The sequence below is a fragment of the Notamacropus eugenii genome, chromosome X (assembly GCF_028372415.1).
Source record: "Notamacropus eugenii isolate mMacEug1 chromosome X, mMacEug1.pri_v2, whole genome shotgun sequence".
NCBI classification, from domain to species: Eukaryota; Metazoa; Chordata; class Mammalia; order Diprotodontia; family Macropodidae; genus Notamacropus; species Notamacropus eugenii.
In genome coordinates, this window is record NC_092879.1 from 34,719,262 (window position 1) to 34,863,440 (window position 144,179).

Genomic DNA, 144,179 nt, shown 5'->3' on the forward strand with positions numbered 1-144,179 from the left:
GTCAACTTGAACATTCTAGAATTCTGTAATGAGAGAAATTGGTTGAAAAAAGTCATACCCGATGATTACATATGCCCTATGAACTGAAAAGATATTTCAGAATCCCTCCCCATTACTGGGCATAAAAAATAAAGATTCATGTTAATAGGTAAGGAAGACTTTGAATTTCCTTTCTATGTGACTACGTTCAGTGGCAGATGATTTGGAAAGGTCATTTGGAGCAATCCGCTGAATCAAAAAGCTCTGACTTAATGAGGTACCTCCTGCACTGTGGCACTTGATTAATATTAAATAATAAGTAATAGTGATAAAAATTTAACATCACAGATAAGTATCTATGATGTTAAATTTTCATTATCATTATTAATAATACGGCCAACACTAAAGTGGAAGAAGGCAAGTAAAATATGCTCCCTCTTGGACATTAAGTGATGCCTTATTTGCGTTAAATTACCTCCTTCCAGAGAACACACTACATGGTCAATTACATGAGTCATATATTATGGGTTTAAGTTACTTTTAACACGAAGACGCTGTAATCGACTGACATGAAGAGCTCTCTCGCCCCCCATCCTCCCCAGTAGGTAGCTGCTCTCATTCATATTCAAAGACAAATTTCATGTTTTCACCCAAACAAAACCAAATGATAATTCTAAAGGCAAAAGTAGAAAACAATGACAGGAAGCAACCGGAGTCTACTGCCAATGTCATCCTATTTGGTCCCCAATGGCGAGGTATGTTTACTTGCTGGGTCTAATAGAATCACTAACTATTCTCACATGCACAAGCTGAGAAGAAAAATCAGTCACACAGAACATCATGGTCTATTGGGATCATGGGTCAGGTCTAACAGTGACAACCAAAAAAAAATTATACTAATCAGGTTGCTATGAAATAAAATAGTTTATTTCCTATTGAAAATAATGTGTCTACTCCATATTGACAGAAGCCAAACAACTAGGAATGCATCTAAAGGATTACAAACATCTCATCACTATTAATTTTTCCATGAATAAGCATGACCAGATATAAGCAGTGTTTCTCTTTGTCTTTTATGGAAAAGATCAGCCTTTTGCAAAATTGTGAAATCAAGGGGATTTGCCTTTAGCGGCATCCCCTACCTATTTCTGACATTCTTCTCATGTCTCTTTGTCAAATCCCACCATTTGGGATTCAAATTCTAGCAGTAGCACCAAAGATCAAACCTGAGGATTATGATACGGTGGGACTCGAGGAAGCACTAATGCCAACAGGCAAGTGCACTAGGTCCAAGGAAAATGTACAATGGTCACTCTGGCTTCTTAAAAAAACTAGCTTCCTAGAAGAAAGAAATGAACATCCTTTCCCTTTATCCCCTGGGCACATGTATCTTCTCTCATACTACTATCTGACTTTACAAAGATGCCACTATGGTGCTTCACCTAGATCTGCTTCTACTCCCTCTTTACCCTTAATAAAATTATTCCTGTGGTTTTAATGCAATGCAAACTCAACTTGAGTAAAAGAGACATGTCAGTCAAAAACAGCCACTAATTTCAGGCTACATTAAGAGATGCATAGTGTCTGGAATAAAAGAAGCTATAGGCCTGGGATGCTCTGGTGTGGTCAATCTACACCAGGAATACTGTCTTGAGTTCTGGATGGCATATTTTGAGAAAGATATTGACAAGTTAGAATGCTTCTAGAGAAAGTTTATTGGGATTGGTGCTGTCAGAAAAGTCCTGAATGTGGAGTCAGATGAGCTAAGTGTTTAAATCCAACATCTGTCATTTAGCCTCACAAGTAACTTGAGAAAAGGCAACTTGTTAAGACTTCTAAGTGGCGGATTCATTGTTGATCTGCACTGGTACAAGGAGATCACATATTGGGAGTTCTTTATGCCAATGATATTCTCAAAAAGAAAAATATAGCTGTGACTTTATAGAAGATAATATGTGAATAGACACAAAATGAGATGTTATAAAATATATTAATAGTAACATTTATATAGTACTCTAAAGTTTGCATTGAGGCAACAGTAGACAGTAGAATTCAATACAGTAGACACAATATAGTAGACAGTGAGAATTCACTCAACGTCAGGAAGACCTAGGTTCAATCTCTTCCTGATTCCTACAATTGCCTATGTGACCCTGGTTTCATTTAACTTCTTTTTTTTCTAGGTAATTCTAAGAATAAAATTTCAGAGAAGGGGCTGACCTACAATGGTAGAGGGAATTTTCTCACAAAGAACTTCCCTGTATCAAAGAAGCCACAAGCTCAGACTGCTGTCTGTATTCCTACCCCCTTTATTTTAGCACTTGGCAAGCATCTTCTTATCTGAGTTATAGTCATGCCTCATGCTCTTCTTTCTCTGTGACTTTACTAAACAGTTTTGTGAAGGAGGATTAATATCCCTATTTTACAGAAAAAGTTCAGAGCTGTTAAGGAATTTGCCAAGGATCACAAAGCTATTAAGTGTCTGAGAAAGAATCTGAATTCTGTATTGCTAACTCGGAGCCTAACACTCTAACCACTACACCACAGAGTTGCCCATTTCTCAAATAATTCCAAATTCTAAATGTTAATAGAGGCATGATAATTTTCTACTCACATTTCCCTCTAAGTGAAGATAAGACAATGGGATATAGAGGAAAGACTCTTGGAACGGTAGTTAGGTAAGGCAGGTTCCAGTTACATATTATTGGTAATTATTCCTGTTGATAGAATCCTAATAAAGCTACCCCCCAGCCCTGATATTCTAACTTCCTTATAGGCCCCGTTGAACAGCAGGCCCACTGCCCCCATCTAGTCACCCATCCCCTCCCTTCACACACACACTCACACACACACACTCAACATTCCAACTTCATATACGCCTTACTTTTCACTAAAACAACAGGTGTGTCCATGAACTCATATTTCTCACAGAAACAGCAGGTATGGTAACCCAGTTACTGACTCTAGCTAGCCACTGCCCCCAGACCTGTTCCCCATATTTCCTAAAGAAACATCAGGCATGTCCATGCACTCAACCACAACCACATCCATCCAGTCTCATACAGGACCACAACAGCCAGCCAATCAGAAAGCACCACCAGGATGCCCAAGCAGGTTATGGACTCCAAAACAATGTAAGGGACTTTCCCTAAGTAGGCACCTGCGCAGTAATAGTAAAGAACTGACCTAGAGTGAACTTAGGACATAGAGACGATTGTTATAATATCATTATTATGTGTACACACCACCCCCTCAAACCTCCCCCGTGGGTTTTTCTATGTGTTGTGGGTAACTATTGAGCAGTTTATCAAGGGATTAGGTAATAGGGGAGGGTGGCTAGGACCCAAAACCCTCCTGCCTTTTTAATATTCATAACTTCTACTATGTAATTGCATCTTTACCTTAAAAAAAATCCTTCTTGCTTTCTCTGAAGTTGCTGGTTTCTCTTGGAACTTAGCTTACTTTTGAGAAGGGTCAATCTCAATAAATGCCTATACTTGGATTAGAGGTGGTCTGACTGAATTCTTTGAGACAGTTCCACCATGAAACCGCAACAGTTTTGGTATCACTGGGTGGGCAGAGTCTAAATCTCAACACTGCGTCAAGTAATTCGGGCTTTGTAAGCCTCAGGTTTTTTTCATCTGTAACATTAGGGGGGTAATACATCTGAAATTATATTAGCAATATGTGATGAATACTTTTTTTTACATCAAGTGATTGCGGCTGGACACAAGTATATTTGGGGATCTCAAGTCATTGTCAGATATGTCAGATACAAAGCAATCATTCCATTATTGTTTCTCCATCCTACGAAGCCTGATTTCCAAAGCCCAACTCTGTGCCTTCACAGACATCACAACTACACCCATAGCAAATTCTGGTATCACAATATAGTGGCTGAGATGAAAATTAAAGCAGAATGGCTAAGCTCCAAGGAAATTCCAATAAACATCTCCCAAGGATTGCCACACGCTTCGGATATCACACATGTTGTTTTGTCTTTCATTTTTGAAGAGACCCAATGACCTTAGGGGGTAATGTCTTGACTTGTGAGTGAATTGGATTTAAGTGAGGCAGAGTTGCACAAAGTCATAAGCCTCACTCTCTCTTCCAGAGTCATCAGTTTGGTAATGGTCTGGAATACGGTGGAGGACCTTGGTGTCTTCGATGGCGCACCAAGTTCCACAGTGCCTGCTTCAGCTGTCCTCATGGTCGTTGAAAAAAAAAAAAAAATATTTTCATTTGTCCATTCCAGCAGAGGACACCTTTTCATGTTTGGAGTAGACAACCTCAAATTCCCTGACTATGCTTGAGGCTCATCAGTTACTATCCTGATTTAGGCTGTCTGCCAAGGCGTCTTAATAGGATGTGGCTGTTCTGTTTGCTATAACTGAAGCATCTTACACGTAATAATAAATGGGATGGTGAGGAAAAGGGGGGGAAAAGCACACATTCCTGTAACTAGAGTCACCTAAGACAGATTATATACACTGGTTAAACATGACAGGATGAATTTTGGAGGCACTTGTGATTACTATATCGCTTAGTTGTTTCTCTGCTGTCTTAAGTGTTGCAAATAAAGAATAAGCTAGGTCAAAATAGGACTTTTTTGCCTTACCTGTTTCTGTTTCACAAGCAAGAAAAATCAGAGATAAAACCAATGTTCCAGAATCATCATCAATTCCCCTCTCATATATTACTTGAAAAATTATGGTAAGCTTGAAGAATATGTCATAGTCCTTAAACTAACTGCCTATATATTTTTATCTGTAAGATCTGAAAGGGTTACTTGCCAATTTCTTAATATTAAGTAATATTTAAATGTCTCAGGGCCAGAAAAAAGCAGTCTGCCATCTTTTTTAGTAATATAATCTTTGTGACATGGTACCCTCTAGCAAACAAAGAGCAGGTATGATTTTAGTTGCTTAAAAAAGACAAGACTAAATCAGAATTCAAATGTGCCTCAGCATGCCATAAGATCAGGGGACACATTGCTTTGAAACTGTTACAGAAAAATATGGTGATGGAAACAAATGACTGATTAAATTTGCTAAGTGTTCAAAGGGCTTTAGTAAGCCTTTTAATTATACGTCTTCTGGAGACAGCCTAGTAGCACTTTCCAGGCTTTATTATATCACAAATAAAAATCAGAGATTGTGATTACAAGGGAGAGTTAATAGAATCTAAAAGACTGAACATGAGTATTTCACACATGTGCAAAGAGGTTGATCATTTTTACTTAGGTAAGCAGGCTCCAACGTTGAGGAGTTGCTAATTAGCATGTTTGCAAAACCGTGACCCTTCCAAGCTTTTGGAATTATAAGGCAATTATGAGCATGTGGATAGAAAACATAACCAAAGAGAGGCATCCAGCAGTCAGCATGTTTCAATAAGGGGAGATCTGTGTCTACAGAGAGTTGTTTGTCTTTAGGCATTTTGCACAGTGCTCTCATAAAGGATCTATGAACTGTGGGATAACCTTCAAATCATTTCACACATCTAACACATCTTAATTTGATTAACAGCCTCCCTTTTTTAGAGGTATCAAATACGCATTCACTTCTCTTTTTTTCTTTTTTATCCATTAGAAGCAAAGAGTACCATGTAACCTATTAATTTCTTATGGTTTGAGGAAAATGGGAGTGATAACTGAAAGACCTGGATGAGATCATAGATCCACCCCTGGACCTCAGAGTTCAACTCCGTCATTTTTGTAGTTGAGGACGATGGAACCCAGAGACTTTAAGAGACTTTCCCAAGGTCATATAGTTAGAACATATCAGAGATAGCATCTGGACCCAAGTCCTCTGAGTTTACGGCCCATGTTCAGCAGCATGTCACCTCATTGCATTCACAAGACCCACCCAAATGTTAACACAAAACCTGAGTATAAAGAGTGAACTTAGAGTCAGAAAGATGGGAATTCAAAGTCCAGTTCTACCAGTTAATAGCTATATGATAAAACCCTAACTTGTTAAGTCTCAATTCCCTCATCTGTAAAATGGAGACAAACATGCTAGCTACCTTATGGAATTATAAAGGATTAATGAAATATTGCATGTGAATTCACACTGTCAGTGGTAAAATACTATTCAAGTAACAAAAAAAAAATAAGAAGACTGAATTTAGTAATTGACACATGAAAATCAGATTCATTCTTTCATCATTACATTCTTGGCTCCCAAGCCTACATTTGCTTCTCTGGCTTCTTTCCTCAGCTTCAGGCCAGTCCTTTCAAATGCCCTATAGCCATTTCCACCTCAAGATCCTGATAGCAACTCCTACCTCATTATGCTTAAGATTGAACTTATCAACTTTCCCCTTCAATCTATCCCTCTTACTGACTTCCAAGTCTCTGTCAAAGACAAATCCTATTCCTCTTTCTTTACACACTTGCAACCTCATCTATCTTGAATGCCACTATCACCATGGGCTATAGTATTGACAAGACCAGTGAACTGCTGCAACACCACTTGCATAGTTTTTCTCATCCTTTCTATTACATTATTTCTTCAAAATTCCAGTTGACATGCTCATTATCTCTATCTTGGACTATGATGCCTCCTAAGAGGAACCCAGTCTTTCTCCACTCCAGTATGCCTTATACACTCATACCAAATTAACCTTACTGATAAATAGCTTCGTACAATCACTCCACTGTTCAGAACATCCAATGGTTATCAGGTATAGTTCTAAAATTCTTTGGTTTCATTTCTCTATGATCTGACTAAGGATCTAATCTTCTTTTCCACACTTTTCTTTATTTTTTTCACATGTACTATACTCCAGATAAAATAGTTTACTTTCTATCTTCCATCCCCACACCTGTCATATCCTATGTTCTCCTTTCTCTACCACCTTGCTCAAGTTATCACCTGAATTGGCATCATCAAACTCCATTCTGCATCACTTCAGACCCTGTTTAAAAGCCATCTCTCCTGTGAAACTTAAAATATCTACCTCAAGGTAGATATTGAAACTTTCCTTATCTCAGTGGTTTGCATGTTATACTTTTCTTATGCACTAATCTACTAAAGTAGATTTAGAGCTGTGAGGAATCTTTAGACCCACTCCTTCACTTCTGTCTGGGCTCCATTGCTGCTTCTCTGAACTTTCACCTTCTTGCCATGGAAGTCTCACTACCCTGGAAGTTCACTCACTCTTGGCCTTCTCCTACTTGGAGTATATTCTACCACCAATGCTACCCTTCCTCTGCTTGACTGGTTCCTCCAGGAACTTACATTTTAAGACCAGCAAAGTCTTCACTTCTCTCTGGATTCTAACTCCTGGTTCTTAGGATTTTCTCTACCAAACCCTATAACAGGTAGCTTCTCCCAGATCCCAATGTTTTTAAAACTTGATTTACCTCGCTTATTAAAATATAAGCCCTTTGATGGCAGTAGCTTTTATTTTTTTTACTAGGTGTAATTATTTTTTTCTACTTGTAATTATATCCACAGAGATTAGTGAAGTGCCTAATACACAGAAAGTATGTAATATATGCTTGTTGAATGGCTTTTTGTCTTAAGTTCAATTTCCTCATTTTGAATATGAGGGAACTGGGGCCCAGAAAGTTTAAGTGATTTGCTCAGGATTTCTTTTACAACTCTTAATATTGAAACAGGATTTAAACCCCAGACTTCTTGATTCCAAGACAACCTATTTATTCCTTTCTATTCTTCATATTCTAATTTGTATTATGTTTATCTGTAAAATAGATATATTCCTCCTAGACTGAAATCTCCTTGAGGGAAGAGACTTTGTGTTGTTTATAAGAAAGACTATACCATGGCAAAAAGTGCATAATCAAAGCATGCAATTTTATGACTGGAAATCATAAAACCTATATTTTAGACTTATTTCTGTCATTTGCCAATATGGAGACTCAAAAGAAATTGAGGAAATTGAGCCTCAGCTTTATCATCTATAAAAAGGGTAAATTAATGCTTCCATTATCTATAATTCAGGATTATTCAGACAAAAATACCAACTGCAAAGCCACAGACAATATGATCTGTTTTTGTCAAGTCCTGTCATTTCTACATTGGCAACATCTCTCACAGATAACTCTTTTTCTTCCCTAACGCTTCCACCATCTAGGTGCAGGCCCTAAACACCTCATACCTATATTATTGCTAGACTGTCTTCCATCCATGTCTCTTCTCGCTTCAATCTCTCTGCCTCTACACAGCCATCAAATTGATCTTAAAGCAGAGGTCTGTTTATATCATTCACTATTTAATTAATTCCAATTATTTACTATTGCCTAAGAAATAGAAAAGTTTCTGTTTGACTTCAAAATCCTTCATAACTTTCATTTTTTCCTACATTTCTGATTTTCTTACACTGTATTCCTCTCCATATACTCTATCTACTATTGAGTGAAACTGACTTCCTTGTTGGTTCTCATACTGTTACTACTCCCAAATCCAACCTGTCTCACTGGCTATACCCACTCCTGGAATATTCTCCCTGATCATATCTCCCTCCTAGGTGTCCTCACTTCTGTTAAGGCTCAGTTAAAGTCCCTTTCCTAGTTACATCTTTCCCAGTCTTCCTTAATCTTTGTGCTTTCCCATTGAGATCATCCCCAACTTCTTCTGTGCATGTCTTTACATACATACTTGTTTTCACGTGAATTTCTTGAAAAAAGGAGGTGTGTATGTTTTTTTCTTTATATCTCCATAATGTCTGTTGACTGATGGAAATTGGTCTAAGAAATGGTAAGTGACTGATTATCTCCCCTAGCATCTATCATAGCACAATGTTCATAGTAGATATTCATTAAATGAATGATTTAACGTAATTGTCTACATATACTCTTTTCTCATGTGGCAATCATACAAATATATAAATAGGTAATTTATTATTTAATTTCTTCAAAGAGAATAAAATATATAATGATTCAAATGTCTGGAAGTTTGATTACAGTCTCAGTTCTGAAAGCCATTGGTAACATCCTGCCACATTCACTTAAAATTGGTAGAAGAAAAACAATCATACTTACAGAATATATGGGGAGTGCTTGCATATAGATCTATATTTATTTAAGAAAAGGAGGGGAAAAGTACAACTGGAAGTAAGGGAAGATAATTCTGCCATCTTGTAGCCCTGGGCAGAGGTGCCATGGGGATAGCCTCTACTCATGGCAATGGGCAGAAGGTTTTCCCTGGTTTCATCAGTCTAAGTTAAAAGAAAAACGCTTGCAATGTGAGTGCTAGTACTGTCATTAACATGACATGTAAACCCAGATCAAAGGGGAGAAAGTGCTAGGAAAACGTCTATCTTCTATGCCTAAGGAGGGTACAGCTATCTCCCTCTTATGTACACACACACACACACACACACACACACACACAGAAATATGAAAATAGTTAAGAAAAGTCTCATGATAATGGTAAAAATCATTTGTGTAATTTGGGGGATTGGTATTATTGCTCAAAGAGTTAGAAAAATAAGAGAAATAATTACTAATTTTCAATAACAATAAAATTTCTTAAATATTTCATGACAAAACTGTAGAAGTGGTACACAAAACCAAATAAAACGTTCTTCAGTGAAGAATACGGTCTACTTTTAGGGGTCAGCAAACCACGGCTCAGGAGCCCATTCTAGCCTGCCACCTATTTTTGTATGGCCTCTCAACTAAAATCATTCTTAGATTGAGGGCCATACAAGAAATAGGCAGTAGGCCATATTTGTCCCACAGGCAATAGCTGGCCAACCTATTCTCCAGAATAAAATCTAAATAAACTCCTAACCCTGGTGTCCATGATTCTTGGTGATCTGGTTTCAATCTACTTCTTTAATCCTATATCATATTATTTCCCTTTATGCACTCTGGTCCCATCAGATTGGATTCCATTCTGCTGCCTGAACATGCCATGCTCCTTTATTCTTACTCTTTCCTTTACCATCTTTAACCATCTCTGCCTATAGAAATCCTACCCAGACATCTCAATAGTTACATCTTTCAGGAAATCTCTGATCATACCAGCTGCAAGTCATGTGTCTCTCATCCTATTTTCTCTTTTATATCTATTATTATTGTTATTATATCAACATTAACCTCTTTTATATCTATTAGCATTCATCACCATTTATGTAGTATTATACCAGTGCATCTTATCTCCCCTACTAGACTATAAGCTTCTTGAGTGGGGGAGCCATATAAGTCCATTACATAGCTCATGGTACGATGCCTTTCACATGAACAGTATCTGTTCAGTAATATCTATTAAATTAAATGTAATTGATGATAGAAAAAAAGAAGAAATTGGAAATATGTACTGGAGGCATAGATATCATGCAAAGCATTCATGTTTCTACCCAACAAAATCACTTTCTATAATGGATATTGCTTGATCCAAAAATGAAGATAACTGGTCCTTTGAGTGAGGCATATGACTTATAATCAAAGGTTTAATACTTTCCTATTCCTGGACCACCAATTCTGGCCTTCCTTTTTCCATCATTTTATCAGAATTATTAAGGTATATGTCCAACTGGTAGGAGATTCTCCTAGCACTATATTCCCTGTCATTTTGCCCTTTCTGTTATGAAGGGCAATGTAAAGAATATTGCCTCACTTAAAATAAATACATAACTTTAACCAAAATATTCTCATTTCTGAAATACCAGCTCAGATTTTAAGATCTTATGGTAAAAAAGGCAAATATAGAAATGAACCAATAATAAGGAATAAGCATTTGGGAGAATTGTACTCAACTCATTAAGAATTATATCCAAGGGTTTGAGACAATTCTGAAAATTAACTTCAAAGTTGATGGAATCCTGCCCTTTGCACCGAAATGGCCTCTAAGAGAAGGAAGGGAGCAAAACCTTCCATCTTCTTTCTCCTCAATGAATTCCTTTCTCAAACTTGGGGTAGTTTCTCTGACTGCCAGCTGTCAGGAATGCAGATTTTTTTTTTTTGAATGGCACTTGAAAGGTAGTGTATGAAAGATGAACTGGGGAGCTATTGTATGACTGTAGAAATACTAATGGTCCAAAACCCCCAGTCATTTCTGGAATGATTGTCAGATCATGCTTCCTTCTGGGGCCACACAACAGGACAGAGCATGAGTAAAGCCATACTAATGGACAGCTGGCTGTTCTGCTTATGATTGGGATGAAATGACAATTGATGATTTTCTCCTCCCACCCTGACACATAAGGAAATCTGCCAAGACAGCATATATTTAAAGGAGTCTGATTCATCCCACCATAGAGGGTTGGGAGAGGGGAGAACAGGGATCAATATTTGTAAATGAAATAGTGTAACATTCTCAGGGTTTCAGAGTAAGAGAATCTTCCCCTTCCGCCCTAGGCATGCAAGTGTGGCTTTTTAAATATCTCTAAACGCTTTACTTGACGTTTGCTAATGTGGGTTAAAATTCTTCAGCATCATCTTTTTTTATATGGATTATATTTCACATCTGGGATCTAAGGAATGGTGCAACATGAGACTTACAGGGGCATGGAGGGTACTTTGCTTTTATGTATGAAAATAGAGATGTGGCCATTTTGAATTTCTTAAAAGCTTTAAAAATGCATAAACAGGATACAATGAAGTACACACACAAAAGGTAAATTATGTGATGTGAGTTCAAAGGAGTTGTATTCCTGTGGAATGAAGCTCATTCATATGACTTTCATTCTCGGGATTCAGACATTTACAAGTAAACAACTAAATATAAAAGATTACAAGTTTGCTGAATCAGAAGAATCCCAGCTCTTGGTATGATTAAGTTTTCATTGTATTTCTCCTTCGGGATCTCTAGTAGCTAATAAGCTCGTGAAAATAGGTCTTTAAATAGCAGGAGTAGTAAAAGTCTCTCCATGCACTAGATTTTGATATGCTTGATTGCCTGAGGCATTCTGCTGCCTGCAGTTTCAAGTATTCAGTTTTCATCAATGAAATATCTAAATAATACTCAAAAAAATTTCCTATTTTTGAAATGATATTATCCTGGACAGATCCTTGGCAGAATCTCAACTGTTCTTGTAAGTGTCTTTATTAAAACTCAGGAACAATGCTAAGTCTTTCCTAACACTGCTAAAACTTATTTTTGAGAAATGCCTGTTTACTAGATATCTATCCTAGGGCATTTTTTTCTTTTTCCTTTAAGGAAAAGTATCTGAGTCGTAAGATTATATCTTTCCCTTTGAATCTGCTAAAGTACAATACATAGTCATATAGGCTACATTTTTTATTGATAATCCTAAATCTCCATATTTATTTACTCCCTTGTAATAAATTAGGCATTTAGGAGTGTTCATTAACTCTGTCAAGACTCAAGAAAGTGGTGCAATATACATTTCTATTTTCTTAATAAAAAATAAATACAATTTCAACATTACAAGGGCTTTTGAATTCTAACAGTAATGTCCTCAACTATTCATAACTACAAAATAAGCACAATTATCAGTAGAAAGAATATCATTATGGTTTCAAATTTACAATAAGGACAACATAGAACAGTTCTAAAAACTATCTCATTTGTACTAAAAAGGTTAATACAGAAATAGTCCTTTAATACAGAAACTGTATATTCACAATGGCAATAGACATACTAAAATACAGCGAGGTCCAGATTTGTGTGAATAATGAACCCCAGAAATGGTCTTGGGTATTTAAATTTGTCCTTTTCAATGTTATTATTATGTAAAATATGGTAATTGTTTACTTGGTTCCAACCCCCTAGAAATACTAAGCACAAATTCAAATAATGTGACCAGTTCAGCGTACTTTTGCACTAGTTGGGGCTTCCTCGTAATGTGTAACAAGTGAACAGCCATTGTGCAAATTTGTATTCCAAAGATATAAGGAGGGCATTGAGGGTGACTGGCACATTCTGAGGGGAAGGGTGAAATGTCTCCCATGGTGGTCATCCACTGTCTGTACTCTTGGATTTCTTCATCCAATTCTACGGCTACCATTACTCACTTGACTCAAATTGTTCTTGGATCCAGAATTCTTAGTGACAGATTTCCCAAACCCAAATGTCGTATAGGGTGATGGCACTGAATAGATTGACTAAACAATGTGATTTATAATGGTTATTTATGTTGCTCTATTAACTTATAGGTAATCCAAAACTGGGCTGACTTCCCTATGGCATTTGAGAATAATGTATACATAAAATAGGGCAACTAAGTGACTCAGTGGATAGAGTGTTAAGCCTAGAGTCAGAAAGACCTGATTTTATTTGTTCAGAGTCATTTTCACAGGTTTTTTGAGGAGCTTGAGGGGAGAGCTGTAGCAGATTTCTGCTTCTACTCTGCCATCTTGGCTCTGCCCCCCTCCCAAGACCTGATTTTAAACCCCGCCTCAGACACTTGCTAGCTATGTGACCCTGGGAAAGTCACTTAACCTTGTTTGCCTCAGTTTTCTCATCTTAAAAATGAGTTGGAGAAGGAAATGGCAATCCACTCCAGTATCTTTGCCTAGAAGACCCCAAATGGGGTCATGAAGAGTTGACATGACTAAAATGACTGAACAACATCGAAATTGGAGGCAGTGTGTTGTCAGAGCCTGAATACAAAGTTAACAATTAAAAAAACTGAGATTCAGAATGTATGATTGACACTAACTAGCTATGTCATTGGGCAAGTCTCTTAAACTCTCTATGCCTCAGGTAGCTGCCTAGGACTTATCCATCAGGCTGCAGCTAGATTGTAATCTAAGGAATCTTCAGGTAAGGAATTATCTTCACAAAATCACAAATCTTTCAATAGTTTGCATATGCCTGGGTAAGAATGATGACATGTGCATATGTATGTGTACATATATGTGTGTGTACATATCATGCATTGTGTATATATGCGTGGATAGATATAAATGCACGTGTGTGTGTGTGTGTGTGTGTGTGTGTGTGTACCCAGAGCATGCATATCTATACTCAAGTAAAGACACATAACATGTGTGATTAAATGCTATAAATTACTGGCTTCATAAGTAAAAAAAATGAATTTTCTAATAGCCAAATTCATCACAAATAGACACAATGGCATCTGGCCCTCTGCACAAATTCGAATCTTAACAAAACAGTTTGATTTCTCAAGTTTGAGCAGACTTAATATCCCTTTCTTCTGCTCTCTGCTGAATAAGACTTGGCTATTTTTATTTTCGTGCCTGGGCACTTTAAAAGGTTAGAGCGCTACAGCTAAAATCTTGAGAAAAAGAGGCTCTTACAGAATTTCTGACCTGACAAGAAGCATGTATCACCAAAGATGGCACGAAGAGTCAGTTATCCCAGGATTGCCTCCCAATTTTGAAAAGGCAGGAGGTCTAGGTAAGTATCTCAAAGCTGAGCTTTTGAGGTTAGTTCATCATTAGTAAAGTTCCTGTCCTAATCATTTTTAGGCTAGAACTGTCACCTCATTGATCAAGTTCCCCTTTCCCTTAAAATCAATAGTGCAGGGTATCAGGAGAAAACACTTCTTAAAGAAAGAAAAGACAAAAAGTCCTGACTGTAACTCCATTAAAGTACATCAAGGCATACGGAATATGGCAGGAATCCTCTGATTCTCTTGGTTAATCGGGATAATTTAAAGGAGCGAGATGGCCCAGGAGTGATTTAATCTGGAGTTTTATTGATTTACCAACTTCTCTTTACTCAGGAACCCTAATTTCCCACTTGCTCACTAGTATCGCTGGTGACTCTCTATGATTTAATAACACATGTTGCCTGGAGGGCTATGTAAGTGCAAAGGATGCATCCAATCTGACATTCAGTTGTGGGAACTGGAGGAGGGGAACACTTCATTTCACAGTCGTGAACAGAATTCCAGCTAAAACTCTGCCACCCTTCCAGAAACAAACTCATCTTAAATATTCCTCAAGGGTGAATATTTAACAAATTCTATCTGAAATTACTGAGGGAGGAGGTTTTTGGGGTTTTTTGTTACTTTTAGCAGAAAACTGATACAGTACCTCTTTCACCCAATTTCTTGTTTATTTGCTGCCCCCCCCCCCAAAAAAAAAAACTGCTTTCACAGCTTACAGAATTATCATAAAGGCAAAGAACTGGCTCCAGTCACATGAGATTAGTCACTTGATAAACTCAGAGTAGGAACTTTATAACAAAAACATGGGGTTCTATTCCTAGGTATGTCTCAATGCCCCATTTATATAATGTGTTTCAGTCAACTGTAATTTTAAGTTACATGGATATATAATGGAAGAAAAATCAAATGAACTATTAGCTTTGTTTACAATAAATCCTACTAATTGTCTGTCTCTCATTAAGCTATAAACTTTACTTTCCAACATACAAACTCCATCTTTCCTAGACAGGAATCAAGATGATCCTTTAAAAAATATTTTATAGTTTTAGTTTCAAAATAATTGACATCAAAATTGCCAGGGACAAGGAGAGAGAAAAAAGGATGCTTTGAAAGGTGGGGTAAAAGCTTAATAGATTACAAACAAATACTGGAAAAGGATGCCCTTGGCTACAGACTTTTAGAATGTGCACATTCCCATATGAAGGCAAAAGTGAAGATTCATGGAATTTTTTTCTAACCAGACTCAGCAATTTAACAAATAAAGCTATATATACATAAACAAACAAAAAGTGCTTCGTGCATATATGTATGCACACACATGCAAAACATGCTTAAATTGCAAAGACCAATGCTTGAAATAAATAACAACAAAAATTCACAAATAAACGAAATTAAATCTATAAAATCTAAGACTGATACCCCTCCCTTAAGTTACAGGAGAGAGGTTGGATAGCAGTGATTCCTTTACTTAGTAGCTAAGTATGATACCCAAAACTGTAATGTTAGCTACCCCAGAATGCACTGCATGCAATGTCAGTAATACTCATCTGGGGAGAACACATCTCTCTAACTATGAGAGCCAATTCAGACCTCTTGCTTAGCTCAGATCTGGGTCTCTCCTCAGCAGGGAGTGCCAATTGTGCCAAATTGCGCTGAATTAATTGTGGTTGTTTGACTCGTCTCTAGTTAGCTACCAAGGTATAAATGAAAGGAACAGGACATCACCTTGAGATTTCCGTTTTCATTTATCTTACACATGTGCCTTATTTTCCTCTTACAGGATTACTAAGGTGACCACTCCTGACATCTGGGGCATTTATAAAACAAGAAAAGCAGAAATTGTATTTGTTCTGAGTATTTACCGGTTGACCCCTAAAGCATCACTTTGGGATATAATACCATTAGGATGGTCCATTCGGTATCATTTCAGTAACAAGAAAATATTCATGTAACAAGTCATAACAGCAACCTCCAGAGCTCATCAGATTCAACCAGATAACGATGTCTCTGTCTATTTAGGGGTTAAGCTGATAAGCTCAAAACAAATCCTTATTTTAAAAAGACATAATAAACTAAAAATGTCTAGGCCTCCAAAATAGCCTTGGACAGTGACTGTGTGTAGGATGGAATGGGCTAGGGAAAGAGAAGGGGGTGAGGGAGATAGAGAATGTTTAAATACTAGTTCAAGGTATCTGCTTTGGAAAATTGTCCACTAAGATATAGAGTTAGAAGAGTCTTAATATTATAGATGAGAAAATCAAGGTCCAGGGAAGTTATGTGATTTATAAAAGGTTACAAAGTTACTGAGAGGCAGAGCCAAGATTTGAACCCATGTTCTCTGAGTCAAAAATATGTCCCCCAGTATCACATTGCTTTACCTCTTACTCGTCCAATGGCGGTGGGACAATGGTCTGGAACATTGATGTCCATTTCCTAGTTTTAGGTATTAATTTATCTATTATGTTGGCTTTACTTTTTTTCAAACATAATGATCTCCTTTTAAACTATAGCTTTTCTTACATAGAATTTATTTTTATGTAACCAAATCCATGTGCCCAATAATTTCTTCTTTTTGCAATAGTTGAGAATTTCATGTTTCCAAAATTGAAATAAATATAACTTCCTTTTTCAAACAACTTTTTAATCTACTTACTTATGTACAACTTTTTTTTTAGCCCATGTTGTTAAATGGACTCCTTGGTCTCTAGCTACCTTCTTTCTTCCTCAGAGCCATTTGTGACTATTTCATCAAGACTCGCTCTTGTAAGCTGTCCACTAAACTTGGTTTGATTTTTTCACATAAACTCATAGGTAATGGGATCATATCTTTTCTCTGAACTCTCAAATTCATTCTTCCATAGCTTAGGGCATAGGCAAGATTACTGAAAGTTTTCCCTCTTCTTCTATTACGAAATCTAAGAAGGCATGATCTCTTTCTTGAGAGGTTCATGCCATTACTATTTTGTCTATGAGTTCCTTATGATTAGAATGAGGTCCAGAATAAGTAAACAACTGTTTCCCTCCTCAGTTCCCCTACCTTCTAAAAGATCAAATACTCAGCAGCTCATGTCAAGCATTTTCTAGGTGTTCATACTTTTAGGAAAGAAAGAGAGAGGAACAGTCAGAGAGAGAGAGAGAGAGAGAGAAATACACACACAAACACACACACAGATCAAGATGCAATAGTTATATTTTGAGCTCCATTGAGGCCAGCCTTTTAGGCTATATCAGTTAATTCAATTCAACAAACATTTTTAAAGCACCTATGTTATGTGAATCTGTGAGGTAAACGATAGAGATACACAATTAAAACAGCCTATTTTCTTAGCAAGTTGACAACCTACTAAGAAATGCTTCATCTATACTTGCATAAGTTGACAAAGAAAGTCACTTAACTTCTCAGTCTTTTGTTTTGTTTTGTTTTTAATGAGTTAAGGAGGATATTTTCAATAAGAACCCACAGGATTGATGTGAAGAAATCATTTTTAAAATCTTACACACTGTACAAATGCAAACTGTTTTGCTGATCCTTATGATGACATAACCATAAGCATGTCTCCCCACCATCTTGCTTGCCTTCCTCCGGTTGTGCATCATTTCATTAATTCCCTTCCATTAGCGTCATGACTAGGAAAAATGCCATACTTCACATGGGATCCAAACAGGGCCAATGTGAGTAGGCCAATTATCTCCCTTTCCAAGTGTAATGATAATTTAAAGGGGAAGGTCTTTCCCATTCACTAATAGACCCATGTGACCTGCTTAAATCACATGGAAGCCCAAGTCACATACGGTAGGAGGAGCTTGTTGAATGGGTGGAATGGGAAGGAAAAAGCAGAGCTGGAGCAGAGCTGGAGCAGAGTTGAGAGGAAGTTGATCAGCCTAGTCAAAGCTGGGAAGGATATAAGCAAGCTGTTTGTGGGAAGCCCTGATAATGTGTATAGACTTCTTGGTTACTAAGGTGGATTTCTTTTAACTATGATGGATTTGGCTTTCTGGTGTTGGGATTCAACTTTCTGGTATCTGAATAAATATTTTTCTTCTGCCTTCTCTAGAGAGAGTCAGTTTGTGTTTCAGAACTACGCCCGCATATTCACAGTCACTCTTGGTGCTGTGAATATTGCCTTGGCAATAGTCTTGGCTATATACTTCAGGACCTGAAGCCTTCCTTCTGAAGGATGAAGTCAGCACCAGGTAAAAGGAGTTGAGAATATAGACTGTAGCTATAATTTAATTGGTATGAGAATCTCCCAAGTAAGGAAATTTCCTCTACCAAAGTGGGTCAACACTTTTAGTACAATTTGTCATCTTAGAGAGTTGCCTAAACCAACATTTTTCAAACTTTTTGGCCTTAGGTTCCTTTTATACTCTTAAAAACTGCTGAAGACCCCAAAGAGTTTTGGTAATGTGGGTCATATCTAGCGATATTTTACCATATTAGATCTTAATGTTATTATAAAAATAGTTTTGTCATCACACACCCCTTTTAAAGATCCTGGGGAATCTCAAGGGTTCCTGGACTACACTTAGAGAATTGTTGGTATAAATCACTGAGCAGTTAAATTGACCTGTACAGGATCACACAGTCAGTACATGTCAGAGGCAAGCCTTGAAACTGGATTTCCCTGGCTTCAAGGATGGCTCTCTATCTGCTATACCAAACTGTTTCTCATGAGTAATGCAATTCTTTCATTTCTCAGCTGCATTTATTAAAGCAACAGGCATTTATTAAATGATTACTATGTGCCAAGTATGAGGCTAAGCTTTGTATCTTAAGCATTAGTCCAGAAATCCAAATCACATTTTCACCATACTCTTAACAGATAGTTCACTTCCCTCCTTTCTCTTTTGAAGTCCTTTCCTTCAAATTTTGAAAGATTGCCCTCATTGAAAAAAAGGATTATTTCCATTTTTCGAAAAAAAAAATTTTTTTAAATAAGGCTTCCAGACAATTTTCCAGAATTGCTAAGCCTGTGGAAATTCTATTTCCTCTGAAACATCTGTCTCACAAACATTTATCATTGCCACCTACTCAGAAGTCAGCCCTACAAATAGTCTGCTGACTTTTCGTTATGATTCTAGGGGACTTGCAAAGCCCCAACTGCTACCAAATATGTCACACACTGCTTTTGCATTATCTGCTACTTGGCCTTTATTAGCTATATTTCTCTCTCTAAAGACTATTGATAATGAAGCGATAAAAGAGTAGCCTTTTTGTCTAGTCCCTTCCCATTAGCATGGTTTCTCCTCCCCTATCCCCTACCTAATTATCAGCCGTGAAAACTCCGGGAAATACAAGTAACTTGAGGAATGATAAATGAAATCATGGGAGCAATAATAAGTGCTAAATGACCAGAAAGCAGGAGATCCAAGTATCAAAGATTTAGAGCTGAAATGCATTTTAAAGGTTAATTAGTCCATCCTCTTTCTTTTACAGATGATTAAACTGGTGCCAGACAGGTGAGACCATACATACAACACCACATAGACAGTAGGTGGAAAAAACAGAATTTGAACGCAAGGTCTCTGATCTACTGACTCCAGGTCCGGTGCTCCTATTGCACCACAATGAGTTCAATGTGAGTTTAAATTCTGCTTTGTATATTTAGTGATCCTCAGAATACCATTTAACCTTGTCTGTAAAATGGCAACGATAATATCACCTACCTCACAGGATTGTTGTAAGGATCAAATGAGATAATATGTGTAAAGTGTTTTACTCACCTTAAAACATTACATAAATGCTGTGATGATGGTATATGTAGGTTGCATGCTTTAGTAATAATTCATTCACATAAGAATGTCCAAAATGTCCAAACAAAAAAGATTCCCTTCCCTGGTTATTACTCTCTATTCCTTCAGAAATTTCAATTTAATTCTTTTTCCTTTCTGTGTTTAACTTCCACTCAGGTGTCCCCTTCAACTGTGACTTCAAAGACTCCAATTCTATTGCTAAAATAGCCTTCAAATTAGACCTTTTCTTACCTCCTTAATTTTCTTCAAATCATGGAAAATTGACTCTTCTCCAGGTTACCCTCTCCAATAATGAATGCACCTTCCATTATGCTCCACCACCCTCCTCCCAGCATGTTGGGTCTGTGGGAGGAGTGGCCATGTCATGAGTGCTCTTTCATGTTTCTTTCACACCTTTCCCACGTGGCCATTACTTAGAGATCCCTTGTCCTTAGAAAGTTCATTCTATCCTAATATGGTGCTCTACCCACATACTGGAGGTTGTTATCTACTGATTTCCATGGGAGGTCACTGTTATCTTCTTCCCCTAGAAGAGAAGAATCTAGATTATTGTCTTCCTTTGTACCCCAATCCCTAGATTTATACTTGGGATTTTAATCTCAAATACCTTTGTGTCCCAGTTCATCAACATCCTCCTTTTCCCTTCAGTGATGGCACAAAGATGATCACACCCCAGATCTCAATATGAGCCATGTGGGATCCACCCCCATAATCCATTTTTCACAAATAACACAGGGGAGGCACTGGAGTTTTTGAACTCCTGCCTCTAACAGGTTCACTCTTGATCTGATCTGACAGGAAAGACAGGAAGGCAGCTCTGGAGGGGTTAATAATATTGGTTTATATTAGTCTAGTTTTCTCAAAAGGATTGCTGATAAAGGAAGCACTAACTCCTACAGCATTCCCTAATCACCCTTCTCTCAATGACTGGTGTGAGGAGGGGTAACTATCCCCATATCTGGAAGGGGTTAATTGAAACAAGCATAGCTTGTGCACTCCCCTAAATTCCTTTAAATCTCAATGGGTGCTGTTTGGGGAAGGTATAGGCATTCCTGTATGCATTACCCAAATCCCAAATGGGTTTTCCCATGGGTTCCCCACTCACTGACTAGTGCCTACTTGTTTTATAGGGCAACAGACAAAGAAGACATCTTGCCAACGTTAAACTCACAGGTGAATTTTAGCAATATTGTCATTCTGCACAAGTGTAGTAAATATCACATTATATCTCCCCTATGTCTCATGCCATGGTCTCAGTAGGATTATCACTATGATTCTAGGAATTACTATCTAGGATCCTTGGGGCTATTCTGGGAGTTATTATCTAACTCCTGGAAACTAGATCTTGCCATGGCCATGCATCCTAAGAAACTAAACTCTAAAAAGGATAACAAAATCCTCCTTACTTACATCTATAACTCTGAAATGGGTGTACTTGATCCACATAGAGCTACCCTCTGTATTTTACCCCTCTTAAACCTATTTCCCATATGCAAGACAATATCTATTCACTTCATCTCTTCATGCTTTCCTATGTTATCACTCCTACTTTGGGATCCTTTAATGAACCAGTTCAACTTGACTTCCTTCCCTGACCACACTTGAATCCCTTGTCCCTTGTCTTTGCTATTAGGACTTGTTCTTTTTTAAACCCCAGACCTGGACTCCTCCTACAATCTACCTTCTCTCCTCCTGATCAGGAGCTATAGAATATCATTGTATGCTAACTAGGTCCAAGTCAAATTGATCTTACCTAATCTCAGTTGGACCCTCAATGATGCATGATAATCTTTTGATTTTTTTCATGATGAACTCTCTCTCAAAATCAACACAAACCAAGGCGATTTCAAACTAACAGCTCTTCTAACCTTAATACCCTTGGGTTCTGTGACTAGATAATATTATCACAGAAACAAAATTTCTATCTAAGCTGTCACTGACTAAGAAATGCAAACCAATAGAGATAGGAGTATGTACTTCTGTTGTACTGCATTGTGCTCACTGTGGAAGAGGAAAAATACAGCAGCCAGTGATTCATACGTGATTCAAGGAAGAAGAGGTTGCTGACTTTTCTTGCTGGGCTTGAACACATGATCCTATTCCTTTGATATGTTAAATCTTGTCATTCTGGGAAACATTTCCTTTTCTCAAAATGGGGGACAGTATGACTTCCTTCTTTGGGGAGGAATAGTATATGTGGCAGGTAATTTATGAGTGATTGCAGAGTACCACATGGTAAAATCAGAGTTGTTAATGAATGAACCGAAGACTTTTCCTATAATATGGGGAGGTGAAGGGATGACTATACCATCTCATCACAAACTCCAAGAATCTTAGACTAGCAATCAAGTCATTTTTTCTTGAAGTTGATTAGTACTGGTAAATGTCTTGCTAATGTAACAACTTCGTACCAAAATTATGATGATGTTAATGCACCTTGGAAATGTATACTCAAAATCAGATGAGTTTTGAAAAAGGAATCTTTAAAGGAAAGAAAGGGAAAGGATAAGGACTTAAATAACACTTCTTTTGTGCTAGGCACTGTGTTAAGCACTTTTTACAAATATAGTCCAATTTGATCCTCACAACAATACTGTGAGGTAGGTGCTATTATTATCCCCATTTTCAAGTTGAGGAAACTGAGGCAAATAGAGGCAAAGTGACTAGCCCAGGGTAACAAAGTTATTAATTATATTAACCTGATTTGAACTCAGATCTTCCTGACTCAGGTCCAATGCTCAATTCACTGAACCACTAGATTTCTTTAAAATATGCACATGTTCATTTTGTCCTGTTTCCCAATTAGCAGAGCAGTATATTAAATAGGAGGGGAGATGTAAGATCGGGAAGACTTAGACCTTGCATTATTTAATATGGATGGTCATGATATGACTCCTGTTTAATATTTTCTGGTCTTCTGTTTACCTGCAGAAGTATATGCCCAGAGTCAAATGTGAACATAATCCCTGAAAATGGGGGAAATTGTGGTGGGAAATATTCATCTTTCATTTCCTATTACTAATTACCTATGTATCTATCCATCAATCTGTCTGTCTGTTTGTTTGTTTGTTTATTTATTTTTGGTAAGGGCAATAAGATTAAGTGACTTGCCCAGGGTCACACAGCTAGTAAGTGTCTGAGGCCAGCTTTGAACTCAGGTCTTCATTACCCCAGGGTTGCTGCTCTATTCATTGTGCGATTTAGCAATCTTTAAAAAGAAAAAAAAAAAAACCTTTTACATCCTGAAAGAATATGTAAAATTTTAATATGTGAAAGACTTATTTTTCTGCCACTGGCATAATTTCATCAATAAAAAAGTCTCTTTGGAATCCTAATTTTTTCTCAGGATTATTTTTCCACCTACTGAACCTGTCCTTAAGCCTAATAAAACCTAAGGTTTTGCCTCTCTAATTTCAACATTGTGGTAGATTTATTTCAGCAGTACTAATCTACCATGCAATCTAAAAGCGATCTTTTCCCCATAACAACATAAACAAGATCTGGATATATAAATTAAGAGTAAGCAGGTGAGCTTTAACCCAGGCCTCCTGATCCTAAGTCCAGAACCCATTCTATGACATCACACTGCCTGTCCTAGGCACCCCACTCAGCAGGGCTTCCCTTCTCCAATATAACAGCACACAGAAAGGTATTTACTATTGGAGCAGGAAGTGACTGCCAGCTTCCTTTACCTTTTTTGTTGGGTAACCTACTCCAACCCCTCCACCAAAGGGTTCCTAGTGCCCTTGGCAGCTGGGTTCTACAGAGCATGGAGTACCAGACCTGGATTCAGCAAGGGCTGAGTTCAAATCTGATCTCAGACACATGATTAGCTGGTGGCCCTGGGAAAGTCACTTAACCTCTGCCTGCCTCAGTTTCCTCACCAATAAAATGAGGATCATAATAGCACCTCCCTCCCAGGGTTGTTGTGAGGATCAAATGATATACTGATGATAAAGTGCTTATCAGTACTGTCAGTGCTTTATAAATGTTAGCTGTCACTACTATTACTGCTTTGTACTTGTTCAGTGCTTTATAAATGCTAGCTACTATTGCTACTTGTACTACTACTACCACTTTGTGGTTGTTCAGTCATTTAGTGTTTTCTTGGCAAAGACACTGGAACGGCTTGCCATTTCTGCCTGCAGCTCATTTTCCAGCCAGGGAAGTTGAGACAGAGATTAAGTGACTTGCCCAGGGTCCCACAGCTAGTAAATGTCTGAGGCTGGAATTTGAACCCAGGGAGATGAATCTTCCATATTACAGTCCTGACCCTCTATCCACAGGACCACCCGGTTGCCCTCCTCCTCCTCCTCCTCCTACTGTCTTGAGGACTGAGGGGAATTTTCATGACCTGGTGCCAGTGTAGTCTGTAGGTATATGAGTAATATGTGTGCATGTGTGTGTGTGTGTGTGTGTGTGTGTGTGTGCGTGTGTGTGTGTGTGTGTGTGTGTGTGTGTGTGTGTGTAGCAGCTGCAGGAGTGAGGGGCAAGAGTTGAAAAGGCAAATGTAAAAGACTGAGCTTTCCCCCAACCTTCCAAAATGCCACAGTGGGAAAGTGTTAACCTTGGGGGTAGAACCCCAAGCCCTGAGTCAGGGAAGAGGTGAATAGAGACCAGAGCTAGTTAGGAGTCAGAACTAAGGACCTCTGCCTGAGAGGGACAAGTCAGACAGCCTTGAGAGCTACCAGAATGACCTGTTGCTGGGCCAACCACACAGAACTGTAGGCCTGAGAGAGCTGGTCAGGGCACACAGGCTTAGGGGAGAACTGCTGAAACACAACACTGGCCTACATCATTAGGGGCCATTGCTCCTAGAGAAAGTAGGGGGATGTGAGTGAGAGTCTCACACTGGAGATCAGTGCATGCATGCTTCCAGGATTTCTGCGTAGGAAGACCAGGTAGGGGAGGCCTCCAACCCATGGTTATGGCCAAGAGCAATATGGCTTTCTCTGCCTCAGGGTCTTTACCTGGTGCACCAAGGCTATATGGCCTCTAGGGTCCTTGATTCTATATATTGTCCTTGCAAATATCCAGTCGCACCCCCACACAAAAATTGGAGGGAGTGCACATGGGACAGGATGTTAGACCCCCTCCTGGGGCCTAAAGTAGAAGCTTTAGAACAAGGCTGAGTGGCCCTTACGGAGACTCGGGGAGACCTCCCCACATTCCCAAGAGGAAATCCCCAGATGAACTAGGCCCAATTCTTATGGGATCAGAATGTATCAACACCAGGGCAAAGGCAAAGCTTACTCTTACTTGATTTCATAGCTGGGTGGATCTCTGGGGTCTATTGGAACTCACAGAACAATACACACATTTTTTTTATTTTGAAAAAACTCAATATATTTTCAACATTTTCAACATCTGAAGAAGGAACTCTCCTTAGATATCTGTCAATATAGAAAATATTTTCTTTTTTTTCTTTTTCTTTAAAATTTATTTATTTAACTTTTAACATTCATTTTCACAAAATTTTGGGTTCCAAATTTTCTCCCCATTTGTCCCCTCCCCCACCCCAAAACACCGAGCATTCTTATTGCCCCTATCACCAATCTGCCCTCTCTTCTATCATCCCTCCCTTCCCTTATCCCTGTCTTCTCTTTTGTCCTGTAGGGCCAGATAACTTGCTATACCCCATTACCTGTATTTCTTGTTCCCTAGTAGCAAGAACAGTACTCAACAGTTGTTTCTAAAACTTTGAGTTCCAACTTCTCTTCCTCCCTCCCTCCCCACCCATTCCCTTTGGGAAGGCAAGCAATTCAATATGCGCCATATCTGTGTAGTTTTGCAAATGACTTCCATAATACTCTTGTTGTGTAAGACTAACTATATTTCCCTCCATCCTATCCTGCCCCCCCATTGCTTCTATTCTCTCTTTTGATCCTGTCCCTCCCCAGAAAATATTTTCTTGTCATCTAAATGTGTATTGGAATCAAAGGGGGCACAGAGATAAGAGGCAGAAGACATCCCATGTACCAGATAATCCAACACTCTCACCCCCTACGCCCTCCCATTAATGTGATGACATTTTTGGCACCAACAGTCATCAGTCAAGGTTTTTGAACACTAAACATTCACACAGGTCCTAAGTGTGGCGATTGAACAGCACAGAACCATCAAAATATGTATACCTTTTTTGGGCAGGAAAATCAGTACATTTGGGGACACTTTTAAAAGTCCTCTGAAGGAGGAACTTTGCCTCAATGCAGATGGTGTTTTTCTCTTATCACTCAATTATGCATTGGAGTCTACACAGCAAACAGCAGAACAGTTCAATAATGGACACAGAGGGACAAAGCACGTGGGTGGTCATGTTGCAAGAATGAACAGGTAATAATTTATCTGGTTATCCCGGGTTACCCTGTTAAAGTGGCAGTGTCGTTGACACTAACAGTCCCCTCAAGGTCTTCTGTCCCTGAGCAGTCCCACAGGTCCTAAGTGCTGGAGCCATCAGAATGCAAAGTCCCCGGCATGCCATGTGGTCTTCCAGGCAGGTGGGAAGAGTCCCACTCGGAATTCCAGTCTCTATGTCCATTCCTGCAAACACTAGTGACTGTTCTGCAAGAAGAGAAGAGGCTTCCTCCATGGAAGAAGTTAAGGAAAACATTAAAGACACAAACATCAACCCCCCAAAGCATATTACAGGAACAGATCGTTTTGGCAAGGTGTGGGCTGATATAACCAATGGACTGGCTCCAGGAAATGCTCATGCAGCAGGAGCCCAAACCACCATGCCTTTACGCAGCTAATTTCAGGTGCTCCGCAGAGGCTTGCTCGTAGTCGCTGGTATCAAAAAACAGCAGAGAAGAGTTGTGGGCCAGATAATCTAGGAAATCTTGCAAATGGCTCAGCAGCAAATTCATGCTGCTGTCATCCAGAGCAGTGCAGGTGAGCATTGGGCCCAGATGCTCAAAGAGGCGCAACAGGTGGATACCTCCATAGAGCTCGCATATCTGGCTTGAAGGGTAGCTGACCACCAATTCATCATACTGTGGCCTCTCGAAATCATAAAGCAGCTGGGGGCTTAGGAGTACATTAAAGTATTCCTTGAGCACAGCCACCAGGCCCCAGACAGCGCAGCTTTGATCTCTGGTGTGGTGCTTCAGAGGGAAGCTGGCATATTCATAGAGGATGGCATCGGCGCTGACCTTGGCTGGCAGGTTGCAGAGCATATTCCTGAGGGTCACCATGTCCCAGTCTAGAATGAGCATGGGTCTCAGGGACATGGGCGGGTCGACCTGGACTTCACATCTGCCTGGGGTGGCATCCTGTTGGGGATCCTCAGCAGCAGCTCGGCAGCTCGCTCCCCGTGATCCAGACCCTCGTCGCACCCTTTCAGAGCGGCTTCGCTTGGGCGGTGGCGGTGGCATCCTTCCAGAGGTGCTCCCTTCACCTGGGTCGTGGTGGCGGCGACCACGACTGGTGCGGGAGCGTCTGCCCCTGAGGGCAGCCTGTTCCTGCTCTTTCCTGGCAGCTGACAAGCGGACAGCTTTGTTCCTATCCTGGTTCAACTGGTCCTGAGAGTAGCGGAGCACCTGATTCTGGGGGATCCACTCGTACTCCCAGCCGCCCAGCGGCTCTTGGGGGGCTTCTTCGGGAGGGGAGGATAGTGGGCCACTGGTGCTGGCTCCCCCCACTCCCTGGGGAATGGGCGCACTGCTCTGACTTCTCCCACAGGGGGCCTCGTGAGCCATGGCGCCCCCTAGGGAGCTGCTGCTGCTGCTGGTGCTAGGGCCTGCTTGGCTGGTGCTGGTGCTGGTGCGGGTGCTGGGGCCTGCTTGGCTGGTGCTGGTACTGGTGCTGCTGCTGCTGCTGCTGCTGTGGCCTGCTTGGCTAGTGCTGGTGCTGGGGTCTGCTTGGCTGGTGCCCGTGCTGGTGCTTGTGCTGGTACTGGTGCTGGTATCTGCTTGGCTGGTGCTGGTCCTGGTGCTTGTGCTGGTACTGATGCTGGTGCTGGTCCTGGTGCTGGACCTGGTGCTGGTGCCTGCTTGGCTGGTGCTGGTGCTGGTGCTGGTGCTAGTGCTGGTCCTGGTGCTGGTGCTGGTCCTGGTGCTGGGGTCTGTTCTGCTGGTGCTGTGCTTGGCCTTGGCACTAGGCGCTACTGACTCAGGCTCCTGGGCTGAGCCTGGGCCAAGGGAACGGTGGGCCTTCCAAGGCTTGGCACAGCGGGGGTGGGTCCCAGTCGCTGGGCTGTCCCAGGTCCCACGTGGGTACCGTACCAGGTATTTCACTTCCTTGTCTTCCACCCTCACTTTGATACAGTGGCCCAGGCGCATGGTGGGGCCATGGAAGATCAGCGCCGGCTCCTCTTCTGGGAGCTCCTGGGCTGTCTCCCTCTTGGATGCGGAAAGCGCCATCCTGACTTGCAGGTGCGGTCCTCGAGCACTGGGGCTGGTGGCGCTGCTTCAGTGGGAGGGCCTCACAGCAGGAGGGCCTCACGACAGGAGGGCCGGACGGGAGGCGGGCCGCCTCTCACCTCCTCAGGTCTCGGGACTGGCCCCGACTGGCTGGAAGGCGGCTGCCCCTTCCAGGCTCTGACTGGAAAGCTCGGGCTCTGAGGGAGGTGAGACTGGAGGCCGAGGCCCACTGCAGACAAGCTCCCAGAGCGTGGCTTTTCCCAGGAATGTGGCTGGGAAGAGGAAGGAGAGCCGCTGGAGGCTCCTCTTATGGGCAGGGGAGCAAGGTGTAAAGGGCACCAGCCAATCATCTGGCGCTGCTGGGGTTGGGGGAGGGGCGGGGACTGAGGCCAGTGGGGGAAGGGCATGTAACGGTCTGGCCATCTGGTGGGGCGAAAGCGCCTCTCTGAATTCGAAAGTCAGCTTCCTGGCGGGGCCATCCCCTCCCCCACCTCAGGTTCTCCATCTTCAAATGGGGAGCATGGGGGTCATGACGCTGAAACCTGCTCCATGGCTCATACTGTTTTTTGTGGGGGGACGTTAGCAAATTTTGAAATCACATTGCATTTCTGTGTTAGTTTTTTACTGAGTTATTTTTGCAATCTAATTCTCTGTTCTTCATCTGGGTATTTTATATTTTTCTAAGTTTGCATCCATTTCCTCTAATTAGTTATGTTAGTAAGCAACTGTACAAAATATATTTTTAATTTTCTTTGGAATTATTAGGAATGTTTCTTTTGCATTTTTGATACGAGAAATTTGATATTCTTCTCTTTGAAAAAATCAGATGACCTAACTACTTCTTCATTTTATAATGTTTCAATTTTTATTACTTTTATTTTTCAAAAAACCAGTACTTTAAATCCAGTTGTCTCTCCCAACCCGCACTTCCCACTCCCCAGTTGAGTAAATTTTAAAAATGGAAAGCATATCCCTCAACACATAACTACGTTTTCTGGCAAAAAAGAAAAAATAAAAGTTCCCCCATTAACCATGTCTAAAACCGTAGGCCCCTTTTTACCCTTTAAGTTCATCACCTTTCTGTCTTGACCTTAGCTGCAGGTTTCCTCTTTCTTCATAAGTGGTTTCTCATTTTGTCATCATAAACTCTTTCTGTGGATCTCAATGGTACCTTGTTCCTTTCTCCTCTAATTTGTTTATACTTTGACCTTGTACATCTGAGTCCTGCATCCATGTGAAGCTCACCTTGGTGGAGGCTGTGAATGGTGGTCTACAGCTCAGTTCTGTCAGGTTACTTTCTAATTTTTCCACAAGTGTTTGTCAACTAATGAGTCCTTCCTCCCACAACCTGAGACCTTTGGGTTTATCAGACAATTTGTTTCTGTAAGCTCTGTACCTAAACTTTTCTGCTGATAGACCTTTTTTAAACCAATATCAAATTGCTTTAATGATTACTGATTTATAATAAAGTTTGAGATCCAGGACAGATAGGCCTCCTCACTTCCCATTTTTCCATTATTATGCTTCAGATTCTTGACTGCTTTGTACCTCCAGAGTGATGGTTAAGTTACTTTTCTAGCTCTACAATCTATTCTTGTGGGAGTTGTATTAGTATAACCTGGAATAATTATGTTAGTGTTGTCATTTTTATTATATTAGTTCTACCTACCCTTGAGTAAATAATTAAGTATTGATACTGATTGTTCCTGACAATTGGAATCCATAAATTAAACTTCTGCTGTGACCCTCTTGCCAGTTTTTCTCCTTCTCTCACCCAGGATCCCAGGTTCTTACTCTTCTTTTTAATCCACCCTTCATGTTTCTCTCTCCAGAATTTCAGTATATGTTGCTTTTGATTATTCTCTTCCCTATCCTGCCCTCTCTCTTAAAGTTACTCTCTGGTCTTCTCTTTTCACTTACTATTTTCCTTTTCAGTTTATTGTATTTCTATACTGAGATCTGTGTGTGTGTGTGTGTATGTGTGTGTGTGTGTGTGTGTGTGTGTGTTGTGTTTCGGGGTGGGGTGTAATTGTGTTTAACTCCCTTTATCGATTTCAGATGAAAGTGAAGTAAAGTTTCTGGTATACACATTTCTCCCACCCTTTCTTCCACAGTTAATTACATTTCATCTTATCCCTCCATTGTATACATGATGGTGATTTCCTTCTCCTTTCCTTCCAAGTATAGTGCCCCCATTTTCTCCTATTTTTTCCCCTGACACAATCAAAACAGAAGACAACCTTCCAAAGGTCCTCTGTCTTATTTTTCCTTCTTGTGACCATTAAAGATATTAGTATTCTCATTCCTTCTTCAGCACATAAACAATTCCTCTTCAGATAATGCCTTTTCAATTAAACCAGTATGTGTACATTTCTATATTTCTCTTGACTCTAATATTTCCATTTCAAAATGTCTACTTGGGTCTCAAGACTTTTTGAATCATAGTCTTCAGATGATCTGATATTTCTTAGATTTTCTTTTCTTGGCCAGTTTCTGGATCACTTGTTTTGCATATTGTTTCTTACATTTTCTTATTATTTCTTTGTGTTTCTTTTTACTATTCATTTATTTTTATGTGTGATTTATTTCTAATTAGTTCCTCCAATTAATATTTTTATTATCTTATTTAGTCATTGTTTTCTATTTGATGCATTGTGATTTCCAGGGAATCCAGGTCTTGCCTAAGTTATCAGTTCTCCTTGGCTTCTATCCTCCCTGTAGACTTCATTATGCCTCTCTTCTTTCATTTCTTCCAAGTACTGCTATAATCCTTTGGGCCAAAACTCTTTTCCCCTTGATGCTTCCCTTGCAGAGACATCATCAGGCTTCTTGTTCCTTGGGTTTACCCGTTGGGCCTCTCTCCCTTCAAGGTATTTCCTTACAGTATTCAGGTGAGTAGGAGGGATTGGTTGCTTCTCTCACCATCCCTTCACTAGGGTTAAGGTTGCCCATCATTATATAGCCCTTTCTTTTCTTCTTTCCTCTTCCATCACTGTGGTCTTTGTGTATTTTTTTTCCTGGTTCTGATTATTTCCCTCCACATTTATTCCCATAAGTCTTCCCGTGAAAGGCTCGAGATTTATGATCAGCTTTAGATCTGTCCATCTTTGTCCCCCCCAACAAACAACCACACACTTCTCACTGTGAAGCACCTGAGTTCTATCTGCCAAAAATGGGGCATGTAAGAGTGGGGATAGTCAAATTATTTTTTATAACTAGGAAGTGTAATGGTGTATACACAGTTAGGACAGTTACTTTGAATGGTCCCTAAAGTGCAAAGGGGAACATTTCTACAGTACCTTCTATGTGCCACATACTGTGCTAAGAGCTTTGATCCTCACAACAATGCTTCCAGCTGGGTGTTATTATAATCACCATTTTACACTTAAGGAAACTCCGGCAGACAGGGGCAAAGTGACTTATCCAAGGTCACTCAGCTAGTAAGCTTACTCTAATCATTTGCTACTGTGTGTTGCATGTCCACTCTGTTCTACTTATCTGTCTATTTCTTAGCCAGTACCAGACAGTTCTTACAATTGCTGCTTCTCAGTTTAGTTTAAGATCCAGCACTGCTAAACCTACTTCCTTTACATTTTTCCTTAATTCCTTTGATATTCTTGATATTTTGCATTCCAAATGAATTTTATTATTATTTTTTCTAGCTCAGTAATATAATTTTCTTGCTATTTTATTCAGATGGCATGGACTAAGTAGATTAGTTTAGGCAAAATTGCCATTTTTATTCAAACGCTTTCTTGCAATTGCTTTTACTTCATCTTCGTCAGTGGTGTATACACCCTTTTCATTTTTAATATTGGTGGTTTAGTTTTCTTAATCTCTTTTTTACTTATATTAACCAATGGTTTATCTATTCTTTTTTTCATAAAATGAAGTCCTAGTTTTATTTATGAATTCAATGGTTTTCTTATACTGCGTTGAATTAATCTCACCTTTAATTTTTAAGATTTATCATGTTTAATTGGAATTTTTAAATTTATTTTTTCATGGTTTTTTATTGTATACCCAATTCATTGGTCTACCCTTTCACTATTTTTTAATATAAGCATTTTGAGATATAAATTTTCCATTTGACCAACTCTGCTTCCTACTCATCATTGACTTTTTGGACCTCTTTTACCATTTGGGTTAGTCTAATTTTAAAGCTGTTATTCTCTTCAGCATTTTTTTTTGTTTCCTTTAGGAAGTCGACTTGTTTTTCATGATTTTCTTGCATCACTCTCATTTCTCTCCCCAATTTTTTCTCTACTTCTCTTTCTTGCTTTTCAAAATCCTTTTTTAGCTCTTCCACCACTTCAGACAAATTAATTTTTTTCTTGGAGACTTGGACACAGGAACTTTGGATTTGTTGTATTCTTCTGATTAAATGTTTTGATCTTCCATGTCACCAATGACATAAGAAAATACCTCTTCACCAAGAAAGTAAGAATCTATAGTCTGTTTCATTAACATCTTCAGACACAGAATTAGAATTAATCTTATAACACAGATTTATAATTAAAATCTTAGAACATGGAATTAGAATGAAGGTCTAAGAAGAGAGAATCAGAGGTAGTCTGATATAATTAGAATTAATATAATTATATAATTAGAATCGTAGAACACAGAAATGGAATTAAAACTTACAACACAGAATTAGAATTAGTAGTAGAATGCAGAATTGGAATGAAAAACCTTAGAACACAGAATTAGAATTAACGTCTTGGAACACAGAATTAGAATTATAGTCTGAGACCACAGAATTAGAATTTGTCTGAGAACACAAAGCTCACTTGGAAAGGGAAACTGGTTGTTTGGAGTTAGCAGTCATGGTCCCCCCACTCCTCTCCCATTTTCTAGCTGCCAACCTTTAGTTTTCCCTAAAGAATGGAGGTTTATCTTATAATGAAACTAAAATAAGTCAAGGTGATCTATCCTAACTCGTTCCCATTTCATTCTCCTTGATATTCCCTTGTCTCTATATTTGAGAGGCAGCATTCTATTCCAGTTCTCTTCCTACTTATATGACGGCTCCTTTTCAATCTCCTTTGCTGCATCCTTGTAGGATTCGAATTTGGAAAAATGCCCTAAAATAGAGCAATTAAATTGAATGAAAGGTGGATTTTAGTGTGCGCAACGCCGATTTTTGTTATTCTCTTTCAGATAACTTTTCCAAGGTTTCTGACCTGAAAACAGTTTGACTACACTTGTGCATTGTTATATAACCCTGAAAAATAGAAACATTTGTACTTAATGTTATAAACATGTACTGTTTGTGTGTGCTATTCTGAATTGACCTAATATTGCTAAAACTGAAGGTAACCTTGTGAATTTACTCCTCGGCAAAACGCCTTCTTTGTTTGTTACTTTATAAATCGAGTGGGCACTGGCTCAGGGTCATGGGTGTCTTTTCCTCACTTCTTCTCAGTTGCCATTCCTCCATTGCCTTTCTGTGGTGTGCCTGAATTCAGTACGATCCTGCTTCAAGCTGAGTTCCTCTGTAACATAAGTGAAAAGTCATAAAACTTAAACTCTGTAAAAGGCAAAAACCTAAACTTGGTAACCTGATTAAATCATATATTTGTCACTTAGTGAAAACTGTAGATACTATGATCTTCAAAAGCCATATAAGAATATCGTGACCCATATGTGATAGGTCAATACTAATCAATGCACATACTTATGTTTGGGTATAACATTGGCTCAATGACCAAGCTCATTACTAAACAGAAAACCAAAAATGACCACCAAACAATAGTGTTGTGCTCTCTAGCTCCTCCTGTCTTTGTCTGTGTTATATAATTACCACAGGGATTTGGGGTTTCTTCAGTGGGGATTCAGAGAATTTGTCTGTCTGCCCTGCCCAGACTGAGGATGATTAATGCCTTAGCAGGGATCTATCATACTGCCCCAAATGTAGGTAACCTCAATTGCTTAAACTACTACCAGTTATCAGTATGGAGCTCCTTGACCTCTTCCTCTGGTATCAAAACAACACCCCACAATTATGGGGGAGGTATACAGTTCACAAGGTGGGGGAATTCCACAACTTACCTTCCTCCTCCAGATCATGCCCTCTAACTACACATGTCACTCAGGGCCCTTTCCTGAGTCCTCTCCTCTTCTCCCTCTCTGCACTGTACTCGGTGTTCTCATCAGTTTCCATTAATTTCAATACTATGTTTATGCTGATGATCCTTAGTTAGAGCTATCCTGCATTAACTTCTCTGCTGACCTCTCACATTTGCTGAGTCCTCATATTTTCAAATTCATTTGACACATCTCAAACTACATGTCCAGTACACATTTTAAACTAAATATGTCCAAAATGGAATTCATTACCTTTCCTCAAAATTCTCCCCTTGCCACCACATTCCCTAGAGGGCAATATGATCTTCCTATCCCTCGCACTCCCAACCGAGGATTCATCCTGGATTGCTCCCTATCTTTCACATCTCACCACACCCCTGCCCATATCCAAAATCGCCAAGACCTGTTGATTTTAACTTTGTAACATCTTTGGCCCTCTTCTCCATCTATACTTTTTCATTTGATATTTTCATCAGTTCTCACAGATTTATCTGTCATCTTTTCCTTACACAATCACCATTGAAGGAAAGTGGCCAGGATAGACATCTTTTCAATTCCCTTCTAGATATGCTCCTTTGGACTTCTCCATTAAGGCTCCACACCACTCCCTCCATCCCTCCATGCCTTTTCACATTTCTTTTTGGTTTTGTCTCCCTCCTCATTCAATTGTAAGCTCTTTGAGAACAAAGGCTCTCTCCTTTTCATATTTGTATCCTCAGGGATTACCCTGGCACACAGTAGGCACTTAATATATTTTTCTGGCTCTACTATCTATTCTAATGGTTCTCAGATCTACTAATCCAACCCTAACCTGTCTCCTGATCTCCAGTGTCACATTACCAACTGAGTACTGGACACTGCAACCTGGAAGTCCCAAAAGACATTACACTCATCATCTTCAAAATGCAATTCACCATCATCCACCCAGACAAATCCCCCTCACCCCCTTCACCTCTCTGTTACTGTAGAGAGTATCATCATCTTCCCAGTCATTCAGGCTTAGGACCCAAATGTTATTCTGGACACCTCACACTCTCTCTCCTTCCCTTCCCCCAGATCTAATCTGATGTCATGGCCTGCTGACCTCACCATTGCAAAAGTATCTCTCCAATTCATCCATATGCTGACATCACCACACCCTTGCTTCAGGTCCTCATCATCTCACACTTGTCCTACTCTAATGGCCTGCTGGGGGATTTGCCTGCTTCAGATCTCTCCCCATTGTAGACCATCCTCCGTTCAGCCACCAAAGGGGTTTTCCTAAAGCACACGTCTGACCAAGTCACACTCCCATAACTACTCATTAAACTCCAGTAGCTCCCTATCACAGTCAGTATAAAATATCAAACCCTCTGTGGGGCCTTTTGTGAGCTGACCCGTTCTTACCTTTCTGGCCTTTGTATTCTTTACATCCAGACCTCTCCCTCCACAGCCCCCCAACCACATTATGAGTGGCCTAGGGACACTGGCCACCTGGGCATTTAACAAGCAAGACTATCTCTCATCTCTGTATTTTCTCTACCTCTCCCCTGTGCCTGGAATATTCTCCCTCCAGTATTCTACTGACTTCTCTGTTTTCCTTTAAGCACCATCTAAAATCCTACCTTCCACAGGAAACCTTTCACAATCTAGTGTCTTCTCTACTTATTTCCTAGTTATGCTGTATAGAACTTGTTACTACACCATTATTTGCCTTTTGCCTCCCCCTTCTCTGCTCTCTCTGGCCTTTCTTTGTGTCCCTAGTAGTTACCACTGTGCCTGGAAAATAGTAGGTATGTCATTAGCGTGTATGGACTTTGAGACCAACTGCCAGTCACTATGTTAAAACATTAAGGGCAAAAGAAAGACAAAAGACTGTCTAGCTTGCCCTCAAGGAGGCCACATTCCAATGCAGGGATAGGGGAAAGGAGAACATACAAACCACTATTGCACATACAAGATATCCACAGTATAAGCAGGACAGAATCTCAGAGGGAAGGCACCAGGATTGGGTGGGGGAAAGGGGTGGTGGCAGAAAACTTTCTCTTGTAGAAAGTGGCATTTGAACTGAATCTTAAAGAAAGCCAAAGAATTCAGGGGGTAGAGGTGAGGAGGGAGGTCATTCCAGGCAGGGAGAACAGTCACACAAAAAGTACAAGTTCAGAGGAGCCAAGATGGCAGAGTACAAAGATACATGTATGCTAGCTCTGAACTCACAGCCAATAAAATATCTATAAAGAAAAACTCCCAACAAATTCTGTAGCAGCAGAAGTCACAGAACAACAGAGTGGAGGAGATTTTTGTTCCAGAGAGCCCTGAAAAACAGACACCAAAGGTCCATCGCCCACCGGACCTGGAGCAGTGCCCAGCTCTGCCTTGGCCACGCAGCACTGAGAGAAACAGAATCGAGCAGGCTTCAGGGACAGAATCTACAGCAGCCATGCCGGTCCCTCCACCCACAGATGCCAAAGTTTGGTGAGATGATCTTTTTGGCTCCCCGAGAGGGGAGTGGGATGTCTCCATGGCTCGGGCCTCCTCGCGAGGCAGCAGCAGAGGAAGCCTCGGACAGGGATTCCCAAAGCAGGCAGGAGCATGGATCCATTGCTGAAGGTCTCTGCATAAACCCGCGGAGGGAACTGAGACCCATGAGGCAGCACTGCCCCCACCTGAGCACCTGAACTTAATCTCACACTGAATAGCAGCCCTGCCCCCACCAAAAGCCTTGAGGCTGGGAAGCAGCATCTGAATCTCAGAACCCAAGTGCTGGCTGGGCAGATCTGGAGTCCTGGTGGGTGTGAAGAGGAAGCTCGGAAGTCAAGTCACTGGCTGGGAAAATGCCCAGAAATGGGAAAAAAATAAGACCATAGAAGGTTACTTTCTTGGTGAACACATATCTCCTCCCTTCCTTTCTGATGAGGAAGAACAATGCTTACCATCAGGAAAAGACATAGAAATCAAGGCTTCTGTATTCCAAACATGCAAAAGAAGTGTTCCATGTGCTCAGGCCATGGAAGAGCTGAAAAAGTGTTTTGAAAATCAAGTTAGAGAGGTGGAGGAAAAACTGGGAAGAGAAACGAAAGAGATGCAAGAAAAGCATGAAAAGCAGGTAAACACCTTGCTACAGGAGACCCAAAAAATGCTGAAGAAAATAACACCTTGAAAAATAGGCTAATTCAATTGACAAAAGAGGGTCAAAAAGCCAATGAGCAGAAGAATGCTTTCAAAAGCAGAATTAGCCAAATGGAAAAGGAGGTTCAAAAGCTTACTGAAGAAAATAGTTCTTTAAAAATTAGAATGGAACAGATGGAGGCTAATAACTTTATGAGAAACCAAGAAATCACAAAACAAAACCAAAAGAATGAAAAAATGGAAGAGAATGTGAAATATCTCATTGGAAAAACAACTGACCAGGAAAATAGATCCAGGAGAGACAATTTTAAAATTATGGGACTACCTGAAAGCCATGATCAAAGAAAGAGCCTAGACATCATCTTTCATGAAATTATCAAGGAATACTGCACTGATATTCTAGAACCAGAGGGCAAAAAAATTATTCAAGGAATCCACAGATCACCTCCTGAAAGAGATCCAAAAAGAGAAACTCCTAAGAACATTGTGGCCAAATTCCAGAGTTCCCTGGTCAAGGAGAAAATATTGCAAGCAGCTAGAAAGAAACAATTCAAGTATTGTGGAAATACAATCAGGATAACAGAAGATCTAGCAGCTCCTACATTAAGGGATCGAAGGGCATGGAATATCATATACCAGAAGTGAAAGAAACTAGGTAAGAATCACCTACCCAGCAAAACTGAGTATAATACTTCAGGAGAAAAAATGGTCTTTCGATGAAACAGAGGACTTTCAAGCATTTTTGATGAAAAGACCAGAGCTGAAAAGAAAATTTGACTTTCGAACATAAGAATGAAGAGAAGCATGAAAAGGTAAACAGCAAAGAGAAGTCATAAGGGACTTAGTAAAGGTGAACTGTTTACATTCCTACATGGAAAGTCAGTATTTGCAACCCTTGAAACTTTTTTCAGTATGTGGGGAGTTGGTGGGATTACACACACACACACGCACACACACACACACACACAGAGAGAGAGAGAGAGAGAGAGAGAGAGAGAGAGAGAGAGAGAGAGAGCACAGAGTGAATTGAATAGGATGGGATCATATCTTTAAAAAATGAAATTAAGGGGTGAGAGAGAAACATATTTGGGGGAGAAAGGGAGAAATGGAATGGGGCAAATTATCTCTCATAAAAGAGGCAAGCAAAAGATTTTTAGTGGAGGGAAAAAGAGGGGAGGTGAGAGAAAAACGTGAAGTTTACTCTCATCACATTCGACTAAAGGAAGGAATAAAATCCACACTCATTCTGGTATGAAAACTATCTTACAATACAGGAAAGTGGGGGAGAAGGGGATAAGCCGGGTGGGGGGGGATGATGGAAAGGAGGGCAATGGGAGAAGGGAGTAATTTGAAGTCAATACTTGGGGAGAGACAGGATCAAAATAGAGAAAAGAAGCAATGGGGTGCAGGATAGGATGGAGGGAAATATAGTTAATCTTACACAACACGACTGTTATGGAAGTCATTTGCAAAACTACACAGATATGGCCTATATTGAATTGCTTGCCTTCCCAAAGGGAATGGGTGGGGAGGGAGGGAGGAAGAGAAGTTGGAACTCAAAGTTTTAGAAACAACTGTTGAGTACTGTTCTTGCTACTAGGAAATAAGAAATACAAGCAATGGGGTATAGAAAGTTACCTGGCCCTACAGGACAAAAGAGAAGATAGGGACAAAGGAAGGGAGAGATGACAGAAAAGAGGGCAGATTGGTGATAGGGGCAATTAGAATGTTCGGTGTTTTGGAGTGGGGGGAGGGGACAAATGGGGAGAAAATTTGGAACCCAAAATTTTGTGAAAATGAATGTTAAAAGTTAAATAAATAAAGTTAAAAAAAAAAAGTACAAGTTCAGGAGATGATGTGCTGTGTGTGTGAGCAACAGCAAGAAAGCCAAGATGTATGCAAAGAGGATAAGAAGCCTGGAAAGAAAGAAAGGGTCCAGATCTCAAAAGACTTCAAATACCACAAGGTGTTCTATGGGATCCTGGAGATAGTAGAGAGCCTCTGGGGTTTATTGACCTGATATGGTCGCACTTGCTCTTTACTTTTAAAATACCTCACATTTTATTTTTATACATTTGTTTTTAAAGCACTGAGACTTTCCCACAGTCTTTTTTCCCTGTTCAAAATTTTATCCATCCTCCTACCCCATCTCCTACCCAATGAAAAGGCAACAAAATTCAAACTCATTATAGATATGTATTAAAATGATCAATGGTAACTCCAGAAGTCTGATAATAAAACATGCTTTCTGCCTCTTTCCACAGAAGTAATGTCCTGTGCATCCAGAAGGAAGAAATATTTTCAGGCATGAACAACACAAAATAAATCTGATTTTCTTCACTATATTCATATAAAGGGTTCCACCCATCCCCCTCCAGTCAGATATAGAAGGCCCATGTTTCTCCACTGAGCCAGACAGTCAGAGGCGTGAACAAGCTGCAGAACTCTGCTGAACCAAGTAATCAAACATTTAAGCTGGATGCAGACCTGCTGGGGAGGAAACTGGGCCTGATTGAAGAGTTGATCCCACCCAATGGAGGTTGGATAAAAGCAGCAAGATCGTATGCTACCCAGCATCCCAGTGGCAAGACAGCCTAATGGTGGAGAAGCTTCCGCTAAAGTGATGAGGGAATTCTTCGTGGGGGAGAGAGACTCTCTCTGTCTCATTCCCACCCTCATGCTTGATAGATCAAGGATGACCTTTTAACCTATTTCAAGATCAGGAAAGATTTGTGCCCAAAACCACATCTGCACTGAAAGCTTATGAAGAGCACATGAAATCGTACTGAAGACAGCGTAGACACTCTACAGAAAACACCTTCAAGAACCTAAAAAAATCCCAGCAGAAAGCTGAAGCATTCTGATAGGAAACTGTGTGAAGCTGCTGTAACAGGGAATAAAAAACTTCCAGAAACCAGGGGCTGGGGGTAATGACCCCTTTTGTCACACAAACTATCTAATCTGAGACCTCTTTCCACCGCCTCTGCGTGTACTCATGATAGAACATGTTTCTGGTTCGGGATCATGTACGTGTATATATACATATGCATATATGAAAATAAATATTCATACACATATCTCTACTTCTGCCTTCTCTTTCTCTCTCTCCATACATACACATTCACACACAAACATAAATATACACATGCATATATGTATGCTGGAGAATGAAATGGAAAACTACTGCATTATCTCACTGAAGAAAACCCCAAATGGGATCATGGAGAGTTGGATATGACTGAAAAATGACTTAATAACCACAATAGGAGGAGATATGGATATGGATTTTTAAAAACCAATTGTTCTTAACCTACCATCTTAGTGTACTAGGGTGGTAACCAGTGGCAACTCCTTCCAAAAGCTTAAGGCAGCATGTTCTGCCTGCTGTCAGTACATGTGGGAAAGGCTGGAGAGACTGCTTATAGAAAGGCATAATGACATGCAATGGAAAGGTCCTCCTTATAGCTATTCTGACTCCTTCTTGTCCCTTAACATGTGAGGAAAAGGAGACAATGATTCCTCGCTGAGCCAGAACAGTGAACTGATGATATTACAGTTTCTTTGGAAAATCCTAGAGAATCAGCAAAGATACAAATAGAGACCATTAATAGAATCAGCAAAGATGCAAATATAAGCCATTAATAGCTTCAGCAAAGATGTAGTCTACACAATAAACACTCAAATATTAGCAGCATTTCCAAATAGTAATAAAAAGGAGGCCATTACAGGGAAATCCCCTCCCAGAAATATTCAAGATGCATAAAATGTCTGAAAATCAATCTGCCAAAGCACAGAAAAGACGTGTAGTGACTCAGTTACAAAATAATCCTTGAAGTAACAAAGAAAAAGTTTAAATAATTGGAGAAACTTTCTGTGCTCATGGCTGAGCTGTACCAGTCTAAAAGAAATGACAATGTAACTTACGTCCAGATTAATGTAAAGAAAGAATTTCCTGAAGTGGTCACACTCTGTGAATTTGCAGTGCATATGGGATTGGCTGGGACCAATTAACCATATTTTACATCACTGTACCTACAAATAGTGCACATTCCAAAACATCCAACTGGGTGAGTTTCATTTTTCACAGTAGTCAGATCCTAGCTGTACTACCAAAGTCAATTGATACCTTCAATGCCATGCCCATGAAATTATCAAATCATACTTTAAAACGTTGACAAATTCCCAAATTGATAAATGGTCAAATAATATGAACAGGCACTTTTCAGAGGAAGAAATTAAAGATATCTATAGTCATATAGAAAAATGCTCTAAATAACTATGGATTAGAGAGATACAAATCCACATAACTCTGAGATACCACATCACACCTATCAGATTGTCTAAAGTGACAAAACGGGGAGACAATAAATGTTGGAGAAAATGTGGGAGAGTTGGAACACTAATTCATTGTTGGTGGAGCTGTGAGATGATCCAACCATTCTGGATAGCAATTTGGAACTATGCCCAAAGGGCTACAAAAATGTGCATACTCTTGGAGGCAGCAAGACCACTTCTAAGAGTATATCCCTAAGAGATCATAAAAATGGGAAAGGGTCCCACATGTACAAAAATATTTATAGCAGCACTCATTATGGTGTTCAAAAACTGGAAATCAAGGGGATACCCATCAATTGGGGAGTGACTAATAAATTATGATACAAAGATATAACGGAATACTACTGTGCTATAAGAAATGATGAACAGGAAAACTTCATAGAGGCCTAGAAAAACTTATATGATCTGACATTGAATGAAAGGAGTAGAATCAGAACATTGTACATAGCAGCAACCACAGTGTGTGAGGATTTTTTCTGATAGGCTTAGAAATTCATTGCAGTGCAAATACTTAAAAACTTCTCAGTGGTCTTTTAAGGCAAAATGCCTTCCACATCCAGAGAAAGAACTACGGAATTCAATCCCAGAATGTAGCAGAACATTTTCTTTTGTATTACGTTTTGGCTTGTTATATGATTTTTCCCATTCATTTTAATTCCTCTATGCAACATGACTATGATGAAAATGTGCTAAATAGGAATGCATGAGTAGAACCTACATAAAATTGTATGCAGTCTCAGGAAGGAGGGGGGTGGTAAGGGGGAAGAAGGGAGAGGGAGGGGACAAAATCTAAGTTATGTGGTAGTGATTGTAAAACACTGAATATAAATTTTAAAAATAAAGTAAAAATAATAATATGGAAATAATAAAAAAAATTTCTGAGACACTAGTTCAAAGGGTCCTGTCCTCTAGCTCTGAAAAGTGTATAAATACTCTAAGGTAAGGTTGTGTTTTGTGGCTTATACATGAGAAGTGTTTGTTTGGCCATATGAGATTGGGAAGCAGCTAAGGATCCTCCTGACTTTGACCACCAAGATGTTGGTGCTTCTCTCTCTGGTCACTGTGTATGTATTGCTTATGGTCAGACAGGTGGAGGTCCTGTCTGTTGATCTTCACTTCTCTGTATTTTCTCTGTAGTTCATGGTGCCCACTTTTTCCCCTGAACTAAATGAATGATTTATGTGTTTGATTCAAGTGATTGTTGGCCCCTCAGAAAATACCTTGTTAAAATACTAACACAAATACTTTTTTTTAAAAAATGGGATTGAGAATGGTAAGGGAACAGATGGTAAGGATTAATGGAAAAGGGGTAATAATTCTTCCAAACCTTAAATTACACTATAAAGCTTGTTGTTCTTTAATCATTTTCAGTTGTGTCCAACTCTTTGTGACCCCTTTTGGGGTTTTCTTGACAAAGACACTGGAGTGCTTTCCAATTTCCATGTCCACCTAGAGGGAAGGTACAAGGTGGGCCTTGTCTCTTCGTGTGAGATAGGAGTAAAGGAAGAGATAATAGCAGAAACCATCTGTGTGATAGGCCATGGAAAACAGAGGAAAAGGTGGAGATCATGGCAAATGGCTTCTATTTTTAAGTAAAATATGAAACAAGGTTGTGAGCTGATAGAGTAGAGGAGGGGTAGCCATGGGAGGGTTGAGGAGGGATTCTTTGGAAGAGCCACTATGAAGAGAGGAAGAGTGAGGTGATAAGAGAGGGTCAAAGATTCACCTAAGTTAGTTGAGGTTGGGTAACTCATTTGCAGTAGACCCAGTCAAAATGATTTCCAGATATTCTCCATCTTCATTCAGCAGCGGTGTTTGATGGGATCATTTCAAGGCTGATTGGGTCTAGGGACTCAAGAGAAAAGAAGAGTGTAGAGTTGAATTGGTTTTCCAAGGTGTCAAGATGCAGTGATCAGTGCAAGGAAATGTTTTGGGAGATAACTGAGGAAATAAAAGTCATGGTGTGGAAGAAGAGTAGGGTTTTGTAAAGGAAGGTGGTGGGAGAGGTGAAAGATAAGGATATTTCAGAATTCTTGAATACGGAGGTCATGCGTTTGTGGCTGATGCCAATATCATGAGTTTGCCCTTCTTTGTGTATGGCTGAAGTGGGGTAGAGCCATGGAAAGTGTAGTCCTTGTGTAGTAGGGTTTTTGAGAGAAAAAAAAAATCAAATAATTATTATACACATAGACACATAGACACAGACAGACAGACACACGTAGAGGGAAGTCCCATAGAATGAGGGCAGAAGTTGGGGAGGAGGGGAAGATTGTGAAGCAGATAATGAGCTGAACTGTGGAAGGAAGTGGAGTGACCTAGTTGGGGTGTGAGACCCAGAGGCAGGGCTGTAGACAATAGGTACCAGGATTTTGATTAGCTGGTAAAGATACATTTCATTAATCTCAAAGTAGGAGAGGTTGCTATGTGATGGAGGTAAGAGGAGAACCTGACTAACTAGATAAAAGATTCACCAGTTCTACCCAAGTACACAGACCAGAGCATACCCTTTCTGCTTTAAGGACAACCTTGAACTCCTGCTGTGTATTCAGCATTCAGATCCAAACAGCAGCTAACCTCCAATAAAGGCATTTCACTCCAGGTATCATTCCCTCCAATTAGTCCTATTTCTTATATAATGCTTTCCAAAATCATGATGGAAGAAATCAAGCAAAATACTATCATAATAGTATGAATTTTAAACATAGACCCCAAATATAAACTTATTCCCATGCAAATGGCATTCATCCGTTAGAACGTATTGTGAAACATCTCAGAGAAAAATAAAACAAGGAGAAACCAAAATGTTTCTCTCTTCTACACTAGATGTACTCAGAGACTAGTATAGGATAAATAAAATCCAGTTACATCTATAGTTACCAAAACGGCTCTTGCTCTTGATGTCTATGAACATTTTGTCTGATCTATGGGTGACAGATGGCTTCCTACAAAGCATAATAGTTAGGAGAAGGCAGAAGATCGATATTAGAACAAAGGAAGGAATGCGTGTCCCTGTTAGCCCAGTCATTTACACTAAGTTCCTACACTAACCCTTCTTTGTCACTCTTAATTCAGGCCGCATAACTCAAAGGGAAGGACTTTTCAAAGTTCTCTCAACTCCTACCACCTGGCTCATCTCACCTAATGTTATCCAGGCCAGATATGGATGAGGTGTAGTACCTAACTGTGCTTTTGGAAGCAATCCAATACTTTATTTTCCAGTCTCCCCTGACAACTTTTTTGTTTTTTTTTCCCCCTTTTGGTCCTCCTATTACTGCTCATAGTCTGAATTCTATGGTTTCTATAGGATAGCACTGAGGGGAACCACTGGTACCAAGTGATTCCTGCAGGAATGCCCAGGGTACCAGTGCAGGCTGCGCACTGACCAGGATTGGGTGAAGGGTTAATGGAACATAAAAATCTTCCCTATACACATATGGGCCTGTGTGACTACACATCTTCCCTTCTGAGTTCCCAGGTCTAAAGGTACACAGGCATTTTGCCCCATCAATCACAGAAATATTGATCTTTTGAACTCTTCTCTAGTTCCCAGCTGTTACACGTTGGTGCTGAGTCAATTTGAGTCGGTTAGGCACTGAGTCAGGTAGGTATTGCATCTTTTGTCATTAAGCCAAATAGGTGCTAGGCCAAGGAGGTTTTGAAGCTTTTCTTCACTGAGCCCATCAGGTGACAAGTCTTTGTTTGAAAACTGTATATATTCTTGAATACTGATTTTGCCTAGGGGCTCAGAGAGGGGAAGGGTGTTTCACCTGGAATCTTTTTGATTTATCATATTAGGGGCACTGAGTATCCAGTATCAAGATTCCTCACCCACTTACTCCCCTCCTATGAACAACTCAGAAGTAAGTGCCCAGGTCTCGTGCTGTATGTAAATATTTGCGTTATTCTGTTAAGCTTTGTTTTTCTATATTTTTGTAATGAGGTTTTATATTGTCCTTGTGTGCAGAAATAAATGTTGTACTGGTTTGGTTTCGAGTGAAGATTGCTTATTACACCAAGCTATTAGATCCTTAATATCTGCACCCATACGTTACAATATATATATATATGCATATGTATCTATATATAGAGACATATATAGATACACACACATATATATATAGATACATATATATATATGCATACATACACAAACGTTTGAAGAAATTTGCAGCAGTAGCTCATGTGGCATTGACGATACACTGCCCTCTGTTCCTATCCTGTTGAATGGCATCAGTGGGTGGTGGGAGCACCTCGACAGCACCCACGGTTTTAGAGAGCACGACTGGGATGAACTCCCGACCTGCTTTTGCATTCACGGAAGGCCTCAACAAATTGAGTATGTATCTCGGTCTGACTCTGGAGCAGGAGAGAGCGGCCTCGGGAAAACCTCCACAAGGGTCAGCTGAGAATCCCTCACTCGGGACTGGTGAGTTCCCCAAGCCTCTCGGCGCCTGGGCACAGGCGACTGGCCCGGTGAGGCCGTGCCCCTATAAGCTACAAGCGCTTCCTGTAGAGCTACTCTCTGCAGACTCAGGGGCTCCAAGTTGAGGAGGCTTGCCAGCCAGCCTTCCAGAGGGCTGAATGGGAGCCGAAACTACGCCCCCACCGTCCAACCTGGACTCCACCTTCCTCTCGCCCCTGCCCTGCGTCCTGCGGTTGCCATAGCGACCCCCAGAGGTGGTGGGATTGGTGGATTTAAGGTTCCAGACTCAGTGCAGACAAAGGGAAGCAGGACTAGCCCTGCACCCGCCCTCCTGGTCACGATGGTTACCACCACGCTTGGATGCTCCGCCTGGCCCTCCTGGCCTCTGCAAGTCTCCTTCCCAGGCTCTCCCGGTCCCAAGGAGGCAAACTTCTCGGAACTCCTTTAGAGTGCAGCGAGTTGGACAATTGACCAGGTGGCCACCAGACCCGCTAAGGACAGGAGAAGGTCCCGGGAACTCAAGTCCGTCTCCGTCAGTGTCAGAAAGGCTAGGTCTGCCCCCTCCTTGTCTCTGGACAAGGGAATGACCCTTTTTGCCCCCCCAGCCCTATCCCCGCCTTGGTCCACCCCGCTTCCTGTCCTACGAACTTTCCCTGGACTCTCCCCACGCACCAGGCCTGCCCTTTCCCCGGGACTTGGATCTAGTTTGCAGTCAAGGGGAGGGAACCCGAGCCACTACTGAGTAGGGAGCCCAGATGGGGCGGAGGGTACAGTGCCCACGCCAGCCCTGGCCTGCTGAGGGAAGCGAGGCAGCAGAGCGTGTGACCGTCCTTCTGCCGATCCCGAGGTCAAGGAGGGTCCGGGAGGATCCAGTCAGCCTCAGCCGAGCCTGGAAATGAAGATGACTAAGACCGTGGGTCAGTCAGGTGGTTCGCTCCTAGGGTTTCCAGTCCAGGTTCAGTACGAGCAGGGAGGCTCGTGGCAGCAGGGTCCGTGGTGAGGGCCAGGTCCGAACTTGGGGAGACTGCGTTGATGGTTATTTTGAGAAGTACACGGGTAACCAGGGCTGGGACTTTCTCTGCTGCGGTATTGCAAACTGTCAGCTGAGGCATAGGGAGGAGAAACACTCGGGATATTGGAACCACAAATAAATAAATGAGTGAGTGAATGAATAAATTCATAACTGAATAAATACATAAATGAATAAATTCATAACTGAATAAATACATAAATGAATAAATGAAGAGATGAATAAATTCATAGATGAATAAATACAGAGATGAATAAATACAGTGATGAATAAATACATACATAAATGAATGAATGAATACGTAGATGAATGAATGAATAAATGAATGAATGAATTAATGAATAAATGAACGAATGAATAGATAAATGAATGAATAAGTGGATGAACGAATAAATGGATGACTGAATGGATAGCTGGATAAATGAATGGATAAATGGATGAATGAATGGATAAATGAGTGAACGGTTGAATGGATGAGTGGCTGAATGAATGAAGAAATATATGAAAGAATAAGTGAATGAATGAATGTATAAATGAATGAATGGTTAAATGAATGAATGGTTAAATGAATAAATAAATAAAGGAAGGAAGGAATGAAGGAAGGAAGGAATGAGTGAAGGGAGAAATGAATGAGCAAGAAAAGGTTCAATGGGGAAAAACAGGATTAAGGGAAATGCATAGTAATCGTAATTGTGAATGGTTTGAACTCACTCAGAAACATAAGCAGATGGCAGAATGGAGTAAAAATCAGAATCGAAAAATGTGTTGTTAAAAGAAACATTTTGGAAGCAGAGAGACACAGTAAAAAAAAAAAAAAAGTAGAATCCTTTGCGCTAAGAAAGCAGAGATAGCTATGGTGATCTCAGTCACAAAAAAAGTAAAATTATACCTAATTAAAAGATATAAGCAGGGATTACATTTTGGTAAAGGTACCAGAGACAATAAAGGATTATCACTAGCAAACATCCTAAACTATTAATATTAAACTATACCACCAAATGGTATAGCATCCAAATTCTTAAAAAAAAAAAAATTAATCAGTTTAAGGAGGAAATAGAAAATAAAAAATGTATTAGCAGGGAATCTCAACTTCCCCATCTCAGAACTAAATAAATCTCACCAAAAAATAAGCAAAAGTTAAGGAGATGAACAGAATGTTAGAAATCTTAGATATGATAGACGTCTAGAGAAAATTGAATTGGGAATGTAAAGGAGTATATCTTTTTTCAACATCACAAAACTTGACCATTTTTAAGACATTAAAAACCTCGCAGCCAAATGCGGAAAAGCATAAATATTAAATGCATCTGTTTTTGATCATAATGCAGTGAAAATTATATACAATAAAGTGTCATGGAAACAGCTAATAACTAAACAAAGAAGAATGAACAGAAAAAGAAAACTATAGATCTTATTTCCCTAATGAATGTTGAGGCAAAAAATAAATAAAATGCTACCAAGGAGAATACAGCAATGTATCACAAGGATCCATCACTACTGTAACTAAGTGGGATTTCTTTCAAGAATGTAGGATCTGTTCAATGTTAGGAAAACTGTCAGCATAATTGCCCATATCAATAACAAAATCAATAAAAATCATAATTATCTCAATAGATACAGAAGCTTTCTGTAGAGGGCCAGTACTGATGGAGTCCGGAATGTGAGGTATTGTCCAGGTTGAGACTTGTACCAGCGTAAAGACTGAAGTTCTCAGGATTGGCGCAGCATCCTACTGCTGATAAGGAAAGATGAGATTGTCCTGACCCTGACTGTGTACCCCCGAAGTTTTTACGCAGAAGGAACTAAGAAAAGGAAGTAAAAGACGTAAACTAAAAATGTTCTCATGAGAATAACTTTGCTTGCTTGCTTAAGAGAGTATATGAATTTGACCCTCAGATCAATAAACCAGTCATGTACAGATAGTACAGGCTCGCCTAGCCCCCTCTGCTGTCATCTCTGTCTTTTCTATAACTGCTGCGCCTCTGGTCCACTGGTTGCTGGCAGATTTTAACAAATTATAATACCTATTCTCATTAAAAATACTAAAGAGTATAGGAATAAATGGAGCTTTCCTTAAAATAAGTATTATCTAAAACCATCAGCAAAAATTATCTGTAATGGCAATAAGCCAAGCAACGATGTCCATGATCACTACTGTGATATTGCAATAAGAAAAGAAAAAGAAATTGAAGTAGTTAGAATAAGCAATGTGGAAACGAAACTATCACTCTTTGCAGCTGATATGATAGTATACTTGGAGAATTCTAGAGAATCAACTAAAAACCTACTTGGAATAATTAACAACTTTAGCAAAGCTGCAGGATATGAAACAAACCCACATAAACTACTGGCATTTCTATGTATTGCCAACAAACTCCAGCTGCAAGAGAAAGAAAAATTCTCTTAAAAATATAGACAGTACAAAAATTTGGGAGTCTGTGCCAAGTCAAACCTAGGAGCTAACATAATTGCAAAAGGTTTTACGCAAATAAAGTCAGATCAAAAAAATTGGAAAAATATTAGTATCTCTTGGATAGGCCAAGGCAATATGATAAAAATGACAATTCTACATAAATTAATATACTTGCTCACTGCCATACTAATCAAACTACCAAAAATGATTTTATAAACTTTAAAAAATAATCAAATTCCCCTGGAAGAATAAAGATCAAGAATATCCAAAGGATTAATGACAAATGTGAAGAAAGGTAGCCTAGCAATATTAGAAATCAAAATATATTGTATCATGGCAATCATCAAAACGATCTGGTACTGGTTAAGAAATAGATCAGTGGAATAAATTAGGTACACAATACACAGTGTTAAATGATCATAATAATATGGTGTTGGATAAATCCAAAGATCTAACCTTTTAGGACAAGAATTCACTATTTGACAAAAAGTGATTGGAAAACTGGCAGAAACGAGGTGTGGATCAATATTTCTTTTTTTTTAATTACCTTTTTTTTCTTTTATTTTTTTCCGTATTTTACTTGAATCTCTGGGATTCTCTAAGTATATCATCATTTGATCTGCAAAGAGTGATATCTTGGTTTCTTCTTTGTCTCTTCTAATTCCTTCAATTTCTTTTTCTTCTCTTATTGCTACAGCTAACATTTCTAGTACCATATTGAATAATAGTAATGATAATGGGCATCCTTGTTTCACCCCTGATGTTATTGGAGAAGCGTCTAGCTCATCTCCATTGTATATAATGCTTGCTGAAGGTTTTAGATAGATACTGCTTATTATTTTATGGAAAGTTCCATTTATTCCTATGCTCTCCAGTATTTTTAGTAGGAATTGGTGTCCTATACTGTCAATAGCTTTTTCTGCATCTATTGAGATAATCATGTGATTCCTGTTAGTTTTGTTGTTGATATGATCACTAAGGCTAATAGCTTTCCTGATATTGAAACAGCCCTGCATTTCTGGTATGAATCCTCCCTGATCATAATGTGTTATTCTTGTGATAACTTTCTGCATTTTTTTTTTTGCTAAAATCTGATTTAAAATTTTTGCATCTATATTCATTAGATTAATTGGTCTATAATTTTCTTTCTCAGTTTTGACTCTTCCTGGTTTAGGTATCAAAGCCATATTTATATTATAAAAAGAATTTGGGAGGACTTCTTCTTCCCCGATTTTCAAGAATCGTCTATATAGTATTGAAATTATCTGTTCTTTAAATGCTTGATAGAATTCATTTGTGACTCCATCTGGCCCTGGAGATTTTTTCTTAGGGTGTCCATTCATGGCTTGTTCAATTTCTTTTTCTGAGTTGGAGTTATTTAAGTATTCAACTTCCTCTTCCGTTAATCTGGGCAATTTATATTTTTTTAAAAATAATCATCCATCTCACTTAGATTGTCAAATTTATGGGCATAGCATTGGGCAAAATAATTTCTAATTATTGTTTTAATTTCCTCCTCATTTGTGATATTGGTAACTTGGTTTTCTTCTTTCTTTTTTAAGATCAAATTGACGAAAAGTTTATCAACATTATTGGTTTTATCGTAAAACTAATGCTCAGTTATATTTATTAATTCAATAGTTTTCTTAATTTCAATTTTATTAATCTCTCCTTTGGTTTTCAGTATTTCCAATTTGATATTTACTTGGGGATTTTCAAATTGTTCTTTTTCAAGCTTTTTCAGCTGCGTGCTCAATTCGTTGATCTACTCTTCCTCCATTTTATTCAAGTAGGCATTCAAAGATATCAAATTTCCCCTAAGAACTGCTTTTGCAGTATCACATAAGATTTGATGTGTTGTCTCATTACTGTCATTCTCTGGAATGAAGTTATTGATTGTTTCTATGATTTGTTGTTTAACTCACTCATTCTTTAGGATTAGATTATCAGTTTCCAACTAACTTTTGGTTTATTAAATATATTCTTTCTTGTATTAGGGTCTGACAAGGATTCATTGACAATCTCTGCCTTATTGCACTGGATTGTGGGGATTTTGTGCCCTAGAATATGTTCAGTTTTTGTATATATGCCATGTATGTCTGAGAAAAAAGGGACATTCCTTTCTATCCCCATTCAATTTTCTCTGGAGATCTATCACATCTACCTTATCCAGAGTTTTATTCACCTCCTTAACTTCTTTCTTGTTTATTTTAAGGTTAGATTTGTCAAGTTCAGAGAGGGGGAGGTTGGGGTCCCCCAAAAGTATAGTTTTGCTGTATACTGCTTGCTGTAACTCCCTTAACTACTCCTCTAAGAATTTGGATGCTATACCACTTAGAGCACATATGCTTAACAATGATATTGTTTCTTTGTGTATAGTGCCTTTTAGTTCCTTTCTTATCTCTTTTGATTAGATCTATTTCTGCTTTTGCTTTGTCTAATATTAGGATTGCTACTCCTGCTTTTCTTACATCAGTTGAAGCACAATACATTCTCCTCCAGCCTTTTACTTTACCCTGTGTGTATCCGCCCATTTCAAATGTGTTTCTTGTAAACAACATGTTGTTGGATTATGATTTTCATTCCATTTTGCTATCCGTCTGTTTTACGGGAGAGTTCATCGCTTTCACATTCACAATTACGATTATTATCTATGTCTTTCCCTCCATCTTCTTTCCCACCATTTGTGATTTTAGTTCTCCCTTCTCCCTTCCCCTCCACAATAGTTTTAATTTTTTACCACCACCTCCCCCCAGTCTTCCCTTCCTTCTTTCAGCCCCCCTCCCTTTTACTCCCCTTTCCCCTTACTACTTCTCTCCCTTTCAGCCTCCCCTCCCCTTTCTTCTCCCTTCCCCTCCTACTGCCTATAGAGGTAGTCAGATTTACATAATTAAATTTATTGTTCCGGCTTTGAACCAAATCGGTTGATAGTACCTGTTCACCAATGTTCATCTCCCTCCTGTCTTTCTCTCTACTTTAATATAATTTTGTCCTTCTTCCTGTGAAGCAATTTGCCATTTTCTGCTTCCTCCTTTTCACCTCTGCTGTTACAATCTCCTCGCATGCTTGCAACACATTTTTATCACCACATCATTTACTTTATACTCGCTCCCTCTCGTTATGTATATCCCTTTTATATTTCATAACAAACATAAAATTCTCAAGATTAACAAGTATCTTGCCTTACAGGGAGGCAAAGAGTTTTCTCAAATTGAGTAACACGTTTTTCTTTTCCCTTGTTTACTTTTTTATGCCTCTCTTGAGACCTGTCTTTGAAGATCGAATTTTTTATTGAGTTCTGGCCTCTTTATCAGGAAGGTCTGGAAATCCCTTATTTCACAGAATATCCATATCCTTGCCTGAAATGTTATGCTGAACTTTGCTGAGTTATAGTCCCAGCTTGTTTGCCTTACGAATATCATAATCCAGTTCCTTCATTCTTTTAATGTCGAAGCTGCAAGATCCTGTGTGATCCTGCCTGTAGCTCCTCTATATTTGAGTAGTTTCTTTCTGGCTGCCTGTAGTATTTTCCCCTTCACTTCATAGTTCTGGAATTTGGCAACAATATTTCTTGGTGTTTTATATATAAATATATATATATATATTTTTTAATTGTACAAATATTTTCTTTCATCCTTTTCTATTTTTAATTTCGTTTAGTTTTTCATTTTTTAACACAGTTCATATTACAGAAAACAATTCCAACTCTTGATCAGGTGATACTTCTTTTAAAATATTTACAGTCTAGACCACAAACGAATTTTTTTTTTAACGTTAACTAACTGAGACACAAATAGTAATTATGTATGCTAACTTCACAAACCCTTAACCTTATTGTCTCCATGGTATTGCTAAGAATTAAAGGACTCTAACTTATTGTTGATGGTCTAAAATCTGAAACCTAATAGCTTAATTTTAGACTTAACCTCGGATGTTCCCCTAACAACAGTATGTAATTTAATAGATCTGGTATTATTCCTACAAACCTTTTGACTACAAGAAATTGCCACTAACAGTAGGGACATTGCAGGGAAACAATATCTCTCCAACTTCATGTAAATTCCATGCAGGAGTAGATTGTCAACTTGCATTCAGTCAGGCTTCAAGTCCCCCAGGTGTCAGTGAGGAAACTGAGTCAGGAGAATCTTACCTCAGGCCAGGATGAATAGCTGCTCTCCCACTCTTCCCATGAGATCACCTTTTGCAGTTCATACCGGCACCTCACAGGCTTACTGGCATCATGGATTGGAGGCTCAGACTACCTTTCTTGCTATCCGTACCTGGAGTCAGACTCAGCAGAACAGTCAGTTAATAATCCCATGGAATCTTAAAATAGCAAGTTCCAATAACCAGGTTTCAGATACGACTGTAATTTCACATTGGCTAAGGAACATCTTTCTAGGCAAGTCTTAAGTGTCTTACATGCATTTCTATACATGTGCTAGTTCCCGATTAAATAACAATCATAAAATCAAATTTACCATTAAAACCTTAACTTTTCCATCAATGCCAAATTTTACCTGAAGTTACCTGCCTCTAGGACATTTAGACTAAAATTCTTTTCTGCAAACTAAAGATGTCTCTGGTTTGGTCTCAGTATTAATTCAGTTAACTGTTTTAATACTAATTGCTTTTACATCACTTTGTAACATGTCCAATTTTTCTCCCCATCTCTCCCCTCCCCCAACTCCCTAATACCTTGCATTCTGATAACCCCTTCCTTCAATGTACCCGCTCTTCTATCACCGCCCACCCTTCCCTTATCCACATCTTCTCTCTTTTCTTGTAGGGCAAGATAAATTTCTATACCCTATCACCTGTGTTTCTTATTTCTCGATTATATGCAATAATAATTCTCAGCATTCATTTCTAATACTTTGAATTCCAACTTCTCTCCCTCCCTCCCTCCCTACCCATCCCCACTGAGAAGGTAAGCAATTCAATACAGACTAAATATATGTCATTTTGCAAAAAACTTCCATAATAATCATGCTGTGTAATATTAACTATATTACCCTCTACCCTACTCTATAACCCCTTATTTTATTATTCTCTCATTTGGCTTTGTACCTTCCCAAAAGTGTTTATTTCTAGTTACTCCCTTCTCCCATTTGCTCTCCCTTCTACCATTCCCCTCACCCCACTTGTCATCTACTCCCCTACTTTCCTGTAGTGTAAGATAGATTTTCATACCAAATATACTGAGCATCTTATTCGCTCCTTAAGCCATATATGAAGAGAGTAAGCTTCACTTTCCACCTCTCCCCTTCTCCCTGTTCTCCTCCATTGAACAAGACTTTTCTTATCTTTTATGAGTTACAGCCTGCCCCATTCCATTTCTCCATTTCTCCTCCCAGTATTATCTTCCCTCACCCCTTAATTTTTATTTCATTTTATTTTTTGTGGATATCATCTCTTCTGATTTAACACAGCTTCTACTCTCTGTTTCTCTCTCTCTCTCTCTCTCTCTCTCTCTCTCTCTCTCTCTCTCTCTCTCTATACATATATATATACATATTATATATATATATGCATGTATGTATATATATGCTCTAACTCGCTATTGGTTTAAAAAATGCACATTAAAGCAAGTTTGTGGTACACACCTAACACCTATTTAGCAAAACAGAAAAGGAAAATGATAAATTACTGTGAGGATGTGGGAAAGCTGGGGCGTTAACGCACTGCTGGTAGAATTGTGAACTGATCCAACCATTCTGAAGAGCAATTTGGAACCATGGCCAAAGGGCTATAAAACTATGAATACCCTTTGACTCAGCAGTACCGCTATTAGGCCTGTATCCCAAAGACATAAGAGGAAAAGAGCTAGAGTACATAAAATATTTATAGCAGCTCTTCTTGTGGTGGCAGAGAATTGGAAATCAAGGGGACGCCCATCATTTGTAGAATGGCTGAACAAGTTTTGGTATGTAACTGTGACAGAATGGTATCATGCTTTAAAAAATTATGATTACATTGCTTTCAGAAAAACCTGAGAAATCTTGGTTAAATGAATATAGAATGGAGTGTATAGAACCAGGAGAACAGTGTACATTATTAACAATGTTATTGTGTGGTGATCTTTGTAAATGACTTGAATATTCTTAGCAATAAATGATTCAAGATTATTCTGAAGGACTCATGATGAAAGATGTCGTCGACCTCCAGAGAAGGAATTGATGGAGTCTGAATGCACATCAAAGCATACATTTTTTTTAAGTTTATTTTTCTTTGAATTATTTCTGGGTCAGTTTTCTATTGCAACATGTCTAATAAGGAAACACTTTGCATCACTGTACTTGTATTGTCAATATAAATTGTTTGCTTCCTGCATGAGGAGGTGAAAGGAGTTTTAAAGTTTTAAACGTTTCAAAAAACATGTTCAAATTGTTTTATATGTAATGGAGAAAACTGAAAAAGTTTAAATTTTCTAAAAAATAATCTTTCGTATGAAGTAAAATTTTAATGTTTATAGAATTATGAACTTTTCTGAGACGTAAAAGAAAAAAATGAGTTACTAAACCAAGTCTTTTCAGAAGTGTGTTATTGTACAATAGAAGGAGTGGAGGTTACTGTATAGAAAACTGACCTCAGAGTTAGGAAAACTTGGGTCCCAGGTATTGTTCTCAGTGGTTATAACTCTAGGCAAGTCACTCAACTTTAGTTGATTCAGGCAACTCTCGAAGTTGTACATCTGCACTGGTGAAAGTAGTTTCCTCACAATTTCTTCTAACACTGGCCTCTCATTTTGGCCTAGAATTGCTCTATATAATTTGTTATGTCATAGCCATATCTTGTATGTACCATTTATTTTTAACGTTTCTGAAGTCAGTCAAGACAGCAGTTGTTATTAAGTGTCTACTATGTGTCTGGCACTGTGTTAAAACACTGTGGATGCAAAGGACAGAAAATAGTCCTTACTCTCAAGCAACAAACAACTGTACAAACAAGACATATATTGGATGAATTGGGGAGAATCTCATCGGGAAGGCTCCGAGGTAAACTTGCTGAAAGTGTGAGTTGAGTAGAGACCAGAGGGAAGCCAGGAGTTGGAGGTGAGGAAGGAGAGAGATCCAGGCATGGAGAAAGCTCAGAGAGAATGCTAGCATCAGAACAATTGAGGTATGGACTTGGAAATCAGAACCATTTTTTTCTTGTGGAGATTTGGATAGAGGAAGACATATAATTTTTCTATTGCAGAGTTCTTTATTTTTGTGACATAAATTATTGTACACTTACCACCAAAATGAGGTTCTATAGAGGACATTGTAAGTATGTAGTAAAGTATTGTTTATTAATTGAACCTAAAGAACTTTTGCATAACAGAGTTCACATATCCTCTGAAATGAAAGTACTTCAAGACATCTTGGAAAAATACTGCATTTTAGGAAGTGGTGGCTAAAGAAAAAATGTGCTACTTCTGCTAAAACAGATTTCCAGATTGCTTTATTACATGCAATTTTTATCTTATCATGATCTGAAAGGATGCATTTAATATTTCTGCCTTTCTGCATTTGATTGTGAGGATTTTGTGCCCTACGATATGATCAGTTTTTGTGTAGGTGTCTATTCGTCTTAACTACTTGTTTATTTTATGCTTAGCATTATCTGGTTCTGAGAGGGAAAGGTTGAGGTCTCCCACTAGAATAATTCTGCTATTTATTTACTCATGTAACTCACTTAACTTCTCTCAGAATCAGAATTTGGATACTATACCACTTGGTGTATATATGTTTAGTGTTGATAATACTTCATTGTGTATGGTAACTTTCAGTAAGATGTAGTTTGCTTCCTTATCTCTTCCTTATCTCTTTTACTTCAATCTAACTTTGCTTTTGCTTTGTCTGAAATCAGAATTGCTACCCCTGCTTTTTTTTCACTTTAGCTGAAGCAAAACATATTATGCTCCAAACTTTTACCTTTCCTCTGTTCTCTGTGTATGTCTTGCTTCAGATATGTTTCGTGCAAACAACATATTGTAGGATTCTGGTTTTTAATCCACTTTGCCATCCACTTCAGTTATATGGAAAGTCCATTCCACACACATTCATAGTTATGATTACTATGCATTTCTCTCCATCCTATAAAATGTTTTTTTCTTTCCTCTTTACCTTTCTATACTTCTCTTCAGTCTTGTATTTGAAAATCGGGCTAATTTCTGAACATTGATTCTAACCTAACTGGCTCACTTTGTTGATATTACTAAAAAGTATTTCTGTTAACACTTACTTTTGACATTATTAAACTTTAAATAAACGGTTTCCAAATAGCCTGCAGCTAAAATTTCTGTTACTTTTGCTCCCTGATTTCTCACTTGTATGTAAAGGAATTAGTGAGAAACAATTCAGAACAATTAAGGCAGCACAAGTGACCAGGGAGGTGGAAAGAAGAAAATTCAGATCTCTCCACTGCATACGTTTCTGCATTCAGTGTTTTAGCCAATAAGAGTAGGTGAGCATCTGCTATGCCACCACCTCCAGGTCCCTTTACAAATGTGTTATTAAAACAGTTTTGTCATTCACAGTATCTTGCATTCTAGAGAATTGTAAGTTCATAGGACGGGAATCATTAGAGGGAGTGCGGATAAGGAAATGATGAATATCCTATACCCAGTAAAATGTTTAATATGTTAAGTGACCAATGTGTTCTAGATTACAAAGAGCCCCTTTGGGATTCCAAGCATAACTATCAGATCTGGCCTCCTGCTTGTTGTATTGAAATGCAGGGACAGGACACCACCTGGCCATACTGGACTCGATTGTGTTCATTCTCTAGCATATACAGGGATGATGTAAGCATTTCCCTAGCATCTACCCCATTGCCATTTTTTTCTTGCCACAAGTCAAAAATGTTTCTTTCCAGGTCTCACTGTTTTTATAATGATGGCTCACCTTCTTATTTTATCATTGCTGATAATTTTTCTATACACCGAGACATAGCCATTAGAAGAGAAGGTGAATGTTGTCTCATTTTTGGCAGCTAAATTTTGTGGTAGGGAAAAAGATTTTAAGTGATCATTTTAAAATAAGATGTTCTTAACGAAAGCTGGAAACAGTGTCACCAGGACGTCAGTGAAATGTGCCCAATCTTACCATGTGCCAATAAGAGCCACGAATTTGGTATTTAAAATGAAAAGCAGACCTTGAGGAAATGAAGTGTAATACAATTTCAAACTATATAATACCCTTATAAGGATGAGCACTATAACTGATAGTCTTGTGAGTGGAGTGCATGTTAAGTTTTCATATGCAGATATTATGTATCTATCTAATAAGTTTCTACTGTAGTGATCTGCTTCTTTTGTAATTTATAGTCCCAAATACCTTAAGCTTAAAAAAATTTTGAATAAGCTGAATAATTTAAAATTATTTGGGAAGAAAATTAAATGATGTCAAATTCAACCATAGAAATGAAAAAGTGCCTTTTGACTTTTGTAGCTATTATAATTTTAAAATTTTTTGAAATCTTACATGTGTGCCACCATGACTTAGTAACATTGCTGTAGTTCTTGAAGGGCTGTTTTAATTTTGAAAGGAATTTCTAAATTAGGAAGATCCTAAAGCACAATTCCATTTTCTAGTTTTTAAAATGTATTAAAGGACCAAAGACTTTAAGCAGGACATATGATGTACTAATAGATGATGAAAGACATTTTCTCCTGAAAATTCTGTTAAAGGAAGTGTTGTTCTCCAGATATAAAACCTAGAAACCAGCATTGGAGTCAAGAAGCCAGAGAAAAATTTGAGATAAGTGTTGCAGGGATCAAACTTCAGGCTAAAGTAGGGGATCTCACAGACAGTGGTGCTGGAGTTGAACTCAATGACCTTTCTACTGATAATCCAACAATTATAAGTGATATACTTACAGATGAACAATTGGTTTTAAAAGATGAACCACCATGTAAAAATACACAGCATGATAAATCTGTTAGTCAAATTGACTTGCCATTTCATCCTGATGTTCTTCAAGGTAAGACTTCATTTAAATATGCATTTGTTGTAATAAAACATTTTGTTATAAAGGTAGATTTTAAGATTTCCTCTTCCAAGTCAACAAAATTTTCCAACAGCAATATCATTCAGTGAACATCTCTTGTGTATATATTGCACATAAAACATTGTTCTTTGTTCAGTTTAGCATCCTGCATATAATGTTTCGTAAAATGAATTATGTATTAGATTCAAGCCTCAGTGATTTTGCTGGTATCTATTAACTGTTGGAATACTGTAAGAAACCACTTCATTGAAAACTAATATTATACACAGGGGAGCTGGGTGATGTGGTGGATAGTGTGTTGGATTTGAAATCAGGAAGACTTGAGTTCAGATCTGGTCTCAGACACTTCCTAGCTCTGTGACCCTGGGAAAGTCTCTTAAACCTTGTTTGCCTCAAATTCCTCGTCTGTAAAATGAGCTGGAGAAGGAATGGCAAACAACTCCAGTATCTTTGCCGAAGAAAACCCTAAATGGGGTCACAAAAGATTGGACAGAACTGAACAACAGCAAAATTATTATGTACATTTCTAATGTGACTTCCCTTACAGGTATGATAATAGCTCACATTTATTTATACAACACTTGAAAATACACACACACGTAACAACAACATCGCTTTGAAGTAGATAGGTTAGGGATAGGGACTGAACTTGAGATTTCATTGTTGTAGGGATCTCCCTGGTAAGGAAATTTCTTCTATTTAGGAAGGTTGGTATCTTGTCTGCAACTTGAGTGCTATAGAGCTCAACACAGAGAACTTAAATGACTTTCCTTTGATCACACGGTTGGTACATGTGTCAGTATTAGAATCAGAACCCAGGTCTTCCTGACTTCAAGGCTACTTCTGTAGCCACTCAGTTACAATGACTTGGAGATGAGAATTCACTTATTATCTCCCCTTTATGGAGAAGGAGATATAGGTTCCAAAAAGCTACATGATTTGCTTATCATAAGCATAGCTCAAGTATCACTCAGAATTTTAATACAATTCCTCCTAAAATTCCTCCCACCTCCAAGTCCAGCACTTTACTAAGCCATGCTGTTTCGTGTTTCATGTTATTTTGTGTGGGAGAACTGTTACTGAAAAGTTTGTGTTGATTAAATTTTTAGAAGAGCGAATTCTATTTTAAATATACCAGGGGAGTTTGATACTTAAAGAAATTGTATTGTAATCTATAGATTATTTTGCCAAATACCCAGACAACTTTTGTGAAGTCCTGATTTTAATGGACTGAGTTGGATACATTAGGTATGCCTGTGTTTTAGATTTTCCCAATCTTTTCTCTAGTTTGACTTTTGAAGTATGTAATTACTTCCTGATCTGCCATTTACCTCTGGGTATAATATTGGCTGAAGCTTTGTACTGTTCTAGATGGTGGCTGCTTTCCATTGCATTCATATATCCTCTGAAGACAAAAATTCTGGTTTCCTTCAAAACTTAGCTCAAAGCCTTTTCTGTTCTTCCTTCCCCTATCACCTTATATATATTTTGTACATGCTTATGATTGCATGTTGTCTCCTCTAATAGAATATAAACTTCCTGAGGACAGATTATATCAAGTCAAACATGCAACCCTTTTCTATACCTACGCTGTGCTAGGTGCTATGCAAAGTTCTGGGGCTATCAAGAAAGGCAAAACCAAACCAAAATAACCTCTAATATCAAGGAATCTAATAGAGGAGAAAATATGCAAACGACATTTTCAAAGAAGATACATACACAGGATGAATTGGATATAATTCCAGAGGGAAGGCACTCACATCAAGGGGTTGTCAGGAAAAGCTTCTTCCAAAACATGGAAGTGTAACTGAGACTTGAAGGAAGTCAGGAGTTAGACAAGAGGAGAGAGAGTTCCAGGTCTGGGCAAGACAACTGAAAACGTAAAGTTGTGAGATAAAATGCCTTGTGTGAAGACCATTAAGGAACATTAAGGCTAGTATCACTAGATTCAAAAATACATGGCAGGGAGTAAGGTGTAAAAAGACTATACAGGTAGGAAGGAGCCAAATTTTGGAGGACTTTAAAAGATGAGGAATTTACATTAGATCTTGGAAGGTATCATAGAGAGCCAGGAGTTCATTCAATAGACGGATGACATGGTCAGACCTGTGCTTTAGGAAGAGCAATCTGACAGCTGAATGGAAGGTGGACTAGAGTAGGGAGCCATTTGAGTCCAGGAGACTACCCAGAAAGCCCTTGAAATTGTCCTGGTATGAGGGCATTCAGATTTGCACTGTAGAGGTGGCGATGTCAGATTGATGTCACTAAGGTTAAAGCAGCAATATCTGGCAACTGATTGGATATGGAAGATGAGAAAGAATTCGCAGCAAAGGATGACCCTAGATTGCAAGCAAAGTTGGGGAAAAGGGACAGTTTCCGGGGAACATATTAAGATGTCTGAGGGACATCCATTTCAAAATGTCCAGTGAGTAGCTAGAGATGTGATACTGAGAGGACAAAAGAGAGGTTAGGACTGGCCAAATAGATATTTCCTTTGTGTCTTGCCATGCGCAGTGTCAGACACATAGCAGGTACTTAACCACTTCTTGATCCCTACCACTCCTGTCTCTTATGGAAGACTATCCGCCTTTTCTTCCCCTCTACATTTCAACATTTTCTTGTCTGCTGGCTCCTGCTACACTGCCAAATAGGACTGGGTCTCCCGCATCTGTAAGAAACTCTTATTTGACTTACTCTTCTTAAATACTGTATATCTCCCCTACACAGCCAATTTAGAAAAGTTATCTTAACTTGAATTTCACTACTTTTCCTCATTTATTTCATTTTTTATACGGAACTTAAACACATGAAAAATCAACATTTTCACATTCACAACAAAACACAAAGAAAAGATTGCATTTAAAAACTGTAGCTCTCTACTTCATGCTGCTTTTTGAAAATGTTATGTAATGAATCCAATTCATGATTTTCAAAACTGTCCCGTTTGTACGTGTTTTCTTCAGAACTTCATTTCATTTTTCTCTAGCATTTTAATAATATTTCAATGGTCCTATTTTTTCCCTCATCATTTTTACTAATCCCCTCCCCTCCACTATTAAAAACTGGAGGAAAAGCACCTTGAAACAAATAAACATAGTTAAGCAAAACAAATCTATGTATTGATTGTATTTGAAAATATAGGATTTTTCTGCACTGTGTCCATCACTTCTGTCACAAGTTGCATAAGATGCTTCTACATGGGCCCTCTGGAGATATGGCATCGGACATTATTTGGATCAACTTCTTTAAGCCTTTCAAAATAAACTTTTTTGTTCTTTTATAATTATTCTCCTGGTTCTGCTCACTTCACTCAACACCAGAAAAAACAAATCTGCGCAGCTTTCTCAGGTTTCTTACAGGGCTGTAATGATCGCTTACATTCATACACCACAGTTTACTCAACTATTCCTTAATAGATCGGCATCCTCTTAATTTCCAGTTCTTTGAGTTTTCCTCTTCTTTTTAATTCTGTTCTCGCTTTCGGATCAGGCTATATGTTTTGCCTGCAACTCTTCCATCCCTGGTATCAGTCTCCCTCTCAAAACCTCCCATGCCTTTCCTGACATGTTTCCCTGTTAAGGTATTTTCTACACCAAAGTCCATGAGTCTGTTCAAACCTCGTTTTTGCAATTCATAAATTCCTTTTCCTTGTGCATTCCAATTTTGAAGAATATCAATTTTCACTTTTTCCTCTTTTGTTCAGCAGTATATTCCCTTTGCCATTCTTTCTCTTTTCTTTTTGAAAATCCTCAAAATAGAATTTATCCCTATTTTGTTTTTCTTTATTTAAACTCAGTACATTTTAAAAATTGTATTTCGTTTTTTTCGAAAAACAAAAATCTGTGTTCTTACTCTAAGCACCTGCTCAAATTGAATTGAGAAAGACAAAAAAAAATCACTATTACAACTATGTATAGTGAAGCAAACAAAACCCGTGCTGGTCATACAAAAAAAAGTCTTTTTCCGTGCTGACTCTTTAATCCTCTCTCAGAAAGATTGAATCATGTCTCATCATTCGTCCTCTGGAATTGTTGATTGGTCATTATACTGATTAGAAGTCCTAAGACTTTCATCGTTGTATGTTTTTCGTATTATCACTGTATCAATTATTTTAGTACCGTTCAATTTATTCTGCATCAGATTACGTCTTCCCAAGTTTCTCTGAAATCATTCCTTTGATTATTGTTCACAGCACCAATAACGTTCATTTACCATTACATATCATACTGTCTTCCATAGTGTTCTCCTATCGTTTCAACTCTTGTTTCACGTCTTCTGGAAATTCTAGTTGAGTTTGTGCCTACACTGCTTGGGGGGGGGGGGGCGGAGTTTAGGTTTTGCTTGTAGATGGTTGTAATCATTTTCTTCTTCCAGGTTTGTGTGTTGAGTATCCCTGATAACATAATAGCTTTTTATGATGGGATTCTTTTTGGCTTGATCATTCTTCTGGACTACTTTATATTAGCGTCAAGCTCCTCATACTTCTAGTGGGGAGGTCAGGAGTAGTCCTATAGTTGCTTTTTGGGGGTATTGAATGTTGTGTGATTCTTGATGCCATGGAAGCTTACACTGAGGACCTGGAAGCTTTTGGTACTTCCAAAGTGGTTTGATCCAAAGAAATGTTTAATTGATAACTCCTTGGTCCAAATTCTGCAAGTTGCTAACCTGGGTTGGGGTCTCAGTAACTGCAAGTAAATTGATATTGAATTGTCAACTAGCTAGAAAACTACTGGTTCAGAGTGACAGAGTTGCAGTCTCTCCTTGGGTCTGGGATTCTTGTCCTGCTCTTTCACCTTCAGGCTTCAGTTTGAGCTAAAAGCTGAAAGAGATTTCACTCGGCTCCTGGGGCCTCGATCCTCACCACTCCTGCATGCTTCTGAGCTTGTTCCTCTTTCCACCCAGTTTCTAGGGCCTGCTCCTACTTCCTGAGAGCATAAGGTTTTTTTTCTTAATACACATAAGTAAAGTCCACTATTTTTGGACATCCCAATTACAGATCCAGTTATATAAAATTAGACTGATTCATGATACAAATGTTTTTGAGAAGAGCCAAATTTACTATTAAAATTTTCTTAAATAGGAAAATAGCACATGCAGACACTTTTATAAACCCAGCTGAAAATATGTCAATTTATGTCAGCAACCATAAGTATATTAGTAAATTACCCAATTTTCATCACTTTTATAATCAAGATTTTGCTTCACAGAATAAGAGAATGTAGAAATGCTGTCATTTTTGTCACCTGATTATTATAACAATATTTTACAGAAATAATGGAATTGGAAGGATGCTATATTACAATCAGTAATAGAGCAATTAAAAAAAAAACTCATGCTCAATTAGAATGTTATGGTTTGAGTAAAAGGAATCATTAAGACAATCCATGCAATGTCTGTTGAAAACCATTCTGAAAACATAGCTAATGAGCTAGCTATGGAAGGTCTGGCAAAGCACATCACAACTAAGAATCAAAGTGTTTTGAATAAAGATAATTTTTCCCCAAACTTAAATTGAACTTTTAGATTCATTTGTTAGCAAAATTCATTTGGATATCTCTCAGAACTTTTCTTAAATGGAGAAATAGTTGAAGAGGAACATTTATTTGTGTTCAGAGTACTTCGTTTTTGTTATTGTAGCTCATTTTATTGGTTTGCTAACAGTTTCTGGAATTTCTTGTATTTCCCAGTAGGACAGACTAATTGTTGCGGCTTAGAGTTCAGGAAACAAGTAAGTTAAATCCCATTAAAATGATAAAGAACTTCAAAAATTTTGAGTAACAGTGAATATAATTTTGTCTTTTATACCGATAGATGGAAAAACGTGAACAGCTACTACTCTTCCTTTTAAATAACCCAACCAATGAAGATTAATTTCCTAAAATGAAAAAAGTTGCTAAAAAGTTAAGTATGTTAAATGAGATGTAATTTATTTTTTGTACCTGCTGGATAAAATCATATTGAATTGTGTAATTTGAATGTATCTTACTGAATAACATTTTGGAATAACTTTATTGTAAAACCTTATTACCTAGAATCTGGTTTCAGGTTATCTTCATTTTTATACAACGATATCTGTTATAATTTAGTACTGCTCCTGAAAATCCTATGCAAAAGAAATTAGTATTGGAGTAGATAGAATTTACTTATTTCAAAGCACACAGGTAGCCTGTATTTCCTATCAAAACAAATCTATTTGTGGCTTCATTGATTCCGGTTTAATAAAACTGCATATCTAGCCACTTAATAAATATTAGATGAATAGTGAAGTGGGAGTTTCGCATCATTTTTGTTTTCTGGTCCTCTTTGTCTTATTTTCTTTTTCAGGAAAGCTATCCAATTTCTAAACCAATCCACTGGATGACTAATGAAAGATAACTCGTATTTTAGGATTTGGGGGCTTTTTCCCTGAGATCCTAGGATCACAGGTTTAATATAACGAAGAGCTTTCTGTCTTTAAAAACTACATATTGAGTTCTGTAGAGTTGTAAAATTTCTTCTTTGTTTAGATACTTGTAACTCAGACACATATTAAACATCAAAGCCAGCTTCATGAACAATACTGTTGATCCATATGAACATGGACGGCAGGAACATAACTGTTTTGCCACTAAATCACAGTAAAACATTAAGTAGGTCATTTAACTTTGCTGTGCCTCAGTCTTCTCATCAGTACCAGGTGCCTATCTCACAGGAGTGTTATGAGGATGAATTTTAAAACAATCTAAGTATTTTCAATTTTTTAATTGCTATGAAGGCAGCCTTTTGACAGGACTGGTAGACGAAAAAGAGATCTGTGAAATGGAATACTGTTCTTCAGTACATCAAAAGAGCTGTGATTTCATCAGTGTGGGTACATACATCATTCAGCTCCTTCATGTGTAGTAGATGATTTCATGACTCGCTGTGGCCAAAATGCTCACCACCTTGTGACAGGTGTTCTGATGATGCCTTTCAGATCTTAGCAAGGCTGAGCCTCATGCTGATGACATTGTATCACTGTGCCCGAACTGGAAGCCTTTCCAGCTTGGTTGTAGGACCTGCCAGAACTTGCACTCTGCTGACATAACTTTCAAGAATCTAGGTCACTTCTGGGACATGAAGCACCATGGAAGTGAGATTTCAATGGAAAATAACTCCTCTTCATACAGTGAATACATCTAGGATTTCATCTGCACACTGGATGCAATATTAGAATAACCAAGTTCTGCGTTATGAAAAATGTTTACTTCATCTCTCAAATATACTTTCTCCTTTCTATACAATTCATTATTTCTTTCAGCCTTCCAAAGCATACCCTCAGGAAGTATGACTGAGAGGTTTAAAATATATTATGAATATTTTCTAACCATTGGAGAAATTTGTCATTTGTGTCACAGTGTATTCTTTACTCTAGGGCTGAGGGTGATAGCGAATTTCACTAATAAATTGTACTTCAATTGAGAATAGCTTTTATAAATATTTATTTTTGTTTCAACCTTTTTATTCAAATAATTACCCAAAACAACAGAGTGCTGTGATGATTCAGGCACAAATGGTATTACACCCTGGCAATCATCACTTAGAACTGGTGGAACTATGACTATGAACATGCATACCAACATAAAATGCATTTTCTTTTGTTTAATCATGTGGAAAGTAGAAACTTCTATTGCATGTCGAATATAAAGCCGTAGTGATGGTATAATGGAATTAATTTCTGACTGCATGACAGATCTATCAAATGATATAAGCTACTTCACTTGGACAAAACTGATTTCTGCTCAGGGATACTTATTTGTGCTCAAAATATAGTGGAATTTAGAATTCGAATTGGTCTTGAAACATAGAATTAGAATTATTCTTAAAGACCGAATTACAGATAAAGATGTAGGGAACAGAATTAGATACAAAATCTTAGATCACACAATTAGAATTAGAATACTAAAAAGCAGATTTAGAATTGAAGCCTTAGAATATAGACTTGGAATTGAAATCTATAAAAACAGAATTAAAATTAAAGTCTCAGAATACAGATTTCGAACTTGTCTTAAAATACAGAATTGGATTTAGCCTTAGAATATGGAACTAAAATTAGTATTAGAATGCAGAATTAGGATTAAAGCTTTAAAACACAGATTTAGAATTGAAATCTTGGGTAGAAAGACGCACATACACATAGCTCTCCGAACCCACAACCCATAGAATGGCTACAGGGAAGTAACTCACGGAGAATTCTGCACCCAGAGGCCACAGAACATTGGAGCGAGGGAGATTTCTGTTCCGGAGAGACCTGCAAACCTCTCGCGGGGGGTTCTTCGCGGTGAGGACTGGGCGCCGGGACTGGGAGCTGAGTGCAGCCCTGCCGCGGCCGTGGCACCGAGAGGAAAAGAACCGAGCGGGCTTCGGGGACGGGATCTCCAGCGGTCCCGCGGGTCCCTCCACCCACAGAGGGACCTGCAAACCTCTTGCAAAAGGTCCGTCACGCTGCAGACGCGGAGCCCAGCCCAGACCTGCTGCGGCTGCGGCCGCCGCACCAAGAGAAACAGATCCGAGCAGGCTTAAGGGACGGGATCTCCAGCGGCTGCACAAGTCCCTCCACCCACAGGTGACGGGGGTCGGTGAGAGAGTCTCTTTGGCGGGTCGAGAGGGGAGTGGGGTGCCCCCATAATTCAGGCCCACTTGGGAGGCAGAAGCTGAGAGGCGGCTGCAGACCGGGTCTCCCCAAGCGGGCGGGAGCCTGAATCCATTGTGGAAGGTCTGTGCATAAACCCCCTGAGGGAACTGAGCCTGAGAGGCGGCCCTGCCCCGACCTCAGCACCAGAACATAATCTCATACTGAATAGCATCCCTGCCCCCGCCAAAAGCCCCAAGGCTGGAAGCAGCATTTGAATCTCAGACCCCAAGCGCTGGCTGGGAGGATCAGGAGGCGAGGTGGGTGTGAGGAGAATATTCAGAGGTCAAGTCACTGGCTGAGAAAATGCCCAGAAAAGGGAAAAGAAATAAGACTACAGAAGGTTACTTTCTTAGGGAACAGGCATTTCCTCCCTTCCTTTCTGATGAGGAAGAACAATGCCTAACATCAGGCAAAGACACAGAAGGCAAGGCTTCTGCGTCCCAGCCCACCCAATGGGCTCAGGCCATGGAAGAGCTCAAAAAGAATTTTGAAAATCAAGTTAGAGAGGTAGAGGAAAAGCTGGGAAGAGAAATGAGAGACTTGAATTCAAAGCATGAACAGCAGATCAGCTCCCTGCTACAGGAGAACCAAAAAAATGTTGAAGAAAATAACACCTTGAAAAGTAGCCTAACTCAACTGGCAAAAGAAGTTCAAAAAGCCAATGAGGAGAAGAATGCTTTCAAAAGCAGAATTAGCCACATGGAAAAGGAGATTCAAAAGCTCACTGAAGAAAATAGTTCTTTCAAAATTAGAATGGCACAGATGGACGCTAAGGACTATATGAGAAAGCAAGATATCACAATACAAGCCGAAAAGAATGGAAAAATGGAAGATAATGTGAAATATCTCATTGGAAAAACAACTGACCTGGAAAATATATCCAGGAGAGACAATTTAAAAATTTTGGGACTACCTGAAAGCCTTGATCAAAAGAAGAGCCTAGACATCATCTTTCATGAAATTATCAAGGAAAACTGCCCTGAGAATCTAGAACCACAGGGCAAAATAAATATTCAAGGAATCCACAGAACACCGCCTGAAAGAGATCCAAAAAGAGAAACTCCTAGGAACATTGTGGCCAAATTCCAGAGTTCCAAGGTCATGGAGAAAATATTTCAAGCAGCTAGAAAGAAAGAATTCAAGTATTGTGGAAATACAATCAGGATAACACAAGATCTAGCAGCCTCTACATTAAGGGACTGAAGGGCATGGAATAGGATATTCCAGAAGTCAAAGGAACTAGGACTAAAACCAAGAATCACCTACCCAGCAAAACTGTGTATACTACTTCAGGGGAAAAAACGGTCTTTCAATGAAATAGAGGATTTTCAAGCATTCTTGATGAAAAGACCAGAGCTGAAAAGAAAATTTGACTTTCAAACACAAGAATGAAGAGAACCATGAAAAGGTGAACAGCAAAGAGAAGTCACAAGGGACTTACTAAAGTTGAACTGTTTACATTCCTACATGGAAAGACAATATTTGTAACTCTTGAAACATTTCAGTATCTGGGTACTGGGTGCGATTACACACACACACACATGCACACACGCAGACATACAGGGAGACAGAGTGCACAGAGTGAATTGAAGAGGATGGGATCATATCTTTAAAAAAAATGAAATCAAGCAGTGAGAGAGAAATATATTGGGAGGAGAAAGGGAGAAATGGAATGGGGCAAATTATCTGTCATAAAAGAGGCAAGGAAAAAAGACTCATTAGTGGAGGGATAAAGAGCGGAGGTGAGAGAAAAACATGAAGTTTACTCTCATCACATTCCACTAAAGGAAAGACTAAAATGCACACTCATTTTGGTAGGAAAACCTATCTCACAATACAGGAAAGTGGGGAATAAGGGGACAAGCAGGGTGGGGGGGATGATAGAAGGGAGGGCATGGGGAGGAGAGTGCAATTCAAGGTCGACACTCATGGGGAGGGATAGGATCAAAAGAGAATAGAAGTAATGGGGGACAGGATAGGATGGAGGGAAATATAGTTAGTCCTATACAATACAACTATTATGGAAGTCATTTGCAAAACTACACAGATTTGGCCTATATTGAATTGCTTGCCTTCCAAAGGGAAGGGGTGGAGAGGGAGGGAGGTAAAGAAATTGGAACTCAAAGTGTTGGGATCAACTGTAATGTTCTTGCCACTAGGAAATACGAAATACAGGTAAAGGGGTATAGAAAGCTATCTGGCCCTACAGGACAAAAGAGAAGATGGAAACAAGGGCAGAGAGGGATGATAGAAGAGAGAGCACATTGGTCATAGGGGCAATTAGAATGCTTGGTGTTAGGGGTGGGGGAGGGGATAAAAGGGGAGACAATTTGTAACCCAAAATTTTGTGAAAATGAATGTTAAAAGTTAAATAAATAAATTTAAAAAAAATAAAAAATAAAAAAAAGAATTGAAATCTTGGAAAACAGAATTAGAACTAGTCTTAGAACATAGAATTTGAATTAAAGTCGTAGAACACAGAATTAGAAGTAGTTTAAAAACACAGAATTACAATTAAAATCTTAGAAGGAAGCATTAGAATCTTTCTCAGAACCCAGAACTGCAATTATTCTTAGGACAAAGAATTAGAATTGAAATCTTGGAGCACAGAATTAGAATTAGTTTTTGAACACAGAATTACAATTAAAGTCTTAGGACACAGCATTGGATTTAAAATCTTAGAACACAGAATTAGAATTGCAATCAAAGAACACAGAATTAGAATTGAAATCTTGGAAAACACAATCAAAACGATTCCTGGAACACAAAATTAGATATAAAATATTAGGACCCAGAATTGGAATTATGTTCTTAGAGCACAAAATTAGTATTATTCTTAGAACACAGAATTAGAATTAAAGTCGTAGAACCCCGAATCAGAAGGAAAGTGCTTGAATACAGAATGAGTATTAAAGTATTTGAATACTGAATTGGAATTAATGTCTGGGAACCAGAACTACAAGAAGTCTTCCAACATAGAACTAGAATTACACTCTTAGAGCACAGAATCAGAGTTCGTCCTAGAAAGCAGAATTAAAATTTGTCTTAGAACACAGAATTACAATTAAAGTCTTAGAACACAGAATTAGAATTAAAATCGTAAAACATAGAAAAAGAAGTAGTTTTAGAATGCAGAATATGATTTAAAACCTTAGAACATTGAATTAGAATTTACGTCTTTGAAGACAGAATGAGAATTAATCTCAGAACACAGAATTAGAATTAAAAATTTAGAACAGAGAATTAGAATTAAAGTCTTAGAACACAAAGTTAGAATAAAAGTCTTAGAACACAGAATTAGGATTAAACTCTTGAACACAGAATTAGAATTAAAATATTAGAACGCAAAATGAGAATTGAAGCCTTAACACACAAAGGTAAGTAACCCCAATTGATGAAACTACTACCGATTATCAGTATGGAGCTCCCTGGCCTCTTCCTTTGGTATCAAAACAACACCCCACAATTATGGGGGAGGTACACAGTTCACCAGGTGGGGGAATTCCACACCTTACCTTCTTCCTCTAGGTCATGCCCTCTAAGTGCAGATGTCCCTCAGGGCCCTTTCCTTGGTCCTCTCCTCTTCTCCCTCTCTGCACTGTACTCGGTGCTCTCATCAGTTTCCATCAATTGAATTACTATGTCTATGTTGATGATCCTTAGTTCGAGCTATCCTGCATTAACTTCTCTGCTGACCTCTAGTCTCATATTTTCAACTGCATTTCAGGCATCTCAAATTACATGTCCAGTACGCATTTTAAAATAAAGATGTCCAAAATGGAATTTATTACCTTTCCTCAAAACTCTCCCCTTGCCACCATATTCCCTAGAGGGAAATGCCATCTTCCTATCCCTCGCACTCCCAACCGAGGAATCATCCTGGATTCCTCCCTACCTCTCACGTGACACGACACCCCTGCCCGTACTCAAAATCGCCAAGACCTGTTGATTTTAACTTTGTTACATCTTTGGCCCTCTTCTCCATCTATACTTTTTCATTTGATATTCTCATCAGTTCTCACAGATTTATCTGTCATCTCTTCCTTCCACAGTCACCAATGGAGGAAAGTGGCCAAGCTAGCCATCTTTTCATTTCCCTGCCAGATATGCTCTATGGGCTTTTTCATTAAACCTCCACACCACTCCCTCCAAGCCTCCATTTTTTTTCAGCTTCCCCATTCAACTGCAAGCTCTTTGAGAACAAAGGTTCTTTCCTTTTCATATTTGTATCCTCAAGGATTACCCTGGCACACAGTAGACACTGAATATATTTTTGTGGCCCGACTGTCTATTCTAATGGTTCTTAGATCTACTTATCCAACTCTAACCTCTTTCCTGATCTCCAGTGTCACATTTCCAACTGAGTCCTGGACACTGCAACCTGGAAGTCCCAAAAGACATTACCATCATCATCTTCAAAATGCAATTCATTACCATCCATCCAGACAAACCCCCCTCACCCGCTTCACCTCTGTTACTGTAGAGGGTATCATCATCTTCCCAGTCATCCAGCCTTGGGGCCTAAATGTTATTCTGGACTCCTCACACTCTCTCCCCTTCCCTTCCCCCAGATCTAATCTGATGTCATGGCCTGCTGACCTAACCGCTGCAAAAGTATCTCTCCAATTCATCCCTATGCTGACATTACCACGGCCCTGCTTCACGGCCTCATCACCTCACACTTGGCCTACTGTAATAGCCTGCTAGGGGATTTGCCTGCTTCAGATCTCACCTCATTGTAGTCCATCCTCCATTCAGCCACCAAAGGGGTTTTCCTAAAGCACACGTCTGACCAGGTCACACTCCCATAACTACTCATTAAACTCCAGTAGCTCCCTATCACAGCCAGTACAAAATGTCAAACCCTCTATGGGGCCTTTTGTGACCTAGTCTTCTCTTACCTTTCTGGCCTTTGTATTCTTTACATCCAGACCTCTCCCTCCCCAGCCCCCCAACCACATTATGAGTAGTCTAGGGGCACTGGCCACCTGGCTGTTTCACAAGCAAGACACTCTATGTCTCATTTCTGTATTTTCTCTACCCCTCTCCTGTGCCTGGAGAATTCTTCCTCCACTATTCTATTGACTTCTCTGGTTTCCTTTAAGTACCAGCCAAAATCCCACCTTCTATAGGAAGGCTTTCACAATCTAGTGTCTTCTCTACTTATTTCCTAGTTATGCTGTATAGAACTTATTGCTACACCATTATTTGCCTTTTGTCTCCCCCTTTTCTACTCTCTCTGGCCTTTCTTTGTGTCCCTAGTAGTTACCACTGTGCCTGGAAAATACTAGGCACGCCATAAATGTGTATTGACTATTTGATCAACTGCCAGTCACTATATTAAAACCTTAAGAGAAAAAGAAAGACAAAAGTCTGTCTAGCTTGTCCTCAAGGAGCCCACATTCCAATGAAGGGATAGGGGAAAAGAGAGCATACAAACCACCATTGCACATACAAGATATGTGCAGTACAAACAGGACAGAATCTCAGAGGGAAGGCACCAGGATTGGGTGGGGGAAAGGGGCGGTTGCACAAAACTTCCTCTTGCAGAAAGTGGCATTTGAACTGAATCTTAAAGAAAGCCAAAGAATTCAGGGGGTAGAGGTGAGGAGGGAGGGCATTCCAGGAAGGGAGAACAGTCACACAAAAAGTACAAGTTCAGGAGATGATGTGCTGTGTGTGTGAGCAACAGCAAGAAAGCCAAGATGTATTCAAAGAGGATAAGAAGCCTGGAAAGAAAAGAAGGGTCCAGATCTCAAAAGGCGTCAAATACCACAAGGTATTCTATGGGATCCTGGAGATAGTAGAGAGGCTCTGGGGTTTATTGAGCTGATATGGTCACACTTGGTATTTATTATTAAAATATCTTACATTTTATTTTTATACATTTGTTTTTAAAGCACTGAGACTTTCACGCAGTCTTTTTTTCCTGTTCGAAATTCTCTCCATCCTCCTACCCCATCTCCTACCCAATAAAAAGGCAACAAAATTCAAATTCATTATAGACATGTATTAAAATGATCACTGACAACTCCAGAAGACTGATGATAAAACATGCTTTCTTCCTCTTGCCACAGAAGTAATGTCCTGTACGTCCAGAAGGAGGAAATATTTTCAGGCATGAGCAACACAAAATAAATCTGATTTTCTTCACTATATTCATATAAAGGGTTCCACCCATCCCCCTCCAGTCAGATATAGAAGACCCATGCTTATCCACACAGTCAGTCAGTCAGAGGCATGAACAAGCTGCAGAACTCTGTTGAACCAATTAATGAACTTTAAGCTGGATGCAAACCTGCTGGGGCAGAAGCTAGGACTGATTCAAGATTTGGTCCCGCCCTGTGGAGGTTGGATAAAAGCAGCAAGATAGTATGGTACCCAGCATTCCAGTGGGAAGAAAGCCTAATGGTGGGGAATCTTCAGCTAAAGCGATAAGAGGGAATTCTTCGTGGGGGAGAGAGACTCTCTCTGTCTCATTCCCACCCTCATGCTTGATAGATCAAGGATGACCTTTTAATCTATTTCAAGGTCTGGAAAGATTTGTGCTCAAAACCACATCTGCACTGAAAGCTTACGAAGAGCATATGAAATCATACTGAAGACAGAGTAAACACCCTACAGAAAAGTACCTTCAAGAATCTAAAAAAATCCCAGCAGAAAGCTGAAGCATTCTGATAGGAAACTGTGTGAGGCTGCTGTAAAAGTGAATAAAAAACTTGAAGAAACCAGGAGTTGGGGGTAATGACCCCTTTTGTCACACAAACTATCTAATCTGAGCCCTCTTTCCACTGCCTCTTCATGTACTCACAGCAGAACATGTTTCTGGTTCGGGATCATGTATGTGCATATATACATACGCATACATGCAAATACATATTCATACACATATCTCCACTTCTGCCTTCTCTCCCTCCCTCTCTCTCCCTCCCTCCCTCTATCTCTCTCTCTCTCTCTCTCTCTCTCTCTCTCTCTCTCTCTCTCTCTCTCTCCACACATACACACTCACACACAAACATGCATATACACATGCATATATGTATGCTGGAGAATGAAATGGAAAACTACTCCATTATCTCACTGAAGAAAACCCCAAATGGGGTCATGGAGAGTTAGATATGACTTAATAACCACAATAGGAAGAGATATGGATATGGATCTTTAAAAGCCAATTATTCTTAACCTACCATCTTAGTGTACTAGGGTGGTAACCAGTGGCAACTCCTTCCAAAAGCTTAAGGCAGCATGTTCTGCCTGCTGTCAGTACATGTGGGAAAGGCTGGAGAGACTGCTTATAGAAAGGCATAATGACATGCAATGGAAAGGTCCTCCTTATAGCTATTCTGACTCCTTCTTGTCCGTTATCATGTGAGGAAAAGGAGCCAATTATTTCTCGCTGAACCAGAACAGTGAACTGATGATATTACAGTTTCCTGGAAAATCCTAGAGAATCAGCAAAGATACAAATAGACACCATTAATAGTATCAGCAAAGATACAAATACAAGCCATTAATAGCTTCAGCAAAGATGTAGTCTACACAATAAACACTCAAATATTAGCAGCATTTCCAAATAGTAATAAAAAGGAGGCCATTAAAGGGAAATCCCATTCCAGATATTTTCAAAATGCATAAAGTGTCTGAAAATCAATCTGCCAAAGCACAGAAAAGATGTGCAGTGATTCAATTACAAAATACTCCTTGAAGTAACAAAGAAAAAGATGAAATAATTGGAGAAACTTTCCATGCTCATGGCTGAGCTGTACCAGTCTAATAGAAACGACAATGTAACTTCGGTCCGGATTAACGCAAAGAAAGAATTTCCTGAAGTGGTCACATTCTTTGAATTTACAGTGCGTATGGGATTGAGCTGGGACAAATTAACCATATTTTACATCACTGTACCTACAAATAGTGCACATTCCAAGAAAACCAACTGGGTGAGTTTCATTTTTCACACTAGTCAGATCCTAGGTGTACTATCAAAGTCAAATTATACCTTCAGTGCCATGCAGATCAAATTATCAAAGTCTATTTTAAAACCTTGGCAAATTCCCCAACTGGTAAATGGTCAGAGGATATCCACAGGCACTTTTCAGAGGAAGAAATTAAAGATATCTAGAGTCATATGGAAAAATGCTCTAAATCACTATGGATTACAGAGATACAAATCAAAACAACTCTGAGATATCACATCAAACCTATCAGACTGTCTAACGTGACAAAACAGGGAGATGATAAATGTTGGAGAAAATGTGGCAGAGTTGGAACACTAATTCATTGTTGGTGGAGCCGTGAGCTGATCCAGACAGTCTGGAGAGCAATTTGGAACTATGCCCAAAGGGCTACAAAAATGTGCACACTCTTTGAGGCAGCAAGACCACTTCTAGGAGTATACCCCCAAGAGATCATAAAAATGGGAAACGGTCCCACATGTGCAAAAATATTTGTAGCAGCACTCATTGTGGTGTTCAAAAACTGGAAATCAAGGGGATGCCCATCAATTGGCAAATGACTGAATAAATTATGATACATGAATATAACAGAATACTACTGTGCTATAAGAAATGATGAACAGGAAGACTTCATAGAGGCCTAGAAAGACTCATATGATCTGATGGTGAGGGAAAGGAGCAGAATCAGAACATTGTACACAGCAGCAACTACAGTGCAAGAGGATTTTTTCTGATAGGCTTAGAAATTCATTGCAGTGCAAAGACGTAAAAACTTCTCAGTGGTCTTTTAATGCAAAATGTCTTCCACATCCAGAGAAAGAACTATGAAATTCAATCGCAGAATGTAGCAGAACATTTTCTTTTGTATTACGTTTTGGTTTGTTATATGAGTTCTCCCATTCATTTTAATACTTCTATGCAACGTGACTATGGGGAAAACGTGCTAAATACGAATCCATGTGTAGAACCGAAATAAAATTGTATGCAGTCTCAGGAGGGAGGGAGGAGGTAAGAGGGAAAAAGGGAGAGGGAGGGGACAAAATCTAAGTTATATGGTAGTGATTGTAAAACATTGAAAATAAATTGTAAAAATAAAGTAAAAGTAATAATGTGGAAATAATAGAAAATATTTCTAATGAGACGCTACTTCAGAGGGTCCTGTCCTCTAGCTCTGAAAAGTGTATACATACCCTGAGGTAAGGTTGTGTTTCGTGGCTTATACATTGGAACAATGTCTGGCCATATGAGACTCTGGGAAGCAGGTAAGGAGTCCCCTGGCTTTGACAACCAAGATGTTGGTGCTTCTCTCTCTGGTCACTGTGTATGTATTGCTTATGGGGAAGCCCTGTCTGTTCATCTTTACTTCTCTGTATTTTCTCTGTAGTTCATGGTGCCCACTTTTATCCCTGCACTAAATGAATAATATATGTGCTTGATTCAACTGATTGTTGGACCCTCAAAGAAAAACTTTGTTAGAATAATAACACAAACACTTTTTTAAAAATGGGATTGAGAATGCCAAGGGAAGAGATGATAAGGGTTCATGGAAAAAGGGTAATAATTCTTCCAAAGCTTGAACTGCATTGTAAAGCTTGTTGTTCTTTAATCATTTTCAGCTGTGTCCAACTCTTTGTGACCCCTTTTGGGGTTTTCTTGACAAAGATACTGGAGTGCTTTCCCATTCCCATGTCCACCTAGAGGGAAGGTACAAGGTGGGCTTTATCTCTTCATGCGAGAAAGGAGTAAAGAAAGAGATAATAGCAGAAACCATCTGTGCCATGGAAAAGAGAGGAAAAGGTGGAGATCATGGCAAATGGCTTCTATTTTTAAGTAAAATATGAAACAAGATTGTGAGCTGATAGGGTAGAGGAGGGGGAGCCATGGGAAGGTTGAGGAGGGATTCTTTGGAAGAGCCACCATGGAGAGAGGGAGAGTGAGGTTGATAGGGGAAGGTCAAAGGTTCACCTAACTTAGTTGAGTTTGGGTAACTCATTTGCAGTAGACCCAGTCAAAATGATTTCCAGATATTTTCCATCTTCATTCAGCAGCAGTGTTTGATGGGAGCATTTTAAGACTGATTGGGTCTAGGGACCCAAGAGAAAAGAAGAACGTAGAGTTGAATTGGTTTTCCAAGGGGTCAAGATGCAGTGGTCAATGCAAGGAAAAGGTTTGGGAGATAACTGAGGAAATAAAAGTCATGGTGTGGAAGAAGAGTAGGGTTTTGTAAAGGAAGGTGGTGGGAGAGGTGAAAGATAAGGATATTTCAGAATTCTTGAATACAGAGGTCATGCATATGTGAGTGATGCCAATATCATGAGTTTGCCCTTCTTTGTGTATGGCTGAAGTGGGGTAGAGCCATGGAAAGTGTAGTCCTTGTGTAGTAGGGTTTTTGAGAGAAAAAAAAAATCAAATAATTATTATACACATAGACACAGACAGACAGACACACGTAGAGGGAAGTCCCATAGAATGAGGGCAGAAGTTGGGGAGGAGGGGAAGATTGTGAAGCAGATAATGAGCTGAACTGTGGAAGGAAGTGGAGTGACCTAGTTGGGGTGTGAGACCCAGAGGCAGGGCTGTAGACAATAGGTACCAGGATTTTGATTAGCTGGTAAAGATACATTTCATTAATCTCAAAGAAGGAGAGGTTGCTATGTGATGGAGGTAAGGGGAGAACCTGACTATCTAGATAAAAGATTCACCAGTTCTACCCAAGTACACAGACCAGAGCATACCCTTTCTGCTTTAAGGACAACCTTGAACTCCTGCTGTGTATTCAGCATTCAGATCCAAACAGCAGCTAACCTCCAATAAAGGCATTTCACTCCAGGTATCATTCTCTCATATTAGTCCTATTTCTTATATAACACTTTCCAAAATCATAATGGAAGAAATCAAGCATAATACTATCATAATAGTATGAATTTTAAACAAAGACCGCAAACAAAAACTTATTGCCATGTAAATAACATTCATCCTTTTGAACACATTGTGATATATCTTAGAGCAATATAAAACAAGGAGAAGCAAAATTGTTTCTCTCTTCTATACTAGATGTACTCAGAGACTAGTATAGAGTAAATAAAATCCAGTTACATCTATAGTTACCAAAACGGCTCTTGCTCTTGATGTCTATGAACATTTTGGCTGATCTACGGGTGCTGGATGGCTTCCTACAAAGCATAATTACTAGGAAGAGAAGGCAGAAATTTGATATTAGAAGAAAGGAAGGAATGTGTGTCCCTGTTAGCCCAGTCATTTACACTAAGTTCCCATACTAATCCTTTTTTGTCCGTCTCAATTCAGGCCCGATAAATCGAAAGGGAAGGACTTTTTGAATACCTCTCAAGTCATACCACCTGGCTCATCTCATCTAATGCCCTCCCATTCAGGTATGGATGAGCTGTGGTACCTAACTGTGCTTTTGGAAGCAATCCAATACTTTATTTTCCAGTCTCCCCTGACGACTTTCTTGGTTTTTCCCCCGTTTTGGTCCTCCTATTATTGCTCATGGTCTGAATTCTATGGTTGCTATAGGATGGCACTGAGGGGAACCACTGGTACCAAAGGATCCCTGAAGGAATGCCCATGGTACCAGTGCGGGCTGTGCTCTGGCCAGGACTGGGTGTAGGGTTCATAGAACATGAAGATCTTCCCTATACACATACGGTCTCTGTGACTACACATCTTCCCTTCTGCTTTCCCAGGTCTAAAGGTACACAGGTATTTTGTCTCATCAATCACAGAAGTATTGGTCCTTTGAACTCTGCTCTAGTTCCCAGTTGTTACACATCCGGTGCTGAGTCAATTTGAGTCAGTTAGGCACTGAGTTAGTTGGGCACTGGCACCTTTGGAATTAAGCCAGTTTAGGTGCTAGGCCAAGCAGGCTTTCAAGCCTTTCGGCACTGAGCCCATCAGGTGACAAGTCTTTGTTTGAAAACTGTATATATTCTTGAATATTGCTTTTGCCTGGGGGCTCACAGAGGGGAAGGGTGTTTCACCTGGAATCTTTTTGATTTACCATATTAGGGACACTGAGTACCCAGTATCAAGATTCCTCATCCACTTACTACCCTTCTGTGAAGGAGAACTCATAAGTAAGTGTCCAGGTCTGGTGCTGTATGTAAATATTTGCGTTACTCTGTTAAGCTTTGTTTTTCTATATTTCTTCAATGAGGTTCTTTATTGTACATGTATGCAGAATAAATGTTGTGCTGGTTTAGTTTCGAGTGAAGATTGCTTATCATACTAAGCTATTAGATCCTTAATATCTGCATCCATATAATATTATATATACTTATACAAATGTTTGGAGAAATTTATAGCAGTAGCTCATATGGCATTGACGACACACTGCCGTCTGTTCCTATCCCGTTGAATGTAAATAGTTGGTGGTGCGTGCACCTCCAGAGGTCCCACGGTTTTAGAGAGCACGACTGGGATGAATTCCCTACCTGCTTTTGCTTTCAGGAAGGGCATCACCAAATTGAGTACGTCTCTCCGTCTGACCCTGAAGCGGGAGAGAACGGCATCGGGAAAACCTCCACAAGGGTCAGCTGAGAATCCCTCGCTTCCAGCTGGTGAGTTCCCCAAATTTCCCGTCGCCTGTGCACAGGCCACTGGCCCCGTGAGGCCATGCTCGTCCAAGCTACAAAGGCCTTCCTGCAGAGCTGCTGTCTGCAGACTCAGGGGCTCCAAGTTGAGGCGGCCTGCCAGCCAGCCTTCCAGAGGGCTGAATGGGAGCCGAAACTACGCCCCCACTGTTCAACCTGGACTCCAGCTTCCTCTCGCCCCGGCCCTGCATTCCGCGGTTGCCATAGCGACCCCCAGAGTTGGCGGAATTGATGGATTCAAGGTTCCAGACCCAGGGCAGACAAAGGGAAGCCTGAGCAGCCCTGCACCCGCCCTCCTGGTCACGATGATTACGACCACGCTTGGATGCTCCCCCTGGCCCTCCTGGCCTCTGCAAGTCTCCTTCTCAAGCTCTCCCAGCCCCAAGGAGGCAAACTTCTCGGAACTCCTTTAGAGTGCAGCGAGTTGGACAATTGACCAGGTGGCCACCAGACCCGCTAAGGACAGGAGAAGGTCCCGGGAACTCAAGTCCATCTCCGTCAGTGTCGGAAAGACTAGGTCTGGCCCCTCCTTGTCTCTGGACAAAGGAATGACCCTTTTTTTTCCTCCGAGCCCCACCCCCCCTTGGTCCACCCCGCTTCCTGTCCTACGAACTTTCCCTGGACTCTCCCCACGCACCAGGCTCGCCCTTTCCCCGGGGACGTGGATCCAGTTTGTATTCTAGGGGAGGGAACCCGAGCCACTACTGAGTAGGGAGCCCAGATGGGGCGGAGGGGACAGTGCCCACGCCAGCCTTGGCCTGCTGAGGGAAGCGAGGCAGCAGAGCGTGTGACCATCCTTCTGCCAATCCTAAGGTTGAGGAGGATCCAGTCAGCCTCAGCAGAGCCTGGAAATGAAGATTACTAAGACCATGGGTCAGTCAGGTGGTTCGCTCCTAGGGTTGCTAGTCCAGGTTCACTACGGGCAGCTAGGCTCGTGGCAGCAGGTTCTGTGGGGAGGGTCGGGTCCCAACTTGGTGGGAGGCATTAATGGCTGTTTTGAGAGGTCCACGGGTAACCAGGCCTGGACCCTCTTTGCTGCGGTATTGCAGGCTGCCTGCTGAGGCATGGGGCGGACAAACACTCGGGATATTGCAGCCACACATCCATAAATAAATAAATAAGTAAATGAGCTAGGGAATGCATAAATTCATGAATGAATAAATGCATAAATGAATAAATGCATAAATGAATACATTCATAAATGAATAAATGCATAAATGAATAAATTCATAAATGCATAATTGAATAAATGCATAAATGCATACGTGAATAAATGCATAAATGAATACATTCATAAATGAATAAATGCATACATGAATTAATGTATAAATGCATAAATGCATGAATGAATGAATTCATAAATGCATAAATGAATAAATGCACAAATTCATAAATGAACAAATGCATGAATTAATAAATACATAGATGGATAAATTCATTGATGAATAAATGAATGAATAAATGGATGAATGAATAAATGAATGAAGGAATGAATGGTTTCGAGTGAAGATTGCTTATTACAGTAAGCTATTAGATCCTTAATATCTGCATCCATATAATATTTTATACATATGTGTGTGTGCATACATACACAAATGTCTGGAGAAATTTATAGCAGTAGCTCATATGGCATTGACGACACACTGCCGTCTGTTCCTATCCCGTTGAATGTAAATAGTTGGTGGTGCGTGCACCTCCAGAGGTCCCACGGTTTTAGAGAGCACGACTGGGATGAATTCCCTACCTGCTTTTGCTTTCAGGAAGGGCATCACCAAATTGAGTACGTCTCTCCGTCTGACCCTGAAGCGGGAGAGAACGGCATCGGGAAAACCTCCACAAGGGTCAGCTGAGAATCCCTCGCTTCCAGCTGGTGAGTTCCCCAAATTTCCCGTCGCCTGTGCACAGGCCACTGGCCCCGTGAGGCCATGCTCGTCCAAGCTACAAAGGCCTTCCTGCAGAGCTGCTGTCTGCAGACTCAGGGGCTCCAAGTTGAGGCGGCCTGCCAGCCAGCCTTCCAGAGGGCTGAATGGGAGCCGAAACTACGCCCCCACTGTTCAACCTGGACTCCAGCTTCCTCTCGCCCCGGCCCTGCATTCCGCGGTTGCCATAGCGACCCCCAGAGTTGGCGGAATTGATGGATTCAAGGTTCCAGACCCAGGGCAGACAAAGGGAAGCCTGAGCAGCCTTGCACCCGCCCTCCTGGTCACGATGATTACCACCACGCTTGGATGCTCCCCCTGGCCCTCCTGGCCTCTGCAAGTCTCCTTCCCAAGCTCTCCCAGCCCCAAGGAGGCAAACTTCTCGGAACTCCTTTAGAGTGCAGCGAGTTGGACAATTGACCAGGTGGCCACCAGACCCGCTAAGGACAGGAGAAGGTCCCGGGAACTCAAGTCCATCTCCGTCACTGTCAGAAAGGCTAGGTCTGGCCCCTCCTTGTCTCTGGACAAGGGAATGACCCTTTTTTCCCCCCAGCCCCACCCCTCTTAGTCCACCCCGCTTCCTGTCCTACGAACTTTCCCTGGACTCTCCCCACGCACCAGGCTCGCCCTTTCCCCGTAACTTGGATCCAGTTTGTAGTCTAGGGGAGGGAACCCGAGCCACTACTGAGTAGGGAGCCCAGATGGGGCGGAGGGGACAGTGCCCACGCCAGCCTTGGCCTGCTGAGGGAAGCGAGGCAGCAGAGCGTGTGACCATCCTTCCGCCGATCCCGAGGTCGAGGAGGATCCGGGAGGATCCAGTCAGCCTCAGCAGAGCCTGGAAATGAAGATGACTAAGACCATGGGTCAGTCAGGTGGTTCGCTCCTAAGGTTTCCAGTGCAGGTTCAGTACGAGCAGGGAGGCTCGTGGCCGCAAGGTCCGTGGTGAGGGCCAGGTCCGAACTTGGGAGGCGCAGTTGACGGTTATTTTGAGACGTAGGCGGGTAACCAGGGCTGGGACCCTCTCTGCTGCGGTATTGCAAACTGCCTGCTGAGGCATGGGGAGGAGAAACACTCGGGATATTGGAGCCACAAATTAATAATATGAGTGAGTGAATGCATAAATACATAGATGAAGAAACGAATAGACGAATAAGCGAACAGACGAATAAATGAATAGATAAATGAATGAATGAATAAATGAATGAATGAATGCATAAATGGATGAATGAATGGATAAACGAATGAATGAAGAAATGAATGAATGAATAAATGGATGAATGAGTGGTTGGATAAATGAATAACTGGTTGAATAAATGAAAAAATGAATGAATGTATGAAACCACTGCTTGATAAACTGGGAAACATAAATTACCTAGGAACAAACAGCTGAGAAAACCAATACATTCAAAATGGAGACAAAAGACTTATATTAATGATTATGCTAAAAGAAAAACCTTAAAAGAAAACCTTAAAAGAAAAACAGATGAAATACCTGTTAGAGCTATTAGTAAGAGATGAACTCTTAATCAAACAGGAAATAGAGGCAATAATATTTTTAAAAAAGTAAATAGAAACCTTTCCTAACATGAAACTGAAAAGCTTCTGCACAGGTAAAATTAATGCAACTTGGATAAAAAGAGAAGTGATTTAATGGGAAATAAGTTTTTGTGTCAAATTTATACTATAAGCACCTGAAATACAAATCATATAAATAATATATAGAAATGTATAGTGCACACAAGTGTGTGTGATTAATAGTCATTCTACAATGGATATGTGATCAAAAATATGAACAAATATTTCTCATCCGAACTTCTGAGTGTTCAAAAATGCAAGAAAAAAGGCTCTAAATCACCAATAAGAGAACTACACAACAAAAATCTTTGAGAATTTACCTCATACTCTGCAAATTAGCAAAGATGACCCCCAAATGACATTAAATTTTGCAGGGCATGTGGGAACGATAGCCACAATAATGCATTATTGGTGGAGCAAAAAGATGGTATAAGTACTTTGAACGGCAGTTGGGAATAATGCAAATTAAGGGATTAATATCCATAGCATTTGAACTAGAAAATCATTTACTGGGTATAAATACTTGGGTCCTCCAAGAAAGTCACTGATCAAAAGAAACCCCTATATACATCACAATATGGTACTTTTTGCGGTAACAACGAGTTGGAAACAAAGTACATGTTCACTGACTGGAGAATGTTTACACAAACTGTGGTGCATAAGAGTAGTGGAATGTGATTGTGCTGTAAGAAATTATGTATGTGATGAACAGAAAGAAGCGTGGAACGATCTACATGAATTGATGCAGATGGAAGTAAACAGAGACAAGAAAGCAATATAAACAATGGCTACAACCACAGAAATACAAAGAACAGCTTCTCTCCCACACACACAAATTAAAAGTGAATGTTACAGAAGGATAAATATCAAGGACAACACAAATAACACATGTGAGAGGACACCACTCACATATCCATTTATGAAGGGTTGAAATCCATGACTCTTAGATGTTAAACAAATATTTAGATTTTTCCAATGTACAAATTAGTTGTGATGATTTATGCCTTCTAAATTGTTTTGTCTTAAAGAAATACTACTTACTGTATAATGGATGGATATCTGGGTGGGGATAGGGCCAAATAGTAGGGATAACTATGATGATATAAAAGATATAAGACATCAATAAAAACTTATTGCAAAATATTTTAAAAAATGACTCCCAAAGTCATCGAATTCTATGGGGATTGAGGAGTGATACATATCATCATATGTATTAAAGTGGAAAGAGTATATTCTTGTTTAGATTCTTATACTTTTTCATTCATATTTACCTTCATATTCTTCTCTGTTCTTCAGTGTTTGTATATTCAAGTTTCTATACAGCTCTGGATTTTGCATCAGGAATTCTTGGAAACCCTCTATTTCTTTTCCCTTTCTTGCACTAAATCTGCAATTAAGGGAAACCGAGGTATAAAAGTCATAGCAAAATCTGTCTATTGGTAGGCTTAGCAATTAGCACTAATAGAGATAAATCGGTGATCAGTGATCACATTCCCACTCCTACAATTTGATCACCCATTTATACAGTATGAATTTATAAGCTCATTACATAATGTCAGTTGGTGCCAACTAAATTAAGACTGTGATTGGTCCATAATTACGCTGATTTGCAAAATGATCTTCCAGACCTCGTGGTAACAGGGGCACAGAGGTAGTCAATATCCTCAGAAAGTCCCAAATTCCCATGCCCTGTACTACAGAAAGCCAATGCTAGAAAAAGCATTCCTTGACCAGGTTGAATCATCCTTCATTTGTTCATGTTCTATGTCTCCTTCAAGTGGCAGATTCACTCATAGTGACATGTATACTCTCCCATCAAATATTATACTACTCAAAGTTACAGACAAAATCTCCTATCAAGTATCATACCACCAAGGCCTCTGCAAAATATTTCCAAATCTAAGACGCTACTATTGGTTACAATGGCTATTGATATGAATAGCCAAACTCTTAACTACTAACCAATGAATAATCACTTATCAGTTTCACACTTTATCTTTACATGCAGTTTTGCTGGGTGAGTTATTCTTGGTTTTAAGCCTATTTTCTTGCTTCCTATGTTATAATACTCTACATTCTCCAGTCGTATAATGGTGGGTATTACATTTGGTTAATGTTGATTGGCTACTTGGAATTTCAATTCTTTTTTTTCTTGCTGCTTGTAATATTTTTTATTTAACTAAGAAGTTTGGGATATAGGTGAATATGTTCTTAGGAGTTTTATTTTGGAGTGTCTTTCAGAAGGTGATTGGTGGATTCTTCTCATTTCTAAACTGCATCCTGATTCTAAGATGTCTGATCAGATATAAGGTTTCTTAAAATATAATATCTAACCCCATCCATGGTCATGATTCTTAGATAATCTATTTGTTCTTATATGATCTCTCTTTGATCGGTCTTATGTCAGTTGTTTTTGCTATGAGATACCTTATGTTTTCTTCTGTTGATTTTTCAATTTGGTTTTGCTTTTGTGTTAATATATTTTCTTGTCTCACAGAGCTATTATCTTCTTATTTAGATCATCTTAAGTTTTACAGGTGGTGCAATGTATAGGCTACTAGCTGTGTGACCCTTGGCAAACCACTTATTCCTGTTTACATTAGTTTCCTCATCTGTAAAATGAGCTGGAGACGGAAATGGCACACCACTCCCGTACCTTTGCCAAGAAAACCCCAAAAGGGGTCCAAAGGGTCAGACCTATCTGAGAAATGACTAAACAACAACAAATTTTGACGAAATTTCTGCCTAAAATCTGTTTTATTTGGAGGCTTTTTCTGTAGAGGTTTTGAAGTCATTCACTTATTCTGAGTTTGCTGCTTGAGTATCCCTGTCATTCTAATGTCTCTTTATGATAAGATTCTTTTGTTTCCTCATTCTTCAGGCCCTTCTCTATTTTGAACTTTTCACTAGTGCATGGCTCTCTGGACTTGTGGAGAAAATGTCTGGGACATGTTTGTGTCCTCTTGGATCTTTCTGTTGCTTCCTTAGGGTACTGAGTGGAGTGTCATTCTACTACATCAGGAACAGCACCTGCAAACTTGCCTTTTTCTCAAATGTCTGTCTGATCTGGGCGATTCTGGAATATACACTGTGTGTCTGAACTTTGAGATTTAGTACTCTTGGTTTCAGGTTTCTAATTCAAGTCCTTCTGGACTCAAGCCACTATGAATTAGCTGGAAAGATCTCCAAGTTCATGATGACAGAACTTGGATTTGGTTTTCTTACTTTGATTATTCAGTGGCAGTCTCCAAAAATTATTGGGCAGTGGATCTCTGAGCCTGATCTTCTTCTGATGTCAAAGTCTCCCAGTTTCTGCTTTCATCTCCATGTACTCCTTGATGAGGTCAAAGTCTAGGACCCATGAAGACTCCTTACCTTAATCTGCCACTTCTAATTAAGCACAGGTCCCTGTGTCAGTCTCTCACTGGGTCTATGAACTAGTTTGCAACTCCTGAGTTGCAAGGAGTGCATTCTCTAGTGGGACCATGATACTTCCATCTGAACAAGGACAAGGCCTCTATGTAGGCCTGAACAGTCCCTCTTCTCACCCTAGTGCACAATTATCTACAGGTTCTCATTGAGACTGAATGATAGAAAGTTCCACAAAGCTTAATAAGGGCTAGAGTCTCTCTTCATTGTCCCCAGACCTCTCAGCCGTAGTTGACCAATCCTGACCTGAGCTAGAGAATGACTCAGTCCGAATTTGTTCTTGTATTTCACACTCAGTGCTCAGGCTGGTGCATTTTCTATGTGTTTGTAGTTCTTTCATGGGGTCGAGCTTGCCTGTCCTTCTTCCTGCTCCTCTACCATCTCAGCTGGCCTCTTCCATTCATATTGCTGTATCTCTATCAGGAAGTTCCTTTCCACTCTTGCAATAGTAGATAATTTATATAGGAATGCTGAAATAATCGCTAATTATCTTTTAAAAAACTCCTATTTTGAGATAATCAGAGTCCAATAGGCTTAAAGTATTTTCTATTTGAATTGTTTTCCCATTTCAAATGAATGTAAGGGTATTTCTCCTACGTAATTGTTTGGATCATTCCAATGGAGCTACTCTCCCGCTTTTCAGAGGATGAACATGGTGTTCCTGGTGATGTGCTTGATGCTGTCATTTCCCTTGGCTTCCACATAGGCTCGCCATTATTTTTTTATTTTTAATGATTTTTTTTTAAATTTATTTTTAGTTTTTAACATTCATTTCCATAAAATTTTGAGTCCTAAATTTTCTCCTCACCTCTCCTCTCCTCCCTAGGAGTGCCCTGCATTCTGATCACCCCTTCCCTCTCTATACCCTCCCTTCTATAACATCCCTCCTTTCTCTTATCCTCATCTTCTCTCTTTTCTTGTAGGGAAAGATTGCTTTCTGTATCCCATTACCGGTATTTCTTATTTCCCAGTTGTATACAAAAACAATTCTCAATATTCATTCCTGAAACTTTGAGTTCCAACTTACCTCCCTTCCTCCCTCCCGCCCCCCCCCCCCTCCCGCCGTCGCCATTGAAAAGGCAGGCAATTCAAGAAAATACCTTGGCACCAAGAAAGTACCCTTTTATAGTCTTATTTTTTTTCCCTTTTGGGGAAAATTTCCCAGCCAATTAATTGAATTTTGAGTTCTTTGTTAAAAGGAGGGTATACTCTGGGGACCTGTAAGTTCTCAGTTCATGCAAGGTGGCCCAATCTGGGGAGAGGGGTTTTCTCTTCTCCTGGTCTGTGCGACGATGTGGGAGCAACCAAAAACTTTTGTACCCACAATCTGAGTATTAGAATTCCCTCTCTGCTGCTTCCTCCAGCTCCTCCAGCGCTTCTCCTCCTCACCCTAGGGTGGGGCTCAGAGTTGAGATTCAGATCAGTTGCTCAGTTTCCCCAGGGTATTTTAGGCTGAGATCTCCAAAAAGAAACTCTGCTACTGCAGTGGTTGCTCCTGGTGGCGCCAGACCCAGTTCCCTTCTCTCCTAGAAGAAAAGGCTTTCTCACTGACCTTCGATGCTTTCTTTGGTATTTGTGGGTTGAGAGCTCTGAGAACTGCCACTGCTGCTGGGGATTCCATCGTGAACACCTGCTGCAGTCCTGTTCCTGCTGAACAGCCAAGCCTGGACTGGGTTCTGTGGCCTTTGCTCAGCTCCATGCCCCCTGAGATAGACCTTTCCTGTAGGCTTTCCAGGTTACCTTGGCCTTGAAATCTCTTTCTCTCTGTCGTTTTGTGCCTTCTGCTGTTCTAGAATTTGTTTAGAGTCATTTTTACAGGTATTTTATGGACAGTGGGGGAAGAACTAGAGTATGTGGCTCTTTCTTCTCCACCATCTTGGTTCCACCCCCTAGGTTTCCATTACAAGGAAAAGTTGCTGAAGCCCTATATGTGAAACTCCTCCTACGTGATGGCAAATGTTGTATTTGCAGCAGCAGAGATGTGAGGTAAGCATGAGAGCAGCTCCACTTTCATGTATATCCACACCAGATTCAGTTTGCATGCATGTTTTATACATGCGTATATGTATTTAACCCCTATTTATTTCAGAAGAAAAAGTGATGGCAATCTGCCTGCTTCATATTTGTTTAGTCTTCTCACTCTCTGATTAGGTGAGATAGTTAGTCCCTCCTTTCTTATCCCTCTTTCCTTTCCAGGCTATTTATTCTTTTCCCTTTTCTTTATGTTTTACCTCTTAAAGTAATCAGAATATGCAAAATTAACCTCAAGTTCTTTTTATCTCCTCTGGGATCATTGAATTAAATAGAGTTCTGAGAAGATGTGTATTTTTCTCCCCATTTGAATATAAATGTTTCATCAGATTTTTTTTTCCATATGCTCAAAGAATATATTTCTCCATGCATCTCTTGACTCCAGTGTTTTAAGATTCAAAGTATCTACTCAGGTGAAGAACATTCTTCATGAGTAATTGCAAGTCTTCTCTTCTATAACAGCATAAAACTCACAGGGATATTGGGAAGATTCAATGAGAAAATATTTAGAATGTGCTTAGCACAATGGCGGACATAAAGCTCCTTATTCCATTCCACTCCTTAAAGTCCAGTTTTCCCATCTCTAATACTACACTATGCTAATTCACTTTTGATGGGTTGTTTCACCCAGGAATATTATAATTTAATCTCTCCTCTCCTTTACCATGGTAGCTATGAGATCTTCAGTGATGCTGACTGACTACCTAGTACATGTAATCTTACTTTTCTTTTTTGTCACTCTGTAGTTCTTTGAATTTGAAGCTCTTGATTTTGGTTAAGAACTTTCTAGATCTTACACCATGAGATTTCTGTCAGGAGTTAAAAAATGTATTTTTTTAATTTTCATTTCCCATTCTGCTTCACTTAGTTTTTCATCTGTGATTTTTTGAAATATGATATCTAGGAATTTTGTATTTAACCTTTACTAGTATTACTATAAGACTCAAATCACTTCTGTATTACGTTCTATTTTTGCTTTTTGATTTTGTTGAAATATGCTTTGGCTGGCTAATGGAGACATTAACGTCTGTATGATCCTATCTAATTTTCAATTAGTTTTGTATGTGACCAAGTTTTGGTGAGTACTGCGCTAAGCTGATCGCTCAATATTAGATAATCTCTACTAGAAACTCCAGTTTCCTTCCTGTTCTGACCTCAGAAAATGATAGTTTACATGACCATTTCTATAAAATTTCTTTCCTAAATTCAAAAATTCAAATAAAGTTTTGTGGCAAAGCTGTGATTTTATCTGAGACTAACTCTAGAGCTACTCCAATTTTTTTCCTGAAAGTGAAATATTTTTGCCTGAGAGCCAAGAAAGGAGATTCAGAGTCAGATTTGGAGTGTGAACACAGTTCCAGTAAGATCAGCTGGAGTATAGTGACATTAGAAACTGGGGGTAGGTTCTCTTGTCCTCTGGACTTTGTGAAGAGGCTTGGGGGCATGTGGTTCTTATGGTCAACCTGTCCCAGTAGCTGCTGCTAGACACCCAAAGTCTTGTCCAAAGGCCCAAAGACCACTAGAAATAAAAAATCCTAGAGCTAGAAGAGACCAGAAGACAGGGGATGTCAGAGGTGAATTTTGGAACATGGAATGTCAAAAGATCTATAAATCATAGAATGTTTTACTGGGAGGAATCTCAAGGAGGAGCTCCAGTGATTATCTTACCCACTTAAATGAAATGTTCTTTTTTAGGAAGCACACAGCTTGATAGAATCAAAAAATCATAACCAATTTTTAACAACAACCTCTTTGCTAATTGGAATTCAATTTTGTTTTCAGGTGTTTTGTCTTTTTTCTGCCCTTCTCCAGATGTTACACATACTATTTCCCATTCACCAATAAATAAAGAAAAGCAGGAGGAGCCAAGATGGCAGAATAGAAAGATACACATATGCTAGCTCTGAACCCACAGCCCATAAAATATCTGTGAAGAAGAACTCCAAACAAATTCTGGAGCAGCAGAAGCCACAGAACAAAGGAGTGGAGGAGATTTCTCTTCCAGAGAGCCCCGAGAAACCGAAGCAAAAGTTCCGTTTCGTCCCAGACCCAGAGCAGAGCAGAGCTCTGTCTTGGCCCTGCAGCGCTGAGAGGAGCAGATGCGAGGAGGCTTCAGGGACAGAATCTCCAGTGGCAGCGTGGGTCCCTCCACCCACAGGCAGCAAAGGTCAGTGAGAGAGTCCTTTTGGTTGGCCAAGAGGGGAGTGGGGTATTCCCATAACTGAGGCCCGCTCGGGAGGCAGCAGCGGAGGCAGCAGTGCAGACAGTAGAGGAGAAAACAGTGCACAGGGGCACCCAAAGCAGGCAGGAGCCCGGATCCATTGTTGAAGGTCTCTGCATAAACCCCCTGAGGGAACTGAGCCCCGTGAGGCAGCCTGGCCCCCACCTGAGCAACTGGACTTAATCTCACACTGAATAGCAGCCCCACCCCCGCTGAAAGCCCTAAGACTGGTAAGCAGCATTTGAATCTCAGACCCCAAGTGCTAGCTGGGCGGATCTGGAGGCGTGATGTGTGTGGAGATGACACTCAGAAGTCAAGTCACTGGCTGGGAAAATGCCCAGAAAAGGGAAAAAAATAAGACCATAGAAGGTTATTTTCTTGGTGAACAAATATCTCCTCCTATCCTCTCAGATGAGGAAGAACAATGCTTACCATCAGGGAGAGATATAGAAATCAATGCTTTTGTATCCCAATCAACGAAAATAAATGTTCAATGGGATCAGGCGATGGAAGAGCTCAAAAACGATTTTGAAAATCAAGTGAGAGAGGTGGAGGAAAAACTGGGAAGAGAAATGAGAGAGATGCAAGAAAAGCATGGAAAGCAGGTCAATATCTTGCTAAAGGAGACCCCCTCAAAAAACAAATACTGAAGAAAATAACACCTTCAAAAATAGGCTAACTCAATTGGCGAAAGAGGGTCAAAAACCAATGAGGAGAAGAATGCTTTCAAAAGCAGAATTAGCCAAATGGAAAAGGAGGTTCAAAAGCTTACTGATGAAAATAGTTCTTTAAAAATTAGAATGGAATAGATGGAGGCTAATGACTTTATGAGAAACCAAGAAATCACAAAACAACACCAAAAGAATGAAAAAATCGAAGAGAATGTGAAATATCTCATTGGAAAAACTACTGACCTGGAAAAAAGATACAGGAGAGACAATTTAAAAATTATGGGACTACCTCAAAGCCACGATCAAAGAAGAAGCCTAGACATCATCTTTCATGAAATTATCAAGGAAAACTGCCCTGATATTCTATAAGCAGAGGACAAAATAAGTATTCAAGGAATCCACAGATCACCTCCTGAAAGAGATCCAAAAAGAGAAACTCCTAGGAACATTGTGGTCAAATTCCAGAGTTCCCTGGTCAAGGAGAAAATATTGCAAGCAGCTAGAAAGAAAAAATTCAAGTATTGTGGAAATACAATCAGGATAACACAAGATCTAGCAGCTTCTACATTAAGGGATCGAAGAGCATGGAATATCATATACCAGAAGTCAAAGGAACTAGGTAAGAATCACCTACCCAGTAAAACCGAGTGTAATACTTCAGGGGAAAAAATGGTCTTTCAATGAAGCATTCTTGATGAAAAGAACAGAGTTGAAAAGAAAATTTGACTTTCAAACACAAGAATGAAGAGAAGCATGAAAAGGTAAAGAGCGAAGAGAAGTCATAAGGGACTTACCAAAGTTGAAGTGTTTATATTTCTACATGGAAAGACAATATTTGCAAACCCTTGAAACTTGCTTCAGTGTGTGGGGAGTTGGTGGGCTTACACACATGCACACACACACACACACACACACACAGACAAAGAGTACAGAGTGAATTGAATAGGATGGAATCATATCTTTAAAAAATGAAATTAAGGGGTGAGAGAGAAATATATTGGGAGGTGAAAGGGAGAAATGGAATGGGGCAAATTTTCTCTCCTAAAAGAGACAGGCAAAAGACTTTTTAGTGGAGGGAAAAAGAGGGGAGATGAGAGAAAAACATAAAGTTTACTCTCATCACATTCCACTAAAGGAAGGAATAAAATGCACACTCATTCTGATATGAAAACCTATCTTACAATACAGGAAAGTGGGGGAGAAGGGGATAGGCAGGTTGGAGGGGATGATGGAAGGGAAGGCAATGGGAGGAGAAAGCAATTTGAAGTCAACACTCTTGGGGAGGGAGAGGATCAAAAGAGAGAATAGAAGCAATGGGGGGCAGGATAGGATGAAGGGAAGTATAGTTAGTATTACACAACATGACTGTTATGGAAGTCATTTGCAAAACTACACAGATATGGCCTACATTGAATTGCTTGCCTTCCAATGGGAATAGGTGGGGAGGGAGGGATGAAGAGAAGCTGGAACTCAAAGTTATAGGAACACCTGTCCAGTACTGTTCTTGCTACTAGGAAATAAGAAATACAGGTAATGGTGTGTTAAAAGTTATCTGGCCCTACAGGACAAAAGAGAAGATAGGGACAAGGGAAAGGGGAGATGATAGAAGAGAGGGAAGATTGGTGATAGGGGCTATCAGAATGCTTGGTGTTTTGGGGTGTGGGAGGGGACAAGTGGGAAGAAAGTTTGGAACCCAAAATTTTGTGAAAATGAATGTTAAAAGTTAAATAAATAACAAAAAAAAAAGAAAAGCAAAACATTTCAACACACGTATAGCAATTAAAAGAAGTTTCTGTACTGGCCATGTCCAAAAGAAATATGCCTCAGTCTGCATTCTGAATTTATCACCACTGACCCTCTGAAAGTGGACAGATTGATTCATCATGAATCATCCAGGAATAGTGGTTGGTCATTTTCTTGACCATATTTTCTAAGACTTTCAAAAGTGATTACATTTATAATATTGTTGCCATATGAATTGTTGTCTTGGTTCTTCTCATTTCACTCCACCAAAATTCACGTCTCGCCAGGTGAATATGAAGCAAGTAAATTTTTCAGTTCATATAGAACAACAGTATTCTGGTACAATAATGTGCTCTGAATTTTTCAGTAATTTGCCAAATCCTGGATACCCCATTGTGATTCAAATCATAGCCAATATACAGAAATATTTTGTATATGTGGATTTCTATTCCCTTACTTTGATATGTTTAGACTATTGAGCAAACTCTTTTACGGTCATTTTCTCCTGTAGTACATTATTTAAATAGGCATCCGCAAGGGAGCTTTAATGGTTTCTGTTGATGAAGTCACCCTGTCTTCTCATGGCTACAAGGCTGGTCATCCATAGAATAAGTATTGCTAACTATGAGAAGGATACATTTGTAATCAAGCCAAGTCAATGAGTCAACAAGGATTTATTAAGCACCAAGTATGTCCCAAAAACCATTCTAGGATTTAGGGATATAAATAAAGTCAAATAAGTAATTCTTAATCACAATGTCCAATACATATCACTTAAGTGCCTTAGACACTTATGTTTGACTTCCTTCTCTGAGAAGTTATTACAACAAGTATGCCATGAATCCTGAGCAGACGCTGCCATGGCAAGTAGGGATGACTCAGTGCAGCCCATCCCCACAAGGTTCCACAAGGCGGAGCCCATGAATTCCTCCAGCACTGGAAGAATCCAATCTATTCTCTGGCCTGCTGTGTTGATTCCCATAGCCTGGTTTGGGGCAGAGTCAGCTGATAAACTACTGATTCCCTGAGAAACTCAATACTTTGATGGTAGAGGGATGCTGACATAGAAAACTGTGATACTTGTCCATAAGGCTTACAGATGATGTAGGTACAATAGGGAACTTCTTAGAAAGGGTGCTTTGGCAGAAACCCAAAATGTCCATTCTCCTACCTCCAAATCTCTCTACCACTGACCTGTAAACTCCCCTCATTCATGTGAAATAGTAAGTCATGCCTTCACAACCTGTAGCCACAGCACGCCAAAGGATTTTGGGGGGTCCACAAAAAATACAGAGGAAAACATCCTCTACATTTTTTGTGGGCTGCCCAAGATCCTTTGGTGGGCAGCTAGTTGTGCAGATCTCTAGTAGAGGAAAGACCTCTCGTTTAAGATTTGGAGAAAACAGGCATGGCTTCATGCCCATTTCCTCCCTTGGTTCTCCTTTTGTTCTATGTTTGGGCTCAGCCTCTGTCACATTTGACAGCATTTGAAAGAGTGCGTGAGGTAACCTGGGCAGAGTTTGAGGGTTACCAACTAAAGCTAATCCCAGGATGAAGACAGCACACTCTCATTACCACTTTCTTCCTCTAACTCTCTTCTAAAATAACTGGAAACCATCCATGTGTGCCGCTTATTGAAGGAGTTGAAGGGGAGAAAGAATGCTGGCAAAGACTCTGCAGCAGGAGGCGATCCCAACATTGGTCTCAGGAAGAAATTCAGAGGTCAATTTTTGCATCTCCCCTAGGAATGTAGAGGCAGAGGGGGAGGGGTGCTGAAGGAGTCCTTTAAGGATTACTGTGCTCCTCCTGTGACACTTCATCTGTATCCTGCTGTGCCTAGATTTCCTCTTTCCATTCAAGAGGAGGATGGTCCTCACTAAGTCTCTAGAGGAGGTGAAGATTTCTTTATAGAATCTAGGCAGGAGCCCCTCCCTTCAGACTGTGAGTCTCTGCTGAGGAAGTGTTCAGTGCCTGCGGAGGCAGCATCAGCTGAGTCTAAACACCAGGTGCCATGGACACTAGTCTGTTTCCAAGGAAACTTCCAATCCTGAGTTGCTGGCTCTCATACTAGATAGAATTTATGAGACTCCTGTTTTGAACTCCTCAGCTCATAGGAGAGGTGGGTGTCTACACTACAAGATTTGGATGGGAGAGTTTTTTGTTGTGTTTTAGCCAACTCTATCAGTATATTAAATGTCATTTTCTGAAAGATAGTTGAGTGATATGAACTAAATGATCCTGACTGATCATCATGGAGGAACAAACACTGTTGAGGCTTCATGATCTGTGATGACCACAGGGACTTCCTGCCCCACCCCTCAGGCCTACCTCTAAATCTGGAGGAGAAGTGTAGCAGCTGTGGGCACTCTAAGCCTGTACTGTACATGGATTACGTCCATTGACTTTCACAGATTCCCTGGAGAGGTTGTCATTCCTATTCTGCAAGTGAGGAAACTTAGATTCTGAGAGGTTAGGGAACTTATCATGGCCACATGGGGGGGATGGTCTGCACTGTGGTCTCTTCAGACCTAAGTCCCACTCTCACAACACTGGAACAGGATTTGCCTGTCCACCTTCTAAATTGTCTGGGGCTGGAAAATTATTTCATGCTGTCCTTTTGTGGGTACTCCTGCTCCAAAATTCGTTTTAGAGAATTATTTAAAGGTGTTTGGATGGGTGTAGGGGAGAGGGAAGGTGTGTCCCTGCATTTTCTCTGTCATCATGACTTCACCTTCATAATGGTTATTTCTTTAAAAACAAAAACAATCATTCCCAGAGGATGAAGGCTGACAATCAATAAGATTTAATGAGAGGCAGTGTTGTATCCTGTGTAAAGAGCCAACCTAAAATGCAGGAAGACATGTTCAATCCCTGACTCTGACACTTCAGTTCTGTCCCTTGGAACAAGTAGCTTAACCTCTCTGGGCTCCAGGCAACTCTAAGAATTTAAGAGATAGAGAAGGTACTGACCAGTTTATGCAGTGGTTCTTTTTGACCTCTGATGCAATATCATAGGGTCAGCTGAAAAGGTCAAAGATTTGCAAGAATTTACAAAAGAGTCTAAAGGCAATTTTGAAAAATTGCTCATTTACTCTAACAAAGATTTATGATTTGTGTCTCTCAGCTTGTCTCTCCTCCTTCCAATTCAGCAAAGAAAAATAAAACTCTCGCTACAGAAATGCCTAGTTCACGAAACAAATCCTCCCCCCACTGCTCATGTCTGAAATTTTATGAATCTCGGCATTTGAAGTTAAACGCATCCCTGACAGGACTCAGTGTTGTCTTTTGTCTTCAGTCCTTCAGATTTGAGTTTGTCATGGCATTGATCAGAGTGTTATCAATCAAAATTGTCTTTTCTGTATAATGTTATTGTTTCTGTTTAATTTTTTTCTCACGTTTCTTTGGCTAACATCTCTCTCTGCATCAATCAGAATGGTATTTTTTAAGTTCTTAAGAAAAGTTTTTCATTTCTTTTGACACAATAGCTTCCATTACATTCATATACCTCAATTTGTTTAGCCGTATCCTAGTAGGAATATGCTAGTATCATGAAAGGAGCCTTCCTATAAATAGTGTTGTGTATCTCAATCTATTTCCACTTTTTGGAATGCCTTTAAGGTATAAATGCAATAGGGCAACACCAGGATCAAAGGGCATCTTACAAAGTCTACATTTGGAGTCATACTTCGAAAATTATTTTTCAGAATGACCCGATCACTTTACACTTTCACCCACAGCGCACTGTTGTTCCGGTTTGTCCACAGCTCTTGATGCTGCTTGAATTTAGTTTTTCTAATTCTTAATGATTCTGAGCGTTTTTCAAATGGTTGTAGGGACCTTAGGTTTCTTCCCTTCAAAATTGTTTGCTGATATCTTGGACTACCTATTGGTTTTATAAATTTGAATCCATTCTTTAGAAAGCTTGAATATGTGACCTTTATCAGAAAAATTTCCAGCAAAAGTTCCCCCTCCCCCGTCCTGATTGTTTTTCCCTTCTGATTTTCCTTACGGTGAATTTGTATCTGCAAAACTGACAAATCATTGCTCTTTTGGGTGCACTACTTTGGGCCTTCTCCGACTGAATTTTCCACCAGGCTCAGGAAACTCCTTATTGGGAAAATCACATCACCCTTCAAGATAGCATGAGCCTTGGCATACCACTTCATCACCACCCTCTTTTTCACTGATTGGAGGTCACAGTCATGAAGCTGAAAACCTTCATGGCAGGAGAGAACTCAGCTGAAATAAACTCATTTCTCCAGTGACTATAGTACTTTGGGACTGTCCTAATTTTCCTATCATTCTAATGTAGAGGATATTTCCTGACACCTCCGCTAACGTTTCAGCTTCCTTTTCTGGGTTCTCTTTTTCTCTGTGAGGGCTGAAGCAGTCTTGTTTTTGTGTGTATCTATTCCTAGAGCTTAGCACAATGCTTGGTACATAGTAGGCACTTAATAAAGTGTCACTGACTCACTAACTTTATAGGACTAGAATTTTACATTTTGTCTTCTATTGTCGTGTTTATTGCTTAATTATTATTAAATGCTTCCCCTAATCACAAATCTGAAAGACAATTTCTTTCTCTGTGTTCTACTTTCGTGATGCTGCGACCATAATTTTTTAAGTCATGTATGTATTGGAGATTATCTTAGTATGTGATATAAGATATTATTTCAAAGCTATTTTTGAAAGACTGCTGTCCATTTTCCTAGTATTTTTCTTCAACACTGAGTCCTTCCCACTGTAGATGGACTCTTCAGTTTATCACTTATTATGTTACTGTGATTGTTTGCTCCTGTATATTAGGTATGTTGATCTGTTTCACTGACAAACCTCTCAATTGCTTATGCAGTACTAAGTCATTTTAATGATTATTACTTTATAATCTGGTTTGTGATCTTGTACTGACAGGCTCCCTCATTGCCACTGTCTTTTCGTTATTACCACTGAGATACTTGACCTCTTCTTCTGTTATATGATATTGTCTATTATCTTTCTAGTTCTACAAAATATAACGGTGGTAGTTTGTTTTGTACAGTAGGACTTAAGTAAAACAACTTAAATGGTTCCGTTATTTTTATTGTAATGGCTATACCTATCCATGAGGAACTTGTATCCATTCCAGTATTCAATCCATCTTTATTTGAGCAGAGTGTTTTATACTTGGATTCATCTCGTTGCATTTGGGTAGATAATCTTCCAAATATTATAAAGTTTCTTTAGTTATTTTTGCGTGTAGTTTCTCTTTCTAGCTCTTCCTGTTGGGTTTGTTTGTTGAAATACAGAAATGTTGATGATTTAGATGGATTAACTTAGTTTCTTGAAACTGCTCTGAATTTATCAATTACTTGAATGTTTTATTTGAATCTTTAAGTTTCTAAAGAAATCATCGTATCACCTGAACACAATGATTCTATACTTTCATCTTTGTCTACAATCATTCCCTCTCCCTTTCTTGACTTAACATAAAAGCCAGCATGTCTAGAATTATGTGAACTCCTACTGTCAATAATAAGCACCCTTCTGATTTTAAGGGAAAGACTTCTAAATCTTCTTCATTATACAATTAATATGCTTGGATTTAGATAGATATGATTTAGTAGGTTAAAGAGAGCTCCATTTACTCCTAAGCTTTCTCGAATATTTAAGAAGAATGAGAATTGGATTTTGTCAAGATGAGTTCATAATTTCTTAATATTGGCATGTTTATTTACATTGTGAACATGATTTGATATATTTACAATCTGTCTGAAGCTGAATGAACCCCACATTTTGTCGATGTTGTTGTTCAGGCCCTTCAGTCATTTCTCACTCTTTCTGATTCCACTTTAGGTTTTCTTGGCAAAGATGTAGGAGCAGAGGAATGATCTTATGTTAGCTTTGAAATAAAACTGGCAGAGTTGAAGATGGATTTCATTCCAGGAAAAGTGATGTCCATTGTAAAGGCTCATTTACTGATCCCACTGTCTTCAGTCTCCCCCAGCTCCTATATACCCAAAGTTGTCGAGTCTTGGAAAAAAAGCCAAAATACCTCAGACAAGCATCCTTATCTCTCCACTTACATAACCTGGTCCCATCTCCCTTGGACTAATAATCATATTCCAAGATGCCCCGCTGATGTCCTTCCCCTCTCCATTCCAACCTCTCCTTAGCTTCCAAAGAGATACTTTTTCTCTATGGTTCTGATTACTCCAATCCCTCGCTGAATGACATGCAGTGATTCTATAGCCCATCTAGGATCAAACCCAGACAACTCTGTCATGGAATACTATTCGTAATGGCTAAAACCTACCTATCTAAACTTATCATTCTGTGTACTATAAAGGCCAGTCATGTTGGTCTCCTTGTTCTTTTTCACACATAACATTTTATTTTCCATCTACAAGCTTTTGTACAGTCTTCAACTCTCTCTTGGAATGCAATCAATCTTTACCTCTGCCTCTAAAAATACCGAGCTCCTTTCAAAGTTCAGTTAATGTGACTCCTCTTCCTACTTGTTGCCTTCCCTGAATACTTCGGGGTGAGGAGAGGGGGATGTTAGAGAAATATCATTCATTTCCCCCAAACAATTAACTTGGGTTTTGTTTATATTTTGTACATTATTATGTACGTACATGTTGTATTTGTCAAAGGGTTTAAGTTCCTGGAAGGCAAGGGCTGTTTGATTATTATATTTGTATCCTAGCACCTAACTATAGCCTTCCATATAGTAGGTGCTATAAAAAGTACCTGTGGTCCACTTTAGTACCATTCTGAAAAATAGCACCCTCTTCCAGGCACATCTGGCTTCTAGAGTAAAGTATTACAGCATACGGAAAAACTTACGCCCATAAATAATACATGTAGAACACTATTGTAACCATTTGATATCCTCAGCTCTATAATTGGATCATAATAGCAACCAGTCTCAGAGTTGTTTTGAGGAACAAAGGAGGTAATATTTATAATGTGCTGAGAACAATACTTGGCACCTAGTAGATAATTAATAGAAGTTTGTCCTCTCTACCTCCCCATGTAGTTGATATTTTAAAATAATCACCATCAAAGTTAACTCATCTTTCCTCCTACCCCCTTTCCTCTCCCTACCTTTCCTATTATTACAGAAGGCACAACTAGTCTCCAAATCACCCAGCCTCGAAGGTTGGAAACTCATCTCTTCCCTTTCTCTCAGCCATTACAGTCCAATTCATGCAGTGCCAAGGCCCAATGATTCTACCTTTGAAACGTATTTCATGTTTGTCCTCTTTTATCCTCTAACAGTGTCACCAACTGCTGCAGGTCCCTATCACTTTTCTCCTGGACTATTGCAGAAGTCTGCTGGATGGTTTCCCTGCCTCAAGACTGTCCCCTTTAACTTTTTATCCACTTCATTGCCAATATAATCTTCCTAAAGCGTATATCACCCTTTCCCCCTCTATCCCTCAACGATACATACGCAGTAGTCTTCACTGGCTCCCCATCATCTCCAGGATCAAATATAAAATTCTTTGATGCTCAAAGACCTTAAAAAATGCCCCTCCGTTTTCTATCTTGTTACACTTTTTAAAGCTGCCAGACTCTCCCACTCCAATCATTCTTTGATCCAAAAGTACTGCCCTCCTTTCTGCTTCACAGATAAGAAATTCCATCTCTCACTTGGGCCATTTTCTCTGCTTTTCCTCCATGTCTGCAATTCTCTCCATCTCTGCATATTGGTTTCCCTAGAGTGCCACCTAAGATACTGCTTTATACAGGAAGCATTTCTCACTCCTGCTTAGTTCTTGGACCTTGCTACTGTTGATCTTTGATTTATTCTTTGTGTGCCATGTCTGTACATACGTGTTCCCATGCTACCTCTTGATTAGATTATGAACTTCTGGAGGGCAGGGACTGTCTTTTGCTTTTTGTTTCATCCTTAAGGATGAATGCACTTCATCGCAATATAAGCAATGAATAAATGCTTATTGATTGACTGGAGATAAGAAGAATCGTATTTGAATCTAGATCCATTGCTTAGTACAATGGTCAAGGCAGTAGTCTTTCTTCTTGGATTTCACATTCTCCCATGTTAATTCTAGTAAGTTGTAAGCTTCGATGGTAAAATAAATAAATAAATAAAACTGAGTTTTAAAAAAAAGCTTGCATGTGTGTGAGATTATCATAAATTTTAAACTAAGTGACTATAGCAGACGATTTCAAAACATCAATATAATCCTTTTCTATAAATTCCCTATAGTCAATAGATTATCTCAGACTGATTTCTTGATTTTTGCAGGACTCTTGTTTCCATTGCTAACTTATGGTTATAGTTCAGTCATGATTTCAGAAAGAGGGTTGCATGCCAACCAGTTAAGTTTTCCCCAATAAATTTAATATAATTAAATCAGCTAAGAGAAAAACTAATTAGAACTCTCTAAATATACAACAAATTTAAAACACTAAATCTCCAAGGAGATAATAAAGTGAAAAACAATAATACCATTTAACTGATAAGCAAAACTAGGTACTTGATTTATGAAAGGAAACTTGATTATAAGAAGAAAGAAAACCAAATTAAAACCAAATCAGAAAGGAAAAAGGTGAACATAAGATCAATAATAATGAAACTAAAGCAAATTTAGGAGCTACTTCATGCAACTACGTGCCAATAAACTAGCAATCTAAGTGAAATGGTTATAAGCTGCTGAGATTAATAGAAGAATAAATGGAATAACTAAGTAATGCTATCTTTTTTTTAAAAAAAATATTTAACCAAGCATAGATGAGCTAACTCTGTGAGAACCAATTTACAGTCCCAGATGAATTGACAGGTGAATACTACAAAACATTTAAAGGGCAGTTAATTTCAGCCCAAAAAACTATTTTCAATAAAAGGCGTCAAAAGAAATTCCTTCTATGACAACTGTATCGTTTTTATACCTAAGACAGGTAGAGGAAAAACAGAGAAAGAAAAGTATAAGTCAATTTTCCTAATGCATATTGATACAAAAAATTTAAACAAAATACTAGAAAGTATATTAGAGTAATATTTCAAACCAATTGAATACTCTGATGAGGTTGGATTACTACTGGGAGCAAAGGTCTTGTTCAATATTAAGCAGACTATAAGAATAAATGACCATGTAAACAATAAATTTAATAAAAGGTATGACTATATCAATAGATGCAGAAAAATCTTTTGCAAAAAAGTAACACCCATTCCAGTTAAAAATCCAGGAAAACTCAGGAATAAATGGAGCTTTTTGTAATTAATTAATTTATTTTTAAATGGAATTTTTCATAAAGTGATAAGTAGTACCTATAAAAAATCAAGACCAAACATGATCTGTAATGGGAATGAACTAGGAACCCTTGCAGTAAGACCAGCGATGAAGCTAGAGTACCTACTATTGCCACAAAGATTCACTGTTGTACAAGAAATGGAACTTCTTGCAATAACATAAGAAACACAATAATGAAGGTAATAGAATATACAATATTCCATGAGACTGTAAATGTTCTTTTAAAATAACTGGAGATTATACAAAATATTTGAGAATTTGGGTGTTAAGACAAACTTGGGAATTGTATTAACACAATTGCAAAACACTTCACAAAAATAAAGACAGATTTTAACAATTGGAGAAATATTAATTGTTCACGTGTAGGCCAGAGTAAATACAATATAAAAGAAAATTCTACCCAAATTAATCTGCTTGTTCAGTGGCAAGCTGATCAACCTACCAAAGAATTATTTTAGAGAGCTGGAAAAATAATAACAAAATTCATTTCGAAATTTAAAAGGTCAAGAATATCAGTGGAGGCGGAGCCAAGATGGCAGAGTAGAAACACACAAATACGCTAGCTCTGAACCCACAGCCCATGAAATATCTGTAGTAAAGAGCTGCCAATAAATTCGGGAGCAGGAGAAGCCACATAACAGCAAAGTGGATAAGATTTCTGCTTCAGAGGGACCTGCAAACCTCTCGCAAAAGGTCCGTTGCGCTGTGGACTCGGAGCCCAGCCCAGTCCTGCCCTGGCCCCGGCACAGAGAGGAGAAGATCCGATAGGGCTTCAGGGACGTGATCTCCAGTGGCCACACGGGTCCCTCCACCCACAGGTGACATGGGTCGGTAAGAGGGTCTCTTTGGTGGGTCGAGAGGGGAGTAGGGTGCCCCCATAAATCAGAACCCCTCGGGAGGCAACAGCAGAGGCAGGAGCAGACCAGGGCTCCCCAAGCAGGCAGGAGCCCGCATCCATTGTCGAAGGTCTCTGGATAAACCCCCTGAGGGAACTGAGCCTCCTGTGGTGGCCCTACCCCCACCTGAGCACCTGAACATAATCTCACACTGAATAGCAGCCCTGCTCCCGCCCAAAGCCCTGAGGCTGGGAAGCAGCATTTGAGTCTCAGACCCCAAGCGCTGGCTGGGACGATCCAGAGGCGAGGTGGGTATGAGGAGAATATTCAGAGCTCAAGTCACTGGCTTGGAAAATGGCCAGAAAAGGGAAAAAAAAAAAACAAGACTATAGAGGGTTACTTTCTTGGTGAGCAGGTTTCTCCTCCCCTCCCTTCTGATGAGAAAGAGTGGTGTTCACCATCAGGGGAAGACACGGAAGTCAGTGCTTCTACATCCCAGCCCACTCGATGGGATCAGTTCTGGGAAAAGGCCATAAAGAGCTCAAAAAATTTTCAAAATTATGTTAGAGAGGTGGAGGAAAAACTGGGAAGAGCAATAAATGACTTGCAAGCAAAGTATGAACAACAGATCAGCTCCCTGCTAAAGGAGACCCAAAAAAATGCTGAAGAAAATAACACCCTGAAAAATAGGCTAACTCAACTGGCAAAGGAGGTTCAAGAAGCCAATGAGGAGAAGAATGCTTTCAAAAGCAGAATTAACCAAATGGAAAAGGAGATTCAAAAGCTCACTGAAGAAAATAGTTTTTTCAAAATTAGAATGGAACAGATGGAGGCTAATGACTTTATGAGAAACCAAGAAATCACAAAACAAAACCAAAACAATGAAAAAATGGAAGATAATGTGAAATATCTCATTGGAAAATCAACTGACCTGGAGAATAGATCCAGGACAGACAATTTAAAAATTATGGGCCTACCTGAAATCCATGATAAAAAAAAGAGCCTAGACATCATCTTTCATGAAATTATCACGGAAAACTGCCCTGATATTCTAGAACCAGAGGGCAAAATAAATATTGAAAGAATCCACCGATCACCACCTGAAAAAGATCCAAAAAGAGAAACTCCTAGGAATATTGTGGCCAAATTCCAGAATTCCCAGGTCAAGGAGAAAATATTGCAAGCAGCTAGAAAGAAACAATTCAAGTACTGTGGAAATACAATCAGGATGACACAAGATATAGCAGCTTCTACATTAAGGGATCAAAGGGCATGGAATAGGATATTCCAGAAGTCAAAGGAACTAGGACTAAAACCAAGAATCACCTACCCAGCAAAACTGAGCATAATACTTCAGGGGAAAAATTGGTCTTCCAATGAAATAGAGGACTTTCAAGCATTCTTGATGAAAAGACCAGAGCTGAAAAGAAAATTTGACTTTCAAACACAAGAATGAAGAGAAGCATGAAAAGGTAAACAGCAAAGAGAAGTCACAAGAGACTTATGAAAGTTGAACTGTTTACATCCCTACATGGAAAGACAATATTGGTAACTCTTGAAACTATTCAGTATCTGGATACCTGGTGGGATTACCCATACATACACGCACATGCACACACTCATAGAGACAGAGTGCGCAGAGTGAATTGAATAGGATGGAATCATATCTTAAAAAAAAAATGAAATCAAGCAGTGAGAGAGAAATGTATGGAAGGAGAAAGGGAGAAACGGATTGGGGCAAATTATCTCTCATAAAAGAGGCAAGCAAAAGATTTTTTTTAGTTTGGGGAAAAAGAGGGGAAGTGAGAGAAAAACATGAAGTTTACTCTCATCAGATTCCACTAAAGGAAGGAATAAAATGCACACTCATTTTGGTAAGAAAACCTATCTTACAATACAGGAATGTGGGGTACAAGGGGATAAACAGGGTGGGGGGGACGATGGAAGGGAGGGCATGAGGAGGAGGGTACAATTTGAGGTCGACACTCATAGGGAGGGACAGGATCAAAAGAGAGAATAGAAGTAATTGGAAGCAGGATAGGATGGAGGGAAATATAGTTAGTCTTACACAACACGACTATCATGGAAGTCATTTGCAAAACTACACAGATTTGGCCTATATTGAATTGCTTGCCTTCCAAAGGGAGGGGGAGGGGAGTGAGGGAGGAAAAGAAGTTGGAACTCAAAGTTTTAGCAGTAACTGTCAAATACTGTTCTTGCCGCTAGGAAATAAGAAATACAGGTAAAGGGGTACAGAAAGTTATTTGGCCCAACAGGACAGAGGAGAGGATGGAGACAAGGGCAGAGAGGAATGATGGAGGAGAGAGCGCAGTGGTGATGGGGGCAATTGGAATGCTCAGTGTTTTGGGGTGGGGGAAGGGGGCAATGGGGGAAAGAATTTGGAGCCCAAAAATTCTGTGAAAATGAATGTTAAAAGTGAAATAAATAAATCAATCAAAATAAATAAATAAATAAATAAAAGAATATCAATGGAGTCAACAGGAAAAAAAAGTGATATAAGGCAGTCAGAGTTCAGACTATGTTATAAGGTGGTAATTATCAAGACAGTCTGATACGGGCTAAGAAATAAAGTCGTAGATCATTGCAGCAGATTAAGTATATAATATCTAGCAGTTAACAAACATAGTTATGTAGTGTTTGAAAAACACAAAAGATCCAAACTTTGGGGGCAAGAGCTAACTACTTGGGAAAAAAAAAAACTGTTGGAATACTGGAAGGCAGTTAGGAAGAAATTAGGTTTAGGTCAACATCTCACACCATATAACAAGTGGCTAAGCTCACTTACCTTGGCAATATACTTACGGGGCTGTGCACATATATGATCAGGATGATGCACACACACAGGCACATAGACCTAGCTTTGTGTTTGGGAGGCTCTGAAACCAAAAGTGGGATAGAAAATGTGTGAAGGTGCAGACCAAAGTGTAACTCTACAGAGCTATTGTGTTGAGTTCTTGTGGTAGGCCTGTCAAATTTGGACAGTCTACCAGCTCCATGCCAGGAAATGGAATTGTTTCCATTTGATCCATCTTGGGAAGATTGTGAAGATCATCTAGCAAGAGAAAGTCCGGAACACAGGTCTTTTCTCTAGTAGAAATCCTAAAAGTTCAGACTGTACTGCAGAGATCACAGCTTCAAAGGGCTATTCACGATGTTCACATATCAAATGAACATTCATCGAAAACTCAGTTTTATGGAGAACTCATACAAGGAAATGATTACATGAAGTTCAGAAGAAGTGATAGAAGGACATTCTCAAGCTCTCTCTGAAGAATCCCGAAATCCAGTGTAAGGCACTAACGCAGGAAAACCCAGCATGGCCTGCCCATATCAAAGAAGGCACCATACTCTATCAGCAAAGCAGAATTGCAGTAGCTTAAAAGAAATGTGAGATGGACAAATTTAGAGACATTTCCACTCTAAGTGTTCACAGGAACTATTTTTGACTGATCAGAGACTTCTGAGGTTTTATTTGTCTGATCCTCCTCAGTTGGATACACTGTACCTGGACCTCAAGTGTGAGATGTCAATTTGGTCCTCTTTAAGGAAGAAAGACAAGAACTGACCAGCCTTCACCAGTCAGTTCAAAATGGATACATGATTTAAAAGTAAACAGTGACATCATAAGCAAGTCAGATGAACATGGGAAAATTTACTTGTCAGATCTGTTAATAAGAAAAGACAGAAAAGATCACAGGAAGGAAAACACAATTTTCATTACATAAAATGTAAAATTTTCTGACAAACAAAACAGATTCAGCAAAATTAAAAGTAAAGCAGAAAAATGAGGGAAAAATTTACATTAAATGTCTCAGATAAAAGCTTCATTTCTCAAATATACAGGGAACAGAGTCAAATTTATGTAAAAATTAGCTAGTCCCAAGTGACAAATGGACAAAAATATGTGGAGGCAGTTTTATAAGAAGAAACCAAAGATATATTTAGTCATGAAGAAAAGTTCTAAACCAGTATTGATCAGAGAAATATAAATTGACAGTACTTTATACTTATCAGATTGTTAAAATGAGAGAAGAGGAAAACGACAAATGCTGCAGGAGATGTAGAAAGCAAGGGACACTGAGGCATGGTTGGTGGAGTTGTGAAGTGATCCAACTCTTCTGCAGAACAGTTTAGACCTATTTCCAGTAAGCTATCAAACTTTCCTTATTCATTGACCCAGTAGTACCAATACAACACCTGTATCATGAAGAGATTTATTTTTTAAAAGAGGGAAAGGACCTATATGAACAAAAATATTAATAGCAGTTGTTTTTTATATTGGAAAAGACTTGGAAACTGAGGAAAAGCTCATCAGTTGGGGAATGGCTGAACCAATTATGCCATATAATTTTGATGGAATACCATTATTGAGGCATAAGAAATCATGAAGGGAATGTTTTCAGAAAAACCTGAGAAGATATGTACATATATGAATGGATGCAATGTGAAGGGAATAAAAGTCAAAGAAAATCTGAGAGATTTCTGAGAATTCTGAGTGCATCCTGAAGTGTACTTTTAAAGCTGACTTTAATTTTCTTGGTTTATATTTTGCAGCAAGGCTAACATTGAAATATGTTTTGCATAACTCCATATGCATAATTGATTTATTCCTTTAGCTCTCAAATTTGAGGGGGAGTGGCTGGAGAAAGGGAGAGAATTTGGAACTCAAAATTTTCAAAATAATTGTCAAAACCAATAAATTTTATTTGACAAAAAAAGATTTGTTACGTCTTCTAAATGAGACGGCCAAATAATAAATGTAGTCCTCTGCACCACATGGAAATTTTTTAAAAGTTTGTCATGTGCTTAGGCACACAATATTGCAAACAAATACAAAAAGGTAGAAGTGATCAATTCATACATTGTACGCCATAACACAAGAAGAAACTGGTTCAGAGATCACAACCAAAAGATATTGACCGAAATAAAATTTAACAATGAAATCTTCGGTAAGGAGTGGGCTAAAGAATAAATTGTAGAAATAAGTAACAACAATAGAAAAGAAAAATATAATTAAGAAATAATATATGAAAATCTGGGGGATGAAGCTAGAGCAGTCCACAGGTGAAAAGTCATATCGTAAAAACCATACATTAACAAAAAAACAAAAGTGAAATTAATAAAGTGAGTAAGCATTTTAAAAATTAGAGAATCCACAAGTAAGCTAAGTTTCAACAAGCACAAAAGAAGAAATATAAGTAGGATAGGATTATTCTTTTGTCTTGGCAGCTATGATGTATTAGAGGTCAAAGGGAGCCACCGCACATACAAGTCAGCTCCATCTCTGCCTCTTAAATTTTCAGAGTTGCCTGGGACCCAGAGAGGTTAAACTACTTGGCCCAGGTACAGAACTGAAAGATCAGAGTCAGTATTTGAACGTGTCTTCCTGGCTGTTGGGTTGGCTCTCTAACCACTATACGACACTGTGTCTTATTCATTCCTCTTCGTTGTCAGCCTTCATCCTCTGGGAATGATTGCTTGTTTGCTTTTTTTGTTTTGTTTTGTTTTTTGTTTGTTTGTTTTTTTGTTTTTTTAATAAAAAACAACCATTGCAGGGGTGCAGAAAAGATGGCTGAGAAACGGTGATGGCTCGCCTGCTGTCTCCCCAGACCCTTCCAAACACCTTTAAATAATGTCCTAAAACAAATTCTGGAGCAGCAGAATCCACAAAAACAAATCATGAGATAATTTTCCAGGCCCAGACAATTTAGAAGGTGGGGAGGGAAGTCCTGTCCCAGTGGCGTGAGAGTGGGGCACAGTCCCAATCAGGCCACTGTGCAGACCACCCCCTCAAACCCAGAGCTGGCATTGGGGGCCACTAGGTAGTGGCAGCAGCTGTTCCCACAGCTCTCAGGCTCCACACTGTAAGGGGTCTCTTTCCTGGCAGCAGGGCAGGCCTCTGTTGCCTTGCCTGTAGTAGGTCACAGGTCACAGTCCTAGCTGGCAGGCCCAGGCCAAGGAGGATCACTAACACATCAGAGGTGGTGGCCACAGTGGGGAAGGGACTAACCTTCCTCACAGTAAAGGGCAGAAAAAATTGGTTGTGGTCACTGACAGACCAGACCACAGACCAGGAGAGCAGTAAAAACCCCCCTTCATAGAGTATAGCACCTTGGAAGAGCTGTCATTTACATGTGTTTTGATTCTTTTAGTGACTTGTCCAGGGTCACACAGGTAGTAAATTTCTGAGACTGGACTGGAACTCAGGAAGGTGACTCTTCCTAACCAGAGTAGGCATTCTGCTCACCTGCTCATGGGAGAGTTCTTCTTACACACAAATCTACGGACCAGAAGCAGTTTAAAAACAAGGTTGTAATTCTTCTCTGTTCAGGGGAGTGATGTAAGGGCAGGGATTGGACAAATTATTAAACACTAACAGAAAATACTTGTGATAAAAACTACATTTCAATAAAATTTATGTCAGGTCTTCATTGTTGTTGCAAATTAAAACTTAGACCCTACAACACAAAGCCTAGAAGAAAACATGAAAACAGAATGGATTGTATGAGTAAAAGAAAAAGGAAATTCAAACATGTAATTTTGTGTAGTACCATCATCAGATAAGACAAGCATTGGTGTTATTATGGCTAGAAATGAATGCAGAGTCTTTTTTAAAAGTGAGGTTTTTGTTTTTTCACCTTCTGCTGTGCACATGGTAATGCTTTTTTATATTTTTATTTTGCATTTAAGTTTAATTTGTAAGATTTTACATTACTTTTTATTTTCTTACTGTGTGCTTGTTTTTGTATTTAACTTTAAAACAATCAGTTTTCTAAAAGTAAGGTTTTAAGCTGTCAGAATTTGAATGGAATCACTTTTGTCCTTTGAAATGCCTGTGTGGTTACCATATATAAAATAAAATAATTAAAAAATATATTAAAAGAAAAAAATCCTACACTTTCAGATAAGGATGGGCCTTAGATCATAGAATGTCAAAGTTGACATAGAATGTCAAAATAGAGATTGAAATAAGCAATGTCTAGTCTGAGAGATGACACAGATTGTTAGACCTGGCAGGCCACTTCGAAGAAGGGATAACAGTGATGGGAGAGCCCTTTACACCATACTACATCAGAAGAAGGAGAGGCTGGAATAACACAGTTTGTTGAGAATTAAAGGGCCTTCAGAATATAGAAATTAGCTAGCATTTACTAAGAGCTTTAAGGCTTTAAGCCCCTGGCCATTATTGCCTCCTGTAATCCTCACCATAATCCAGTAAGATGGGTGCTCTTACCATCCTCATTTGGGAGGAGAGGAAAGGGAGCCAAGGAAAGCTGAAGAGCCTCCCCTATGTCACAAACCTGGGAAGTGTCCAAGGTCATGTTTGAGCTGAGCTGTTTCTGACTCCAGGCCAAGGGCTCTAAGCCGTCTGTCAGTATACTGCTTATCTTTTTTTTTGTACTTAATAATTTTTTATCCAATTACACTCAAAGACAGTTTTCAACATTTATTTTTGTAAGTTTCTTTCAATTTATTTATTTAGTATTTTATTTTTCCCTAACTTTAAGTTCCAAATTTTCTGTCTTCCTCCTCCCCTATACTTCAGAAGACAAGCAATTACATGGTTGCTAAGTGACACATATGTAGTCATATAAAATGTATCCTTAATAGTCATGTTGCCAAAGAAAACAGACAAAATTCTCAATAGAAATGAGGAAATTGAAATAAAATGTATGCTTCTGTCTGTATTCGGACATCATCAATTCTTTCTCTGGGAATGGATGTCATTTTTCACCATAAATCCTTTGGAGTAGTCTTGGGTCACTGTATTGCTGGGATAGCTAACTCATTCACAGCTGATCATCTTATAGTACTGTCGTTACTTTTTACGCAGTATAGCTCACTTTGCACCAGCCCATGCCAAGTTTTCCTAGTTTTTCTGAGAGATTCCTGCTCATCATTTCTTAACAGCACAATTGTATTCCATCATAATCATATGCCACAATGTGTTCAGTCATTCCCTAATTGATGAGAGTATCCCCTCAACTTCTAACTATTTACCCCAGGAAAGAGCCGCTTTAAATACTTTTGTACATACAGGTCCTTTTCATTGTTTTAAATCTCCTTTGGGATACAGATCTAGTAGTGGTGTCACTAGGTCAAAGGTATCAAGTGGGGAACGGTTTGTATTGTACATTTGACTCACTTCTCTATTTATTTTAGAAATGAGGCCTTTATCAGAGAAACTGGTTAAAAAAATTGTTTCCCAGTTTTCTGCTTTCCATCTAGTCTTGGTTTCATTGGCTTTGTTTTGCAAAAGCTTTTCAATTTAATGTAAATAAAAGTATTCATTTTGCGTTGTTAATGTTCTGTATCTCTTGCTTATTCATTAATTCTTCCATAAATCTGATGGGCAAGCTATTCCTTGCTCTCCTAGTTGGCTTATAGTATCAGCCTTTACATCTAAGTCATGTACCCATTCTGACTTGATCTTTATGTAGTGTGCATGATGTTGGCATAGGTCTGGTTTCTGCTGTACTACTTTCCAGTTTTCCTAGCATTTTTGTTGAGTAGTGAGTTCTTATTTGAGAAACTGTAGTCTTTGGGTTATCAAACAGTAGATTACTATAGTGATTGACTATTGTGTCTTGTGGACCTGACCTCTTCCACTGAACCACCATTCTATTTCTTAGCCAGTAGCAAGTACTTTTGATGACTGGAGCTTTATAATACAATTTAAGATCTGGTACAGGTAAGGCACTTCCCCTTACATTTCTTTTCATTAATTCCCTTAATATTCTGGAGGTTTGGTTCTGCCAAATGATTTTTGTTATTATCTTTTCCCAGTTCTACAAAAAAAATTGGTAGTTTGATTGGTACGGAACTGAATAAGGAAATTAATGTGGGTAGAACTGTCACTTTTATTATAACATCTCAGCCCATCCTTGAGTAACTGATATTTTTCTGACTTTTATTTATGTGAAAAGTGTTTTATAATTGTGTTCATATAGTCCCTGGGTTTGTCTTGGCAGGTAGAATCCCAAATATTTTAAAATGCCTACTGTAACTTTAAATGAAATTTCTCTTTCTCTCTCTTGCTGTGGAACTTTGTAAGTCATATACAGAAATGCCAATGATTTATGTGGGTTGATTTAATATCCTACATCTTTAACAAAGTTCTTTAGTATTTAAGCGTTTTTTAATTGATTCTCTAGTATTCTCTATTTATATGCCATCATATTATTTGTGAAGAGCAATAGCCTTGTTTTTTCTTTACCTATTCTAATTCCTTCAATTTCTTTTTCTTTTCTTATTGCTAAAGCTAACGTTTCTAGTACAATATTGGATAACAGTCGTGAAAATGAACATCCCCGTTTCACCCCTGATCTTACTGAAAATGCTTCTGGCGTATAGCCATTACATATAATGATCACTGATGGTTTTAGATAGATGCTACCTATTATTGTATGGAAGACTCCATTTATTCCTATGCTCTCTATTTTTTTAAATAAGAATGGGTGTTTTATTTTGTCAAATGCTTTTTCTGCATCTATGGAGACAATAATATGATTTTGGTCAATTTTTTCATGGATGTCGTCAATTATGCTGATAGCTTTCCTAATATTGAACAAGACTTGCATTCTTGGCATATCCTACCTCATTATAGTGTATTATCCTCATGAAAAGTTGCTGTAATCTCTTTGCTGATATTTTACATAAAATTTTTGAATCTGTATTCATTAGGGAGATTTATCTGTAATTTTCTTTCTCTATTTTTTCTCTTCCCTTTTAGGTATCAAAATCATATTTATATCATTAAAAGAATTTGATAAAAGTGCTTCTTTGCCCATTTTTCCAAATAAGTTATATAGCATTGGAATCAATTGTTCTTGAAATGTTTGATAGAGTTCACTTGTAAGTCCATCAGAGCCTAGAAATGTTTTTCTTGGGGAGTTCATGCATGACTTATTCAATTTCTTTTTTCTGAAATGGACTATTCAAGTACTTTATTTCCTGTTCTGTTAATCTGGGCAATTTATATTTGTGTACATATTAATCCATTTTGCTAAGACCATGAAATTTATTGGCAATGAGTGCAAAACAGCTCCTAATTATTGTTTTGCTTTTTTCTTCATTGGTAGTTAATTCACGCTTTTCGTTTTTGACACTGGTAATTTGGTTTTCTTCTTTTTTAATATCAACTTAGCCAGAAGTTTACCTATTTCGTTGTTTTTTTTTTCCCATAAAACCAGCTCTTGGTTTTATTTATTAGTTCAATGGTTTTCTTAATTTTAGCTTTATCAGTCTCTCCTTTAGTTCTCAGAATTTCTAATTTCATATTTACTTGAAGATTTTTAGTTTGTCCTTTTTCTAGCTTTTTTTCTGGCTCAGCAGGAAGTCATGGGCTCCTTTTCCTCACATGTTAAGGGACCAGAAGGAGTCAGAATGGCTGTAAGCAGGACCTTTCCATTGCATTTCAAAATGCCTTTCTATAAGCAGTCTCTCTAACCTCTCCCACATGTACTGACAACAGGCAGAACATGCTGCCCTAGGTTTTTCGAAGGAGTTGCCACTGACTACCACCCTAGTTCACTAAGATGGGAGATTAAGAACAATTTGTTTTTAAATATCCATATCCATATCTCTCATATTGTGGTTGCTCAATTATTTTTCAGCCATATCCAACTCTCCATGACCCCATTTGTGGTTTTCTACCGCAGAGATAATGGAGTTCTCTTCCATTGCGTTCTCCAGTATACATATATGAGTGTGTGTGTGTGTGTGTGTGTGTGTGCATGTGGAGAGGTGGAGATACATGCATGAATATATATTTCAATATATACATATGTATAAATGCACATACATGCTTCCTAATCAGAAACATGTTCTCTCGTGAGTACATTCAGAGGCAGTGGAAAGAGGGCTTCAGACTAGATAGTACATGTGAGAAAAGGGGTCATTACTCCCAGCTCCTGGTTGCTGGAAGTTTTTACTCCCCTTTTGTAGGAGCCTTACACAGTTTCCTATCGGAATGTTGTACCTTTCTGCTGGAATCTTTGTAGATTCTTGAAGATGCTTTTCTGTAAAGTGTCTACACTGTCTTCCATATGATTTCATATGCACTTCATGAGCTTTCAAAGCAGATGTGGTTTTGGGCAAAAATCTTTCCTGACCTTGAAATAGGTTGAAAGGTCGTTGCTGATCTATCACGCCTGAGGGTGAGAATGAAACAAAGTCTCTCTACCCCCACAAACAATTCCTTCTTAGAGCTTTAGCTGAAGCTTCCACATCATTAGGTTGTATTGCCACTGGGATGCTGGATTCCATGATATGTTGCTGCTTTTTTCCAATCTCCATAGGGCGAGATCATCTCTTCGATCAGTCCCAGTTTCCCCCTTGCCCAAGGTCTGCATCTAGCTTAAATGTTTGATTGATTGGTTCAACAGAGTTCTGGATCTTGTTCTTGCCTCTAACTGATTGGCTTAGTGGAGAAGCATGGGTCTTCTATATTTGACTGGAGGGGGTGGGTGGAACCCTCTATATGAATACAGTGAAGCAAAACAGATTTACTCTTTATTGCTTATGCCTGAAAATGTTTCCTCCTTCTGGATGTACGGGGCATTTCTTCTGTGGCAAGAGGCAGAAAGCATGTTTTATCATCAGTCTTCTGGTATTACCATTGTTCATTGTAACACATACCTGTAATGGGTTTGAATTTTGTTGCCTTGTCATTGTGTAGCAGATGCAGTAGGAGGAGGGAGAGAATTTAGAACAGGACAAAAAGAATGCAAGAAAGTCTCAGTACTTTAAAAACAAATGTCTAAAAATAAAATGTAATATATTTTTAAAATAAAGGGCAAGTGTGACCATGTCAGCTCAATAAACCCCAGAGTCTCTCTACCGTCTTCAGGATCCCATAGAACACCTTGTGGTATTTGAAACCTTTTGTGATTTGGCCCCTTCCTTTCTTTCCAGGCTTCTTATCCTCCCTGCATACATCTTGGCTTTCTTGCTGTTGCTCACACACAGCACATCCTTTCCTGACCCTGCACTTTGTCTATGGCTGTTCTCCCTGGCTGGAATGACCTCCCTCCTCACCTCTCCCCCCTGAAGTTTTTGGCTTTCTTTAAGATTCAGTTCAAATGCCACTTTCTGCAAGAGGATATTTTTTGTCACCACCCTTTTCCCCCAGCCCCTCCTGGTACCTTCCCTCTGAGACTATGTCCTCTTTACACTGTACATTTCTTGTATGCGAAATAGTGGTTTGCATGTTCTCCTTTCCCCTATCCCTCCAATGGAATGTGGACTCCTTCAGGGCAGGGGTGGCAGTCTTTTGCTTTTCTTTTTCCCTTGAGGTTTTAACATAGTGACTGGCAGTTAGTCAGATAGTCAATACATATTTATAAAGTGCCTACTATGTGTCAGCTACAGTGGTAAGTACTATGGACACAAAGAAAGGCCAGAGACAGTGGAGAAGGGGGAGACAAAACGCAAATAATGGTGTAGAAACAAGTTCTATATAGCATATCTAGGAAATAAATAGAGAAGACACTAGATTGTGAAAGGCTTCCTGCGGAAGGTGAAATTTCAGCTGGTACTTATAGGAAGCCAGGGAGGTCAGTAGAATAGTGGAGGGACAACATTCCTGGCACAGGGGAGAGCTAGAGAAAATGCACAGATGAGAGGTAGAGTGTCTGGCTTGTGAAACAGTCAGGTGACCAGTATCCCTAGATCACTGATGATATGGTTAAGGGGTTGGAGAGGAGGAGGTCTGGATGCAAAGAATAAAAAGTAAGAAAAGTGATAATTTCTTCCAGAAAAATAAGGTCACAAAAGACCCCATAGAGAATTTGACATTTGATCCTGGCTGTGATAGGGAGCCACTGGAGTTTATTGAGTAGTTATGGGAGTGTGACGTGGTCAGACTTGTGCTTTAGAAAAATCTCTTTGGTGGCTGAATGGAGGATGTACTAGAGTGGGGAGAGATCTGAAGCAGGCAAATACCCCAGAAGGCTATTAGAGTAGGCAAGTGAAAAGTGGTGAGGACCTGAAGCAGGGGAGTGGCAATGTCAAAGTAGGGATGAATTGGAGAGCTGCTCTTGCAAAGATGAAGTCAACAGGCCATGGCATCAGATTATATCTGGTAAAAGGGAAGGGGAGAGAGTGTGAGGAGTGAAGAATAACACTGAGGTCCCAAGCCTGGATGACTGGGAGGATGATGGTGCCCTCTACAGAAAGTGAGAGGTCAAGGGGGCAAGGGGAGTTTTTCTAAATGGATAATGCTGAATTGCATTTTGAAGATGATGAGTGTAATACATCTTCTGGGACTTCCAGGTTGCAGTGTCCAGGACTCATTTGGAAATGTGACACTGGAGATCAGTAGAGAGGTTAGGGCTGGATAAGCAGATTTGAGAACCATTAGAATAGACAGTCTGGCAATTAAAATATATTACGTGCCTACTGTGTGCCAGGCTAATCCTTGAGGATACAAATATATAAAGGAGAGAACCTTTCTTCTCAAAGAATTTACAACTGAATGAGGAGGGAGACAAAACCAGAAAGAAAGCTGAAAAGGCATGAGAGTTGGAGGGAGTGGTGTGGAAGCCTAATGAAGAAGTCCAAAGGAGGAGATCTAGATGGGAAATGAAAAGATGGATAGCCTGGGCACTTTTCTTCATGGGCGGTTATGGAAGGAAGAGATAACAGATAAATCTGTGAGAACTGATGAGAATATCAAATGAAAAAGTACAGATGGAGAAGAGGGCCAAAGATGATACAAAGTTAAAATTAACAGGTGTTGGCTATTTTGGATATGGACAGCAGTGTGGTGGCATGTGAGAGATAGGGAGGAATCCAGGATGACTCCAAGTTTGGGAGTGAGAGGGATAGGAAGATAACGTTGGCCTCTACGGAATGTGGTGGTAAGGGGAAAGTTTTGGGGAAAGATAATGAATTCCATTTTGGACATCTTTAGTTTAAAATGTGGACTGGACATGTATTTTAAGGTGCATGAAATGTAATTGAAAATATGAGATGAGTCGTCAGCAGAGAGGTTAACACAAAATAGGTCGATGTGAGGATCATCAGCATAGAAACGGTAATTGAATTGATGGAAACTGATGAGAGCACCGAGTACAGTGCAGAAAGGGAGAAGAAGAGAGGATCCAGGAAAGGGCCCTGAGGGACATCAATACTTACATTATCTGGAGGGGGAAGGTAAGGTCTGGAATTCTCCCACCTGGTGAACTGTGTACCTACTCCATAATTGTGGGGTGTTGTTTTGATATCAAAGGAAGAGGCCAAGGAGTTACAAACTGATTATTGGTAGTAATTCAATCAATTGGGGTTACTTACATTTGGGGCAGTATGATAGATTCCTGCTAAGATATTAATCATCCTCCATCTGGGGAGGGAAGCCAGAACAGTTGTGTGAATCCCCACCGAAGAACCCCCAAATTCGTGTGGTAATTATAGAAAACAGACAAAGGCAGGAGGAGCTAGAAAGCACAACACCACTGATTGGTGGTCATTTTTGTTTTTTTGCTTAGTAATGAATTTGGTCGTTCAGCCAATGTTATGGCCAAACATAAGTTTGTGTATTGATTAGTAGTGACCTGTTATATATGGGTCATGATATTCTTATATGGCTTTTGAAGATCGTAGTATCTAAAGTTTTGACTCAGTGACTAAAATATAATTTAATCAGGTTGCCAAGTTTAGGTTTTTGCCTTTCACAGTTTAAGTTTCTATGGCTTTTCACTTATGTAACACAGGAACTCAGCTTCAAGCAGATGGATTCAGCCACACCAAAGAAGGGCAGTGGAGGAATGGTGGCTGACTAGGAGAAGTGAGGAAAAGACACTCACGCTCCTGAGTCAGTGCACGCTTGATTTATAGGATAACAAAGAAGGTGTTTTGCCAAGGAGTAGCTTCATAAGGTAACTTAAAGTTCTAGCAATATCACGTCAATTCAACATAGCACACATAAACAGCACATGTTTATGACTTTAAGTACAAATGTTTATATTTTTCAGGGTTATATAATAATGCGCAAGAGTAGTAAAACTGTTTGTCATTCCAGAAACCTTGAAAAAACTATTTCAAAAAGAACAAAAATCAACGTTGCACACAATAAAATCCATCTTACATTCAATTTAATTACTGTATTTCAGGGCTTTTTTTCCAAATTCGACCCCTACAAAGATGCAGCAAAGGAGACTGACAAGGAGCTGTCCTATTGGTAGTAAGAGAACTGGAATAGAGTGGTGCCCCTCAAATATACAGACAAGAGAATATCAAGTAGAATGTAAGGGGAACCAGTTAGTATTTATCACGTTGATTTATTTTTAGTTTGAGTAGAAGAGAAACCTCCATTGCTTACGGAAAGCTAAAGGTTGGCAGCTAGAAAAGGGGGGAGGGGCGGGATGGCCGATGACTGCTAACTCCAAACAACCAGTTTCTCTTTTCGAGTGAGCTTTGTGTTCTCCGACAAATTCTGATTCTGTGGTCTAAGACTGCAATTCTAATGCTGTGTTCCAAGACATTAATTCTAATTCTGTGTTCTAAGATTTTTCATCCTATTTCTGCTTTCTATGACTAATTCTGATTCTGTATTCTAAGATTTACATTCTAATTCTTTGTTCTGAGACTAGTTCTATTTTTTTTCTAGGATTAATTCTTATTCTCTCTTCTTAGACCTTCATTCTAAGTCCGTGTTCTAAGATTTTAATTATAATTCCATATTATAAGATTAATTCTAATTCTGTGTCTGAAGACATTAATGAAATAGACTATAGTTTCTTACTTTCTCAGTGACAAAGTATTTTCTTATGTCATTGGTGACCAGCAAGATCGAAGCATCTAACCAGAAGAAGACAACAAATCCAAAGGTCCTATATTCAAAGCCCCTAAGAAAAATATTAATTTGTCTCAGGCCATGGAAGAGCTAAAAGAGGATTTTGAAAATCAGGTAAGAGAAGTATAGGAAAAATTGGGAAGAGAAAGGAGAGTGAAGCAAGAAAATCATAAAAAACAAGTCAACAACTTACTAAAAAAAAAAACACACCAAAAAATACTGAAAAAAATAACAGATTTAAAATTAGAGTAACCCAAATGGCAAAAGAGATCCAAAAAGTCAATGAGGAAAAGAAAGCTTTAAAAAGCAGAATTGGTCAAATGGAAAAAGAAGTCCAAAAGTTCACTGAAGAAATTAATCCCTCATAAATTAAAATGGAGCAAATGGAAGCTAATTGACTCGATAAAAAAAATCAGGAAATTATAAAATAAAACTGAAAGAATGAAAAAAAATAGAAGACAATATGAAGTATCTCCTTGAAAAAACAACTGACCTACAAATGGATCCAGGAGAGATAATTTAAAAATTGTTGGACCACCCGAAAACCATGATCAAAAAACAGCCTTGACATCATCTTTCAAGAAATTGTCAAGAAAACTGCCCTGATATTCTAGAACCAGAGGTTATAATAGAAACGCAAAGAATCCACTGATGACCTCCTGAAAGAGATCCCAAAAAGAAAACAACTAGGAATATTGTAGCCAAATTTCGAGTTCCCAGGTCAAGGAGAAAATATACAAGCAGTCAGAAAGAAACAATTCAAGTATTGTGGAAATACAATCAGGAAAACACAGGATTTAGAAGCTTCTCCCCTAAGGGACCAAAGGGCATGGAATGTGATATTCCAGATTTCAAAGGAGATGGGATTAAAACCAAGAATCATCTATCCAACAAAACTGAGTATAAAACTTAATGCAAAAAAAATGGAACTTCAATGAAACAGAGAAGTCCCAAATATTCTTGTCGAAAAGATCAGAGCTGAATAGAAAATTTACCTTTGAAATACAAGAATCAAGACATTCATTTAAAGGTAAACAGGAAAGAGAAACCATAAGGAACTTATTAAAGTTTAACTGTTTGTATTCCTACATGGAAAGATGATTTTTATAATTCAGAAGACTTTTCTCAGTATTAGGTCAATTGGAAGTGTTGAAAGGAGTGTGTGTGTATGTGCGCGCATGTGTGTGTGTGCGTATGATACATGTATGGTATATGTATGTATATATGAAGAGAGAGACAGAGTGGGAGAGAGAGACAGAGACAGAAAGATAGAGATACAGAGGGCATAGACTGAGTTGAAAGTGAAGGGAAGATATCTAAAAAAGAAAATTAAGTGTTGACCAGAATATACTAAGAGAAAGAGAAAGGGAGAGGTAGAATGTTGTAAATCATATCACATAAAACAGGCAAGAAAGAGCTTTTCCAATGGAGGGGAAGAAGGGGAAGATGAGAGGGAACAATGAACCTCATTTTCATCAGATTTGGCTACAGGAGGAAATAACCTACACATTGATTCATATATGGAAGTTGATCTTACCCTACAGGAAAGCAGGGAGGAAGGGGATAAGAGAGAGGGCAAGGTAGAAGTGACTGCAGATTGGGGGAAGGAGTAATCAGAAGCAAACACTTTGGTGCAAGGAGAAGTTAAAGGAGAGAAGAGAATAAATGGTGGGTGGGTGAGGATAGAGTTAAACTCACAGGAATATTATACTCAGATTCTGAAACCCCCAAGTCAAGGATAAAATGTTACGGGCCAAAAGAAAAAAAAAATACATTAGCTAATACCACAATTAGAACCACCCAAGGCCTAGCAGTAACTACACCAAAAGATCATAGGTCTTGGAACACTGTATATCAAAGAGCAAAAACACTGTGTTTCTGCATGAAAATATTAAACTCAGAAAAGTTAAGCATAATTGTGAATGAAAAAAGTTGATATTTAATGAATGGTCAGACTTGGAAGACTTTGTATAAAAAAACCCTCAACTTAATAGAACATTTGATCTAAAAAAGTAAAGAGAAATGTAATGTACATACCCAATGACCAATTTTAAGGGTCTCAATAAGAATAGACTATTTTCCTTTTGTGCCTGAAAATTCTGTGTCTAAGATTATTAGTTATTAGTAACTATAAAAAAAAGTTAAAAATTTCTTACAAGGAAGTTGAAATGATATGAACCTAACGGACCCTGGCAGCTTTTGTGTGATCTCAAACCAGTCACTTCAGTTTCCTAGATCAGCTCGCCAGGACCCAGGTTACCATTCATTTATAGCAGAGGGTTGGAACTCTTGATCTGACAGGGGTCAGCCACTTTGTGGAGGATCTTAAAAGTCTCTTCAGTCCTCTGAGTCTCAGTTTCTCTTTCTGTGATAGCATCAGGATGAACACTAGGGTTGCATAGGCACTGCCAGTTAATGGGGGATCTCATACTGGTCAGTTCAGCTTCCTAGGCCTCAGTTTTCTTTTTGGTAACATCAGGGGGTTGGACTTCATGGACTGAGATGTCCCTCACTGCCACTCTGTGGGGGATATCATGCCATTCACCTGAGCACTCTAGCCCTCAGTTTTCCTATGAGTAACAGCAGGGGGTTGGACTCCATGGTCTTAGATGCCCCTCCTTGCCACCCTCTGAGTGATCGCTCACCGGTAACTTCAACTTTCTAGGCCTCAGTTTTCTTTTCAGTAACAAGAGGGTTTGGGTTGCAAGGTCTGAGATGCCCCTCACAGCCTCCCTGTGGAGGATATCACTCAATTTCCCTCAGCTTTCCAGGCCTCAGTTTCCCTTTCAACAACAGGGACTGATGAAGTATGTCCACTGCGAATGACAGGTCAAACTTTGGGTGATCTCCCACCTGCCACTTGGGCTTTCTAGGTCTCATTTTCCTTTTCAGGAACAGGGTCAGGTTAAATATGTGGAGTGAGAGGGCCCTGCATACTTCTGGTTGTTCTGACACCTGGAAGCTCAGCTTTCTAGACCTCACTTTCCCTTTCAGTGAAATCTGTATCTAGCAATAAATTATCTGAAAGAAGCCTGCCATCTTCTGGAAGAAATCATAATGGTCACTAAATCTTTCTGATCCTGAGTTTCCCTCTCGGTGATAAGACTGCAAGGTATTGAAAGGGAAACTGACTTCCACAACCTGAAGTCACGGGGGTAGGATCAGGAAAAATTTGGCAGACCCCTCGCACATAATGGAGTTCTCAGCCCTGCTTTCACTGAAAGTCAAACTAAGGCCTCGTAACCTGAAGTGACTGTTGTGAGATCACTCAAAGGCTGTCAGGGCCCATTGGGCTCATATAATTTAACCCCTTGCTGTTCCTGGAAGGGAAACTGAGGTGTAGAAAGCCGAGGTGAATGGCCTCACCTGGGCATGTATTTAATGTACTCTGGTCTAGAGTGTCTCACTTCCTTGCTTCATAGCTGACAGGAAGTCTTTTCTTAGTACCATGCCAGCTCTTTGTCTACAACTCTCCCTTAATTGGAGCCCTGAGGAAGTGTTTTGGGGCCTTGGATTGTCGTGTTCATCCTGCCAGGCTCCAAAGCCTCCTGCCTCCCACGGATCTGGGAGCAGTAGGGGATGTCCATTTCCCCTGTGGTATGCTCTCCTTCTGTGGCTGCTGTCCCTGCACGTCAGAGCCATGCTTCAGGAATGGTTCCCTCCCTTTCTGCCCTGCAGGGACATACGAGGTCACCTAATATAGACTAGTCATGAGGCAGCTTGGTGGCAGAGTGGACAGACCTGGAGTTAGGAAAATCTGAGCTCAAATCCAGCTTCAGACCCCCAACTGTTGTGTGACAATGGGCAAGTCACTTAAGTGCTGTCTGCCTCAGTTTCCCTATCTGTACAATGGGGATGACAATACCACCTAACTCACAGGGTTGGTGTGAGGATCAAATGAAGTAATATTCGATAAGAGTTTAGTATAGTGCTTGCCACACAGTAGGTGCTTTATAAATGCTTTATTCTCTCCCCTCCCCCTTCTGTACCCTACCAAGAGGTCTTTTTCCAGAGTCCCACAACTAGACAGCAACAGAGCCTTTGTAGGAATTCAGACCGTGTGATGCCAATCATATGTTCTAGCTTATTTTGTAAGGAGATGCAAGTGGAGGATCCCAGAATGACCCTCTGCTAATATCACAGGGACCCAACGATCATAGAATGTGAATGATGAAAAGTACTTTTAAAGATCTCTAAACAAAGCCGTCTTCTTTTAGAGAAGATGCAACTGAGGTCTGAGATGGAAACAGACTGATTTAAAGATGTACAGATAGGGCAATGTAAACCCAGGTCCTTTTGTTCCAAATGCAGCAGTCCTTCCCCCTGTGTCCTATCTCTAAGAGTCTGCCAGTCTTGAACCAAAGGCTCAGAGATTAAGGGGTCCTGTGAGATGATCTAATCTACCCTTCCTCAATTTTTTTACTTTACAATATAAAAAAAGAATGAAGTATCATAATAGATTTAAACATGAAATGAGCAGACATCTGCACTGGGTGATCTGCATTATGATTTGAACTTCGCAAGGCTTCAAAAACTATTTAAGACCTACAGTTTTTTACAAAAATGCTTTAATCTAGAACGGGAATTGCTTTTTTAACGATCTCCAGAATGACAATGAGACAACAGTCAAAACCTATAGGACGGAGTAGAAACAATAATCAGAGGCAAATTTATATCTCAAAATGCTTATATTAAAAAATAGTGAAAGAGGAGACCAATGAATTGGGTATACAATAAAAAACCATGAAAAGAATAAATTAAAAAATTCCAATTAAACATGATAAATCTTAAAAATTAAAGGTGAGATTAATTCAACTGAGTATAAAAAAACCTTTGAATTCAAAAATAAAACTAGGACTTCATTTTATGAAAAAAGAATAGATAATCCATTGGTTAATAAAAGTAAAAAAGAGATTAAAAAAACTAAACAGCCAATATTAAAAACGAAAAGAGTGTATACACCACTAAGAAGATGAAATAATAGCAATTACAAGAAAGCGTTTGAATAAAAATGGCAATTTTGCCTAAACTAATCTACTTAGTCCATGCCATCTGAATAAAATAACCAGAAAATTATATTACTGAGCTAGAAAAAATAATAATAAAATTCATTTGGAAGTGGAAAATATCAAGAATATGAAAGGAATTGAGGAAAAATGTAAAGGAAGAAGGTTTAGTCGTGCTGGATCTTAAACTCAGTTATGAAGCAGCAATTGTAAGATCTGTCTGGTACTGGCTAAAAAATAGAAAGACGGATAAGTAGAACAGAGTAAACATGCAACACACAGTAGCAAATGATTACGGTAAGCTTACTAGCTGTGTGACCTTGGATAAGTCACTTTGCCCCTGTCTGCCGGAGTTTCCTTAAGTGTAAAATGGTGATTATAATAACACCCAGCTGGAAGCATTGTTGTGAGGCTCAAAGCTCTTAGCACAGTATGTGGCACATAGAAGGTACTGTAGAAATGTTCCCCTTTGCACTTTAGGGACCATTCAAAGTAACTGTCCTAACTGTGTATACACCATGATACTTCCTAGTTATAAAAAATAATTTGACTACCCCACTCTTACATGCCCCATTTTTGGCAGGTAGAACTCAGGTGCTTCACGGTGAGAAGTGTGTGGTTGTTTGTTGGGGGGGACAAAGATGGACAGATCTAAAGCTGATCATGAATCTCCAGCCTTTCACGGGAAGACTTATGGGAATAAATGTGGAGGGAAACAATCAGAACTAGGAAAAAATATACACAAAGACCACAGCGATGGAAGAGGAAAGAAGAAAAGAAAGGGCTTTGAAATTATGAGCAAGCTTAACCCTAGTGAAGGAATGATGAGACAAGCAACCAATCCCTCCTACTCACCTGAATACTGAAAGGAAATACCTTAAAGGGAGAGAGGCCCAACGGGTAAACCCAAGGAACAAGAAGGCTGGTGCTGTCTCTGCAAGGGAAGCGTCAGGGGGAAAAGAGTTTTGGCCCAAAGGATTATAGCAGTACTTGGAAGAAATGAAAGAAGAGAGGCATAATGAAGTCTATAGGGAGGATAGAAGCCAAGGAGAACTGATAACTTAGGCAAGACCTGGATTCCCTGGAAATCACAGTGCATCAAATAGAAAACAATGATTAAATAAGATAACAAAAATATTAATTGGAGAACTAATTAGAAATAAATCACACATAAAAATAAAAGAATAATAAAAAGAAACACAAAGAAATATTCAGAAAATGTAAGAAACAATATGAAAAACAAGTGATCCAGAAACTGGCCAAGAAAAGACAATCTAAGAAATATCAGACCATCTGAAGACTATGATTCAAAAAGTCTTGAGACCCAAGTAGACATTTTGAAATGGAAATATTAGAGTCAAGAGAAACATAGAAAGGTCCATATATTTGTTTAATCGAAAGGGCATTATGTGAGGAATTGTTTACATGCTGAAGAAGGAATGGGAATACTGATGTCTTTAATGGTCACAAGAAGGCAAAATAAGACAGAGGACCTTTGGATGGTTGTCTTGTGTTTTGATCGTGTCACGGGTAAAAATAGGAGAAAATGGGGGCACTATACTTGGAAGGAAAGGAGAAGGAAATCACCATCATGTATACAATGGAGGGATAAGATGAAAAGTAATTAACTGTGGAAGAAAGGGTGGGAGAAATGTGTATACCAGAAACTTTACTTCACTTTCATCTGAAATCGATAAAGGGAGTAAAACACAATTACACCCCACACCCAAACACCACACACACACACACACACACACACATACACACACGCACACACACAGATCTCAGTATAGAAATACAATAAACTGAAAAGGAAAATAGTAAGTGACAAGAGAAGACCAGAGAGTAACTTTAAGAGAGAGGGCAGGATAGGTAAGAGAATAATCAAAAGCAAAATAAACTGAAATGCTGGAGAGAAGAACATGAAGGGTGGATTAAAAAGAAGAGTAAGAACCTGGGATCCTGGGTGAGACAAGGAGAAAAACTGGCAAGAGGGTCACAGCAGAAGTTTAATTTATGGATTCCAATTGTCAGGAACAATCAGTATCAATACTTAATTACTCAAGGGTAGGTAAAGCTAATATAATAAAAAAGACAACACTAACATAATTATTCCAGGTTGTCCCAATACAACTCCCGCAAGAATACCTTGCAGAGCTAGAAAAAGAACTTAACCTTCACTCTGGAGGTACAAAGCAGTCAAGAATCTGAAGCATAATAATGGAAAAATGGGAAGTGAGGAGGCCTATCTGTCCTGGATCTCAAACTTTATTACGAATCAGTAATCATTAAAGCAGTTTGATATTGGTTTATAAAAGGTCTATCAGCAGAAAAGTTTACGTACAGAGCTTACAGAAACAAATTGTCTGATAAACCCAAAGGTCCCAGGTTGTGGGAGAAAGGGCTCATTAGTTGACAAACACTTCTGGAAAAATTAGAAAGTAACCTGACAGAACTGAGCTGTAGACCACCATTCACAGCCTCCACCAAGGTGAGCTTCACATGGATGCAGGACTCAGATGTACAAGGTCAAAGTATAAACAAATTAGAGGAGAAAGGAACAAGGTACCGTTGGGATCCACAGAAAGAGTTTATGATGACAAAATGAGAAACCACTTATGAAGAAAGAGGAAACCTGCAGCTAAGGTCCAGACAGCAAGGTGATGAACTTAAAGGGTAAAAAGGGGCCTCGTTTTTAGACATGGCTGATGGGGGAACCTTTTTTTTTTTTTTTTGCCAGAAAACGTGCTTATGTGTTGAGCTCTATGCTTTCCATTTTTAAAATTTACTCAACTGGGGAGTGGAAAGCGCGGGTTGGGAGAGACAAATGGATTTAAAGTACTGGTTATTTGAAAAATAAAAGTAATTAAAATTGAAACATTATAAAATGAAGAAGTAGTTAGGTCATCTGATTTTTTCAAAGAGAAGAATATCAAATTTCTCGTATCAAAAATGCAAAAGAAACATTCCTAATAATTCCAAAGAAAATTAAAAATATATTTTGTACAGTTGTTTACTAACATAACTAATTAGAGGAAATGGATGCAAACTTGGAAAAACATAAAATACCCAGATGAAGAACAGAGAATTAGATTGCAAAAATAACTCAGTAAAAAACTAACACAGAAATGCAATGTGATTTCAAAATTTGCTAACGTCCCCCGGCAAAAAACAGTATGAGCCATGGAGCCGTGTCTTGACCCCCTGCTCCCCATTTGAAGATGGAGAACCTGAGGTGGGGGGGGGACGGCCCCGCCAGGAAGCTGACTTTCGAATTCAGAGAGGCGCTTCCGCCCCACCAGATGACCAGACCGTTACACGCCCTTCCCCCACTGGCCTCAGTCATCGCCCCTCCCCCAACCCCAGCAGCGCCAGATGATTGGCTGGTGCCCTTTACAGCCTCGCTCCCCTGCCCATAAGAGGATCTTCCAGCAGCTCTCCTTCCTCTTCCCAGCCACATTCCTGGGAAGAGCCACGCTCTGGGAGCTTGTCTGCAGTGGGCCTCGGCCTCCAGTCTCACCTCCCTCAGAGCCCGAGCTTTCCAGTCAGAGCCTGGAAGGGGCAACTGCCTTCCAGCCAGTCGGGGGCAGTCGCGAGACCTGAGGAGGTGCGAGGCGGCCCGCCTCCCGTCCTGCCCTCCTGCCGTGAGGCCCTCCTGCTGAAGCTGCTCCACCAGCCCCAGTGCTCGAGGCCCGCACCTGCGAGTCAGGATGGCGCTTTCTGCATCCGAGAGGGAGACAGCCCAAGAGCTCCCAGAAGAGGAGCCGGCGCTGATCTTCCGTGGCCCCACCATGCGCCTGGGCCACTGTATCAAAGTGATGGTGGAAGACAAGGAAGTGAAATACCTGGTACGGTACCCACGTGGGACCTGGGACAGCCCAGCGACTGGGACCCGCCCCTGCTGTGCCAAGCCCCGGAAGGCCCACCGTTCCCGTGGCCCGGGCTCAGCCCAGGAGCCTGAGTCAGTAGCGCCTAGTGCCAAGGCCAAGCGCAGCACCAGCAGAACATGTCCCAGCACCAGGACCAGCACCAGGACCTGCACCAGCACCAGCACCAGCACCAGTCAAGCAGGCACCAGCACCAGTACCAGCATCAGCAAAGCAGGCACCAGCACCAGGACCAGCACCAGCACCAGCACCAGCACCAGCCAAGCAGGCACCAGCACCAGTACTAGCACCTGGGAAGAAGGCCCCAGCACCAGCACCAGCACCCCCCAATTAGGCCTCAGCACCAGCACCAGTACCAGCACCAGGCAAGCAGGCCCCAGCATCAGCACCAGCACCAGCCAAGCAGGCACCAGCACCAGCACCAGGATCAGCACCAGCACCAGCACCAGCACCAGCCAAGCAGGCCCCAGCACCAGCACTAGTCAAGCAGGCCCCAGCACCAGCACCAGCGCCAGCACCAGCACCAGTACCAGCACCAGCCCAGCAGGCCCCAGCACCAGCACCAGCCAAGCAGGCCTCAGCACCAGCACCAGCACCAACCAAGCAGGCCCCAGCACCAGCACCACCACCACCACCAGCACCAGTAGCAGCTCCCTAGGGGGCGCCATGGCTCACGAGGCCCCCTGTGGGAGAAGTCAGAGCAGTGCGCCCATTCCCCAGGGAGTGGGGGGAGCCAGCACCAGTGGCCCACTATCCTCCCCTCCCGAAGAAGCCCCCCAAGAGCCGCTGGGCGGCTGGGAGTACGAGTGGATCCCCCAGAATCGGGTGCTCCGCTACTCTCAGGACCAGTTGAACCAGGATAGGAACAAAGCTCTCCGCTTGTCCGCTGCCAGGAAAGAGCAGGAACAGGCTGCCCTCAGGGGCAGACGCTCCCGCACTAGTCGTGGTCGCCGCCACCACGACCCAGGTGAAGGGAGCACCTCTGGAAGGATGCCACCGCCACCGCCCAAGCGAGGCCGCTCTGAAAGGGTGCGACGAGAGTCTGGATCACGGGGAGCGAGCTGCCGAGCTGCTGCTGAGGATCCCCAACAGGATGCCACCCCAGGCAGATGTGAAGTCCAGGTCGACCCGCCCATGTCCCTGAGACCCATGCTCATTCTAGACTGGGACATGGTGACCCTCAGGAAGATGCTCTGCAACCTGCCAGCCAAGGTCAGCACCGATGCCATCCTCTATGAATATGCCAGCTTCCCTCTGAAGCACCGCACCAGAGATCAAAGCTGCGCTGTCTGGGGCCTGGTGGCTGTGCTCAAGGAATACTTTAATGTACTCCTAAGCCCCCAGCTGCTTTATGATTTCGAGAGGCCACAGTATGATGAATTGGTGGTCAGCTACCCTTCAAGCCAGATGTGCGAGCTCTATGGAGGTATCCACCTGTTGCGCCTCTTTGAGCATCTGGGCCCAATGCTCACCTGCACTGCTCTGGATGACAGCAGTATGAATGTGCTGCTGAGCCATTTGCAAGATTTCCTAGATTATCTGGCCCACAACTCTTCTCTGTTGTTTTTTGATACCAGCGACTACGAGCCAGCCTCTGCGGAGCACCTGAAATTAGTTGCGTAAAGGCATGGTGGTTTGGGCTCCTGCTGCATGAGCATTTCCTGGAGCCAGTCCATTGGTTATATCAGCCCATACCTTGCCAAAACGATCTGTTCCTCTAATGTGCTTTGGGGGGTTGATGTTTGTTTCTTTAATGTTTTCCTTAACTTCTTCCATGGAGGAAGCCTCTTCTCTTCTTGCAGAACAGTCACTAGTGTTTGCAGCAACGGATGTAGAGACTGGAATGCCAAGTGGGACCCTTCCCGTCTACCTACACAACCACATCGCACGTTGTCGATTTTGCATTCTGATGGTTCCAGCACTTAGGACCTGTGGGACTGCTCAGGAACAGAAGACCTTGAGGGGACTTAACAGTCAACAATTTTTATTTATTATTATTATTAACAATTATTAAATTATTATTATTATTATTAACAATATTTATTATTGTGTCAACAATATTGCCACGTTAACTGGGTTATCTGGGACTCTGGCTGGTTACCTGTTCCTTCTTGCAAGGTGGCCACGCTTCTCTTCCAAGTACTTTGTCTCCCTGTGGGCATTACTGAAGTGTTCTGTTCTTTGCTATGTGGATTCTAATGCAAAATTGAGAGATCATCTGAATTCAGGGATGTCTAGGAAAGTTCCTCCTTCAGAGGGCTTTGAAAAGTGTCCAAAAATGTGTTGATTTTCCTGACCAAATAGGGTATACATATTTTGATGGTTCTGTGCTTTTAAATCTGCGCACTTAGAGCCTGTGCGAATGGTGAGTGTCCAACGACCTTGATCGATGATTGTTAGTGCTAAAGTTACTGCCACTTTAACAGGGTCATCTTTTACATGGACTGGGTACCTGCCCCTTTTAATAACGTGACTGTATTTCTCTTCCAAGTGTTTTATCTCTGTGTGCCAGTGACTGAACTGGTCTCATATTTGCATGTGGATTCCAACGAATAAGTGAATGGTAAGAGAAAAAACACTCATCTGAATTTAGGGATGTATAGCAAAGTTCCTCCTTCAGAGGACTTTTACAAGTGTCCAGAAATGTATTGATTTTCCTGCCCAAAAAAGGTACACTTATTTTGATGGTTCTGTGCTTTTAAATCTCAGCACTTAGGACCTGTGGGAATGATTAGTGTCCAAAAACCTTGATTGATGACTGGTGGTGCCAAAAATGTCACCACATTAATGGAAGGGCTTAGGGGGTGAGAGTGTTGGATTATCTGGTACATGAGATGTCTTCTGCATGATTATTCTGTGCCCCAATTGATTCCAATACACATTTACATGATAAGAAAATATTTTCTATATTGACAGATGTCTAAGGAGAGATCCTTCTTCAGATGTTGAAAATGGTCAAATGTTGAAAATATATTGAGTTTTTTTCAAAATAAAAAAAAAAATGTGTGTGTTCATTGTTCTGTGAGTTCCAGTAGACCCCAGAGATCCATCCAGCTATGAAATCAAGTAAGAGTGAGATTTGCCTTTGCCCTGGTGTTGATACATTCTGATCCCATAAGAATTGGGCTTAGTTCATCTGGGGATTTCCTCTTGGGAATGTGGGGAGGTCTCCCCGAGTCTCGGTAAGGGCCACTCAACCTTGTTCTTAAGCTTCTACTTATTACCTGCAGTGGCCCCAGTAGGGGATCTAACATCCCGTCCCATGTGCACTCCTTCCACCTTTTACAGGCCCAAGAGGAAGGGGCTGCGACCAGATATTTGCAGGGACAATATATAGAATCAGGGATCCTGGAGGCCATCTAGCCTTGGTGCAGCAGGTAGAGACCCTGAGGCAAAGAAAGCCACATTGCTCTTGGCCATAACCCTGGGTTGGAGGCCTCCCCTACCTGGTCTTCCTACACAGAGGTACTGGAAGCATGCATGCACTGATCTCCAGTGTGAGAGGCTCACTCACATCCCCCTACTTTCTCTAGGAGTAACGGCCCCTAATGAGGTGGGCCAGTGTTGTGTTTCAGCAGTTCTCCCCTAAGCCTGTGTGCCCTGACCAGCTCTCTCAGGCCTACAGTCCTGTGTAGTTGGCCCAGCAGCAGGTCATTCTGGTAGCTCTCAAGGCTGTCTGACTTGTCCCTCTCAGGCAGAGGTCCTTAGTTCTGACTTCTAACTAGCTTTGGTCTCTATTCACCTCTTCCCTGACTCAGGGCTCGGGGTTCTACCCCCAAGGTTAGCACTTTCCCACTGTGGCTTTTTGGAAGGTTGGAGGAAAACTCAGTATTTTACATGTGCCTTTCCAACTCCTGCCCTTCACTCCTGCAGCTGCCACACACACACACACACACACACACACACACACATTTCTCACATACCTACAGACTACACTGGCACCAGGTCATACAAATTGCCCTCAGTCTTCAAGACAGTAGTAGTAGTAGGAGATGTAGGAGTAGGTGTAGGAGTAGTAGGGCAACCAGGTGGTCCTGTGGATGGAGGGTCAAGACTATAACAAGGAAGGATGAATATCTCCCTAGGGTCAAATACCAGCCTCAGACACTTACTAGCTGTGTGACCCTTGGCAAGTCACTTAATCTCTGTCTCAACTTCCCCGGCTGGAAAAGGAGCTGCAGACAGAAATGGTAAACCATGCCAATGTATTTGCCAAGAAAACCCTAAATGACCGAACAGCCACATAGTAGCAGTAGTACAAGTAGCAGCAGTAACTAGCCTTTATAAAGCAATGAACAACAAAGCAGTAATAGTAGTGACAACTAACATTTATAAAACACAGCCAGTGCTGATAAGTGCTTTATCATCATTATATCATTTGATCCTCACAACAACCCTGGGAAGGAGGTGCTATTATGATCCCCATTTTATTGATGGGGAAACCGAGGCAGGCAGAGCTTAAGCGACTTTCCCAGGGTCACCAGATAATTAAGTGTCTGAGACCAGATTTGAACTCAGCCCTTCCTGACTGCAGGCCTGGCACTGCAGGCTCTGTAGGACCCAGCTGCCAAGGGCACTAGGAACCCTTTGGTGGAGGGGTTGGAGTAGGCTACCCAACAAAAAAGTGCAAGGAAGCTGGCAATCACTTCCTGCTCCAATAGTAAATACCTTTCTGTGTGCTGTTCTGTTGGAGAAGGGAAGCCCTGCTGACTGGGGGGCCTAGGACAGGCAGTGTGGTGTCATAGAATGGGCTCTGGACCTAGGATCAGGAGGCCTGGATTCAAATATCACCTGCTTTTTCTTAATTGATATATTCAGATCTTTTTATGTTGTTATGGGGAAAAGATCGCTTTGAGATTGTGTAGTAGGTTACTACTGCTGACAGAAATCTACCACAATGTTGAAATTAGAGAATCAAAAACTTATGTTTTATTAGGCTTAAGCACAGGTTCAGGAGGGGGAAAAAGTAATCCTGAGAAAATATTAGGATTCCAAAGAGGCTTTTTTATTGACCAAATTATGCCAGTGGCAGAGAAATAATTCTTTCACATGTTATAATCTTATACATTCTTTTAGGATGTAAAAGGTTTTTTCTTTTTAAAGATTGCTAAGTCGCACAATGTATAGAGCAGCAGCCTTGGGGTCAGGAAGACCTGAGTTCAAAGGGGGTCTCAGACACTTACTAGCTGTGTGACCCTGGGCAAGTCACTGAATCCCGTTTGCCTTACCAAAAATAAATGAATAAATAAGCAAGTAAAGAAACAGAGAGAGAGATTGATGGATAGATACATAGGTAATTAGTAATAGGATATGAAAGATGAATATTTCCCATCACAATTTCCCCCATTCTCATGGACATGTTCACATTTGACTATGGGCATATACCTCTGCAGGTAAACAGAAGACCGGGAAATATTATACAAGAGTCATATAATGATCATCCACATTAAATAACGCAAGGTCCCCTTGATCAAATTGTTCCTGGTACCTCACTCCAAATGTGCATTTCCTCAGTTTAGGTTATTGTCTAAGAAGCACCACATCGCCATCTAGTGCTTGGAAACATTATCCCTTAGTAATTCAGGCACAGACCTCATCACCAGGGCAGGTGCAGGGCTTCTTTCTAGTACATTTGCCTCCCTGGTTCTAATTCACCTACAGAGGTTGCCAAGCTAAGGTTGTTAAAATCTGCTAGTGATTAGACTTATAACAATTTAGTAAGGTCTAATATAACTTCGGAAATTTGGTTTTCCAGTGATTAGTTCATGTGGTTAAATGCAGTTTAAATGTTATGGTACTAACCTTATTGACAACAAAGCTACATGAAGAATATTACATGAGCAACCTGCAATTTTTTCTGAAAAAGCAGAGAATTTCAGTTTTTACACACTTGCTCGTTCTATCTTTACTTGAACCCTGTACCTGATATGGACAATGCCACCAATGGGATGCAGGAAGAATCTTTAAAAGGATCCATAAGGGCCTGACTTGGAAAATAACCCTTTCTGTTTCTTAATATTACCTATTGATTGACTACTCGAAGGCAGAAAAAAATGCAATTTAAAATTTAATTATTATATATAAAATATTTACGCATATAATATAGTACATATAATACATCACATATAACATATTGTATATCTTATATAATTATACATAATATATTTTATGTATTAAATATTAAATATATATTTTAAAATTATTTATAATTTATATTTTATTACTATTCATGAAATTTTACATGTAAAATACTCTAATTTTGAGAACTTATTACTGTAGATCCCAGAAGAAAGAAAGAAGAAAGTTTTTTAAAAGTTCATCTATATATATTCAGTTGAACCTGAACGATTGTTCAGTACTTTGTTCAATACCTTTTCAGTCTTCTTCATAATTACCTTCAGAATAAAAGAAAAATATTTAAAATACGTCGTCCATCACGTTTATTTGTCTTTTTGTCCTTGCTCTTAAAAGAAACATTTTTGGAATACAATCACACACATACAGTGTCTGTGCATGTATACAGGTATATGTATACATGTACATGCATATATATATATGTAGTATTTCTTTAAAAAAACAGTCTAATATTGTTGCTTTTCTCAAAGTGAAGTTCACTCTTCCTTTAAAATTGGATACTTTTACATAAAATTTGAAACTTATAACCTTTTTACATCTTGATCATATCAAATCTTTGTTTCACTGTCCACTTTTAGGATCTATCTATCTATCTATCTATCTATCTATCTATCTATCTATCCATCCATCCATCTATCTATCTATCTCATTACAGCGTGCAGAACAGAGGTGGTATTCTACAGATCTGATCTTAATGCTTAAACATTAACAAAGGGATGGCCTGACAAGCTTAAGGACTTATTTATCTAGCTGCGTAGGCTAGGAAGTGGAAAAAATTACTGACCACAAATACAGGATAGGAAAATCAAAACCTTTCATCTTTTTCGTACTTGCACCCTATTGTAGTCCCTGAGAGATATCCGGTTATTGCAACAATAAGGTGAATCATATAGACAACAACAATTTTTACAACTCACCTGCCTTAGTTAGAGAAATTTGCTATGAAAGGAAGGGAGAAGGACATGGGCATAAGAAAATCAAAAGTGTCCCTTCAAGGGCATGAGCTGACCTGACATAAACATAGCAGGATAAAGTTTCTTTAAGGCTATTCGTTTCCATGGAAGACTCAAAGATAACAGTGAATCATGTAGCAAAATTCCACGTTAGTAACAGAATATAATACCTTCCCTGGCTATGGCCTGGCTCAGGATTAGCCAGGTGGAAAAATCTCCTCTTCAGAAAAGAAATAGCACAACAGGGAAACTGAGTCATAAAGCCCTTGCCTTTGCCTATGCAAGGTCATCTTCTCAATCTTCACCAGGCACAGAGTTGTAGCATTTCTCTTATGTAGCATCTCTCCCTTTCAGCAGCCCATGTCTTTTCCCTTGAATGACATATTATTGACTTAATGAAAATTCAGAGGATCATACTCGAAATCAAAAGTCAGAACAAGATAACAAAATATAGTCTCAAGAGATTTTATCTTACCCTAAATTAGGATTGGGTACAAATATCATTATTTTACTCATATAAGGATGTACATTCATCCTTTCTAGTTTAAATCCATCCTGAAGCATAATCGTTAGAAATTAAGAAAACAGTCACATTCTACAATTACACACATACAGTGTGTATAATGACACACTTGGGATTTTGCTCAAAATTCAGGAATACTGTGACCCTCTATAAGCTGTCATGCTGACAGATAGCCATATCTGAAGAGATTACATATTAACCCCTAATAAGGTAAACATAAAATCTTTAAATCTAGGGTCTATTAAGATTTAGTTGACTTTAATATATACTGCTCTAGATACAATTTCATAATTTGTATAAGCCACGGCCAAACAGTCTCTCAGATAAAAATTTCCTCTTAGAAATCAAATTTGTAAGTCCCCTCATTTCAACTGTGGCATATCCTAGTTTCTCATTAAACCACTCCATTCCTTTACAGGGGTGGGAAAGCTGTGGCCTTGAGGTGACATGTCGCCCTCTAGGACATCAATTGCTGCCGTTTGACTTAATTCAAAACTCACAGAACAAATCTCCTTAATAAAAGGATTTGTTCAGTCAAACTTGGACTCAGTCAAAAGGACGCACCTGAGACCCTAGAAGTTCACATGTGACCTCGAGGTTGTAGGTTCCTCACCCCTGCTTTAGAATTTCACAACATGCTGTCAGAAAAGCTGATGGAATTTTATGATCCCACCCAAACAGAAACTCCCAACGAACCTGATAAGTCCCCAAGGAGCTTCACAGTTAAAATGTTAACAAAAAAATCTTAACCTGCAAGTTGTGACTAAATTCTCTATCAGCTCAAGTAATAATCTATCAGCATCCCAATTAAAAGAGAAGTTAATTTTCTAAAGATACAATTACATCACTCTCTAGGTATAGTTTTCAAATTCAGAGCATTTCTTATACAATGATTTCCAAAAAATCACAATACAAGAAAAATTAAAAACTTTCAAATAACATGACCAACATCATGGATTTTAAAAACATAAAACCACAGCTATTACCACTCAGATAACATCAATTCACTTGATACATCAAATCCTCTTACACAGAAAATCACTTAATCTACCTTTCAATTTGACATTCAACAACCAGTGTAGAAGAAATTTGATGCCTTCAGAATTTCCATTCTCATTTCTGAATTTTCTAAAGCATATTGCCTTCTTTAAAGTAAAAGCATATTTATTCTTCAGTGTACATGAGATTTATGGGGGGGATTACAGTCCACTTGACATTGAAAATTATTCTTGCACTACAAGGTGTATATCCATGCACATGATTAGAAAATAATGTTTAATAGTCTTAGATATCTATTTGAAGTAGGAATTTCACTAATAAATACTGTTTGAAAGCAAATATAACTAAGCCAAAAAATAGGAATATAAGATTTTTTTAAGAAAGGACATTGATTTACCAACAACAAAGCAAAAAGGAAAGATGACTAAGTGATGGAGGAAGGGGAGAGGCAAGGCTGGGCCTCCTTTGGGAAGGGGGAGCTGAGCTGAGGACAGGAAGAAGGCAGGGATCACCCCCCACAACAGCTTTCCCTGCTCTGGAGTGTGGGGACTTGTCTCCAGCTCCAGCTGGTTTTCCTGTGGCAGCCAGCACCAACGCTACCTAGGCCACAGCCAGACAAAGCTATTGTCTGAGGCCTTTCCTGAACAAAGAACCTGACCCTGTGTTCTCCCAGCACCTTTCAGAGAATCCCAGCTGTCAGCCAGGTGTTCAGAGGAAAAGGCCTTGCTGGCAGGATGGGCCTAGGAGGAGAGATCCTGAACAAGATGACGTAGGTACAGAGGATTTGCCTTTGCATGACAGTGATTCCCTTCCACATCACAGGGCTGAGGGACTAGGGGACCTCCTCCATCTGGTGAATCCATGTAAAACTTTTTGGTTCTCTCTCTGTCGGAGACAAGAAGTCAGATTTTTCTATGTTTCTGTTATGGGTTGTTTACAGTACTTGATCGTAAAATTTGGGTTAAGATTGTGGCCATAGGCTTTATTTCATCTGCTGGTCAAAACCTGTCTTCTGGGCTTCTACAAAACTTCCCTCAAAATTCTCATTTCACTTCTTATGCCAACTTGCAATGTATCAAAACCATGATGGGGAAAGCCTCGATGTGGAAGGGAGGACTATACAGTATTCTAGCTTTGAAGCAGAGAGACAACTTAGACCACTTAGTCTAAGTGCCTCATTTTACAGAAGAGGAAACTGAGGGACCTAGAGCTGGATTGATTGTTTCATTTGACCCATATGCTGGTAGGCTGCAGTCAGTTAATTTAGTCCCAGGCACTGATTTTGTTAAAAGGGGAAAAAAAGGACGGATGTGAGACCACATATAGGTTAGCATGGCCTTGTCAATAGACATAATTTAATCAGGCCCTGTTATCGAAAGGAAAACTGAGGCCTAGAATGCTGAGGTGAATGCCATAGTATCCCCCAGATGATGGCAGTGAGGGACACCTCAGACCATGCAGTGCAACTTTCTCCTGTTATTGAAAGGGAAACTTGGGCCTAGAAAACAGAAGTGACTAGTGTGAGATCACCCACTGCATGGCAGGGGGCTGTGAAATCAAAGGGTTTTATCTGATGTTGTCACAGAAAGGGAAACTGAGGCTGAGAGGACTGAAGGGTCTTTTTGCAAGATCACCCACAAAATGGCTGTCCCATGTCAGATCAAGTGGTCTGACCTTCTCCTGTTAATCAAAGGGAACCTGAGTCCTGGATAGCTGACCTGACTGTTGTGAGATCACCCACAGAATGGCAGAGTCCCCTCAGTTCACTTACTTTATGCTTGTCAAGGGACCAAAAGGGATACTGAGGCCTAACAAGCTGAAGTGACTGGTTTGGGATTAGGCATAAGCCAGCAGGCTTCTCTAAGACAATGGAGTCCTTAGCCCTGCTTTCACTGAAAGCCAAAATAAGGCTTAGCAAGCTGGAGTGACTGGTGTGAGATCACCCAAAGGCTACCAGGGCCCTTTCAGCTCGTATAATTTAACTCATTGCTGTTGCTGAAAGCAAAACTGAGGTCTAGAAAGCTGACTTTCCTGATGTTAGATACCACGTAGGCTGGGAGCGCACATGAGGGTCATATACTTTTACTAAGGCTTTTCATTGAGAAGGAACCTGAGGACCAGAAAGTTGTAGTAACAGTTATGACTTCACCCTAAAGCTGGCAGGCCCCTCTCAAACAGCCTGAGATAATCTTAGGTAATCTATTCAGTGTTCCTGTCACTGAACTATGTCTTCCTCCACCTCCTGCCACCCGTCTGCCTGGTGGACCTTCATTCTGAACAAAGATGTCCCTCTCTACTTTTTCACTGTTAACTTTTTCAGATATGTGGTCTGCATGTTTGGCCTCAATTCCCTCTCCACCCACTCGTTCCTTTTAGCCCCTAATAAAGGTTCACAGGCTTAGAAAGGAACTCACAGGTCATCTATTTCACCCCCTCCCCCATTACTCAGATGAAGGAACAGGCCAGGGGTGTAAGAATAACTTGTCCAATGTCATATTAAGTAACCTACACCTAGAAAGCATGCCCCATGCCATCAGGTCTAACCCTCTCAACGTGAAATGAAAGAGATTGAAACCAAAAGCACTGTCTGACACAGAATTTGACCTCAGGTGTTTGTGACTGTGAAGTTCAGTGATGATCTCTCATCTTTCCGCAATTTCTAAGACTAAAGCCTAAGGCTTTAAGATTTTTCTTCTCTGACTTTGACACATATTAAAAGATTTGGGCCTTTAGCACCCAACAGCCAAAATGGGGTTTTCTTTGGCCATTGTCTTTCCATCAAGATTTCTCTTAGCACAGAATTGACAATCGAAAATTATACTTTGTTGGGGAGCACATCAGCTCTTTTCTAAGTATAGTAGATTCGTTGTCAATGGTTTTGGAAGCTTTGATACCAGAAAAATGACAAGCGATGCATTCTTGTCTGATGTTTTCAGTTGTTCTGGTCAGGTAGTACAGCACCAATACGAATACCCTTTATTGGGAAATATTTAAGATTTCAGAGATCATGTATTCCATATTCCATCACTGTGTGATACTTTTAAAGTCGGAGAGACATGATCTCTGGGTAATTTAATCATTTTATTAATGAGCCATGTACTATACCTAGTTTGTATTTTTCTCTTTATCATGTTGTTTGGAGCACTGATGTGTTTGACTACTGTCAAGTGTGTTCAGCTAGGTGAAGAGGAGCTATTAAGTATTTCCAGACACAGACAGGCAAAAATCATTCTGAGAAAAGCAGGGCAATAGCACTATCAAGTCACCCTAGGACCCTCTGATGCATGTGTGAGTATTATAGGATGTGAGTTGTTTCAGTGATCAGATACCTGCAGAGCATTTTCATCATGTTTGGGAATTATCAGGTGATTTTTAGAGGCTTTGGGGTGTCATAAACTAAACTTTTCTGCAAATCCTTTCAAACCTCTCATTTTATCAAAAGGCAGAGATGGGCTCCAGGAATTCTCTTACTCTACATAGGTTTTATGTAGGGAGGAAGCCAAAGAATTCCATTCTAGGCAATAAATAACTCTTCAGTGTTTACGAGATGAAATTTTGCATTTTGGTAAATTCTTTTTCTTTTAAAATTAAAAGAAATTACTGATCCCTTCCACTTCAATCTAGGTACATCTAGAGCGATGAGAATAACCTCTGGAGATGGGAGTATAGGAGGCAACAGGATGGAGTGTGTACAATGCTGAACTTCAGGGGTACAAATACTTGAATTTAAATCCAGCCAAAGTCCCTGGCTAGCTGTGTGATCTCAAATAAGTCTCTTCAGCTGTCTTGCATTCAGTCTTTTCCTCTGTAAACAGAGTTATACTGGACTTCTTCTAAATTTCTTTCCATCTAGGACCTTTAGTATGAAAGGGGCAAGTCATTTCCATTCCCTGGGTATCAGCTTCCTCCTCTGTAAATTTAAGGTCGATATTAAATGACTCTGAGAGTCCTGCCAGGCATAGACCAATGATCTTTAATATAAGTAAGAACAAGTCACTTCACTTCCCTGTGCCACAGTTTCTTGCTCTGGATAACTGAGAGAAACTGTTTTTAATAACCAATGATTTGGGGAGATCCAGAGTTAGCCCATTTTTCTAAAGTCCTGACTTCAAAAATTCAATTTGTTCCTAACTGGATGGCCATAAATTTGACAATCTAAGTGAGATGGATGAATATTTTTAAGAAATATATAATTTGCCCAGATTAACAGAAGAGGAAGTTGAATACTTAATCCCATCTCAGAAAAAAAAAATTGATCTCCCTAGTAAAAAGATCTCCAGCATCTGATGGATTAACAAGTGAATTTTATCAAACATTCAAGAACAGTGAATTCTAATAATATATAGAATATTTGGGAATATTGATGAAGAAGGAGTCCTACCAAATTCTTTTTATGATACAAATATGATTCCATTACCTAACCAGGAAGAGCCAAAAGAGAGAAAGAAAATTATAGACTAGTTTCTCTAATGAATGTAGATGAATGCTTGAAAATTGACACTCAGTGGTCTCTTTCCATAATCAAAGGTAAAACCATGGAGGAGACTTAATGTTTCAAAACCTTTGGGAAAAGAGTGGCCTGAGACAGGAGAAAATCAACCTTGATTGGTTCACAATGAATGAGACAATTAGTAAGTTAATATGAGGAGGTGGGATCAACGTTTTCACATCCTCCTGTTGAGAACACGGCTTCATCATGAGATTCAACCACCTCCAGCAATCTGGACAAAGGAATCGTTCTCTACCCAGACCTCTTTGGCCAACCAGAGTGCTTCTGCTTCATGAGCTTCCTTACCCTAAACCACAGTGTGGTTCTGCATGGGCATAGGCTTAATGCTTTAGGGCTGGAATTCACCTGGATTTCATTCTACTTACATTCCAATCAGAGGTAAGGTCTTCTAGCTGGTTGAGGTGCTGCCCAGGATCAGGGAGCCTGTTCCCTGAGGATTTGAATATCTCCTTTATCAGCAGTGTCTTTCAGAGACTGACTGACTTACGGGGCTTGGTCCGTGAATGAGGAAACAGAAAAATCTAACCTTAATTTAATATTTGGTTATGAATATGGCAGGAAAAATAATTTCTCCCAGCAAGAAGATGAGATTTTGAAATAAAAATTTGGATTGGAATCCTAGACTCTCTACTGAAGGCATTGCATACAGCTAGAGACTCACTATCTGATTTTGCATACTCCCAGGGTTGTTGTTAATGTTTTGCTGTGGTTTGTTTTTTATTGTCCCTGTATAGCGCAGCTAGTTGGTGCAGTGGAGAGAAAACGGGGCTTGGAGCCAGATAGATCTCAGTTTAAGTCTGCCCTTATATACTTAGCGTGTGACTCTGGGTAAGTCACTTAACTCTTATTTGTCGCAGTTCGTCATCTGGAATATGGTAATACATTGGAGAAGGAAGTAGCAAACCACTGCAGTATCTTTGCTAAGAAAACTCCATGGTTAGAAGTCTATGGCATCACACAAATTTGAGCCTCACTGAGTGACTGCACAGCAGCACCCCTGGGCAACTGGACAAATATTTCCCTGATTGTCTGATTTGTCACTGGTCAAGTCTCAGTCAAACATGATATTTCTTTCATAAATTTCCTTCAGCACAAAGATCAGTCTTTTTTTGCGTTTATCTCGTCACAATTTTTGACACTTTTGGGTGGGTAACATTAAGACTTTATCCACCTAACCACATTGGAGGGTAAAACCAGCTCAATGCTGTTCCCACTGCTATGAAGTCTTTTCCTGTACTGGATGACTTCTGATATTATGGAGAGTTTCACAGATAATTCTGAGGGTGATGATTCAGTCTGAATTCATATTGACCCCGAAGGAATTCCATACTCTATTCCTTTCATAAATTTATGATTTCATTCTGCATGCTCAACCAGAAAGAAGCTGTAACATGGGATAAAATTCAATAAAAAACTTGGTTTCAAACGAGTCGTTGACTTGGACAGTAGATGGAAGACTAGAAGTGCAATATCTGCACTGAACACAAAACAGGGATCTCTTTTGTGTAATACATTCCTACTCTGGCCTAAAACTTTGATTACAATGCAATCATCTATCTGTCTACATGATGGCATGACAGGCTGCTAAATTCTGCCATGTTGAGCTGTGAGAAGACCTTCCTATTGTATTTTCAATATCTTTTTTTTTTCACCATTAGATGTCAGG

General features: G+C 39.7%; 1 protein-coding gene and 1 long non-coding RNA gene across 3 annotated transcripts; one reads left to right on the plus strand and one right to left on the minus strand.

The window, feature by feature from the left end:
* Positions 1-25,407: 25,407 nt before the first annotated feature.
* Positions 25,408-80,916, minus strand: LOC140515974 (uncharacterized). Of its 2 annotated transcripts, none has more exons than XM_072626872.1 (2): positions 80,840-80,916; positions 25,408-33,880 (listed from the first exon to the last, which is right to left on the minus strand). In XM_072626872.1, exon 2 carries the CDS (start codon positions 28,383-28,385, stop codon positions 26,766-26,768), a length of 1,620 nt encoding a protein of 539 aa, XP_072482973.1. In that variant the 5' UTR covers positions 28,386-33,880; positions 80,840-80,916; the 3' UTR covers positions 25,408-26,765. The 2 variants fall into 2 exon arrangements, with proteins under 2 accessions (XP_072482973.1, XP_072482971.1); XM_072626870.1 differs by lacking the exon at positions 80,840-80,916 and adding an exon at positions 46,216-46,562.
* On the plus strand, positions 80,268-84,171 carry LOC140515975 (uncharacterized). Its single transcript, XR_011971229.1, has 3 exons — positions 80,268-80,482; positions 80,856-81,871; positions 82,759-84,171. It is a non-coding gene; the product is annotated as an uncharacterized lncRNA (long non-coding RNA).
* The last annotated feature ends 60,008 nt before the right edge of the window (positions 84,172-144,179 follow it).

Coding starts and splice junctions, on each gene's coding strand:
- LOC140515974 (XM_072626872.1), bottom strand. CDS start 28,385: ATGGCGCTTTCCGCATCCAAGAGGGAGACAGCCCAGGAGCTCCCAGAA.